Below are 110,388 nucleotides of genomic sequence, written 5' to 3' on the forward strand. Positions count from 1 at the left end.
GGAGGAGAAGTGGGCCAGGTTTGAGGATTTGGCAACCAATCTGATGCTGTTCCATACTTCATCCTTGGGTGAATTCCGGCTTCCATCTCGCATCTATAAGCTCTCTTTTTTTTTTGGACCGGTGGATTCGCCGTGGCATCGAGTACTGCCCTTCTGTGCTCTAAGCTCTTCCAACCCAAAGCTTTTTTTGCCAGGAGCAAAGAGGTAATTCCCCCAACCCAAAGCTCTTCCGTCTCTCTCTCTCTCTCTCTCTCTCTCTCTCTCTCTCTCTCTCTCTCTCTCTCTCTCTCTCTCTCTCTCTTAAAGGAGCTTTTCCGTCTCCAAATCAATGAACACAAAAGGTTTCCGATAGTACGAGTGTAGAACAAACACGATTCCAGTTCCGACTCGAGTACATGCAGTGTCCGATCCGGTCGAGTTCCGGCCGGCATTGAGCCTTCATAAGCAAAGTCATGGTGAACAGATAGATGTGCAGGTAGTTCTCGTTCTCGAACCTTGATCGATCGTCCGGCATCCATGGGGTCCCCGAGGTCCCCGCTGCTGACGCGAGTCACGTTCTCAGCTCCCGCCAGCGATGGTGGCACTCTGCCGGCGACCCGCAGCCCCCGGGCGGTGCCCCTCCTCGTCGTGGCGGTCTACGACGCCGCCGACCTCTCCCACGCCGACGTCAGGCTCGTGGACGTGTCCTCCGGCGTCGTCGTCGCGCGGCTGGGCGGGCTGAGCAGTGGCGGCCACTTGGGCGCGGCCGGCGGCCTGGTCTGCCTCGTCAGCGCCAAGGCCACCGTCCGCGTGATCGACCCGGCCACCGGCGCCGCGACCAACGTCGTCGGCGCCGCCGCACCAGGGGACACCGCGCCAGCGCACAACGGGCGGCGGGCCCGCCCGCCGTTGCACGTGTTCGGGCACGTCCCGGCGACGGGGGAGTACAAGGTGCTCCGCATCTCCGCCGCCGCCGCCGCAGCGCCCGGCCAGTCCCAGTCCCAGTCGTGCGAGATCCTCACCATCGGCGACCGGGAACCGCAGCGCTGGCGGCCGGCGCAGGGCCCCCCGGCGCCCGTCGCGGCAGCGGCCTACCGGAGCAAGGCGGTCTCGCGGGGCGTCGCGCACTTCCTGCTGCTGCCGCCGCCGCCCCACCACGGGGCCACCGAGTGCGACGCCGTGGCCTCGTTCGACCTCGGCGCGGAGGCGTGGCGGCCGTGCCTCCTCCGCGGCCCGCTCTCCTCCTCCGGCCGCGCCGGCGACGCCTTCCGCGCGCACCTGAGCCTGGCGGAGCTCGACGGCTTCCTGGCCGCGGCGCACCACGACTACCGCGGCGGCTGCGTCGACGTGTGGCAGCTGACGGACCTAGAGCAGGGGGCGTGGAGCAGGACGCACTCCGTGCGCCTCGCGTCGGTGCTGCGCGGCTGGGGCGGAGCGCCGCCGGACGAGCCCGGGCGGCGGGGCCGGCTGGTTGCCGGCGGACGGGAGTGGCTGGCGCAGCCGTTGGCGGTGCTGGACGACGGGAGGGTGGCGCTGTGGGTGGAAGGGACGGGCTCGCTGCGGGTGTACGATCCGAAGACGGGCGCGTGCACGGAGGTGGCGGACATGGGGAGGTTTTCTAGTCTCATTGGCTTGTCTACGGCCGCCATCGAGTAACAATGGCCATGGCCCATGGGCTAGTAGTAAGGCTTGTGATCTAAGTTTTATTAGCTTTTGTTTGGAATTCTCTACATTTCACTATGAGCTAGATATGACTTATGCTCCCGTCTATTGTAACTACGAAAGTTCGACTTGTTTGCTCGATGAAAAATATTAAATCCATTTGATGCATTTAGGGTTTGTTTGGATGCTGCTGCTAGCTCTAGCCCTGCCAAGACATTGGCGGCCGATTTGGCCGCCCGTGTTCGGTTGTGCGTGGGCGTGCTTTTTCACATCTCCGCCATTCAATTATATTAAGGACTCGGCTAACGCACAGCCGGCCGTAATTTAGGCCGGCCGTACGGCCTTTCTATTTTTAGAAAAAGTCAAAACACGTAGGGTCATCTTTCCGATTTTGGTAAAAAAGCTTGCAGTTTAGAAATAAAAAGCTAGCACCACCGTTCAAAGCTAATATTCTCACCAAGAACTACACTTGTACCACCAATCCTCCTAATTTCCTTGCTTCTGGATGCTTCAACAAGTACAATAAAAAAGTAATTTTTGGGATCTCATAAGCAAAGGTTTGAAAACCGGTAAGCAAATCAGAATATATACAAAGGCATTTTTGCCTATCTAAATTCTAGACATTATTAAAATTGCAAAACTACCAGCATACATGCTGTGATTGCCTCCAGTGTAGTGCTGATCAGACAGAATATTGGAGCTACTACAACTACTACCAAGCTGTGCATGAATCAAATTGGGATTGAGCTGCAACTAAATTTCTTGCCGATGACGATCTTACGAACTCTCAAGCCACCGCGAACACCAAGCTGTGAGGGAAAAAAACTGTGTTTTGCTATGGATAGAATGTTGAAAACTCAATAAGGGATATAACGAAAAATACAATAGTACAAGCCTTACAGCCTAAGAGCATGTTATAGTGATGATTCACTATGGAAAACTTGCATGCATAAAAATTATCAGGTTTCAGATCCTAAACACTGTTTTATGTCACCAAAAAGAGAATTGGAAACATGAAAAGAATAGCGAGTGCAGTTAGTATTAGGAGTAAACATCAGCAAGGCACCCTGGCAATAGAGATTGTTAGTTCTATATAAATGCTTATAAGTTCTACCAAAATGCTAGTTGATTTAGCATAAGTTGCATACAATGCTTATGTACTAATCGATAGAAAGCCGAAACATTTCTAAATTGCTTCATGTGAATATTTTAAATGCTAGTCGGATAGTATTAAAATGCCTATTGAAATTTATTAAAATGCTAATAATGAATATACATGCAACCAGTTTCAGGACTGCAAAGATAAAAACTATCTTCCATTCAGAAATGCAGAAATGAACATATCACGTGGCTTCTTCGTATCATAAAATGAAACATCCTCGACCACAAGATATGCTCCTGATACAACTATCAGGACCACCTCCTGATCTTACAGTTAGGATCTCAATGATATGATGTAGACTACACTGATCAACTAGATCAACTACCCCAATGCAGGACTAAAACACAATTATATGATGCCTAGTCAAGCTACAAGAAATCTAGCAACTAGGTATACTGTTCTTTATACTGAAATGAAAAAGGAATGTGATTTGCTTGACAAACCTTTCTGCAATTTCTTAACAGGAGGAGGCAGCCCTTCCCGCTAGCAGCAAAAACAAAATTATTAAAAAAACAAGTATGTGGTTCTACATACACAAAAAATATCCTACCAATTAATAAAGCAACTATAACATCTCTGTTAAAGCACTAGCACGCCCCACAGCCCGCGAACGAAAAGAAGAAACTTATTAGGCTAATATTAGTCTTGCACCACCACCCACCCACACATGAATATATAGTATTCTGTAAAAAAATAGAAAAACAATATCTGAAATGTTTTCTTCATCAGTAAGCTGCCTTTTGCTTGTGCTATAAAAGGACTAACACACTGTCAAAAGCTAAAATTCTGTAGAAGCTACCATTTGATATGCAAAGTGCTATTCCCCAGATAAAAGCTACCCACCACTAGCAAGAGCCACTAGGTATACCATATCATATACTGGAAAAAAGGGTTGGGAGGTCTGCTTGACTCACCTTCAAGCTAGCAGCAAAAGAGTATGTCCTTTCCAGGGCCTCAAATTCACAACCAGCAAATGCTGAAACATACAAAAACACTAAGGTGGATTGGAAGGGGGTAAAAATCTAAAGTAAATGCAGTAAAATGTTTGAAAAAACAACTGATCTGCCTGTTGAATAGTACATTATTGCCTGATGATTCACATTTAGTTGCTTTTGATACATGAAAAAAATTCTCTCATGTTACTGCTGTCTAATTAGATTTGTGACTTGCTGCATGGTTGTGCAGCGAATACAGAACATAAAAAATGGATTTAAACAAGCTGCCACCAGAACTTGATTATGATTTCCTAAATAAGTTAGATGCAAATCCACCCTATTGCACTCAGACAGTAGTTGGAAAGGGAGAAGTACATGATATTGAGCACATTCCAAATCAAGAGCTAGCTACAGTTTTCAATGATGTAGATTCTGTTCGCAAATAATTTAGCTACTGTTGGTAACAATCTAGCTGACTTAATGAGATTGTCTAATGACTTAATGAGATGCATGAATTTGGCTCACCTAAAAAGAATTATTGCCTAACTAAGAACCACATAATAGTATTGTAGTAAAAAAGTGGAGAAAAAACATACTACATTGGATGATATCGCATCATGACTTGTTGTGCTTCTGTGCTCTTGGCATAGTAATTGGTGCTAGCAAATGAAAAAGTTAGTGATGGTGGGGGAGCCAATGTAACCTTCTGCAGAAAAAATACCAATTGTAACTCATACAATTGCCTATCTAGAATAATATTATTGCCTACTCTCTACCTATATTATTGCCAAAGTAAAGAACCAGATATGCTTATATCATAAAAAATATAGGATCTAGCAAAAATGTTAAATATGTGTACTTGTTGTAGATAAGAATCATATAATGATGGAGATCACACTTTATTATATCAAGTTCTGCTATTGACTAAGAATAGCACAAAACACTAGAATCTCATTTGCTAAATTAGGAAATGTAAATTATTGCTTATCGAAAGCTACAAAAATGCTATAAGGAATAATTATAATTGCTAGTGAAAATAAAGTAACATCCTGTTTTGAACATACAAAATGAAATATCATTGTTTGCAGCACATACCACATTGGATGATGGAGCACATCCATGCTGCCACTTCTGTCCGAGATGCATTGTATCAAATCTCTAAAAAAACTAAAGTGAAAATTACCACCCAGATAAATTAACTAAGACACATTGGTCTAAAGTTTCTAATAAACCAGGTGAGTTAATCAGTGCTAAAGAATGCCTATTGCCATGCATATAAATATGGGCTATTCGATGAACAGTCTCTGCATAATAAGTTGAACAAAAGGATACTGCATGTAAATATTTTGGTGGCCTCAACCCATCGGCAACTCATCAGGGGCGACGGAGGAGGGGGCACGTGGCTCCAGTACTAAGGATATCAGGAGATAATAGGATCAAAATAATCCTTGTGACTGAAAATGGGAAAGATAACCTAATTTATATGCAGATGTTGCTCATGACACAATGTTTGGCAGAATCATCTAAATAAAACAATCAACAAATTTCAATGTGTTCACAAAATTAGTGCCTTAATAGCATGGAAAATCAACATTAAGCAAGTAGATCAAAATTCAAACTAATACAACATTTAGAGAAACAACACGAGCAGAATACAGAAACAATGCTACCAGCCCCCCCCCCCCCAAATAGCTACAAATCGAACGGAATCAAAACCTAGGTGACTAGTGTATAGGACCAACCAAGCACCTAACCATGAGAATTAGACACACAATCTAGGCATCTACACCAGAAACGCATAATTGAACAGGATGCGTCAAAAAATAGAGCTAGCCACGGACGCAAATTCAATGACCCGATGCGAATTCAATGCCCCGCACGCATGCGTGTGCCTAGGAACCCGAAGGGGAAGGAGAAGACGATCTAGAAACTCACATCCATACCTTGTGTGTGAACTAGCAGAGCTAGGGTTTGGGGTGGCCGACCTGAAGCGACGCAATGGTGTGACACAACTTATCTTCGCCACTAGATCTGGGCTCCCGGGAGCGAGAGGAGCAGCGGCACACGAAGGAGACGAAGGCTACGAGGCAGCGGCGTAGGTTGTGCTTGGAACGAGAAGCGCCGACGGCAAAATCCGCCTCCGACCCCCTCGACCTCGAGCCCTCCTTGCCTCCGTTTTGGCTTGTTGAGGAAGATCCGAAGATGAGGACACGCTCCTCCGCATTCGCTGCCGCAGGGGCTCCACCGCGCTCGCCAAAACAGGGAGCACCGCGCTTTCAATCGCTCGCATGCTACCTGGGACGAGATCCTCCATATGGAGCTCTTCCTGTCGTCTCGATCCGCTGCCGCAAGCCTCAATCCGCCTCAATCGCTCACGGTGGGTCGTCGTCGGGGTGGAGACATGGAGCCAAGCCGCTTCCTTGCGGCACTGCTCTGGATCAGGAAGAGAGAGGAGCGGAAGGGGAAAAAAATGGGGAACGGAAATGGAGCAGCGCAAAGTAATAGGATGCGAAAGTGGGAGTGGGGAGGCCGAAACCGTACAGATGATTCCTAGGTGGAGCCGGCCGTTCCGAATAGCAAAAATACGGCCGGTTGCCATTAAGTCATTACCTTATATTAAACCCAAAAATAAAGACTTCCTCACTTCATTATATCAGGCGAACAAACAAAAATGGATTTTGATCCTCTTAAAACCCACCTATGCTGTAGGTTACAAAAGCTCTTGGCCACAATGCCTCGTTTGTTGGCCATGCTTTGCCAAACTTGTCCCATATATACGAATTCAAAAAATTTACCCCTCCCCCAAAACCCAAATGCTACTCGTCGTGGCCCTCAACTTCTCTAAAAACATTCACGCCCTTCTAATAATCCACCCTAAAACACGCCTATACGTTTGCAGTGGGACATATCTCAAACACCTACACGAAAAAAAACAAAATAACTCAAGTAGGTAATACGAATTTGGATGCGTTGAGGTCAACAATATTCGCACGAGTAGATACCACGATTCGTTGCGTGCTCTCAGTTGATGCATGCTATATTGATAACATTCTTAACAATGGAGGGTAACAATAAAAGACGCTAGTTAACCGTAGGGTCACACGGTGATAATCGGCCATTGAACATTCAGAGTTCGAAAATGGATTTGGATTGTTATGCTTTCTAAACCTCATGTACCTTCTTGCTCACTAGCTAGTGGCCTAGTGCTACACTACCACCAGTCACCCTGCTAATGGGCTGAAATCCAAATTGTACCCACCTCAATCCATGGACCATGGAATCGAATCATGCACCATGCATGATTCGATTCCATGGTCCACCACCTTCTGCTTTGAGGCATGGTGAACTCAAAAGTCAAAACATACATATACAAGCCAATTATGAAATATATACGCACTGCAGGGACTTGCCACCGAGACCTCGCCGCCCGCCCACTGCAGGAGCACACCCTGCCGCTGCAGTTCATGTCGCAGGAATCCAGGTCCGCGCGGGGATGTGCATCACAGGTTCAGCCGGCCGCCGGCGCCCGAGAACTCCGGCAGGAGGCAGCTTTAGCCACCGGCGCAAGGGGGCGGCGCCCCTATTCCACGGCGCAAGAAGGGGCAGACCGAGAGGGACACAAGAACGCGAGGAGAGGAGCAGGTCTGGATCGATCCTTTCGATTGTATTGAGTTGGGTTCAAGGGCAAAACGGGAAGTTTGGGTGCTCAGTAAAAGGAAAATAAAAAGAAAATTGAGAAATCGAGAAAGTGAGCCGAAATTTTTTATTTTGAGAGAATTCGCGTATTTAGTGTTAAATTGTGTTAAATTATGAAAGAATCACAAATTTAATGTCAAAATATTAATGTCAAAACGCGTGAGACGGATGTCAAATTTCGAAATTTCTCCGCCCACCCACCCCCACCGGGGGACGGTTACTCCTCACGCGCGCGCGCCGCCGACCCCCGCCCCCGCGCCCCTCCTCCGTCGCCCCGCGCTCGGCGCCGCCGCTCTCGCCCTGGGCCCGCGCTCCTCCGGCCCTCGCGCCTTTCTCTGCCGGCCGGCGCTCCGCCAACTCGGGGCCGCCGACCCGCGCCCCTCCGCCGCCGCCCCGCACTCGGCACCGCCGCTCTCGCCCCGCGCTCTCCCCGGCCCGCGCTCCTCCAGCCCCCGCGCCGCCGAGCCGCGCGCCCCTCCTTCCCCGTCGCCACCGCCTCGCCGCTGCTTCGTCGCCGCCCAGGGAGCTCCCCCCGCAGGTGGATCCGGATCCGTGGCTACCGCCTCGCCGCCGCCCAGGGCGCTCCACCCGTCGTGCGTCTGCCAGCAGTTGGTGGGTCGGTCGTCCACATCACCCCCACCCTCCGTTCTCCTCCCCTGAAACGAAATCTCTGGTGCCTCAGCCATCGCGGCAGGCCAGCAGCCTGGGCGTGGTGGCCCTTCGCCGCGGCTCCAGGGGCGACGTCATCCCGGCTCTCCCACGCAGTGGCGGCGTGCGTCTCCTGCTGTGCCCCTGCCGCCCGCATCCAGAGTACGAACCCTTCTCCTCCTTCCCTCCCTTCCGCATGATTTGGCGGCTCGATCTGTGCGAGCTGCTGGGTAGTGTTTAGTATGCTCGATTCGCCAGTATGTATCATACTATCATAAGATTCCCCAACAATTTCGTGGCTTGTGTTTGGATTTCTGGTAGTAGAACCGAACCTGAGGGAAGAAACCACTTCACTCAGGATTGGATTGCACAGGAATTCCGATCGGGTGACCTGGTACGCAGGCTAGGCTGTTTTATATCTTTGCTGATCCACGTCTCTAACAATCGTTGGCTGCACAGTAAGATAGATTCAGTCTAACAATCCATGTTTCTGGTTGGGTCCTGCTTGGCCTGTACTTCTTCAGTGCGATCAATTTCATGTCCAAAAAGGATTCGAGGGTTCCCTCATGCCGCATGGTATAGCTTAACACTTTTAATTTATTTTGTCAGGTCATAAGAAATGGCATATGTTGATGTTAGTATAACTATGAAAACATGGCTGTGTTTTCCTTTATATTGGCACAGTTGCTTTCCACGTTCATTTGGGGTTTTTGCTGGACATTGTTGTGTTGCAACTGGAAAAGCCCAAATACAAAATAAAAGAAACTTAGTTCATTTACAGAGTGCTAACAATAGCAGAATACCAAATTTGATAGTACAACAGAGATCATTGTGATTCAAGAATAGGACTTGACTTCAACAAGAGTTCTGCTTACATATAACTTTTGAATCGTTACATAGACAAAAGTTGCAAAACTCTACAGCTTCATTGAACCAAAGTCCAAAAAAACTCGACCACAGGAGGTGACGTCCCCTTGGTTTGTCTTAGAGGCGAGTACCTAACCCTTTTAGGAAGCTACTCACACAACCTGCGAGCGCACAGGTTGAGCCCAGGTCAGCAGCCTCTCAACTGGAGGCTCTAGCCATCACTTGCAAACATTGTCAAATACTTTATGTTCCAAAAAGATGAGCGCTCAAATAATGCTACTGAACAGTTATATGATGGTCCCTAAGAAAGTATATGCCTATATTCACAGAAATGTGTATAAAACAAAGTTGATGGCTGCTGCCATACCGAACAAGTAGGATGTGTTCAGCCCAACATTTCTATGTTGCAATATTTGTGTGCTTAGTGGTAACCACTATTTTTAAGTGGAGCAGGAAAGCAAGTACTGGCAATGTGCTTATATTATCATATTATATGCTTATTTCGGAAGAGATCTTGCTCCATCCTTGGTTGAAAAATAATGTAGGTTAAGTACCATAAATGGCTAAATTGGCACCGATGGTTGTTGATGTGAGACTTGCTTGCTCTGCACTATTGGAAAACTACAGGATGGCATGGCATGGCATGCCAAGCAGGTTTCCGACAAATTAATTTCAGGTCTGTGTTGGACTGTTGATAGGTTGGCAACTTCGTGTCTACATTTCATTCTTTTATCCATAGATATGACATGCCACATGTAAATATTCTTGTGTTGGTTTTTGATCAGTGACATGCCACGTGTAGATATGACAAAGTAATTTCATATCTGTGTTGGTTTTACTACATGGAGAGGTATTCTGCTGAGCCCGCCTATTGGATAGTAATTATTCATCAGGGTTATTAGTAAATCTGGAAGAAAAGTTTACTAGAGCACATACATTACAACTGGACTATCTTAGCCTTGCAGTTTGTTATTTACTTATTTTAAAGCTTTAACTCAAACTGTATCTGAACTGATAGTATCATAGCCACCTTTATGAATTAAAGAAGGAAAATTTGTACCTGAACATTACCCTTTGATTTGACGCAGTAACTGTACTAGATTTTTTTCTTGCTTGACTATCGTAGCCTGCCACTTGAGAAGGTTTTGTATACTTTAAACTGATAGTATTAACTCGAAGTATCCGGTTGCATACTTTAATGCAAAACTTCTAACCTGTCCAATATAGTCATGAAGCATGCTCCTGCTTTGAATCCATTCTGGGACAATGCCTCTTATGTTCAATATGGGTTATAAAGCTCCAGTTATGTTTTCCTCAAAAAGAAACAAGTGTTTCTGTCCTTGATCCAATTCATGTTCTTTGCACTTGCCTTTTTATTTTGGCTCGTCGCCGTGCATCGCCATGCAATTGGAAAATTAGTAAAGAGTAGTCCAATTACTAATGCCTGAAGCTAACAAAGTTATAGTCGTAAAGGGATTAATGCACTGCAAGTTGTCATCTAGATCATAGACAGAGTGAAGGAACAAATTGTAGTATTGTACCATGTGTGCTTTATGTAAACTGTAACAAGTTATGTGAATGCAAGTGACCAAACCAAGCAAGTCCATAATAGAGTACTATTGTATCCATACAGCAACCTAGCATGACAAGCATGCTGCTTAATTGATGTACAAGCCTTTCTGAGAATAGTTGCTGACAAGAAAGCTGTCAAGGCTCTCAATAAATTATGCGGTCTACATTCTGTCAATTAAGTGGTCTCTTGCAGCAATCAAATTTTTTGCTCTAATTACTCTTGCAGCACTTGAATTTTTGGCTCTAAATGAAGCAGCATGTTTAACAATTTTGGATTGATATGCCCAAATGGCTCCTCTACTGGTCAGATCATTCTCCTTTAGCCTACCATCGGTACCACTGTACCAGTGATGGCATTGCTGTTGAGCTGACAAGTTCAACAAGTTGTGTTAGACCTTTCCTTTCATCATATTTTAGCTCACTTTCAATCTTTAATTGTTCTTTCACCGTTCTGTTTTTCTTCAATCATAAGAGAAGCCTGAGATACAAAAAAAAAACATTTTTCTTGATTTTCTGGGGCTTCTTGCTGCCTTAGCCATTTCCTCAAGATGCTCTTGCACAGCATGACCATTTTTTCTGTAGCAGTTTCTCTTTCTTCCCAGACCATTATGTTATTTGTTGGCAGATTTGCATCTTTTTACACTTGAATTTTAGCTCCCGTAGCAACGCACGGGCATTTTACTAGTCCCTCCTGAATTTCGATGGGGTTTCTGAAATCATCTAGTATTTTACACATCCTGCCTTATGAACATGAACCAGGGTATATTTGGAGTGTTGTTCGCAAGGCTCTGAGATGGCTGATGGCGATTCATCTGACTTCACCTTCTGCAGGGTAAGTGTGGTGATCGTTTGTGTCATGCTTTTATTGTTTGTTGTTCTAGTGCTTTGTACCATTACATTACTTTATCAGCTTTTTTCCTGCTCCCAAAAGTTTTCCGCTGAAAGCTGAACTGCATACTTTTGTGGGGGTTGATAAAGAGTTTTGTAAACATGAAAACAGCACTTAGTTGTTACCATACCATAGATAATATGTCCGTGTATTTGTTTCCACGCAAAAATTGATAACCATAAGGCTTAAATCGTGTGGCTTGTTGTGATAATCCGCAATAAGCATGGAATCAAGGATTTGGTTTCGCCAATATATGTTCATTTCTGAAACCAGTACAAGTGCATAGGTTACATTTCTGAATACTGTCTGAATAAGTCAAGCAGAGGAAATAAGAAACAGGATGGGCGAGGGGCTCTGATTGTTTTTTTCTTCTCTTTGCTGTATATATGGAAATGCATGCCTTGATGCTATTATCATGAAGTCATGATGCATACATCAAAACAGTTGCTCTTAATTGTTCTTGTCTCAGTTGCTGATGTTGTTGGATTGGTTAATTAGCTACTTAGCTAGTGTATCTTCATGGGCACTCACTCCATTACCCTTTTTTAGTTAGTAGTTGGATATCGCTGAAGTATAGAAGAAGCATATTATGCACTATTTATTGTCTTCACTTTCGCTGATTACACTTAATTGCATGATGACTTGTCAATTTGTTATCTTACTGGTCTAAACCTCTTGTATTGAATATGACTTTGTCCCTTGACCCGTTAAGTTGCTAAGAGCATCAATGGTAAATTTTCTTGCTTCTGGTTTACTTTCTGATATGGCGTCAAAAGTTTTGTGTTACATCTTTTCAGGTTAGTTCTGAAGAAAATGACGGACAGTTAGGATCTCCTAAAGCCATTCCTGTGGCAAGTATGTTGCTCGAGGATGTTCATGGTGATAGTGCAAAAACTGCAAAGAAAGATGGCTTGAAAGCCAATGACTCAGATAAAGATAGGTCTGGTAACAGTGCTAGTGTATCAATACAAGACAGCAACATGAAAGAACCAATTACACAAACAAGTGGTGGAGCAGAATCAAATGTGTCGTCACAGGCAAAACCTTCATCGAAGAAACCTGCAGTACGGAAAAAGGTTCCTTTCGAGAAGGGCTATAGCCAAATGGATTGGCTAAAGCTGACACGAACACATCCTGATCTAGCTGGTAAGTTGTTACAGACTTTAGTGGGTGCTGTGTGATGATCTTTGGTACTTGGATTTATCTGGTTACTATACAGTGGCTTGATCCTGCTGCATAATTGATCCCTCTCAAAGGACCTAGTTATGACAGTGAAGCGGTCATAACTATACTAGTTGAAAACTTCTGCATTCTGTAGCAATTTAAGTTACCGTGCCATGTTTTTCTGGTGTGTATTTTTGTCTGAGATAAAGGTTCTGTATTTTGCGCTGACTTATTAGGTCCTCAGAGGGTTCCATCAGTAATAAAAAAATATTGCCAGCTTTAGAAACTCAATGCTTACCTTGCTGAATAGTTCAAATTAAAGTTGAGAACCTTTAACTTTTTAATATTTATATTAGCCATTTTCCTTCGAAGAAATTAGCTTTTTTTAATTTAACACTTTGTTTACTGTAGCTTTTATGCCTTGTAACACTTTGCATCAGTCCTAAAACTATTTATAATTTGGGTGGCTGATGGCTCTTCTGAATACTAGCTCCATATCACCATATTTATGCTTCCATTAATGTTTCAGTTTTGTAGCACGATAAGTCAACCAGGTTCATAAGGGATGAGGTTGTTTTGCTTGAGGGCACGATGATATGTTTCTTAATGATAATGCCTTTAGCTACAAATTAATAGGATTTGTTTCCTTCTTTAATTTTACGTGGTCATAATAAGACTTACATGTCTTGATGATTTTTCTGATACAAGTTGGCTGTTGAGTACTTATGTAAAGATCAGAAGTGCCTTCATGATAGGCAGCGGGACAATGCTTACTCCATGATGCAAAACCTTTTAAAGATTAGCTTGACACGTTTTGAAATCTTGTAAACTTCTGTATTTCAGTCTGAGATTGACTAGAACTGTGTGCTTACACTGAATTTTGAGTTCATGTTTTCTCATCTTTCCTTACCTGCTTAATGTGCATTTTTGCCCCTCAATTGATCGTACGGATAATTGATGTAACAAAAATATGCTTTTCTTTCTTTTATAGGGCTCAAGGGGCAGTCAAATCGAAGGTTAATTTCTTTGGAAGAAGTTAAGCAGCATAAAACTGGAGATTGCATTTGGACAGTTCTCAAAGGCCGTGTTTATAATATCGCTCCATACATGAAATTTCATCCTGGAGGTAATCTTAGTTCATGCATTGTTATTCTGTTGAGTTTCAGAACTGCTGCTTCCACTTTAAAGTGTCGTATCATGATAAATATCTTGCATTATATTTTGCATTTGTTTGCAGGAGTTGATATGCTTATGAAAGCTGCTGGAAAGGACTGCACTGCTTTGTTCAGTATCCTTCTATTATTGTTTTTTTGCATTGTTGCTGAAAATATCTTGTTGCTTGTTGTGGACTCACACTGCAACACAATTCTTCTCATGCAAATTGGTGTGTTACCAAAAGGCATGGAATAGAAATGACACATTATGTGGTGTCACATGATCACTATGACGCTTTTGCAGCCTTATCTCGTCAATCTCATGGTGATTGACCTGCTGATGATTCTGATCGTTAGTTGTCTCATTATTGTGATTGTTGATTGTGCAGTGGTTTATAATTCTTGATGACTCCTTGACTTTGCTATAGATAAATACCATGCTTGGGTAAATGCAGAGTTCCTTTTGGAGAAGTGCCTTGTCGGGTTCCTTGATCCCAACGAGTAGATCTCAAGGTTCAAGCCAATGTGGCATTTTATCACTTTTGCACTACTGGACTATTTGTATAAGCACACTAGTAGATGAATTAAAGAATGTAACTGTTCTATTGTATCACAATGAGAAAACAATAATTCATTTCGTCCTAAAAAGAAAGAGAGAAATAAGCTTAGTGTCTGTTCGTCCTTATAGATGTGAGAAAATCCAGGGATATACTGGTATGCCAATGAGATGCGAAGTAAATTGCAATAAACAGTCAAAATGAAGCCAAGCCCTTGCTCCTGCAGAATTTAAGTTATTGTGGTTGCATGATCATGTCTATAAACAGTGGTGGAGGGCCTAGTGTGGCGAGGTATGGCGCTTGCCATATCTCGGCGCGCCGCATGCCCTCGCCGTCGCCGGCCTCGGTAGCCGCCAGGTCCGCCAGGAGCGTCCCCCGCCTGCGCGCCGCATCCCCTCGCCACACCTAAATTTTTTGGCGTCCTCCGCCACTGTCTATAAACAAAACAAGTGGTTTCCATATGCTTGTGTTAGAACCTTTTATTAGCAGTATAATATGCATATGGAATTTTCAAATTCATGTTTCTCACCTGGAAGTTCAATTTGTCAAAGAGTGCTCATGATTCTTCTGATTTTTATTACTCTGTCTGATTGGTTTATGTTTTTCTTGATTTTTTCTTTGTATATATTTTAAAAATTAGTCTACAACTTTTAATGGTCAAACTATATTGATCGGACATCATTGAAAGGAGATTTGCATTGGCACAAAAGTGGGGAACAATTTGGATGGTAGAAGGGGACTGCAATGAGCCGGAAAAGAAAGGTTTCAAAAAGCGTCTTCCTTCGCCTGTATTTTTTTTCTGAAAGTGACTTTCTTAACATTGGAAGTTCCTAAAAAAGTGGGCTGAAGCTTGGGTGTCTCCTTTTGGTGTCCTCTTCCATGTCTCCGCACACGTGTCAATCATCTATTCGTTTCCTTCTAAAGATGGGCCAACAATTATCTCTTCGTCCGCGCCGCGGCCCATAGAATACAGATCCGAGAACCGTCTGTCACCTCTGTCTCCCAGGACTCGTTAGTTTTGAATTAAATAAAGGACAGCAAGAGCTCATCGTCGATGCTCGGCCATAACGTGCGCTCGCGTGCAGCCCACCGTCGATGCTCGGCCATAACGTGCTGTCATGGACGGCGCCACGACAGACTAAGAGCTGTAGGAGAACATATTACCTTGTTGTACGCTTTCGTCTCAGAGAGGCGTATTTTTGTATTGTGGGCCCGAGGCCATTGGCGTGAGGCATATAGGCCGATCGCGTGTAAGGAGAACTCAGATTTTGCTTGTGAGAAAGACAACTCGGAGAGGACAACCGGTCCTCGTTCCGTTCCCCCAAATCTGCCCGTGATCCATGCGCGCTCACGTCCCGGCGATCGCCTGCGGCCAAGGGTGGTGACAGTGGTATCAGATTCAGTCTCCTCGGCACGCTACCGGCAGTTGCTGCGCCGCGAATCGATCCCGTAGTCAGGTACGCTTCTCTGGCGTCTGACTCTGCTCCGCCGATCTTGCTCAGGATTTCGGCATCCACGCCCCGTCGCCGAGTTCCAATCGTCGACGGCCACCGCAAATCGCCGGTTAGCCGCTCCGGCGCCGTCGACCACTCCTGTTTCACTCGCGCCGCTTAGGTCATAGGGGATCATCCGATTTGGAGGATTTCTCTTCCTGTTCTTCAGCGGAATCCTATTCCACAGGTGGAGCTGCAATCCCTGTACTCCGTCGACCTTGATCCGGCAAACGATTCGGGTTGTCGAGTTGATTTCGCCTTGCACATTGCGAGATGTTGTCCTCCCTTAATTCCCAATCACGCTAGATCAGTTTCCGGAGGGATTCAGCCACGGCGCCACCAAAACCATCCGCTCAGACACAATTTGTGCTGGACGTGATGAGTGAAGCAGCTGCAAGGGACGATGATCGATGGGATCGTATGTCAGAGAGCATTGATCTGCTATTCGCGCGGATGGGCAGTTTGGAGCACAACCAGCGCCTTGCAGCGGGTCAGATTGACATCAGTGTGCAGGTGATTGAGCAAGTGTTGAAGGATCAGGCCGCCCTCACCAAGCAGATTGAGGCTACGGGCCAGGCAGTCGCACAGTTGACTTCACACCAGCGGGATGCCCAGCGTTCTCCATTTCGCCCTGATCCAGATTACACTGCACCTCCGTTCAATCGCCGCCCCGCAGGTGACACTGTTAACCATGACCACCGTGGAGGGTTTCAGGGATTTGGGGAGAATTCACGCCACCATCGTCATGCTATTCCGAAGTTGGCTTTCCCTAAATTTGAAGGTGATAACCCGTTGATTTGGAAGGATAAGTGCCTGAATTTCTTTCAATTGTATGAGTTGCCTCAGAGTTTGTGGACAACAACAGCTGCAATGAATATTGATGGCCCTGCTGCTAAGTGGTTGCAGATCTACAAGCTCAGGTATGGATTGGGAGATTGGGAACCGTTTATTTCTGCAGTTGTGGAGCAGTTTGGTTCGCATGACTATAGTTCTGCTATGAATGAACTGTTGGATTTCACACAAACTTCAACACTTGATGAGTACATTTTGGGCTTCACTGACTTACAGTTTCATGTGTCCATGCATAATCCCGGGTTGGATGAGGTGTTTTTTATTTCACAGTTCATCAGAGGCTTGAAAACTGAGATTAGGGATGTGGTGCAGTTTCAGATGCCTGCAACAATGATAAAGGCAACACAACTGGCTAGATTACAGCAACAAGTTCTGGACAGAAACAAAGGCCGTCCTAACAAATCTTTTGTTTCTAACAAATACAATGCTGGTCCCTCAAAGACAGAGTCCAAACCTGCTTTTCAGAAGCCCAATCTGTGGAAAGAAAGGAAAGTGTGGGAATATCGCAAGGCCAATGATCTGTGTTTCTATTGTGGGAAGAAATTTGATCCTACACATGTAGCTATTTGCACCAAAAGGCCCCAGGCACAAGTCAATGCTTTGGCAGTTAATGACTTGGATATACCTATGACTGAAGAGGTGATTCAGCAGTTGCTAGAGGAGGATTCCCTACCTGAACAATTTGGCCAATTGTCCCTTCATGCCATTGCTGGTACTGAGCCAAATGATGCCATTAGACTGCAAGCCAAAGTGAGGAACAAGACTATGTTAATTCTGGTGGACAGTGGGAGTTCTCACAGCTTTGTGAATTCTGATTTCCTCACTCAAGTCAACATTGTTCCAATACCAACAAATCCCCTACAAGTTCAGACAGCAAATGGTCATACTATGGTTACTGACCAATGGGTACCTGATTTTATTTGGTGGTGCCAAGGTCACACACTTAAGTCTGACATGAAAGTACTTCAATTGGGGGCTTATGATGCTATTCTAGGCTTTGATTGGTTGCAAGCCCACAGTCCTATGAAGTGTGATTGGCAAAACAGAACCATGGAATTCACTGAATTGGGCAAATCCTTCAAGTTGCAAGGTATTCCTCCACCATCTCTTGGATTACAGAAACTTTCAGCTTCCAAACTAATGAAGCTGTGTGCTGGTAATGTGGTTAGTGTCTTTGCTATTGTGGACATTATGGACACTAATTCTACTCCACCCATACCTGCACCTGTCCAATCTTTGTTACATGAAATGAATTTGATGCAGTTTTTTAAAAACCTGTTAACTTGCCACCTGTTAGGATTTATGATCACACAATCCCTTTAGTGCCCAATGCTCTCCCAGTCAATTCCAAACCCTATAGATACTCACCCTTGCACAAGGATGAAATTGAGAGACATGTTAAAGAACTGTTGTCAGCTGGTTTGATTACTCATAGTACTTCTCCTTTTGCATCACCTGTTTTGCTTGTCCAAAAGAAAGATGGTAGTTGGCGTTTTTGTGTAGACTACAGGAAGCTAAATGCTCTCACCGTGAAGAATAGATTTCCCATACCTATTATTGAGGAGATTTTGGATGAATTAGTGGGCACTAGATACTTTACTAAGCTGGACATGACAGCTGGTTATCATCAAATTCGTATGTGTGCTGAGGATGAATACAAAACTGCTTTCAAAACCCATCATGGGCACTATCATTTCAAGGTGATACCATTTGGGCTAACCAATGCACCAGCCACTTTTCAATGTGTCATGAATGAGGTGTTGCAACCTTTTCTCAGAAAGTTTGTGCTTGTTTTTCTGGATGATATATTGATCTATAGCAAGACTTTGGATGATCATGTCACTCATCTCAGAGCAGTGTTAGAGAAACTCCAAGCCCACCGGTTCTATTTGAAAAGGAGTAAATGTTCTTTTGCTCAGTCACAGATTGATTATTTGGGCCATATTATCTCTAAGCACGATGTGGCAACATATCCTTCCAAAACTCAGGCCATGCAGGATTGGCCAATACCTACTATAGTCACTGAATTGAGGGGTTTTCTGGGCCTCACTAGTTATTATAGACGCTTTGTGAAGAACTATGGCATTATTGCCAAGCCATTGACGCAGTTGCTACGCAAGAAACAATTTATATGGACTACAGAAGCCACATCAGCTTTCAATGCCTTGAAACAAGCCATGGCACAAACACCTGTGCTCCAATTGCCTGATTTCAACCAGCCATTTGTGGTAGAAACAGATGCTTGCTCAACGGGCATTGGTGCTGTCCTAATGCAAGGGGGTCGCCCTATAGCTTATCTGAGTAAGGCCTTGGGACTCAAACATCAACATTTGTCCATTTATGAAAAGGAATTCCTTGCCTTGATAATGGCTGTGGAGAAGTTGAGGTCTTATCTACAGAGACAAGAATTTGTCATTCAGTCTAACCACAAAAGTTTGTCCTATCTTGCTGAACAAAACTTGCAATCTGAGTTGCAAAGGAAAGCAATGACACGATTGATGGGCTTACAGTTCAAAATAGTATACAAGAAAGGCAAGGAGAATGTAGCTGCTGATGCATTATCTCGAGTAGGACACCTCATGGCCATTCAGGCAGTGTCTGCAGTTAAACCTCTATGGTTACAAGAAGTTCTGAATTCCTATGTTACAGATCCAACTGCCCACACCCTCTTGGCTCAGTTAGCTCTGGCCTCACCTGATTCTCAGGGCTATTCCTTAGTAGATGGAGTCATCAGACACCAAGGACATATCTGGATTGGGGACAACTCAGCAATCAGAACTAAAGTTATTTCTGCATTACATGCTAGCCCAATTGGGGGTCACTCGGGCATTCAAGCTACTTACTACAGAGTTAAGCAACTTTTTTAGTGGCGAGGCATGAAACAAGATGTTGAGCAATTTGTTAAGCAATGTACCATTTGTCAGCAAGCAAAACATGAACATACCAACCCAGCTGGACTTCTCCAACCACTACCAATTCCTCAGGGAGCTTGGCTGGACATCTCTATGGATTTCATTGAGGGCTTACCACTATCAGGGGGAGCTAATGTCATTTTGGTAGTAGTGGATCGTTTCACAAAATATGCACACTTTATTGCACTCAAACATCCATTTACTGCTGCTCAAGTCGCCAAATGCTTGCTGGACTCAGTGGTGAAACTTCATGGAGTGCCCAGGACTATAGTCTCTGACCGTGATCGTATTTTCTTGAGTTCAGTATGGCAGGAGTTATTCACTTTGCTGGATACTAAGTTGCTTTATAGTACAGCTTACCACCCGCAGACCGATGGGCAAACCGAAAGAGTTAATTAGTGTTTGGAGATGTATCTACGATGTGCCGTGCACCACATTCCTCACAAATGGAAATCCTGGTTATCCTTGGCTGAATTATGGTATAACACATCTTGGCATTCTTCCCTGGGCTGCTCTCCTTTCAGAGCGTTGTATGGCCATGATCCCAACATGGGTGCTACACCAGTGTTGACAGAAACCAATAACTCTACTGTTAGTGAGATGTTGGAAGAGAGGGCTACCCATACTGCTCTTTTGAAGGAGCAGCTAGCCATTGCCCATACTCGCATGAAACATCAAGCTGATCGCAAGAGAACTGAGCGGGTGCTCCAGGTAGGGGAACCCGTGCTGTTGAAGCTCCAACCGTACGCTCAAGCATCGGTGGTGAATCGACCGTATCCTAAACTTGCTTACAAGTATTTTGGCCCCTTCACAATACTGGAACGCATTGGATCAGTAGCTTATAGACTGGATCTTCCAGCTAACAGCTTGGTTTATCTGGTATTCCACATTTCTCAGCTCAAACCATTCACCCCTGATCATACTCCAGTCTTTGCAAATATTACTAAGCTTGCTTATTTGAGTGCCGTATCCCTGGCACCTGAGAAGATCTTACAAAGGCATTTGGTGAAGAAGGGCAACAAAGCTATTCCACAGGTTCTTCTCAAATGGACTCATCTACCCGAGTCTTCAGCTACTTGGGAGGACTACTACGTCGGCAAGCAACGTTTTCCAGATGCAGTTGCTTGGGGACAAGCAACGTCTGAAGGGGGGGGGGCAATGTCATGGATGGCGCCACGACAGACTAAGAGCTGTAGGAGAACATATTACCTTGTTGTACGCTTTCGTCTCAGAGAGGCGTATTTTTGTATTGTAGGCCCGAGGCCATTGGCGTGAGGCATAGATGCCGATCGCGTGTAAGGAGAACTAGATTTTGCTTATGAGAAAGACAACTCGGAGAGGACAACCGGTCCTCGTTCCGTTCCCCCAAATCTGCCCGTGATCCATGCGCGCTCACGCCCCGGCGATCGCCGGCGGCCAAGGGTGGTGACACGTGCGCTCGCGTGCAGCCCACCGGAGCCGCCGCGTACGCTCTTCCGCGCCACCGCCACCTGCTTGCTCCACGCGGTCGCGTGCCCGCCCCTCGCCGGAGCCGCCGCGTGTGTTCGCCGAAGGTGCCGCGGCTCCGCTGCGCGCGCTCGCCGGCCGCCACCATGCTCGCCCGCGCCACTACTGCGTGTGCTCACTCTGCTGCCCACGCGCTCGCCGGCCACCACCGTGCTTGTCCGCGCCGCCGCTTGCTCCGCGCGCTCTCGTGCAGGCCGCTCGCCGGAGTCGCCGAATGCGTTCGCCGGAGGTGCTGCCGCTCTGCTGCGCGCGCTCGCCGGTTCGCACCGTGCTCATCCGTGTCGCCGTTGCAAGTGCTTGCTCTGCTGGCCGTGCGCGCTCACGCCGCTGGCCCGCTTGATGGCCGCCGCTGGCTGTGCGTTCGATGGCCGTCGCTGGACTAGTGGGGCTCCGTTTGGACACTGCGTTGTCTCGTACGTGCGGGACGGATAGATGACTGACACGTGTGCAGAGACACGGAAGGGGACACCAAAAGGAGACACCCAAGCTTCAGCCTGCGCGCCATGCCTGATGCCGTCGAGGAGGCCGAGTAGGGATGGATGCCCGCCCGCCCTGATAGCAGCCACTCATTTATTTGTGTCCATGACAAAGGGTTCGTTCTTTTGTCATTTTTTTTCGAGTGAACTATTTCATGAACACCAAAATTAATAATGACAAAAGAATTAAAAAATAATTAGCCAGCCTTTTGTCATTTATTTTTTAATGTGCTTGGCATTTCTTTTGTCTATCACCAGTTCACCAGTGCATCAGAAGGCTGGCTAATTGGTCAGACGTTAAGGGTAAACTGAAGTAGCATATGCTCTCCAAATTACATGTACTATTTCAAAAAGAGAGAGAGAGAGAGAGAGACTGGTTGCAGCCTCGAGCTCTTAGCAGAGTTTTCACAGGGAGGCGACGAACCAGAAGTTGAAGATCGCCGAAGCCGCCGTGAGGAACCAGGACAAGAACGCCATCATGGCGGACAGCTGGTACCTCCCGCAGAACCTCGGCGAGCACTGGGATCCGTGGAACTGGAGGAGGAGGTCGATCACCGCGGCGCTCGAGCAGGCGGCTGCGAACGACAGGATCGACAGGACCTGCAGAGATTTGCAGCCGAAATGCTGGTTCTCAGTTCTTACTGATACGCTCGCCAATACGCACGCAGTGAGCTTTTCGCACGGAGGAAAATGGAACGGGTAACGAGATCATCGTGGACGCACCCAGTCTCCCACCACGACGATGACCATGACGCCCGGCACGCGGAGAGGGCATCCCACCAAGACGGAGTACACGTCGATCATGGCCAGCGTGCAGCTCCAGGGGATGACCAGGCCCATGATCGTGATCAGGAAGCTGTCAGTTGTTTCAGACAAGAATTTTAGCATAAAACATGGGTGCATGAATTCTGTGGGAGTAGCAGAGAAGAAAGCAAGCAGAAATTAAAGAGAGGGCAGCACGCACCAGAAGGCGGTGTAGCTGAAGAACTCGACGCCGACAGACATGAACAGCAGGGACGCCGACGAGAAGACTGCCTGCCCGACGCGGAGGCCGAGGCTGCCGGCGCTGCCGGCGGCGCCCGCGCCCGCCACCGACCCGTCTCCGTTCTCCATCCCCTGACGGCAAGGCCCCCACGCCGCCAGCTCATCCCATCACCATACGCGCTCGCGACCCTCCCCTCTCTCCCCAACTCTGGCGCCAACGGTTTGTCTGTCGTTGCTGTCCTGCGGAACGAAGGAATTGGCTGGAATCCGGCGGGGGAAAAAAGCAGGGGACACGATGAAAAGGCCGGGGCTTTGCGATGGATGGGTACGGGGAGAGATACGGCGTGGCGGCACCGCCACCTGCAGAGGGAGTTGATTCCCCCGCGGCGTCCTCTTCTTCCTCGGCCTTTTCTTCACCGTCATGGATGCTGCCTTTTGACCTCTCTCGTCTCTGACTCATCAGCCATCCGCCGTTGCTTTCTCAGCTGTCAAGTTAAAATGGTGCAAGTATAACCCGCTGCAACACGCCGATCACGACCGGTTGAGAAGACGTGGCAGCTCGAGCTAGACACGTAACGGCAGAAGCATTCGTCAGGCGACGGGCGGTGTCCAGCGATTGCAACGGGTGAACGTCGGGTCGTCCTACAGGCACCGAAGCTGCGCGAGAAATTGGCGAGTTTAAATTTTGAAATCCTGGTACAACTGCGTGCGTTCGGCTGAAGACGAATCTTCTGACAAGAACATTGCATCTCGTCCTCTGTTGCAAGTGGACTGGAAAGCAAGGGGATAGCAGCCGGGCGAGGAGGAATGCGCCGGCCACCTTGTGTGGCCCGGCGGCGACGAGCCAGGGGCAGGTAAAGGCTGAAGCAACGGACGCCAGGAAGCCAGGTGTAAGCAACGATGGTGCCGGAACCCTATCGGCTCAAAAAAGCTCGTCCACGAGTTGATCTGCCACAACCCAAAACGTTCTCAAAGTCCAGTAAACGTTTCACTGTCTGTCACAAAAAGTGCCCAGCTGCTGCTGAAAGCCAACCTTATGTCACTCTGCTAATGGATTGGGCTGGAATGGATTAAATAGTTTGGATTGCATATTGGATTTCTTTGGATTGGTAGCAATGGTTTCCACGTGCACATTGGATTAGGCTGGTTTGGGACTATGAACCTAATAGATTGGGCTGGTTTGGTTCTCAGCCCATGGATGCAAACAAGTTACAACCCAGACATCATCCATAGCGACTCAGTCAATCCTCAGTTCGTCACCCACAGGCACGGCCTCAGCCGCCGCCGCGTCGGCGCCACGCACCCGCTCCGCTACGACCTCCCTACCCACCACCACCCCAGCCGCCCAGCGCCTCGCCTCGTTGTAGATCTGCTCATTGCCCACCGCCGAGCGCCTCGTTAAAGATCTGCTCCGTGCCCACCAGCGAACACCGGCCACGCCAGCACCGGGAACGCCGACGGTTTGCGGACGGTATCTGGATGCTCACTTGCAGCTGTCGCTCAGCTGCAGCTGAGTCTCCCCCCTGCAGCTGTGTACTGATGGCTTGCCTCTCCTTGCGCCGGCGCTCAACTTCTCTGTCACTACTGCAAGGTGTGTCTCCCCCTTCTTTCTCTCTGCATCTGTCTGCTAATGTCTCGTAGAGGTGGGAATGCATGCTGCAATTTGCTTCCAGTTAGAGTAAAAATTTACTCACTTATTAGGCCTACAATGCTCCGTCTTACATGACGGGATGATAGGTTATCTTCAAGACATAATTGAGACATTAAGGTTAGCATTGACCAAAAGAGAGATGAAGAAAAGATTTTACAGTAAGTGCTGCGTGTTTGTATAATTGTTAATTCCAGTTCAGTTGGAGAATTAATTCACGAGCATGCAGATGGCCCAGTAGACACCATAGCAATATTTGCTGATTTTCTTTTTCTTGAAAAATGAACAGCAGCAGCTGTCTGGGCAAATTACTAGAGTTTAGAGATTTTTTTTACATACTAAGATAGTTACAATGCTATGATGTGGAACAAGATTTACAGCCGGTTGCAATTTAATCCGTGGTTGATGCATTGTTTCTAGCAGTATCACGAGCATGTTTGTTGCTTTGTTTTTTTTTCTAAATGCTAGTCAAAATTGTTAATAGCTGCTGCCTGGTGCTCGCACCGCCGCATCCCACGGAGAGAAGGTGACGCGAGTCGAGCAGCCCTTGTTTTGGACATTTTGCAAAAAAGACCTTCTATTATCTAGAAATTGCAAATAAGCCCCGAACATCCCTACCCACTTTAATATCTTTACGAAGTAGACCCTCCAACTAATCTTTATTTCAACTAAAAGAAGAAAAAATTCCAAAATCCTATCATTTTTGTAAAAAACCCCCGCAGAGCGCTTTTGCAATAAACCCCTCCCCAAGTCACAAACCCTAACCCCCTCTCTCTTCCCTTCCATTCTCTCTCCATCTCTGCTCTCTCCTTCCCCGCTGTCGCCGCCGCCGCCGCCTCCCCTTCTCCCTCTGCCGGCGCTCCTCCTGCTCTCCTCCGCCGCCATCCGCTCCCGCAGGATCCACGTCGCCCCTCTCCCTAACCCTTCCTCTCTCTCTACCCCGGTGGCGCCTCCTCTCTTTTCTCTCTCCCGGCGCCTTTTTCCCGGCGATCTCTCTCCTCGCCCCTCACTCCTCCGCGCGCCACGGGCCGGCGTGGATCCAGCGGACCAGCTCGCAGCGCGGCCGGCAACGGCGCGGTCGGCCGCGCCACGCTCGCCTCCTAACCTACGCCGCGCGGCCTCCCCTCCGCCCTCCACCGGGACAAGAACCGAGCCGAGCTGAGCCGGTGGGCTCGCCGCTCCCGGCCAGCCGTACCTCCGTCGCTTCTCCCCGACGGCGCTCCTCTGCTCTCCGGTCTCCACCGCCGCCTGCTCCCACGGGATCCAGATCCGGCGCGGGGCGCCGCTCGGAGTGAGGGGCCACGGGCAGCATCCTGGGCACACGGCAGCGGTTCCCTATTTGTCCCGCTCCTCCGATCACGACGAGCTCCGAGATCGGCTCCGCGCTGCCGCTACCACCACAGCACCCGCCACTCCCTCCGGCTACACCACGCCGCCCCCGCACACCAACCTTATGTCCTTATGTAAGATCTCACATATTATGTTCAGAAACAACAATGGATGATAAAGTTGAGGAGCACCCTTTCAGATACTTGTAACAGAAGCAGGGATTCACCATATAGTAACATGAGAGAGTAGGCCAACATCTCGATTTACATCAAGCCACAGCTTTTGATTTTATTGGTGTTTATGTATTACAAAGAACCAAATGCTGACATCAAACTACAACAAACAAGATAACAAATCTGTGCACCAACTGGGCAACTCAAACATAGACAACGCATCCCCCCTCCAGAAGATACAAGACCACCATAGAGGAAATATCTGCACACTGAACAAGCAACGAATGGAGTTGCATGGCACAGGGGGTACCGCAACCAAGGCAGTAGTGCCTACAGGAAGTTCAGCACCAGGGCCCAAACTGGGTAGATGAAGAGCAGGAGGATGCCAATGCTGTTCGACACGCCATTGCCCTTCCTGAAGGCGTTCCTGAACCCACCCGATGCCTTGATGTGTTCTGAAAGCAGGTAGCATCCGATCGCGAGGCATATGAAGATGCCGACCAGGTCACCCCTGAAGGTGTCCGCAAAGAGGCTGGGGGCGACAACTGTGAGCAGGATGATGGCACCAGGCAGCTCTAACCAATCTGGTGCACAGGATGAAACATTGTTGTGACATCCATGTAAAAATTTAGTCACCTTCACAAAAAGGATGACAAAGAAAAGAAGGGGAGAAGTAACAACTATCCAGGAATTTTGATATGGACATCATAATGAGAAAAACGAACAATGATACCTGGGAAGTGGCGTGGGAAGAAGAGCCGCAGAATAACTGCAACAATTGCAATCCATTTTCCAACCTCTCCTCTGAAAATTCAAATGTTTAACAATAAGCATTTACATTCATATATCCATATGTAGTATCACCATAGATCATCGTAGAACTTTTTCGCCTGAAACTATTTAGGGCTATCACTATCAGCAAACTTACAATAGAAAGGTAACCAATATGGAAATGCTCGTCTTATTTTATCTTACAAAACGAAAAGTTTCTCAGTTTTTACCCATTCAAGCTGTTATACTAAGAGATCATCTAAGAAATGACAGCATGAAATTACCAGTACTTTGATCCTAAAAGTTTTCTCAACATCACTCACATTACAGAACCGGTCATGATAGATAACGATTTTGAAGTCTCATGGCACATGGAAGATGGCGATTGCATCTAGAACCTAGAGGATAGGTAATGTGGTAGGGTGTATAAGCCTATTCACCTTATCAGAGAAAACAGAACATGAGGTAGTGTGAAGAACACGTAGGGAACCAAGAGGGCCGTCATCATGTTGGTCTTCCAGTTTGTGCGGTCCAATATCAAGAGGTACCTGCAGTGGAGGAGAACAGAGTTCCCATCAATTAAAAAAAAAGTTAAGAAGAAATACCTTAATTACTATCAATCTCATGTGTGCATATAAATTCCTTCATTACTGGTAGTCTATAACGCTGAAATATAAAAAAAGGGTAACAAGGCTGTGAAGGCACAGGAATGCTGGTCAGAAGGAATCCAATTCTGTTTACTTGGATTCAGGGATAAACCATAGAAAAGGCTGCAGAAATTACTGGCAACATTGCTTTTCTATGGTCTATCACTCTGTCAATTAGGCTAACAATTGCTACATGCAGTTCCAGGATTCAGTAAAGTGAACACTATATACAAACACTGACTGCTAATCAGGCTGTAAGTCATAACAACAGCTTAACACTGTCCAGGGGTGTTCAAACCAGTTTGTCGCAGAACGAAAATAAATCGATATGTCCCTAGCCAGTTTATAGGTCCTTCACCAAATCAGTTCGAACCTTCTGCTTACTTTCAGCCTTGAAAAGGACGTTGACAAGTGAAGAGTCAGGAACTCAGGTCTGAGGATACAGCTCCCGCAATTAAGTACTCCAATTACTTCAAATTACACAGTATTATCATACACAAGTGGCACCAAATTGCTCTCGATCCTCCTCAAAAGTAGAAGGAGCGATCCTTTATTATGATACGAACCCTACTCCATACCCCATCCCTTGATACTCGATTCGCAAAGCATCAGGATGTTGGACCCGGAAAAAAAAAGCGGGGGATCAGGGATCCCCTTTCTCATTCGCGAAAAAGGAACCCAAAGAGAGAAACGGCGTCTGGCGCGGAGGCACTCACACTGCGGCGAGGAAGGCGAGCCACTTGAGGAAGGAGGTGCCGAAGCCGAGCCCGCCGCCGAGGACGAAGGCGTGGTTGGCGAGCTTCCGCGCGGCGACGCCGATCTCCCGCAGGTCGGCGTCGATGAGCGCCTTCGCCGCCGCCGACGCGTCCCCGGCCTCCGGGCCCGTCTTCATCGCCAGGTACGACGCGAACCCCTTCGCCATCTCGCCGCCCCTCCGGTCACCGCCGCCGACTCTCTCGCTCGCTCGCTCCGTCCGCCCACGGCCCACGCACGCCGGTCGCCGGGGTCGGGTTTGGGCTCGGGCGTTCGATTTTTGCTGGATCGAGGTTGGTTGGGGCAGTGTGGATATACGCAGCTAGCTGGACGGGGCGGGCCCGCACGACCCGGACGGTTCCAGGCCAGCTGGGCAAGTGTACGGGACACGTGGAGCGCTCATTGCCGCGGCCGGCGCTGCATTATTTGCATGCATGCATCCCTGTCCGAGTTTGTTTGACTTCGGATGCGTCATTTGTAGCCACGTGCTCCACGTAGCTTAGATGTAACCTCATTCTGATCGAGTAGTATGCGTGTAGTGGTTCCTCTTCTTGTCTAACCGTCGTGGCCAACTGTTTGGAACTTTGGATAACTCTAGAAACTGGTACTTGACGTGGACTCGCACCAACATTGCTGTGCGTGACGCCGACAGGTGGGCGTGATTAGCTGGAAGCCTAGAAATCCTGGAAGGCAAAAGATTAACCATCTTAACCGCCCTAAAATCTTCTCTCTAGTTTCCGGAATGCCAATAAAATCTTCTCTCTAGTTTCCGTTGCCAATAATTATTCGTTTATTCCAGCTGCGGTGACTCGACGTACGTGCATCCGCTTTCCAGTGATCGTGCCATTCGTGCGTGTCGACTGATGTGAGAGCTCACCATACTGCATTATTTTAGCCCATACGAGTAGACAGCAAGCAGCGCGTCGGCAGAGCTCCTCGGCGGGGCGAAGCCGTGGGCAAATTGACCGTGGTGCACGGTTCTTTTTTTTTCTTTTCAAAGATAGTGGTGCACGGTTCAACAAATTAACGTCCTCGGCGGCGGTGAAAAAGATTTAGTTAGCGGTAAATACAAAGTTTACCATGCACCCGGCAAATCCAACGCGGCGTCGCCCTGCTCCTCGATCGTGACTACTGCAGAGATGCCAGGGCAGTGCAGAACCAGGACTGGGCCGGTAGGTGCTGGCCTGCTGGTAGGCCTGCTAATGGGTTGGGTTGAAATGAGTTTTATGGGGTGGGTTTTGAAATGGAATGTGTTTGGATGATTTAAAATGGGTTGTATTAGTTAATGGGGTGGGTCGGGGCGGGTTCTATATAAATGCGGGTTGAGGCGGGTTGGGGTGGGTTGAAATGGATACTTTTTACAAAATAGTATAACTATATATAAATGTGGGTCCCACGTAAGAGCTGGACTCTGAAATTAAAACCACGTGTTTATATCAGAAAATTTTATCGAAATTGACTGAATTTTGTTGGAGATGACTCAGTACGACTGGCAGCTATTTTGTGCAAAGCAGTGTGGCTAGAACTACTTGTGGGCCCCACATGAAGAGCCGGACCCTGGAATTAAAACCTCGCGTTCACACTATAAAATTTTATCGAAATTGACTGAAATTTGTTGGAGATGACTCAGTACGACTGGCATCTACTCTGTGCAAAGCAGCGTGGTTAGAACTACACGTTGGCTCTACATCAAGAGCCGGACCCTAGAATTAAAACCTCACATTCACACTATAAAATTTTATCGAAATTGACTGAAATTTGTTGGAGATGACTCAGTACGACTGGCAGCTACTCTGTGCAAAGCAGCGTGGCTAGAACTACACGTGGGCTCCACATCAAGAGCCGGACCCTAGAATTAAAACCCCGCGTTCACACTATAAAATTTTATCGAAATTGACTGAAATTTGTTGGAGATGACTCAGTACGACTGGCAGCTACTCTGTGCAAAGCAGCGTGGCTAGAACTACACGTGGGCTCCACATCAAGAGCCGGACCCTAGAATTAAAATCTCGCGTTCACACTATAAAATTTTATCGAAATTGACTGAAATTTGTTGAAGATGACTCAGTACGACTGGCAGCTACTCTGTGCAAAGTAGCGTGGCTAGAACTACACGTGGGCTCCACATCAAGACTCGGACCCTGGAATTAAAATATCGCGTTCACACTATAAAATTTTATCGAAATTGACTAAAATTTTTAGAAATGAGTCAATATGACTTACAGATACTCTGTGCAAAGTAGTGTGGCTAGACATATATGTGGTTCCCACATTAAGTGTAGAACCACTAAATTCCTCTGCATAGTAGAACCCATGGGTTTTTATGGGTTACCCGCTTATAATGGGGCGGGTTGGTTAGAGTTGAAAAATTAACTAATTGGGTTGGGTGGGGTTGAGTATCTAAATATGTTAATTTTGGGTGGAGTTGGGTATGTTGCGGGTTCCAACCCATTAGCAGGGCTACCTGCTGGGCTAATTGAAACTGAGCTAAATTAGTTGTTTTGGGTCGAAAAAACTACAACAGTTTTACACCCTCCATTTCAAGCCATATACATGTCTTCTTAATTTACTAGGCACATAACTTTACTATGCATACAAATTATATCTAGATAATAAAAATTAACTAGAAATAAATATCAAGATACATAATAAAAATAATTTATCTAAAATAGTTAATAATTAAAATGGGTAAAACTGATGGAATGAATCGAGCTTAAACTGAACGAGCTGTAGCTCATCCAGCATGACCCATAGCCCATATCTAATTCCTCATCCATCATCTGATTGGGGCACTCTAACCCCTTGTTTAGTTCCCTTCGAAATTTCAAAACTTTACAAGATTCTACATCACATCGAATCTTTGAACGTATGCATGAAGTATTAAATGTAGCTAAACAAAATAACCAATTACACAGTTTGTCTATAATTTGCGAGATGAATTTTTTAAGCCTAGTTAACCCATGACCTGACAATAATTACTAAATACAAATGAAAGTGCTACAGTACTCTACATCTTCTCTTTTAGGCATCTAAACAAAGGCTAATCTGTATCGCCTCTACCGTCCACTGTACACTATCTTTTGCGCTATTAGACATGACTCAACCACCTCATCATTGGGACGAGACTGCTCTGTGTTGCAGAGGGACTCGATCCACTGAGGCGTTGACCAAACGGGACCAAATGGCAGTGGGACCGAGAGGAACCGTTTCCGATCCTATCATCCGTGACATCCTCCTCCCTCCCTCCTTTCCTCCTAACCAGGGGCGTAGACAGGGGGGCGGGCAGGGCCTGCCCCCTCTATGTCCTCAAATTTTCATTGAACATTTAAATTTTGATTAATTTTTTTTTATAAATTAATATGGTTGGCTCCTGCTAATAATAAAAAAACAAATTTCTGGCTCCGCCCCTGCTCCTAACCTTTATGGACGGCAGGTCGGATACCCTCCGTGCGGTCAATTTTAGACTAGAGGCAAACCTCAGTCCATGTGGTTCCCAGCGTTCTGGGTTTTTTTGCTTTCTTCGTGCTGCCGAGGCGTAGTCCGGCAGTCCCCACGGTCCCACCTCATCTTCCGCCAGTCCCCACCTAAATAAAATATATCAGTATAAGATTTTATTTGCGAAATTATATAACAAATGTTATAAACAAATTTTTATAATCATAGATAAAGAACTTTATGTACAGAGTTATTATACAAAGAACAGGGATAAATTTGTACATGCAAAATTTTGAATCAAACAAATTTTGCAAAAAAAACAAATATTCCAAATAGTATGGGGAAAATGAGACCGAAATTTAAATGAATAAAATTTTGGAAAAAAAATGTTGTGAACACAAAATTTTGAATACAAATTTCAAAGAGAAAAAATCAATAACAAAAAAATTATAGAACCCAAAAAATGAAAAAAGAAACAGACACACGCCGAGAGCTCCATCGAGGAGCACCGAGCGTGCCTGCGGGCAGCCTGCCTTGCCTGCCGATGCTATCTCCGACTCCGCTGCGCTGCCGGGGCCTCGGTGCGCACCCATTGCGGTGCGTTGCAGCCTTGCTGGCCGTCGCTCCTCCGGGGCGGGAGCGCATGGGATCGTCGGGCTACACAAACAGGTTCCCACGCCACCTAGTGGGCTGACCGCGCGGGTCGCGGCCACCACGCGACCACGGTCTCCGCCGGCCGGTTCTGGGCTTGGATGAGAGAGGGGGCAGGAAATAGAAAGGAAATTAAGTAAGTTAGATAAGGACGGATCGACCGGATCGGAAGATACGGTTTGAGACGTCACCCGCCGCAGCTCAGAGCATCTCCACCTCTCCTTCTATCTCCCAATCCCCAATCCAACTACCATATTAGGATATTAGGAGAGTAGATAGAAAATTAGTGCTCCAGCAGTCTCCCAAAATTTTCACTTTTCCCTAATAGTTATTGGGACATCCCAATAATTCACCTCATCTCTCCCTAAATAAAGGGAAAGTTGTCACTCTCCCAATAAAATAGTTGGATTGGGAGAAGATTATTGAGAGACTGCAAAAGAAACTCCCCCGATAATCCTCAAACTGCTATTGGGACATCTCCCAATACCAGTTATTGGGAAAGAATTATTGGAAGACTTCTGTTTAGTTCCCAAAAATTTTTGCACAATACCCATCAAATCAAATCTTTGGACACATGCATGAAGCATTAAATGCAATTGAAAAAATAACTAATTACACATTCTAATTGATTAGCACAAACTGAATCTTTTAAACCTAATTAGTCCATAACTAGTCTATCAACCTGTGCTCCCACATGAGCTAATTAGAGTTATTTTAAAAATAAATCATACAATTAATAACTATAATTATCTATCTCACACACTCCCATCTATTGGATATTCTAACACATACTATAAAGTATATATTTATCATAATATAGTTGCAATAGATTTCATTTTGCACCACATCTCCATGTGCGTTTGATATATATATTTATTAAACAATTTATTTATAAATTAGTATTATTATCTCTTTCATCGTACATGAATACACAATAACACTTATCATGAGTAGTATTTTCTATACATAGTAATACAATAATGATAGAAATATTAATTTAAAATTTTATATTGATATACTTTAATATTTTATTATAATTATATAATTTAGATTCATATTTAAGGGTTACTTTAACTTTTAATAATAACATAGTTGGATAATTTATATACAAATAGGGACTATTTTGCATTATTGTTTAATTGGCATAGGTGGATAATTTACATGAAGATTAGGGTGTTACTTTATGTTTTTTTTAATAATGGCAGAGGTGGGTAATTTAGATACATGTTTAGGGGTTACTTTAATCTATTTTTATAATAGCAGAGGTGGATAATTTATTAAAAAAAATAACAGATCCAATGACTATTATGATTATGATTAGAGTAGTTAGATGGATGGCCAGATGTTTTTGATTTTTGTGGGAATTTTTAGAAATTCTCTATTTTTTTAGAGTGTATACCTAAGATCCTAGGTGGCTTAGTAATAGTAAGATTGGACATTATCTATCAAATAATAATGAAATGTAGTACAGTGCCACAATCCAAAAAATTTCACGATTCCACTAAACACACCCTTAGTTTCGCGGGTATCATGTCTACCACATATAGTTTCTATTGGTATTTCTTATCTTAAACGTGAATGTAATAATCCGCACCAGGTAGCGAACAGCAGAACCACCATCCACGCATACTCGGACCAGCTCTCCCATGATGATCTGACATGCAGGGAGGGATATAGAACCTGATTATTACAACCGGGAGGCGGGACTGCACGCTGGCTCCATCCATTACATGTTGTTTCCGGGTAGGACCTGGTAATCAGCGATCGCTTCTGCATCATGGGACGAATTAGCCCGAGGCGCCCTGCTGTCCCAGACTCCCAGTGTCTCGTGCTCGATGCGCTGTGCGATTAGCAAGTTGCTAGCAGAATAGTATAAGCCCTACACACGATTAGGACTCTCTGTTTACCAAAACCGTTGTCAGAAAACTGTTAACTTGTCGAGAGGAGGTGTGTGAATGGGGCATATACCGTACATATGCATGCGCACTTGCTACAACTTGTTATGCCGAGAGTGCTCTACTGTCAATTTTCGCTGCTCCGGATCGGAGCGCGCGGCCTATGCCCTAGAAGCCTCTGCACCACTGTGATTTTTAAAGAAACAATCACCCTGTTCGCTGTGTTGGTGCTGGAGGCTGCTGCTGGAGTGGTGTGAGAGAAAAACACTACTGGCTGGTTGGTGACTGGAGACTGCTGCTGGAGTGGTGTGAGAGAAAAACACTGTTGGCTGGTGCTGGAGCAAAACAGCAGAACAGGGTGAATCTGTAAAAAATTAAGCATCTCGTGTCACTGATTTCTTTTTTCTTTTGATAACGCGTTCATGCTTTATTAACCATAACTGGGAAGGGGTATGTAGAGTAGGAGCGAGCTCAGGTAAAAACTACTCTATCCCTTACAGTAAAAATATCACTTTGAAAATGGACACATTTGTAATCAGTACTCGAGTTTATCAGAAATTTACCGCTATGAGACTATATTTGGAGACAATAATGTCCGAAAACAATATACAACCAGAGCTTATAATAATTGACTTCACACCTGCAAAACCGTCACATATATTTTTCTACTGGGAGTGACCAGAGTGATTGCATTCAGACTAAACTTTGTTCAAAACATGTCAAAAAAGACTGCTCGGATCTTAGAGATTAACATGTTAAAACACTTCCTACAGAAAACGCCTGATTTCGTTCGTATGTAGTATGCCTGGTCAAATCTCGGGCCGGGTTGGGTTCGGGCCGGGCTGAAAGAAATCCGACATGTTTTTCTGCTAGCCCGAACCCGACCCGACCCGAGCCTCGGGCTAGAAATTCTGGCCCGTGCCCGCCCGACGTGTGGCCCGACAGCCCGCGGGCCAACCCGTAGCCCGAAAATATTTAGATCGGATGTTGGAAGGGGCTCCGCCGACGCCTAGCTGCTGCACCGCTGAGCTGCCTGGCCATTGAGCCGCTGTGTCGCCTGGCTGCCGCGCAGCCACTGCACCTGTCACACCCCAGAAAAAAAAGGGAAAAAGAAAATGAAAATCCCCGCCGAGCCCACCTGTCAGCCGCCTCCTCTCTCCCTCTCTCTGTTTCCAGCGCGCCGCCCGCACGCGTCGCCCGCCGGCGTCCATCCTCGGCTTCCGCGCCACGTGCCGGCCATCGTCGTGAGCCGTGCCGCCCTTTCACTCTCTCCTCACCCTTCTCCTTATCCGCCCCCGGCCCGTTCCCGTTCCCCGCCTCAAACCCTAGCCCCCCCCTCCATTGCCGCGCCGCCCGAGCTCCCGTCGCCGCCGCGATTCGCTGTCTCCGGTGAGCATCGTCTCAATTCGTCGCGTAGGAAGCTTCCTCGCGTCGTCCTCCTCCGATTCCGGCGCTAACCCGGCCTTTTCTCCCTCCCTGCAGAGCCGGCGACGAGCGCCTCCACTCGCCGCCGCCTCTGTTCGTCGCGCCGCCGGTCCGTCACCGCTCCTGGTCCGCGTCACCGCCGGTGAGGCTCGCCTCCATCCCCTCCGCGCCATGCGCGCCTTCCCCGGCCCGCTCTGGCCCTGCTTCGCCGTCCCGCCTCGCGCCGCCGCCGCCGTCGCCGCGCGTGCGCGCGCGCGCGTCGCGCCGCGCGCGTGCCGTGGCCGCGCTCCCGGGCGGGTCAAGGCCGCTGGCCTTGCCTTGACCCGGCCTGGTGGGCAGCTGGCCCGTGGGCCCCGCCTGTCGGCGCCTGGGCTGGCCGGCTGGGGTGTTCCTAGCAATTTTAGTTAGGTTTTCTTTAGGATTATTTGTGCTGCAATCTTGCAAAATCTCTAGAAATTCTTGTGTAGCTCCAAAAATTGTGAAACTTGTTTTGTTGGATTCCTCTAGCTGAGATGTACTTAGGAAAAATATTGTTTTGCATGTTACTTTGTTGTAGATTTATCTATAGTTTTATCTTGCAAAAGTGAGTTTATTGCTTAGTTATTTGTGTGCTGCTCGAAAAATGTCAAACCAAATTTTGTTAGACTCCTTGTTAGGTGTAGTTTTCAGTGGTGCACCTTGTTTACTTGGTTCATTGCTGTGTATCAAAGTTTAGTTTGTTTTCCTATACTTTGTCTGAAAATGGTTTAATATAGAACTTTGTGCAGGAAAGTGATAAAATGGCAAAACCAGTTTTGTTAGCCTTGTGTTGCTGCCTAGTTTCAAAGATAATTTTCTTAGATTTGTTTAGTTTAGTTTACATGTCTTTCCTGATTTATCTTGTTTTGATTAGCTGAAAATTGTTCTATTTATGGTTATTTATAGGAAAATGCTTTTGCTGCAAAACCAATTTTCATGAGTTCTTTGTGATGTCCTCTGCATGCTCAAATTATTTCATGGTTTATGCTGGTTGTTTGGTTCATTCTTTAATTCGTGCATTGCATTCATGCATTTTAGTGACCGGACCGTCGGAGAACGAACCCGTGGAACCAGCCGAGTCCGTGGAGCCTGAACCTGGAGTCCCGTTCGTGGTCGAGTCGGAAGTGAACCCAGGCAAGCAGCTAAGCATACTCCTTGCACCTATTTAATCTGATTTAGTTAGCTATCTCACCGGGTAATGTTGGGTTATATAATATGTATGTATTGCATGCTTGTACCTACTTTGATGCATTCTCCTGCCTTGATTCGTTTATCCATATCCTTGGCACTAGTTAGATAGTTAATAACTTAATCTGACTGGATGCTTAGTCCTGCTTAGAATACTTATCGTGCTTGCTAGAAAGGAATGGATTGGAGTATCACACTTACCTGTTTATCCTTGATCGCACTTGAGCCGGGGCTAGTATAAGTTGGTAGTATCGAGATTCGAGCGGAATGTTAGGGCCTAGAGAATGAAGTCACATGGGCATAGTCCGCTTGGATCGATTAAGGACCGAGTGGACGACGTCGGTTTTGAGCACCTTTCCGTGCTACCACATATCCAATATAATGGAACGGATAAGCCAATTACCTTCTTTGACTTGCTCATTGATGTGCAGTCCTAGCTACATGGCTACAGGCTATGCAGAGAGGCTTAGTGTGTCCCCAGGTGGACTTATGTGTAGGAAAGTTTAGAGATGTCCCTGGTGGAACTAAGTCTCTACTCGTAAGCTAGGTGTGAGGTTCAATGATCGAGCCATGTTGGGAACGGTTGACGTGAGTATCCCCTTGCCCGGCGTGATCGGTTGGGTGAGTCGTATGGTCCTCGCGTCGTGTGGGTAAAGGAGTACACCCTTGCAAGGTTAAATCAATTCGAATTGCCGCGCTCTCGGTTATGAGCACGCTCTTTAACCCATGAACTCCTCATAGATTATCGTTTATGTTGAGAATGGTTCATGTTTTAGCTATGAACAGTTATAGTTTATTTTACTCTCTTAATCAACTAAAATTGTTTGGGGTTGGGCAAGATTAATTAATTCTGCTAGGTGGTAGTGTAAAGAGCTCATGCTTATGCAATAATTACTTAACTTAAAGCTTTTCCTTGAGCCTTTGCATGATCCTTGTTTATTTAATCGCGTAAGTCTTGCGGAGTACCTTTTGTACTCAGGGTGCTTTCTAAACCTAGTTGCAGGTGAGCCAGAAGTGGTGTTCGGCCATTTCTACCCCGCTGATCCTAATGCGGGGGAAGAGTAGGCTGTTGCTGCTGTGGTGATGTCCTTGAGCAAGGCATCATCATCTTAAGTAGGTTTTATCGTAGCTGAGCTTCGGGAGAGCATGTATTTTCAATAAGCTCTAAATCTCTGTTTAATATGACTCGCGTGAGCCCAAGGCTTGTAAAGTGAAGCTTTAAACCCACCTATATTGAACTTGTAATATTAAGTCTCGAACTCTGGTTTTATATAACTGCTCTTTGTGGATTGTTGGCTATGTATTCGATTGTATACGGTATGTGCATATGCTGATTCTGGGCGTATGTTGGAGCACATACCGGGACTACCGGATTTGGTATTATTTTGAATGAATGACGTGTCGGTTATTCGTGTCTCTAGATGTGGGATAACACATGGCACGCTCTACGGCAAGCACGTGTTAACTCTCATCTGGGTGATAATGACCGGCGGTTCGTTTAAAATAGTATCAAATTGGGCGGTTCTCACAACGGGTATCAGAGCTGAGTTTCCATGAAGTGAACCTAAAATTGGCTTAGTGGGTTGAGAGTCAAATAAAATTTGATCACTTGCACTAATGTTTACTTTTGCTAAAACTTTGAACTTAAGGCTGGTTGCTACCTTTCTTTCTTGGTCTTAGAGCTATTTCTTCCTTACTGCTTCACTTGTTTAATTAAGATATGCTTAACCTCTCTTGTCTGCATGAGTAGCGGTAGCGTAGGAAAACCCTTTCACCTGCTGGAAACCTTTTGAGCCTTTTTACCGGAGTTGAGAAGGTGGGAATCACCCATTGTCCTGAGCGCTAGTAGGTGGGTTGTAGCGCTGTTGGACAATGCGGTTGTTGCGGATCGTAAGTGAGTGTTAGAACGTTATGGCGTGCTCACGCTGTGAGGAGACGTCATGTTGCATTCATACCTCGCATGCATGCATATTTTCTTGTGGTTTTCAAACCTGCATCTAACTAATCTAGTGTGTCGTGGTCTAGTTTTCGCTGATCTCGTTCTTGCTAAACTTAGTGGACCAAATCTGCTCTATCTCTTAGAGTTGCTATTCCGGTGTTGATCATGTGTTAGATTTTTATCTACACATTGTCTTTCCACCCTGCCTTTGTGTATCATCCTCTATCTTTCATTCCTGACCGCTAACCGTTTTGTTTATTAGCAGGATGGTGTTGCGTTCGGGAAATGAAAGGGATGGTGCCAGTGGTTCGGGTGGTAATAACCACCGCAACAACGAGGATCCCCTTCCTAATCCTCCAGTTCACCCAAACCTCGCGGACGTCCTGGCCCGACAAACTGAACTCATGGCACACCTAGTCAACCAGTTGGGCAATCCCGGCAATAATGGTCTAAGAGCTGAGCCTCAAGTGAACAGGTTCGGAGATTTCTTCCGCACCAACCCGCCTATCTTCCGTGGCTCCAAAGATCCTTTGGATGCCGATTTCTGGCTCAATGTGATTGAAGAGAAGCTTGATCTTATAGAGTGTGAGCCCCATGAGAAGGTTCTCTTTGTTGCTCATCAACTTCATGATGCCCCTGGGGCTTGGTGGCGGAACTTCAAGGCATCTCACCCTGCCAACTACCGCTTCACATGGGAGGAGTTCCGCACAGCTTTTCGCTCCTTCCATATTCCCAAGGGTATCATGGACATCAAGAAGAAGGAGTTTCTGAATCTTACTCAAGGAGGTCGTGATGTGATGGCCTATGTCAATGCCTTCAACACTCTCTCCCAATATGCACCTGAAGAAGTGGCCACCGATGCCAAGAAGCAAGAACGCCTGTACGATGGGCTCTCTGCAGAGTTGCAAGACAAGCTTTCTACTACCAAGTTTGAAGACTTCAATGACTTGGTGAATATTGCCATTAGAGCCGAGCACAAGATGAAGAATCTGGAAGCAAAGAACAAGCGTCCTGCTCCTACCTCAGCAGGCGGTAGCTCCTCGCGTCCACGTCTGGGGCCTTCTCCTTTTCCACCTCGGGCGCCGGGTGCTCAAGCTCCACGTCCTATGTGGATTGTGCGTCACCCTCAACCTCCTCAAGGACAAGCTCCTAGGCCGGTCAGTGCTTATTGGAACAACCCAAGTGTGACCGCAAAGGGTCCGTGCTTCAATTGTGGTGGCTTAGGCCACATCTCTAGGGACTGCCCCTCTCCGAGGCGTGGTGGTGCCTTCAATGCACCTAGGCCCAATACTCCTCTGCCTCAAGCACAGCGTCAAGAAGCTAAGCCACAACAAGCTCCTAAACGTGGCCGTCTCAACTACACCACCGCTGAAGAAATTCCGGAGAATGCTGAAGTACTCATGGGTACGCTCCTAATCAACTCTCACCCTGCAAGTGTTCTTTTCGATTCTGGAGCAACTTTTTCATTCATAAGCAAGAAATTTATGCTGCATAGTAAGCTTGAGATTCAAAACCTACAAGTGCCATACCATATAGAATCACCGGGTGGGAAAATCATTGCCAGACACTTTGCCAGTGAGGTTCCGATTCTCATTGGGGGAGTTACTTTTCGAGCCAATTTTCTCATTCTAGACAAGCTGGAGTTAGATGTGATTCTTGGGATGAATTGGTTGAGTAAGCATGACGGAGTTATTAAATGTGGGCCCCGCACCGTTGATCTTTTGCACCCTTCTGGGAGTAGAGTTGTACTGTCCCTTGCCAAGGTGGAATCTTGTTTATATGCCTTGGCAAGTACCAAAACCACGGTGTTGGAGAATATTCCCGTGGTTTGTGAGTATCCGGATGTCTTTCCAGAAGAATTACCGGGTATGCCTCCTGATCGTGAGGTGGAGTTCGTCATAGAGCTCAAGCCCGGAACTGCTCCTATCTCTAGACAGCCTTACCGAATGCCTCCCCATGAGTTGAAAGAATTGAAGAAACAACTCAAGACTTTATTGGACAAGGGTTTCATTCGTCCGAGCTCCTCTCCTTGGGGATGCCCGGCTCTTTTTGTGAAGAAGAAAGATGATAGTTTACGGTTGTGTGTTGATTACCGTCCGTTAAACGAAGTCACTGTCAAGAACAAATATCCTCTTCCACGGATTGATATATTGTTTGATCAACTCTTTGGAGCTCGTTATTTTTCTAAGATTGATTTAAGGTTGGGTTATCATCAAATCAAGATTCGATTGAAGACATTCCGAAAACGGCTTTCTCTACTAGATACGGTCTCTATGAATTCACTGTCATGTCTTTCGGCCTCACCAATGCACCGGCTTATTTCATGTATCTGATGAATAGCATCTTCATGGAGGAACTTGATGTCTTTGTGATCATCTTCATCGATGATATTCTCATTTATTCCAAGACCAAAGAAGATCATGCTCGTCATATTCATATTGTCCTCCAAAAGCTTAGGGAGCATCGTCTTTATGCCAAACTTAGCAAATGTGAGTTTTGGCTTGAAGAAGTATCTTTTCTTGGTCATGTCCTCTCCAAGGATGGTATTGCTGTAGATCCTAGTAAGGTGCAAGATGTTCTGGATTGGAAGCAACCACAGAATGTCCATGAGGTTCGGAGTTTTCTCGGACTTGCGGGATATTACCGCCGGTTCATAGAGAACTTTTCAAAAATTGCGAAGCCTATGACCGAGTTACTGAAGAATGGGGTCAAGTTTGAGTGGTCCCCAGCCTGTGAAGAAGCCTTTCAAACCTTTAAGGATCGCCTCACTACTGCTCCAGTTCTTGCTCAGCCAGATATTTCCAAGAGTTTCGATGTTTATTGCGATGCTTCTCGCATCGGTCTTGGTTGTGTTCTTATGCAAGAAGGCCGAGCAGTGGGCTATGCTTCTCGTCAACTCAAGCGGCATGAAGAAAATTATCCTACCCACGATTTAGAGCTTGCGGCTGTTGTCCATGCTCTAAAGATATGGCGTCATTATCTGCTTGGTAATCATTGCAATATTTATACTGATCACAAGAGCCTCAAGTATATTTTCACTCAATCTGATCTCAATATGAGGCAACGTCGATGGCTGGAACTGATCAAGGATTATGATCTTGAGGTACATTATCATCCTGGTAAGGCGAATGTTGTCGCCGATGCACTAAGCCGAAAGGCTCAATGCAACTGCTTGACCATAGCTCCTCCTATGCATACTCTCTGTGATGATCTTCGGAAACTCGGAATTTCTATGGTCAAAGAAGGTTATCTTGCTACTCTTACAGTCAGATCTGATCTTTATGATCAAATTAAGGAAATCCAAAAGAACAATAAGGGTATGGCTCGAATTCGGGAGTTAATGAATGAGGGCAAAGCTCGGTGTTTCTCTACGGATGATCAAGGGGTTCTATTCTTTGGGAAGCGAATTGTGGTGCCAAAGGATCATAACCTCAGGCGAATTATTCTTGATGAAGCCCACAGTTCTCAATTTTCCATTCACCCAGGTAGTACAAAAATGTATCAAGATCTCAAGCAAAGATTTTGGTGGACTCGCATGAAGCGAGAAATTGCTCGGTACGTCTCTGAGTGCGATGTTTGCCAAAGGGTTAAAGCCGAGCATCTTAAACCAGCCGGTACCCTTCAGCCCTTGCCTATCCCATCATGGAAGTGGGAAGAAATTGGAATGGATTTCATCACTGGATTACCCAAGTCTTCTCAAGGGTATGATTCTATATGGGTAATTGTGGATCGATTGACGAAGTCGGCTCATTTTCTTCCAGTGAAGACTACTTATCTTGTCAAGCAATATGCGGAGTTGTACCTTACCCGCATCGTTTGTCTTCATGGTGTTCCCAAGAAAATTGTTTCTGATCGTGGTCCTCAGTTTGTTGCCCACTTTTGGAGAAGTCTTCATGAAGCCATGGGAACTGACCTCACCTACAGTACTGCTTATCATCCTCAAACTGACGGTCAAGCCGAGAGAGTCAATCAAGTCTTAGAAGACATGCTGCGAGCCTGTGCTCTAATCTATGAGAAGAAATGGGTTACTTGCTTGCCGTTCGCTGAATTCTCTTATAACAATAGTTATCAAGCAAGTATCAAAATGTCACCGTTTGAAGCTCTCTATGGAAGACGGTGCAGAACTCCGATCAACTGGTCCGAATCGGGAGAAAGGCCTTTCTATGGTCCAGACTTGGTAAAAGATGCTGAGGATCAAGTCAGAATTATCCGTGAGAATCTACGCATTGCTCAATCTCGTCAGAAAACTTATGCTGATCGTCGTCGCCGAGAACTCCATCTCAAGATTGGTGATTATGTCTATCTCAAGGTTTCTCCATTTAAGGGCACTCGCCGTTTCCAAGTCAGAGGAAAATTAGCGCCACGCTATGTCGGACCTTTTCGAATCATCAAGAAAGTTGGAGCAGTGGCTTATCAATTGGAACTTCCTCAATCACTCTCCGCAGTGCACAATGTCTTTCATATCTCTCAGTTGAAGCAGTGCCATCGTGTTCCAGCTGACGCCGTCGACCTTGAGTCACTTGATCTTCAACCAGGTCTTACCTACGAAGAACACCCAATTGCCATTCTTGATCGAGATGAAAGAAAGGTGAAGCGTAGCATGGTGAAGTTTGTAAAGGTTCAATGGAGCAATCATTCCGAAGATGAAGCCACTTGGGAGCGTGAGGATCGGTTATGTCAAGAATATCCGGAATTCTTTTCTGATGAGTAAGTTTTCTCTCAATCACCCCCACCTTCTTGATGAAGTTCATAGTTCTAGATGTTATATATGTGTACACAGTCACCATAAAAAAAAACCCTAGGAATGTCTCACACCACATCATCCTTGCCTTGGTGCATCATCTCTTAGATGTTTACCTTGTCTAGGTGAATATGGCCTCAACCTAGTCCGAGTTTTATCCTTCCCCTCTTGTCTACCTAAATCTCGGGACGAGATTTTCTTAAGGGGGGGAGATTGTCACACCCCAGAAAAAAAAGGGAAAAAGAAAATGAAAATCCCCGCCGGGCCCACCTGTCAGCCGCCTCCTCTCTCCCTCTCTCTGTTTCCAGCGCGCCGCCCGCACGCGTCGCCCGCCGGCGTCCATCCTCGGCTTCCGCGCCACGTGCCGGCCATCGTCGTGAGCCGTGCCGCCCTTTCACTCTCTCCTCACCCTTCTCCTTATCCGCCCCCGGCCCGTTCCCGTTCCCCGCCTCAAACCCTAGCCCCCCCCTCCATTGCCGCGCCGCCCGAGCTCCCGTCGCCGCCGCGATTCGCTGTCTCCGGTGAGCATCGTCTCAATTCGTCGCGTAGGAAGCTTCCTCGCGTCGTCCTCCTCCGATTCCGGCGCTAACCCGGCCTTTTCTCCCTCCCTGCAGAGCCGGCGACGAGCGCCTCCGCCCGCCGCCGCCTCTGTTCGTCGCGCCGCCGGTCCGTCACCGCTCCTGGTCCGCGTCACCGCCGGTGAGGCTCGCCTCCATCCCCTCCGCGCCGTGCGCGCCTTCCCCGGCCCGCTCTGGCCCTGCTTCGCCGTCCCGCCTCGCGCCGCCGCCGCCGTCGCCGCGCGTGCGCGCGCGCGCGTCGCGCCGCGCGCGTGCCGTGGCCGCGCTCCCGGGCGGGTCAAGGCCGCTGGCCTTGCCTTGACCCGGCCTGGTGGGCAGCTGGCCCGTGGGCCCCGCCTGTCGGCGCCTGGGCTGGCCGGCTGGGGTGTTCCTAGCAATTTTAGTTAGGTTTTCTTTAGGATTATTTGTGCTGCAATCTTGCAAAATCTCTAGAAATTCTTGTGTAGCTCCAAAAATTGTGAAACTTGTTTTGTTGGATTCCTCTAGCTGAGATGTACTTAGGAAAAATATTGTTTTGCATGTTACTTTGTTGTAGATTTATCTATAGTTTTATCTTGCAAAAGTGAGTTTATTGCTTAGTTATTTGTGTGCTGCTCGAAAAATGTCAAACCAAATTTTGTTAGACTCCTTGTTAGGTGTAGTTTTCAGTGGTGCACCTTGTTTACTTGGTTCATTGCTGTGTATCAAAGTTTAGTTTGTTTTCCTATACTTTGTCTGAAAATGGTTTAATATAGAACTTTGTGCAGGAAAGTGATAAAATGGCAAAACCAGTTTTGTTAGCCTTGTGTTGCTGCCTAGTTTCAAAGATAATTTTCTTAGATTTGTTTAGTTTAGTTTACATGTCTTTCCTGATTTATCTTGTTTTGATTAGCTGAAAATTGTTCTATTTATGGTTATTTATAGGAAAATGCTTTTGCTGCAAAACCAATTTTCATGAGTTCTTTGTGATGTCCTCTGCATGCTCAAATTATTTCATGGTTTATGCTGGTTGTTTGGTTCATTCTTTAATTCGTGCATTGCATTCATGCATTTTAGTGACCGGACCGTCGGAGAACGAACCCGTGGAACCAGCCGAGTCCGTGGAGCCTGAACCTGGAGTCCCGTTCGTGGTCGAGTCGGAAGTGAACCCAGGCAAGCAGCTAAGCATACTCCTTGCACCTATTTAATCTGATTTAGTTAGCTATCTCACCGGGTAATGTTGGGTTATATAATATGTATGTATTGCATGCTTGTACCTACTTTGATGCATTCTCCTGCCTTGATTCGTTTATCCATATCCTTGGCACTAGTTAGATAGTTAATAACTTAATCTGACTGGATGCTTAGTCCTGCTTAGAATACTTATCGTGCTTGCTAGAAAGGAATGGATTGGAGTATCACACTTACCTGTTTATCCTTGATCGCACTTGAGCCGGGGCTAGTATAAGTTGGTAGTATCGAGATTCGAGCGGAATGTTAGGGCCTAGAGAATGAAGTCACATGGGCATAGTCCGCTTGGATCGATTAAGGACCGAGTGGACGACGTCGGTTTTGAGCACCTTTCCGTGCTACCACATATCCAATATAATGGAACGGATAAGCCAATTACCTTCTTTGACTTGCTCATTGATGTGCAGTCCTAGCTACATGGCTACAGGCTATGCAGAGAGGCTTAGTGTGTCCCCAGGTGGACTTATGTGTAGGAAAGTTTAGAGATGTCCCTGGTGGAACTAAGTCTCTACTCGTAAGCTAGGTGTGAGGTTCAATGATCGAGCCATGTTGGGAACGGTTGACGTGAGTATCCCCTTGCCCGGCGTGATCGGTTGGGTGAGTCGTATGGTCCTCGCGTCGTGTGGGTAAAGGAGTACACCCTTGCAAGGTTAAATCAATTCGAATTGCCGCGCTCTCGGTTATGAGCACGCTCTTTAACCCATGAACTCCTCATAGATTATCGTTTATGTTGAGAATGGTTCATGTTTTAGCTATGAACAGTTATAGTTTATTTTACTCTCTTAATCAACTAAAATTGTTTGGGGTTGGGCAAGATTAATTAATTCTGCTAGGTGGTAGTGTAAAGAGCTCATGCTTATGCAATAATTACTTAACTTAAAGCTTTTCCTTGAGCCTTTGCATGATCCTTGTTTATTTAATCGCGTAAGTCTTGCGGAGTACCTTTTGTACTCAGGGTGCTTTCTAAACCTAGTTGCAGGTGAGCCAGAAGTGGTGTTCGGCCATTTCTACCCCGCTGATCCTAATGCGGGGGAAGAGTAGGCTGTTGCTGCTGTGGTGATGTCCTTGAGCAAGGCATCATCATCTTAAGTAGGTTTTATCGTAGCTGAGCTTCGGGAGAGCATGTATTTTCAATAAGCTCTAAATCTCTGTTTAATATGACTCGCGTGAGCCCAAGGCTTGTAAAGTGAAGCTTTAAACCCACCTATATTGAACTTGTAATATTAAGTCTCGAACTCTGGTTTTATATAACTGCTCTTTGTGGATTGTTGGCTATGTATTCGATTGTATACGGTATGTGCATATGCTGATTCTGGGCGTATGTTGGAGCACATACCGGGACTACCGGATTTGGTATTATTTTGAATGAATGACGTGTCGGTTATTCGTGTCTCTAGATGTGGGATAACACGTGGCACGCTCTACGGCAAGCACGTGTTAACTCTCATCTAGGTGATAATGACCGGCGGTTCGTTTAAAATAGTATCAAATTGGGCGGTTCTCACAGCACCGCCTGGCCGCCGTGAGCACCAGTCACCGGCTCACCGCACCGGCAGCTTGCGAGTTGCTCGGCACCTCTGTAAGCCCGTGCATGCTGCAGAGGAATAAGGGGTAGGGAATCGAGGGTAGGAACAGGGAGGGCCCTAGCCGGGGCGGAGTCCAAAGAGGAGGGTGAAGGCGTGCATCTAAGAGCAAGTATTATAGTGGGCTTTAAGCATACTGAATTCTATGCGGAGGAGAGAAAAGGGACGAAACAGGAAAAAAGCGGATGTTCCACCAGACGCCGGCTCAAGCAGACGTTTTATTCTCTGTGCGTGGGCCCTTATGCACGCATCGGCTCGCATGCAGCCCGCAGTGGGCACAGAAGCAGGCGCGAGGCCGCACACGCAGCCGGCTAGCCGGCTGCATTATTACTCCTGCCCTAAGCCACTTGCAAGGTTGCTGGCTGCCAGCTTGAGTGTTCTCGTGCATCGGTTGTCTAGCGACTGGGCTGGAAGGAGGATGCGAATGGGATGCCTAGGGTTGGTCGATCAGATAGGTATTTATATGGTTTGTTGTTGGACTGGGCCATTAAAATTTGATAGGATGCACATAATCATGGATTTTTCGGGCTCGTGGGCTAAAATTAAGGCCCGAGCTCGACCCGAATTTCTGCTCGGGTCAAAAATATTAATCTATACTGTCAGACCCGGGGCAGCGGGACTGCTTATAGGCATAGAATGTTCTAGAGTAAGGGATAGCTTATGGATGTACCTTACCTATTTTGTAAATACCCGAATAGGCGTAGAACTAGCTGCAGTACAAAGGAAACTACCCGATTGTGTTGTATTAGAATTGCAACTGTACTCGGTTAGGACTTTCCATGTAACCCTGTCCCCCCGGATATATAAGTGCGGGCAGGAACCCCCTCCAAACGATCATCAACACCTAAGGCAATATAAACCACCACACAGGACGTAGGGTATTACACAACTCGTGGCCCGAACCTATCTAAATCTTTGTGTTCCTTGTACCATCGAGTTCCAGAGCAGTCGATCCCTACCTACAAACTTTACTGATAAGGGTATCCTTGAGTAGGTTTGGCAGTAAACACCGACAGCTGGCGCGCCAGGTAGGGGAGTCGGTGAGTTCATCGGCGAATTCGATGGCTGGATTAAGCAACGCCAACAACGTGCCGGAAGGCACAACTCTGGTTTTCGGCTCCTAGGCATGCACGACTGACGGATCAGGCGGCTTCTCCAGCCACCTTGTCACACCAAACTCGCCGAAACCGAAAACCATCTCCCAAGTCTCCGACACCCGCGAGTCTGCGGATCTCGACGAAAAAAGAGTTCTACCCGAACTCGACTGGGACAATCCAGAAAACGTGTCGACTCCAAACTAAATTCTCAATTCAGTCGAGTTCGACACAAACTCTGATTCCGAAAAACCTCACTTTTTCAAAACCCTTGGAAAATACTTGACTCATCTAAAAATGATCAAATGCTCCAACATAAAAAATTCAAAACTTCTCGACGGAGTAAATCGAGTTTCACGATCAATAGAGAGTTGTATCAAACTTGCAGAAACCGCCCTTGGCTCATCTACGTCACAGCAGAACCCTAAAGTGTTAAACCCACCACAGAAAAGATCGGGTGATATGCTCTCTGGGATCGATCGGGTGAATTCAAAGCTTGCGGATTGCATCAAGGTAGCCGAAAGCATTCTGCAAAACAAGGGGCAGAAAACGGGAGGAGGAATCTGCGGAGGATCTGGTGAGACAAATCCCCAGCTTGTTCGGATGGGACCGTCTATCTCCAGAATATCTCAGAGCCCTTCACCGAAACCTGCTCACATTCGGACTCCAAAACCAGTCGAGTCCTCGTTCGATCAGGACTTTGATCGCTTCATGAACGGCCTCAAGAACTTTGAACCATTCGATGACCTTGAAGATTGGTATGATAACGTCAAGCTGTTCATGGATGTTATGGCCAATCCACCCAAGCACGCTGACGCTTTTCGGGAATTGGCCGAGCCTAAAAGGGGAAAAGCCAAAGCTCCAGAACAATCCAGTGATTCAATTTTCGACAGACCCGGGATTAAGGAGCCTGAAGGGCTGACCCCCCATCCATTCATGGCTACACTGGATGAACGAGAACGCCCTCTGTGTTCAGATGGGCATCCCGCTTCTCGCTCACCCAAAGCACACATACTCTAAAATCGGTGGACTAACCGATTCCAAATCCGAGTACTCCTCCAACTCGGAGAACGAGCTGGATGACCTAATCCAGTACAGCAGGCAAGTCGAGTCCAACTCGGCTAAGAACTCCAAGTCCGATTAGGATTCCCTCCCTAACTTGGTTATATATGCAATGCCGCAAGGACGGACAGTGCGCCTAAGGAAGACACAAGATCCCACCGCCTCCGGCTCGCAGCCAACGGATCTGCCTTACCAACAGAGCACCCATCTAGACCCGTCCTCAAGCAAACAAGACCAAGAAGTTCAAGATCTTTACCGTGAAATCCTCATGGTTCGCATCTCTGAAGTTCCGGAACCTGAGGGTGATTCCACGGAGCGTCTCAATCTCGACGAGTACAACTCTGATGATTTCGACGAGTACCTTTCCGACAATATGGAAACTACTCCACCCACAATCACAGAAGCCCAGGCTACTACCAAGCAAGATCCGTCTGCACCTCCTCCAGCGGTGATAGTCATCGTGCAACTGGAAGAGCAGCTTCCAGCAAAAGATCTCTACGAGCGTCGTCGCCTGCTTAACCAAAAACGGGCGTTCAGGCGCCAGCGCCTAGCCAATAGTCAGCAGGAACAGCAGGGCGACAACTACGACTACTCCAACTGCGACCTCCGCAATGTGATCAACGTTGGTCGTGACGCGCGCAATGTCATCATCTCAAGGAGAAAGGAACGCGAGGAAATCGAGGCTTATAGCCCTTCTTCCAACTACCGCATCCCACCAAAGGCTCCCGCATCCTTCAAGAAGTTCAAGCCGGCAAACACCCGTCCTCAGGGTAAACCGCGCACCTCACATCATGGAGAAACATCTCTCGGCGGAGCCAGGGTCAACAAGACTCTACAGCGCAAGTGCTTCATCCACCCGAAGAGCTCTCACACGATCTTCGAGTGTGACTCACTCCGCAAGGCCCTCGGGGCACCCCTCCTAAAGGAAACTCTACCTACAATCTAGTCGAACCACCGTATCGACTAGTTTTATCCTCAAATAAGCTTTTCATGTAAACCATTGCTCACGTCTAACGAGTAAGGGGTAGGTCTTAAGAGTCAGAGTCTGTCATTTTACAACTATTATAATCTCGACAAATCCAAAATAAAAGTTGATTCCATCCGTAAATCGACCACTTGGCTCTCACTCACAAGACAGAATACCCCATTTCAAGCACTACCTCGAAAAGCTGCATCAAGGCAGCTATCGAGTAGTTTTCATGGTTTACCCTTGGATATCTTTTCGACATTTACGTCTTGGGCAACTCGACGGGATTCGTACCTAACAGTTCTGTCTTAAGGATTACTCCAGTCCTTGGTTAAAGGACACCTTACTTGCCTCGCTCGAGTAAGTTTTGGATATCTTTTCGACATTTACGTCTTGGACAACCCGACGGGGTTCGTATATAACAGTTCTGTCTTAACGATTACTCCAGTCCTTGGTTAAAGGACACCTTACTCGCCTCGCTCGAGTAAGTTTTGGATATCCCTTCGACATTTACGTCTTGGGCAATCCGACGGGGTTCGTACCTAACAGTTCTGTCTTAAGGATTACTCTAGTCCTTGGTTAAAGGACACCTTACTCGCCTCGCTCGAGTAAGTTTTGGATATTTTTTTGACATTTACGTCTTGGGCAACCCGACGGGTTCGTACCTAACAGTTCTATCTTAAGGATTACTCCAGTCCTTGGTTAAAGGACACCTTACTCGCCTCGCTCGAGTAAGTTTTGGATATCCCTTCGACATTTACGTCTTGGGCAACCCGACGGGGTTCGTACCTAACAGTTCTTTCTTAAGGATTACTCCAGTCCTTGGTTAAAGGACACCTTACTCGCCTCGCTCGAGTAAGTTTTGGATATCTTTTCGACATTTACGTTTTGGGCAACCCGACGGGGTTCGTACCTAACAATTCTGTCTTAAGGATTACTCCAGTTCTTGGTTAAAGGACACCTTACTCGCCTCGCTCAAGTAAGTTTTTGATATCCCTTCGACATTTACGTCTTGGGCAACCCGACGGGGTTCGTACCTAATAGTTTTGTCTTAAGGATTACTCTAGTCCTTGGTTAAAGGACACCCTACTCGCTGGCTCGAGTAGGTTTTGAATACTTCTTCGGCATTTTTGTCTTGGGCAACCCGACGGGGCTCGTACCTAACAGATTTCACCCGTATTTTCATACGGATGATCTTTACCCAAGACTGAACGCCATTGGATAATAGATCTGGGAACCAAAAGACCATGCGAAACTAAAGTTTCAAGGTCAGATTGGGAACACTTACTTGTGTTCCAGCCTTCCTTATGGGTTGGCTCTGTAGCCGCACCCTTCCCCATGGTCGCCTTCTTGGGAGCCATCCGGAAATCAGCGGATCGTTTCACGCGCATACAATGGCGGAAACCCTAGGGCGAGAATGGGGAGCGAAAGAGAAGGAAGAACTCTAGATCTGGGGGCTTGAATGCAAAGACAGATCTAACGCAGTAAAAGCAAGTGGCGGCCGGTGGAAAAAAAACCTAGTTACCGTTTCATTTTATAATGGCGGTGGCAGCATGGTAAAAACACCCGACATGCTAACAGTCCGTTGCAAATCGCGGAAAAAATGGGATTTTCTGAGATATTTCTTTTTCTAAGAGATTACATTCTAGAAAAAGAAAACACTCACACCCCTAGTCAATTACTCGACTCTTCTTTCCTCGACTAGGATTACATTCCAGAATAAGGAAAAGTACTCTACGCAGTACAACTACTCAATATTACAGCTCGAGTATTTTTTCCTATCTAACTTTTCAGCGACTCAGGTCTGCTCGCACACTTCTTGGCTTCCTGGGAAGACTGTTGTAGCTAGATCGGCCCGAGGCCGTAACAAAGTACGAAAATGTTATTCCCATTAAGGGAATAATGATACTCGTACTTTGGGAGAAAAGTTTCAAGAGTATGGTGACAGATTACAGTAATCGTCTCGCAAGTCCTCTTGTAGCATCTTCTGGAGAAACTTCTTCTTCTCCCAGAATACGTTGTGACAAGATTAAGTCTCCTTACCAGAGATGTCAGTTCTTGGGCACCCAGAAACAGGCAACCCCAAGGATGTTACACAACAAGACCCAACCAGTCCACAGGGAACCCGCCTCATTGGAAGATGCAAGGACATGATGTCCAGAATGGACCCAATGAGAGCATGGGAGTGGCAGGATGAGGTAGTAGGGACTTCTCTTGTCACTCACAAGTTCTCTTCTAACATCTTTTGCTGGAAAGGACTACACAAACTTCATGAGGGCGAGAGCAAGAACAACAAAGATAAGACATGGCTGCTACACTTTGGTGCTTCTGGCAAAGACCTCTCCCCCACCTTTTATAGCCACAAAGGGACTTACTGAAGGAGAACCCGTGACTCTACAGTGCACGCATTCACGAATGCATTCATGGCAGTATTCATGGAGCGATTCACGTGTGCAGTAAATGACGCAATAATTCTCCAAACAGTTACGTCCCATGTGAGCACTGAATAAAAGCCGTACATCCCGGATTTTATTCCTGAAGTTATTTCGGGTGCAATCAGTGTGGTGTATTCAATTGTATCATTTTTCTGGGATTCTACCCGAAAAAGAGGTCTTTTCGGGTACCGGATCTGATGAATCCTGCAAATAATCTGAAGGATAAAATCTGATACCACGTCTTAAATCTTTAATTCCAAATCTATGCTCGGGGACTACTCGCGGCAAAAGGAATTTTGATTTAAGACTCGGGGACTGCGGGATATGTGCATCAGAGATTTATTTTTCAAATTTGTTGGAAAATAAAGAAGAAAAAAGACTGAAGTGACACTCAGCTTGATTCTGCAATTCAACTTAAGGCTCGGGTGCTACTCCATATGGAGCGCGAGTACTTCGCGCACCATATATGACCAGGATTTTGGGGTTTGAGCACCTCACAGCCTCGGAGCAACCAGAAGTACTTAAAGGACTACTCGACGTATCTGAAGGAAGGCCCAGAAGCAACCAGGAAGGATGTTCTGGCTACTTGAAGTACTCGAAGATGCCCAGCCAAGTACTCGACGACTACAGGACTCGGCTACGAAGAGCTCGGGGGCTTGTCAGACCCGGGGCAGCGGGACTGCTTATAGGCATAGAATGTTTTAGAGTGAGGGATAGTTTATGGATGTACCTTACCTCTTTTGTAAATATCCGAATAGACGTAGAACTAGCTGCAGTACAAAAAAAACTATCCGATTGTGTTGTAGTAGAATTCTTTTTTTGCGAGTGTGTTGTAGTAGAATTCCAACTGTACTCGGCTAGGACTTTCCATGTAATCCTGTCCCCCCCGATATATAAGGGCGGGCAGGGACCTCTCCAAATAATCATCAACAGCTAAGGCAATACAAACCACCACACAGGACGTAAGGTATTACGCAACTCGCGGCCCGAACCTGTCTAAATATTTGTGTTTCTTATACCATCGAGTTCCAGAGCAGTCGATCCTACTTACAAACCTTACTGCTAAGGATATCTCTGAGCAGGATTGGCATTAAACACCGACACATATCCGGCTCATGATCAGGTATAGTATGCAGAACCTCGTCAGTTGTCGTTGGATCATCAGACCTCGAGGGGCCGAGGGGAAGCAAACCAAACGCTGAATGCTTGAGTTGCACGTTGCACCGCGATGCAGCTGCCAGCGAGTCGCGAGCGCGGCGCTCTCCGATGTCCGTTCCTCCGTTGCTTCAGCGTCACGCGGTCCGGCCGGCGCGGCGGAGTCACGGCTCCGGCCTCCGGGGCTCGCGCGCGCCGATGCCATATTGCCAGGGCACCCTGCTCCCTGCACGGGCTGCGCTCGGAGATGCGAGCAGCGACGCAATCCAACGCTCGATCCCCGACGACTGGGCACTGTGCAGGCCTTGACTGATTAATGCTCAGCATTAATAACTCCTGATCTCGATCCTCCTGCAAGCCCTCGCGATGCTGATCATGGCCAGCGATCTGCCCAATGCGTCGCCGAGACGCGGATCTCCAGTCAATTCTTTTTCTTTTTGCCCCCCGCTAGCTGCAGCCTGCAGCTAGCGGTCTCCTCCCGCCATTCCATTCGATTCTCGCATCTGCTCTGCTGCAGCTCAACTCTGGGCACGCACCGGCCAAACGCCTCCGCACGCGTTGCCATTTCGGGGCTCCCGCATGCGGCCTTAAACCACACACCCGCCACGGCACGGCGTAGCAGCAGCAGCATGGAGAGGGTCGGCGCCCACGGCGGCAAGCGGTGGCTGCCACGCCTCCTCTTGCTCGCCGCCCTCTCGTGGCTCCTGATGGTCTACCTCCACGCTGCCGTGTTCCACGCCCCGGCCGTAAGCGCGCCGCCGCACACGTCCCTCGTCGCCGTCGCGTCGGACCGCGAGGACGGCCGCCGCTTCCTCCTCCGCCAAGAAGAGCAGCTCAAGAAGATCGCGTCCGCGTCGGCGTCCGCGTCCGCCAGCGCGCTACCGGTGGCGGCAGGGGAGGAGCGGCGGCGCCCGCGCGGAGTCGGCGGGGGCGACGCCTGCCGCGGGCGGTACGTGTACATCCACGACTTGCCGCCGCGGTTCAACGCCGACATCATCCGCAACTGCCGAAAGACCGAGGACCACTGGGCGGACATGTGCCGGTTCCTGAGGAACGACGGCCTCGGCCGGCCGCTCGCCGACCGCATCGACGGCGTCATCAAGAGCGAGGCCGGGTGGTACGACACGCACCAGTTCGCGCTCGACGCCATCTTCCACAACCGGATGAAGCAGTACGAGTGCCTGACCAGCGACTCCGCCGAGGCCTCCGCCGTGTTCGTCCCCTTCTACGCCGGCTTCGACTTCGTCCGCTACCACTGGGGCTACGACAACGCCACCAGGGACGCCGCGTCGGTGGACCTGACGGAGTGGCTCATGGCGCGCCCCGAGTGGCGGCGCATGGGCGGGCGCGACCACTTCCTCGTCGCCGGGCGGACGGGGTGGGATTTCCGCAGGAGCAACAACGTCGACCCGGACTGGGGCAACGACCTCCTCGTCATGCCCGCCGGCCAGAACATGTCGGTGCTCGTGCTCGAGTCCGCGATGCTGCACGGCAGCGACTACCCCGTGCCGTACCCGACCTACTTCCACCCCAGGTCGGACGCCGACGTGCTCCGGTGGCAGGACAGGGTGCGCGGCCAGCGGCGGACGTGGCTCATGGCGTTCGTGGGCGCGCCACGGCCCGACGTCCCCATCAACATCCGGGTCCGGGACCACGTCATCGCGCAGTGCAAGGCGTCCAGCGCCTGCACCATGCTGGGCTGCGCGCGCGCCACCGGGAGCACCCAGTGCCACACCCCCGGCAACATCATGCGCCTGTTCCAGAAGACCGTCTTCTGCCTGCAGCCGCCCGGCGACACCTGCACGCGGCGGTCGGCGTTCGACTCCATGGTGGCCGGCTGCATCCCGGTGTTCTTCCACACGGGGTCGGCGTACAAGCAGTACCGGTGGCACCTCCCCGACGACCACCACAAGTACTCGGTGTACATCCCGGACGCCGACGTCCGGCAGCGGAACGTGAGCATCGAGGCCGTCCTCCGGGCGATCCCTCAGGCCACGGTGGAGCGGATGCGGGAGGAGGTGATCCGGCTCATCCCGAGGGTTTTGTACGCGGACCCCAGGTCGAGGCTGGAGACTCTCAAGGACGCGGTGGACATCGCCGTCGAGGGGATCCTTCGCACGGTGGCGCGGATCAGGGATGGCGAGTACGTCGACAGCGGCGGGCCGGTCACCGAGGACCCTCCGAACCTGTTCTCTTCGACGGAGTCGAGATTCCGGCCGAAACAATCGGTGCAGGCGGCCGATCAATAGCTCTGTCGCCGTAACCAGGAAAACAGGTGCAGAATAGTGGATTCATTAGCTGATTACTGATAGATAATAGTTGAAAAAAAAGAAATAGCCCATATTTTTCGCCCTAGGTTTCAAACCTGTGATTCATATTCGAATATACAAGATTAATTGTTGTCTACATCTGAGTTCTCATTTTTGCCAGTTAACAAAATCGAGCAGTTCAGTAGCTCAAAATCGCAAGATGCGTGTCTCGCTTGCGCCTAACGTGGAACCTCGTTGATCTGCCAGCAGTCTTCTCCATATGGTTCCGCAATATTGTGATTTTATACACTGGCAATATCGTTAAACCACAGACTAGCTATTGTAAAAACTACTCCCTCCAATGATAAATATTGTTAGTTTTTATATGACTGAACAAAACTGCAAGCAAAACCATCACTTAGTTTTGACCAGAGTGAATGCATGAAATCCAAGACTAGTTGTAGAATCTGACATTCCGATCCTTTGAACAATTGAGACTATTCTCAGAGTTCAATTATCAAACCTTAATAATCGATCCAAGACTAATTGCAATTCGATTATCAAACCTTGAGGGGCAAGCAAACTCAATGCTTCTGCTGCCAGGCTTCATAACAGTTCATATTGCTGCGCGAACATGTCCAAAAAATATCTCCATTTGCACTTGGAGTAAATTCTCGGAATATCATTGAAAAATATAACTCATTCCTTGTGTGTCACGGAATGACATGATGGGGATTTTTTAAAACTAAAAATCTCCAATAACACATAAGAGATGAGTATAATTTCCAGTGGCATAGAGGAAATTGACTCTTGCACTTGCCCAGGCCCCGCCGGCCGCGCGCGTCGGCTTTCGTTCAGCTTCAGGGCTCTGGGCAGCGTCACGTTTGCCAGTGCCACCCATGACCCTGGCCGGCTGGCCCTGCACCTACAGGCCCCTGCACGGCACGCGCTCGAAGGATGCCAAGAGGCGGGAGGGCGTCCTCGACGGCGCGGCGACGCGTTCCGACGCTCGATCGCGCGCGCCCCGAAGACCGAGCGAGCGGGCCTGATTAATGCCCGCCATTATTACTCTTGATCCACGATCCACAAAGGAATTTTTAATAACCCCGCGTCAACTCTTCAAGCAGCGCGACGGCAGTGCAGCCCCCCTCGCGATGCTATTGTTCCATTCGTCGGGAATTTTATTCTTCACATGAACTTGAATTCCTGAATTTTCAGCATATTCCAGAGGAAGATAACACATCCATCACATATTCCAATTGCATCTTTGATTTGATCGCTTCACAATTGCCCTTTGAGCGCTGCTGAAGTGTATGGTATTTGCACCCATTTCTGTCATAATCTGCAGAGGCCTGCTGTTGCAGTTGCACTGAAATTGGCATTGAATGATTGAAGCAAATTTTGGATCCTCTACTACAGCAACACAGATCAGAATATTGAGTCCACTAGGCCTTGCAATTCAACAAATATGAGGATATAAGCGCATTTTTTTTAAATATTTTTAAAAAATAAAAATTTCAAAAATATATGTCCGTTTTGAAATATTTCAAAAATACCCCCGGTCGCCCCTCATAGGGCGACAGGCCTTAAGTGTATTTTTTTCTTCAAATTCGCAATGAGGTCCCTGGAAAAAAAGGCTTTGTCGCCCCCCCCCCCCTCAGGCGACCGCTGGGCCCAGCCCACGGGCGCGGCAGGGGAGCCTGTCGACCCCCCCCCCCCCCGCGGGCGACAGGGGGGGCCTGTCGCCCCCCCCCCCTCGAGCGACCGGGGTATCACCCCCTATATAAGCTCCAACCCTCCCCTTCCCTCCTCATTTGAGCCCGAAAATTCCACCAAAAATCTAGAAAAAAATAGAGGAGTGAGGAGAAGGAAAGCGGCGAAGCCCTGCCGGATTCAGCATTTGTGATCTGCAGGTTAGTACATTTAGTTTATATATTGTTATATTTAAGTATGAGTAATTTAAGTAGGGGTGAGTAATTTAATTTAATTAGTGCTATAGTAAAACCATTTAAGTAGGAGTTTAATGATATTTTAGTTTGTAGTTACGTAGTAGTAAATTAGTTTAGAAAATTAGTTCTACGCATTTATTATAACAATTGCAGTACTATTAGAGACGTGTTTATAAATTAATTATAATTTAGAATAGAATTTGGCATATGCAGTATAGAATTTGAGTGTCATCACGTAGTTATGAATACTTATACGTTGTAGTTGAATTTCATACTTAGTTTTTACGGATTATTGAATAAGGTAGTGAAGTAAAGAGTATAACTCGATAAGTATTATGTGAGATACAGATATGTCGAGCAAGATGCAGTTTCAAGTATTTTATGGTGAATACAATGTTATGTATGGGCCAAATGGAGTAGATCTTTCTGCCTTTAAGCGCACATCTAGCGGCATAGATAAACCTCTGGAAAGGAGTTTTGGTTCCATATGTAAGTGGCTGCAGCGTGGGTTCCATGTTGATCCGTTGACACATGTGATCACTGTACAGTCTCTTGTTAATTGGGAGGTAGAAAGTGAATTATGGGAATTGATGATGATACACAGCACTGATGACTGGCAGAAGTACATGCAAGCAGCTCTAGAGTGTGGGTGGCCTCTGGCCATTCTTGTTCAAATCCGGGAGAAGACACAAAATGAAATCCAACATTGTGCAGATCAAGGAACTCCGAGTATTCAAAGAGAGACCAATTATGTTGAGCAAGATGAGTCAGAAGACACAGGGAACCAAAACATGGGACCACAGGACCTTGCTGATGAGGGAGAGAGAATACATAGCATTGTGGACGAGATGGAGGCAGAAGACCAAACCGCAATAGAGATGGAAGAATATGAGGGCCCATCTGATGACGAGCAGTACTCATTGCCAAAAGAGTGGAAGGACCATAGTTTTGGCAGTCATGTCGCAGAAGATGTACGAAATCATGAGTGGGAGTACAGAGGGAATGAGGTAGTGCAAGGTGCAACATATCCAAACATTGAAGCCGTAAAAGATGCTGTGAGACTATGGGCAATATCATTGAAACGAGAATTCAGAGTCGTAAAGTTTGGTAGTAAAAAATATGAGGTGAAGTGTGTGAATGATGGATGTCCATGGCGAGTACATGCATTCAAGGGAAAATGGAAGTCCAACTGGAAATGTTCCATTGTCACATAGCACACTTGTTTACTGTCAGAATTTCTTCCCTCGCATCGCAATATATCATGCGACTTTGTTGCAAAGCAAATGTATGGGTTTATTATGGACAACATTAATTATGAGCCAAAAATGATTGTTCGACACATTGAGCAGACTTACCAGTACACCATCAGTTATTTGAAGGCATGGAGGGCTAAACAAAAGGTGTTGGAGATGCGGTTCGGCACATACGAGGCTTCATATGATAACCTACCTCGTATGTTATCCCAGGTTGCTGCTAGAAATCCTGGAAGCTTTTATGACACATACCTCGTACCAGCCGTGACTAGGGGACAAAGAATTATGCAACGAGCCTTCTTTTGCATAGGTGCTTGTGTTAGAGCATTTCAGTTTTGTCTTTCGGTGATTTGTATTGATGGCACATTTTTGACTGGAAGGTATAAAGTTCAGATACTCACCGCAATCGGTGTAGATTACAACAACCAAATAGTTCCGCTCGCATTTGCATTTGTTGAGAATGAGAACATAGACAGTTGGTATTGGTTCCTTGAACGAGTGAAGATTCATGTTGTTGCTGCACGCCCAGATGTGTGCCTTATTAGTGATAGGCATGCAGGTATCCTGCAATCAATACTGAAATTGCAATGTGGAACTGCGACAACGCCTCCATTGTGACCCGATGTCCAAAACAGGTGGTGCATTAGGCATATGGGTGCAAACATCTATGAGCACTTCAAGAACAAGGATCTTAAGAACCTGTTTAAGAGGTTGTGCACCCAAAATCAACAGAGAAAATTCAATGCATTATGGCAGATGCTTGATCAGTTGACTGCAGAGCTAGTGAAGGTAAGGGCATCAGGAGCAGGCACGAGTCAGGCTGCAGAGGCTAGGGATTCAATTGAGAAGCCATTTTCACACTGGATTCGAGGTGCACCTAAGGAGAAATGGTCATTCCTTTATGATACCAACGGAATACGGTATGGTATTCAGACAACGAACCATGCAGAGTGTTTCAATATGGTTATACGTTCTTGTCGTGCCTTTCCTCTTGTGGGAATTGTTGAGTTCATCATGTATGGGTGCATGAAGTATTTCAGAGAGCGTTACACGGCTGCAAGCATAAACATCAGCAACCCCCAAATTTAGTTTTGCAAAAGAGTGACACAATATATGCAAGAGAAGATTCAAAAGGCCAAACTGCACCGCATCATATCGACAGGTACAATGGAGTATAGATTTGAGGTTCTATGCAAGGATAGAACTGGTCGTGGTATCCGTAGAGATAGGGTGGTACAGGAGAGTTTGATTACAGTTGATGGCCAACCCTTCTGCTCCTGCATGAAGCCTAAGTTATTGCATTTGCCATGCTCCCATCTCATTGCGGCATGTGCTGAGTCTGCGTTGCAGCCAGGAGTTTTTGTTTCACCGTACTTCAGCAAGGAAGCAGCTGTATCCACCTGGGGACATGAGGTATACGGGATTGGAATTGTGGGGCCTTTCACTCAGGATAATGAGAATAAGATGTTTGTTCCTAATCCAGCCACTAAGAAAGTTAAAGGCCGCCGTCAGACACGTCGTATTCGGAATGGTATGGACGAGTCGGAAGCAAGCAAGGCACAAAAGCGTTGCAGCCAATGTGGAGCATTGGGTCACAACTATAAAAAATGTCCTCAGAATGCACTTCACGATGCTGCTGACGTCGGTCCTTCCGGAAATCTCAGAGATGGAGCACCTCCTATGTTCAGACGAGCATCGCGCGAGAATTGCTCGTGGAAGGCATTCGGTGTCATGATCCAAAATTTTATTTCATTATTTGTAATTTGTAGTAATGAAATATTACAGATATGTAATGAACTATTATTGTACCTATATGTCCAGTTTGTATGAAATATATATTTACCTATGTGTTCTCATATATTTTTGAATGCAGGTATGGAGATGGACTCCTTGCTAGACCCAGTGATCGACTCGAGCCACAGGTCTTACTTTGCAGCTGTTGAGCACCGAGCCCTAGAGGTGCTACGTCCTCGTCCACCCGGGGAGGCGATCTCTATACACCACGATTGGTGTGACCGGTATGTAATGAAATATTATTGTTTATCACTTATGTATTCGTCGGTATTCCTTTGTTTCGACAATTTTGTTTATTTTCAGGTTACGTGAGGCCGGTCTACTGACTCTGAGCCGTCTTGTCGAGGTTGGGCCTATTCAGCTCGTTGACAGATGGAGGCCGGAGACACACACGTTCCACCTCCCGTGTGGGGAGATGACTCCTACGCTGCAGGACGTGGCCTACCTCCTCAGCCTCCCTATCGTCGGGGAGGCTGTAGGTCCGCGTGTGGTGGCGGCCTCGTGGAAGGATGAGCTGGAGGCCCGTTTTGCCCTGGTTGACCGCGTGGAAAAAGCAGGTCCGATCAACCCGCACCCGCGAGCAGCAGGTCCTTCGAAGACCTGGTTCCTACAGTTTACAGTACGTATTCATTCCATATATAAATTTAATTGTTACAATTCACATGTTCCATTGACAGTTGAAACCATTAATCTTAATTGTTTATGCAGCCTGCCCTGTTGGCTGCGGATGCAGACGAGTACAGTGTGACCAGATCGCTGGATGCGTACCTACTTTGGTTGTTTGGTTACATCATGTTCAACAACACTCATGGCAACTCGGTGGATATGATTCTCCTTCCGTATGTACGGGAGATTGCGGATGGGGACGAGCACTTGATCCATCCAACAGGACCACACACAGACAGCTCCTTTAGGGCTTACCTCACCTGGTACTTACCCCGGACTCGGGCTCGTCTGGTTTTTGTTGACACTCACCCGCAGCCACACCAGGCGAGGCCTCAGGATGGCTATGGCCGGCACCACGTGGAGTCACTAGCTGGTGCGGTGAGTCTCTTGATCATATTTGTATATATATGTATATATATATATATATATATATATATATATATATATATATATATATATATATATAATCATATTCATAAGATAATTCATGTGTTTGTAACTGTACCTTTACTAAATTGATGCAGCTTCGCCTTTGCAACATGATGGAGACGGACTACTCGACTTACTTGACGAGGGTACGTGCCGGATCCCCAATGACCCAGTTTGAGCAGACAGAGGCATGGTCGAGGCAGCGTGATCAGTTGCGTCAGGTAGTGCACAACTTCGGAAGCCGTGTGCAGTACGAAGACAGCCACGGGTCGTCTCAGGCCTCGTCGTCGTTCCCGTGTCCGTCGACCGTGCACGGGCCGACGTCGCAGTTCTTCCCAAGTGCAGGTAACGTACATATCTCTTTAAAATTACATCAAGTGTTCCTACATATTTACTAATATCACATACAGGATACGATCCAGCTACTGCGTTCGGCCATACTGGAATGTTTAGAGGGACAACACCAGTTGGCGGACCGTATCCAGGGATGGTACCGGGGCCACAGATACCGGCCTACACAGGTTAGTTTATGTTTCGTATTTCGGTTTCTACGTGTCATGATGAAATATACGAGCGTACGCTAACATCCACATTTTTTGCGTAGGATTCTACCCCCATGCGGGCGCCGGACCTTCTTCTTCCTCCTTTCGACCAGATAACGAGACCTTCACCTTAGACGACTTCGACAGCTTGAGTCCAGAAGAGCCTGCCGCGCAAGGTGAACCCGATGTCTTGGGGTATTCACAGCTAGAAGGAGCACCACTTGGGATCTCTCAGCAGCAGACACCACAGCCCCTTGCGCGTCCTGAGCGACAGGTGAGGTCTCCGGATGTTCTCATCTACTCCGAGGGCCATGTCCGTGCCCAGCAGAGGGCTAAGAGGGTCCGACGCCCTAGGGGTGGTTAGATATATCTGATGTTTGTATCTCTGATGTTTATTTGTAATGAGATAGCTGTGGACCGCTTATTTGTATCCGATGTTTATAATTGTCCTAGTTTACTTGTCATTTGTTTCTATTCATACTATTGATGTGAACTTATTATGTTTGTGGGTTCCATAATGCTCGTGAAATAAGGGAAGTTCTTGCGATTTTTTCCCGTGATTTAATGAAGGACAAGTTAGGTGGGGTAGGAGTTAGCGGCCGAGATCCTGCCGACGATGATAACGACTACACGCTCGAATAGCTCAAAATAGGAACCATAGTGTATCTAGCTGCGAGTACGAGATCACAGGTTGCCACTGCTCAGCACGGCGATGCACGGGTTTCCCAAATGTGGCATTCTTTGTCCAGACATACGTGACCCAATAGCAGTGCCCTTCCACCATTTCAAAAAGTACGCAATTCGGGGGCAGAGCTTCGCCGTTTTTCTTCTTCTCACCCCTCTCTTTTTTTCTGAATTTTTAGGCTCAAATGACAAAGGAAATGGCGGCATATGACAGGCTCAAATGACAAAGGGAATGACGGCATATACAGGCCCGTGTTGCCCCCTACCCCTGTCGCCCCAGGGGTGGGCGACAGGCCCCTGTCGCCCGTTGGGGGGGCGACAGGGTCTTTTTTTTCCCTAGGGACCTCATTGCGAATTTGAAGAAAAAAAATTACACTTAAGGCCTGTCGCCCTATGGGGGGGCGACCGGGGGTATTTTTGAAATATTTCAAAACGGACATATATTTTTGAAATTTTTATTTTTTAAAAAATATAAAAAAGAAAAAAGCGCAGGATATAAGTAGTATGATGGGCCATAGGTTAAAGTAGCAGGCTTTCCAACGCCCAGTCAGCAGAGCCCAGCCCACCTATCGCGGATTCGCGGGTAGTGGGCTAGCGGCCTCTTCTTCCCACTTCGCATATCTTCGTCCTCTCGCCCCCCCCCCCCCCCACCCCCCACCCCACCCCCACCAAAAAAAAGGATATCTGTGCGCTCCCCGTCTCCAGCCAGTCCAACTCCAACAGGCTTCCCACCTCCGGCAACCATGCTGATTTCTCCGGGACTCGCAGCACCGGCGGCCTCTCGCGGCTCCCCCTCTCTCACCACCACCTCGCCCTCAGGTCTCGGAATCCATGGCCGCAGCCGGAGCGGCCTCCACGCACCGGCCGACACGGCTTCTCGCCACCACCGCGACCGGGAGCGCCCGGCGCTCCACTTCGCAAGTCCTGTGGCCTCCGCCTCTTTCGCTAGCACCAGCTCTGCGGAGCCCATCGATGGCCGTCGATTCGACAGCGAGGAGCTCAGGAGGCTGTGCCGAGGACCCAACCCGGAGGCCGCCGTTAAATTGCTCGACCAAATGCTCCGACGAGGCGGAGCCGAGCTCGAGCCCGTAGAGCAAGCCGCGCTCCTCCAGTCCTGCGCCGACGCGCATTCGCTGGCCGTGCTAAGGCGAGCGCACCGCCTGCTCGCTTCCAGTCCCTCGTCCGCGATCCCCGCTCCCATCCTGCACGGGCTCGCCACGATGTACCTCAAGCTCGGCGCCCGCGGCGACGCCAGGCGCGTCCTCGAGGGGCCGCCGCCGCCGCCGCGGAGGGGGAAGGCGGACGAAGACGCGGCGGCGCAGGCGGCGAAGCGGCGGGAGGCGTACGAGAAGGTGCGGGAGCTGCACGAGCAGATCCGCGCGGCGGGGTACGTGCCGGACACACGCCACGTGCTGCACGACGTCGACGAGGGCGCCAAGGCCCGCGCGCTCATGTACCACAGCGAGCGCCTGGCCATCGCGTTCGGGCTGGTGAGCACGCCGCCGGGGACGCTGCTCCGGGTCATGAAGAACCTGCGCATCTGCGGGGACTGCCACAACGCCGTCAAGCTCATCGCCAAGGTCACCGGCCGCGAGATCGTCGTCAGGGACAACAAGCGGTTCCACCATTTCAAGGACGGCGTCTGCTCCTGCGGAGACTACTGGTGAGGATCAGGAGCCTTGCCAACAACTAAATCGATCGCATGAATTCGTCCATTGCCGTAGCTCCCACACTTGACCAAGTTGTAAATTGTAGCACTTGTTAGTGACGAGAGTTGGATGAAACAATTTGTTTGGCCAGTCCGATCGATTGCTAATACGCAATTCAATTGTACAACTTGGGGAAAAAAAGACACAATGCTAGGCAAGGGAAAATCTGAATATACTGTATATACTATACACCCTAGAAACAGCGCCCTCCGAGCGTCTGCCTTTCCGTGAGCCGACGCTTGTCCCGCGATGCCAAAAAAAGAAGAAGAAAAAAGCGCACGGAGAGAGGCGCCCGACGCGGGTCCTAGAATCATCGTCGCCAGCTGCCGCGGGTCGTCGCCTGTGCTGGAGGCCACCGCACAAGGTGTGGCAAGGAGGCGGCGGCAGCGGGTCGGTGAGCGCGGTGGAGGGGAGCTCGAGGAGGAGGGGGCTGCGAGGAGGCGGTGGCGGCCGGCGAGCACATCACGGGCCCGCCAAGCCCATCGGTCGTCGCCGCCGCGCTCCGCTTCGCCCCTGCGCCCCCGCTCCGCCACCGGTGCTTCGCCGGATCCAAGGCCCTCCTCGCTGGATCTAGGGTCCTCCTCGCCGGATCCGGGGCCCTCCTCGCCGGATCGGGGCGCCACTGCTGTGGGGGGGAGAGGGGCGAGAGCAGCCGTCGCTCCGAGCCGCGCCGCCGCCGCCGCAAGTTCCGGAGGAAGGAAGGGATGTGGCTGGGCGCGTGGAGGCTGCCGGCGCCGTGTCCGCCCGAGGGAGGAGCAGATCCGCGCCGGAGAGGGTCTGCCTCCGAGCTCCCCGACGCCGAGCTTCGCTGGGCCCTTGCTCCTCGCCCTGTGCTGCACCGGAGTCGGGGTAGGGGAGGGGCGCCGCCGCCGCCGTTGGGGTAGACGAGGGGCGCCGCCGCCGTTTCTGCCTCCATGTGTGCTCCCCACGATACGATCTCCACCACCAGTAACGCGTTTGCGCTAGCGGTTGAGCCACCGCACACCGGTCGAGCCCCAGGCCGCCCGCTCGCTGGTCGAGCCTCTGTGCACCGGCCTCGCTCTGGGTCCTGGCCGAGCCGTGCGCCGGCCCCGCGCTAGCTCCTGGCCAAGGCCGCGTGCGCCAGGACCTGGGGCTTGCCGTGCTGCTGGAGCCGGGGCCTGGCCAAGCCACCCATCCCTCGCCGGGGCTGAACGCGCCGCAACCCGCCGGGGCCTGGCCGAACCGCTCCAGCTCCTGCCTGGCAGCGCCGCCGCCCGTCGGGGCCCGGCCACGCCGCCACTTCGTCCCACGCGTCCTAGCATGGACGCACGGCGGCCAACGGTGGCGCCCGGCCCACTCCGCCCGCGACTGCGGCCCCTGCTTCCTTCCGCCCGCGCCGTTCCCCAAGCGCTACTCCTGCTCCCGGCCAGAGAGAGAGAGGAGTTGACGGGAGAGGCAAGAGAGGATAAGGCATGGTGAGTGGCTGAGTGCTTCCTCGAGGACATAGAAAGAGACTTTGAATAAATCAAAGCCAAGAAATTATTTTATTCCCGTTGCGTGGTTTTCACTAGAACCAAAGCTGCCATATTAGTTTTAGATTGGGACACCACCTGGAATAGAAAATGAACCTGGCTTTTAATTCCAGATGGTGGCTCCTACCTGTATTAATAGGAGATCTGCCGGTAATGGTTGAAGCCGTAAGGAAGAAGCTCTCCAGGAAGAACCAAACGGATAGAGATCTGTGTGAGGGGATCGGAGAGAGAAAGTTGTGTAGGGACGAGGGAGGGAGAAAAGTTGCTATCGTTGGGCCTATTTGGTAATACAAATCGTCCAAAAACCACACATACAAGTGAAATGCTTTTACTTACTCTTATTTTCTATACACCATGAAAAAGGAGGACTGAGAGCGCCCTGGAGAGAGGAAGTCCGACGCGGGGCATGGATTCAACCGATACGGAACAATCATCCCATTCATATCCTGAGGAGAGGAAGCCCGACGTGGGGCTCATAAGCAACAATCAACCTATTTCCACACCCTCCAGTGTAATTCTCTTCCTGCTCTATATGCATACATAACCATTAAAATACTGACAATTTTGCTCCATATTTCCAAATGGAGGCGGCGTAGCGGGCAATTGACCTAGTTTCACAAATCGAAGCAAAGAATCAAGAGAACAGAACAATGAAGTCTCCAAGCTCTACCATGTGCGGCGGCGAGAGCTCATGGGCTCTGCTCAATGCGTGGCCGGCGAGGCCGTGCCACCACCGTCCGCTGCTGCGACTGGCAGACCTGCGTCGGGAACTTGCACCCAAACCGCTTGGTCACCATCGAGCCCCACCTCCCATCCGCCGCCGCCGACGACGGTGTTCCCCTATCCGTCGCCACCGCCCCGCCTCGCCGGTCCATCTTCTCGATGGCTTTCCTCATGCTCGTGCACTCGCGCTCGAGCTCGTGCACGCGGTTCCGCATGCTGTCCATGTCCAGCCGCAGCATCTGGTTGCCCTGTGTGGCCACGCGCCACGTCCCGCCCCCGTCGCTGTCGCCGCCTTCCTCCCCCGACCCCGCCGCCCCGCCTTCGTTCGCCATGATCGTCCGCGCGATGGCCCTGCGGAGCTGCAGCTGCTCGAAGAAGAGCACCTGCACGACCGTCCGCAGCGGCAGCCGTTCGTTCTGCGCCGCGTGCGTGCACGCCTCCAGCGTCAGCTTGCGCCCGTCCACCACGCCGCTCACCTTCTCCTTCTCCTCTTCGCTCAGCCCTGGATGAGCCTGCGCGAATAGCAGCCAAACAAGCACGCATCAGCACCGACAATGTCTCGCAAGTCTGCAAGCGACAAGGTCACGAGAGTTCGCTGCCCCCTCACCTTGAGGTAGATGTCGACAGCTCGGTAAAGGCCATCGTCGTACACGCGCGCGCCGTCCGGCAACGCCCAGGCGAGGTCGCAGAACTTGTCCGGCTTCAGGTTGGCATCTGTCGCGATCTCCCCCAAGTACGAATCGATCAGCCGCCCCACGGCAAGCATGGCTCGTCGGCAAGCCTCTCTGCCTGGCGTCTCCGCCTCACTGCGCTCGTCCTCATTGACTTCCTCGGCGACGTCGCGGCCTTCCAGGAAGTACCGCACGACGCGCTCGACGCAGTCCACGTCGTAGAGCGTCTCCACGAGGTACGAGTAGCTCGGGATGAGCAGGTCGTCGACGGCGGCGTCCGGCAGCCGCGCGGCGATGCGCCGCTCGAGCATGTCGCGGGATGCCTCTGACGCGTGCAGGATGCTCGCCGTGCGCAGGAGGCCGAAGAGGACGCGCGCCGCGGTGGCGCCCACGGCGGTGCCGGTGTGGGCACTGCTCTTGATGGTTTCCTCGGGGAGGTTGGCAATGACGGTCTCGAGAAGCGCCTTCTGGTCCCCATCCGACGACGGCGGTGCCCCGGCCGCCGTCGCAGCGCCGCCACCGCCGCCGACATGCCGGCCGGTTCGCGACAACCCGGGGATGGACCGCTTGGCGTACGCAATGAGAGCCCCCTCGATAACCTCCGGGCCGACGCCACGCTCCTTCATGGCGGCAATGACACGGGTGAACGTGGCCAGGGACAGATCGGCGAGGTCGTCGAACCAGGTGGCTCCGGCGGCGGCGGCGCTGTTCTTGCGGCGCTGGCGGTCGCTGGCCCTGGCGTCGTCGGCGATGGGCCAGCCAAAGAGCGCCGTGGGCGTGGACGCGGCGGCCTTGGCGGCAATGGCGTCCACGCAGCGGGAGACGAGGCCGAGGCTGTCGGCGAGGGGGAGGAGGCCCTCACAGGACTTGAGCGCGCGGATGGCGTCCCTGGGGTTCCTCAGGACGGTCTGGGATATGAACCGGTCGGCGCGGGAGATGAGGTTGTCGTCCGAGTGGTCGTCGGACATGCCGAGGCGCTCGGCCGCGCAGCGCAGCGGCGCGGCGGTGGCCGGCGTGAGGTCGAGCTTGACGCCGTAGCAGAACTTGGCGGCCAGCTCGAATGCCTCTGCGCCGCCGGGGAACTCCGGGAGGCGGATGCGGTGCACGTCCGCCTCCTCATCCTCCTCCAGCACCACTTCCACTTCCTCCTCCCTGATCTCCCCAGCATCTTCTTCTGGCTCTCCTCCTGTGTCTCTCCGGACTGCCTCGCGTGATTCCTTGTTCGTGATGAGGTCGTGAATCTTCTTGCTCCGTGACATTAACGGGAACTGCAAGAAAGGCACCGGATTTAGCTAGCTTTTGGGATCAATGAGTGACGAATTTCCCACACTTTTCGCAGCTCGAGATTAGGAAATGGACGGCACCAACTCACGGTAGAGGCATCGACAAGAGATGAAACAGAGAATTGAAACAAAAAAAAACTCGTAAAATTGAAGGATTGGAGGCAAACCTTGTGGAGATGGAAGGTCATGTCGCCCACCTCGATCACGACATCGCTGGGCAATCCTGTGGTGCAGAACCTGAAGACCACAGACGCGCAGATCAGATCAGAGATCACAGAACAGCAACAAATCACCAAGCAGGTAAAGGACACAGAAAGCAATTGCTTCACAGAACAGCAAATCACCATGCTTGGCCTTTGGAGCTGGCCACCGCCGGCTGCTGCTGCTGCTGCTCCCGTCCCTCCCCACGAGCCATCTCCCGCGCGGTCTTCCTCCTCCCCTGCATCGAGCAATCCTTTCAAGAGCAGCAACGGGCCCAACGGGGAGGCATTTCTCGGGAGGATGAGCGGCCTGTGCTCGTGGGAATCAGGGAAGGGGAGGAGCTCGCTCGCGAGTCGCAATTTGGTGTCCTACCTATCACGGTGGTGGTGGTGGGGGGGGGGGGGGGGGGGGGGGGGGGAGTAAAGGATTCCCAAGTGGGGAAGACGAAGACAAGATGGCTTTTTTGGTTTTTTGAACACCGTCGCGGCGTCGCGCTTGCCGCACAAGCACGTATCCTCCATTAGGCCTTCTTTATTCTGGCGAAAAAAAAAATTCGTTGGAATTTTACTAATTTGAAGTACTAAATGAAATATATTTATAAAAAATTTTGCACAGATGGATTATAAATCGCGAGACGAATCTAATTATGGTAATTAATCAATAATTAGCGGACGGTTACTGTAGCATTACTGTTGCAAAATCATAGATTAAGTAGGCTCATTAGATTCATCTCGCGATTTACAGCCCATCTATGCAAAAAGTTTTGTAAATAGATTTCATTTAGTACTCCATACATGTATCAAAATATTCGATGTGACGGTTTTTTTTGTGTTTACGGATTTATGGGGTCGGAACTAAACAGGGCCTCGATCCTTTCATCCTCTGTTTATCCAACCGTTCGTAATCGCTTTCTCGTTGTTTAACCACGTACAGTCCCTCACTGTAAGATCGCCTCTCATGATCCTGTTCATGGTCTCATGTTCTGCAAAAAAAAGAGAGAGGAATGGCCCTTGTTCTACCGAACCAATTCACACACGTCCTGACCAGGTCATATTCGAAATTGCTCCAAACATCTCAAAGTACAAAACAAGCGCTGTGTTAGTTTGGCTGTGGTTGATGGCTGGTGCTGATTTGCTATGAGAGAAAAGTACTATTGACTGACTGGTAGTTGGTAACTGGTGCTGATTTAGTATGAGAGAACAGTACTGCTGGTTGGTTGGCTGACAAACCAAACGAACACAGCGAAGCTGGTTTCCAATTCACCAATGAGCTAAAGACCGTTGTCTTGCTAGCCGGAGTATTAAAATGACCCGCACACTGTTTTTGGTAGAGTGACTACGGCAGCAACATTATTTTTTTTAAAAAAACTAACAGAGCCGTTTTTTTAAAACTTAGCTCACCACGAGACAGACCAGTTAAGTACTAACAACGAGAAGAATGACGGAATCTCGTGGTAAAAGATCATTCTTTTCCTTTTTTATCCAGAACCCAAGGTCTTTCTCACTCCTTGAAACCAGCATGGCAGCATCCATGGCAATGCTCAAGGCGAAGGTGCGTGCTCTCAAGTTTTCAAATGCTGTGTTTAGATTCGTGAAAAGCTGGTAAAAAAAGTTGCATCGGACACTGTAGCATACTGTAATACTTTTTGTTTATTTGTGGTAAATATTGTCTTATTATAGGCTAACTAGGCTCAAAAGATTCGTCTCGCAACGTACATCAAAACTATACAATTAGTTTTTTTATTTACCTACATTTAATACTCCATACATGAGTTATTTGTTATATTTAATGTTTCGATGTGATTTCGATGTGATGAAAAATTTGGAGAAATTAGAGTGAAGTGAACACAGCCAAAACCTTTTCTTTTGGACTGGAAGTTTAAAAATCTTTGAACTCCCGCTGCTGCTTGCTTCTTGCCTGCATATCGGAATAATAAATGCGGAGGCGTGGTGCCGTCATCAATACCGGAGGTGGTGCTGTGCCGCCGTGCGTGAGGGAGGGAGAGATGTTTGCAGCCATTGCTGGAGGGAGAGGAGAGAGATCACAGCTGCACAAGCACAAGGCAACAACATGGAAGGTGAGCCCCAGATCCGCCTGGCGCCTGCTCCCCCTCGCCTGAAAAGGCAGGTGGCTTCTGTGCCGCCACCTCGCACTCGTGCCGGTGGTGGCAGGCCAGAGATGGTGTTTGTGGGGGACTGGGGGCGTGCCCTTCCCCTGCTGGCTGCTGGGGATGGGCCTCGCCGCCTCGCAATGCCATGGCAAGAAGAACAGACACACAAAAGGCACAAAGGCAAATGGCAAATGCCAAAGGCTAGGGGATTCACCGCGGCACTACGACAACCTTGGCTTTGACTGCCAGCGACTGGTGCTGCAAACAGTTATCCAGGGGCGTGTGTTAGAGCAAGTATTATAATGCCAACTAGGCAGGCTGGGAAGGTCACACGTCAGAAAAAAATTTTATTGGCAGAGAGAGAATGAGACGGGCGATTTGCAATTCGCCGGCTCAGAACGGGCGTATAGCATCGGGTTGTGGTTATGTGGGGTCACCGTCACTGCTTCTGTGATTTCTATTGGCTCCATATCGCTGTTGGATCAAAATGAGCATTGAATATTGGTATAGGCCCTACCACTAGCACTAATTTTTTACTGCCCACCTGAATGACGTGGTGCTTCTTTACGCCGGCCGCCGGCTGAATCACAAGCCATGCTCTTACTGTGCAGGGCTGCATGCTTTGTCATGACACGATCCGTCAGGTTTCTACACGGTATCTGTACGTCATTCTGGCTGGATATCATGGGCAGGATTGGGATGTCTGTTGTGCTGTACTTCTGTCTGTAGACATTAGGCTGGTTCCAACAGCGGGTCTGCAGCCCCAGCCCACAGTCACAGCCACGTCAGCGCCACGTCAGCTCTCGCCAGCCCACTCGACCCCAGCGCTCCATCAGTCAGCCTGCAGCCTCAGCCCACAGCCACATCAGCGCCACGTCAGTTTCTCCATTCCAAACTTAACCATTTCAGAACGCGTTGCTCTATGATTTAAATTGACACAACAAAACTACTTTATTAAATTTAAAAATTTAGAAATTACATAAAAATTCGAAATAAAAATTACACGACAATTTAAAATAAAGAAAATTACATAAAAATATAAAAATTACATAAATCTACTCGTCGTCGTCGAACTCCTCCTCGGAAGCATTGGTACCCGGCGTATGGGTAGTCGAACGCTCGGGGTCGGCGTTGAGCAGGTCGAAGTATGACTGCATATTTGGACTCCAGTTTGCCATGGTGGAAGAATTTGAGAGAGGAAGTGGGTGAAATGGGGAGTGAGAGGTGTGGAATGAGCTCCAACCAGCCCTCTCTATTTATAGATGAGTTGGGGACGAAATTTGTGATTTTTTGGAATTTTTTTCGAATTTTTTGGAGTCCAAACGGTCAAAAACGGCTAATTGCAACGGCTAGCTGACGTGGCAGCCGTTGGCCAATCACAGAGCGCCGCGTGGCAGCCGACCGGACGCGGGGTCGGTACCGACCGGCCGGGTCGGTACCGACCAGTCGGTACCGACCGCGCGCGGCCCCAACGCCGGTCGGTACCGACCGCCCCGCGCTCTCGGTTTCCGCGCTTACCGACCGGCGCGGGTCGGTAGCCGGGTCGGTACCGACCGGCGGGGGTCGGTACCGACCCCCGTTGGAACCAGCCTTAGCCGTAGAACTTGCGGTCGTGGTGGTTCATCATGTTACAGAAATCCAGGGGAATCTATACTTGGTTTAACCAGATGTAAAAGCAGGCACGAGGCTTTCAGGAAAGCCTATGGATGTGGCTTGCTTCAGCTTTCTCAAAAGTTTTCAAAGCATTGGAGTGCTAGAAAAAGGCTAAAGGTCGATGCTCAAGAACAAATCTCGGCATGTTTTTTCTTGACTGAAATGCGTGTACCTTTGGAGCTTTGATGACTTCAAGCCCGGTGAAGGTGGTCTGAATGACCGTGAGGCAGGTGATCTTCAGGACAGTGGACAGATGAGACATGAGTCTGTGGCATCATCATCACTTACAAACCCACAACACGCTGCTGGATCTGTTTCTTTTAGTCATGCTCGATCAACTTGGGAGGTAGGGTCCGATCTTCCCTGAAAAATGGGCAAGAGAAACTAGACATTTGGCCGTTTAAGCGGATATCAATGAGGATGTTGGCAATCTTGGCGACGCAGCATATGGGCCACGAGCAACTAGTGGTGCTATCAGCTTTGTCAAAAAATCTGCTGGCCATTTTCGTGCGCTCTGGTCCTACTCCAAGGACTGCCTTTCCCTGATCTTCATGCAATGAGTGTGCATGCCCTGGAACAACTCAAGTAATCTTTGTGTTCACGAGAGGAAGTTCTTTAGAGATTTAGCCTTTATGCAGTTCTTTCAGTCTTTGTTTGCCAAAAAATTAGCTCTTCTGGGTCCTATCTAGTATAACGTCGATCTTGCTTCGATTAGGGTGGATTCTACTACTCTTTAGTCCAAACCTAAACTTGTTCAGAAATGGGCTTGCACTAAGGAAGTTTCAGAACAAGCCCTGCAATTTTAGCAGGTTAATTTGGACACAGTGTTGCATCGCTGTTCATCATAAACTGAAACACTGCACCGGAGCCTGGGACCACTCAAATTTTGTTCAGTACCGGCCAGTGGAACACAACGACAAGCAGCTAGGGAACTAGTCTTATGCCGGCAGAAAGTCGAGGTGAAACATTCCGTCGTAGAATGTTACAGCAGCAAACAGTACATCGGAAGGGACAAAGCTGGCGAGACTAAAGAAAGCAAAATCAACATTCCATTAACAACTGCTAGTTTCTCGTCTGCAAGGATGAAGTTCAGAAAACCTGCTGTAGGCTCACATGGCGCCCAAGAATTGGCCGCATTAGTAGAATGATGGTCAGGACTAGTCACTAATGGCAGCACGCGCTGACGTATCACGGCTGGAGGTTCAGAAACTGTCAAGATCTAAACACATCTTGGCGGCCTCTCGCGGGACCGAAATTCCTCTGGCAAATCTCATAGATTAGTACGCCCAACCACTTGCTGCCCATTATTGGCCCAGCATCTCGTCCCATTTGATTTCCATCCGTCTCCCCCTTCGTTTCTGCACAAGCCTCTTGCTGGCAGCCACGACCGAGACCAACCCTGACGATGTTGGCGAGAGCGAGACCCCAGGCCAGCAACGGGGCACGCAGAGACAAACAAAGCCCAGCGCGGCGGCTTGGCTCGACGACGGCACGCAACCGTGGCGCGCGATCGAGCGATGGGCAAGGCGAGGCGACAGAATCATCGCGCGAGGCGTCGCCAGCCGCTGGCGCTTTCCGCTCGCCTATGAGTGAGCCGGCGAGCGACCCCCGCGCGCACGCGTCAATCATACGCGCGACCGGGGAGCCTGCCCGTTCCGGGTTTTCAATCAGGGGAGACGAACTCCGGCCGGGTTGACGTCGGGCCGTCGGGGACGGAGGAGAGGTGGAGGAACCTTGGCTTACCTGACATTTGTTTTGACGAGGCACACACCGTGGAGGAACACCGGCCGAAAGGTCAGGGAAAACGCCGGCCAAGGCGTAAAGCATCCACGACGCCTTGCCTCAAGGAGACGATCAGATAGGGGACGAGTCCGACGGGGAAGGGAAGCCGATCGTAACCAACACGGACGTCGTCGAAGTACAGAGTCATGTAGTTGAACACCACCGCGACCAGCCCCATGTATACTCGAGCATCGCCCCATGCGCACGCGCGGCATTCGCCGTCGGCCTGGGCGGCACCTCGAGTGGCGGAGCTAGCTCTCACATTTTTAGCTGGGGTAGAGCTTACTTGGTTGTTTACCGCAATGGAGGAGGAGGCTCCTCAGCGAACTCGCGGTAGCTTGCGGTGCCATGGGCTCAGTTGACGTACATCTCGGTCTTGTTTATTGGGCTGTATGGGCTGAATTGGCTTCTCAACCCTTTGTGTGTGTTGGGTTTCTTCTCGTCCTTTTCAGCCACTTCCGGGAGCCCAGGAGTGGCCGAGGCCGCGTGGATCGCACGATTCCTGGCGCCGTGGCGCCACGCTGGCCACCCACATCATCCTTTCCCCTCCGCCTCCGGGTACCGGGTTTGACTCCGGCGGCTCGTGGAGTCGTCGTCTCCCTCCCGAGCCTGAGCTGCAACATACAAGCAGTGAGAGAAATGGCGAGCGTGGCCTCCTCGAGGTGCTCCGGCCTTCTCCTCCCGCCGAGCCTCGCCGGAGCCCACTGCTGCCCGCGTCCGTCCTCCTCCCTCCGCTTCCGTTCGCGATGGGCCCGGCGCCGCCCGGGGACCCTCGCCTGCGTCGCGCCGCCGGACTCCGCGGAGCAGAAGACGGTGCGTTCTGACAGCACAGCGAAGGCACCTCTACCTTGCTTGTCCCCGTATTGTTATTTCGTGCAGGCGAAGTGGATCCGTGATTTTTTTTCTTACAGTAATTCCGTGCAAGTCATTGTTCTAATTGAACTTCCAACTTGTTCATCTGCTAGGGGACACAAACATGTTACTGTGATTTTTCAGTCTTGAGATCAATACTCCTGCTAGTGCTAGGATATTGGTTTCAATGAGATGTTAACCGAGTGATGTGTCTTTTGCTTCCACAGGATGAGCAGACTGTGAAAGGGGAGTCGACTGTGGGAGAGGCTCAGACAACCAGCACTTCCCAGGATGCTGGACTTCCAGCTCTCCCAAATAAGGATCTCAACAGAAGGGTAGCATTACTGTCCACTCTTGGGGCTGTAGCTCTCTTTGTGTCGCAGAGGCTCAATCTTACTGAGGCGTCTCTTAAAGATCTTGCAGCCAATTCAGTTCCATATGAAGAGGTCAGCACTTACTGTCCTTGATGTGGATTGTTTGCATGGTGCTAGGCGCAAATGAAAATGGTAGACCTGAGATGTTATGTAGTTGACTTGAACAAGTACAACAATACTATGCTGCATATTTATTTAGTTAATTGGTTGGGATTAACAAATTGTAGTGTTGCATTATCATCCTTTGCAGTTGCTGTTCATGATATTTAGAATGAGAACTGCTGGAAAGGAATAATCTCAATAGATAAGACAATGTTTTTGACTGTCACTGAATCCATGCATATTTGATTGCTTCAAGTGTTATTGGTACTTTCTGCTTGACAGTTAACACACATTTCATCTAGCCCCCGTCATTGTGTTACTATCATTCTTCTGATTAATTTGTTTGAGTTTCTTCGCTATGTTGAATCTCTTTTTTTTTCACCAAAAACCCTGCAAAAGCTGGAATCTCATTAACTCATTTCTTTGCCAGGCTGTGCTGATTCTATTTGTTTTGTATATGGTTTTCTTCACTGTAAATGCTTATGAAACATAACCTGATAATTGCATCTACAGGCTCTTTCAAATGGCAAACCCACTGTTGTTGAGTTTTATGCGGACTGGTGTGAAGTTTGTCGAGAGTTAGCTCCAGATATCTACCAAGTTGAGCAACAATACAAGTAAATTATTCACACACTCACTTGTCACATTTGTGCAATTTCACCTTTTCATTGGGAATACAACTAAGGTTCATTCAATTTATTGAAGAATCGATACTAGTCTACGCTTTGTTATGTTACATATCCTATTAGGCACATTCCATTGAACCTTTGTAATGGGCGTGACAGCCAGGATCCAAGGTGCTGCATGGCAGGCACCAGCTGGAAACCATCAATTAGGATAAGGCCTTAAGCCAAATTGTTGGATCTATTATTGTTAGGAAGTTATGCATACATGTGTGAAAGCCAAAGGCTATAAAGGCTGGCTGCATGATGCTGTGTTAAGCAATGAATATTGCAAGAAGAATTAATACAAGACTACCCTAGAGTCTTAATTTCTCCCTGAGCAGACAACACCACCCGGCCATCCTTGGGTGGTATTTACCTTCATGATCCTAAGATCTTAACAAACCTTCAAACTGGACTGCCAGAGGAATTAGTTCTGTGTGCATAGGTTATCCTTGCTTGATTATTCAAGGCATACTCCATCACATAGCTTAATTATTGTAATTTCTTATTATAAATCTACTGGGTAAAAAGGACAATATATGGTTCTGTTTACAACAGGATCTACCAAGTTTCCATAATCAACAGCATTATGATTATATCCAACAACCAAGACACAATTATTGACCAAATTAATCAATGCATGTGTTGCCTTTATTTCTTTTGTTTTTTGTGGTAAGTGTTGTCTTTATTTCTCGCCAATGCTATTTACATACCTAGAGCATTCTTTCCAGGGACCGTGTCAACTTTGTCATGTTGAATGTCGACAATACAAAGTGGGAACAAGAGCTTGATGAGTTTGGGGTAGAAGGCATCCCCCATTTTTCCTTTCTGGATAAAGAAGGAAATGAGGAAGGCAATGTTGTTGGGAGACTCCCAAAACAGTATTTTCTTGACAACGTGGTGGCACTTGCTTCTGGTGATTCCAACATACCTCATGCAAGAGTTGTGGGTCAGTTCTCAAGTGCTGAATCTAGGAAAGTTCATCAAGTTGCCGATCCCAGAAGTCACGGCTAGTAGTTGCTGGCTCTGTGGGTGATGGGTAGCAGTATAATGCCAAGACCATTTGACAAGTAAGCCTTTTTTTTTTGTCTTGAATAAGCCAATAGTCACATATATGCCATCTTCATGGGATAAGTAATATCTCAGTAACTTTTTTAAGAAACGCCTCAGTAGTGTGTACTGCTTTTAGGCCTGTTCAAGCTATATACCTTGCAAGATAGTAATATAGTATGTTACCACAAGTCTACAACCTGTCGATTTCTCTTGCACACAGAATTGGCTTCCTTCCCAAAGAAAAAAGAAAACATTGGAACTTTTGCAAAGGCAAGTTTTTGAACCTAGCTAATATAAAACTGCCTTACTACAAATAGATGAAACAACACGGCTATTTGACATCATGACTGTGACCTCAGCTATTTTTTAAATGTTAATCTGATTTTTGCAGGAGGCGACCCTAGGCTATCCTATTAGTAACACAATCAGTCTTGGTATCAAGGCATCAAGCTTGCGGGCGCTGTCGAGAGCTGCTGTGTAGGTAACTAGGTTCCATAATAAACGCCAGAAGAAAATGATGGTTGCAGCAATCGTCAATGGGGTCATGAAGATCTCCGGATATGATTTATTGATTTGCATGTGTGGATTCTGGGGACCCATCCGCAGCGTTGATTTGTCAGTGACACGGAAACGATTGCACCATGTACCGCACAGGCTTATATGTAGTGACTACTGAGATAATAGTACAGCCGCGGCAATGCATTACAGTAGGGTAACTGCGAGAATCTTGAAAGCAGCTCACTCTCACTCGTTGCAAGTGTAACACATGCTTATGGTGCTTCCAGCCTTGCCTTGATCTATCTCCACCCGGGGAATCTATTTATCGCGCGCGTGAATAGGATCGCTCGGGTCGCAGAAGAAGGCCGCTGTTCATCTTCCTCGAGCAAGCTGCGGCTGCGGCCGGAGGTTGGGCCTTCGGGGTCCGGGTTGCCACCGACCTTAGAAGAGGGGGTGGGGTGGTAGGGAAGCCAGGCGGCGGAGGCGGGTTGCGGGCGGTGGCGGGGAGACAAGTGGTGGGCCAGGCACCGGGCGGGGGAGCGCCTTCGGGGTCCGGTGGTCACCACCGACTTTAGAAGAGGGGGTGGGGTGGTAGGAAAGCAAGGCGGCGGAGGCGGGTTGCGGGCGGCGGCGAGGAGACAAGTGGTGGGCCAGGAACCGGGCGGGTGTAACGAACATTGCACCATTTATGCCATTTCGAGTGATTTTGGTGATCGAATGACAACACAACACTTAGACAAATATGATTGTTAAGATGATCATTCTCAGGCTTTTAGGTTCAAGTGATGACAAAGAGAAAGAGAAAATAGGCGTAGCAAGGCCCGAAGGGCAGCCCCTACGGGGGTTCCGCTACCCGGTTAGCGGACGGGGGTCGAGGGGGAGCCGCCCCTCGCGGGTCTCAGGGCAGCGCCCTGAAAGCTCTTCGGTCAGTAGCACCGGAAGAACCGACGCCATGGGCATCGGAGCATCCGATGGTAGTCGGAAGAACCGACGCCATGGTACTTTGGTGCAGAAGGGAGTCGAAGCCAAGTCAGCCTATAGGCACCGGTTGAACCGACGGGTCAAAATGGGGCATCGGTGCATTGGCCGTCCTTTGTACCAGAGACGATGTCAGGTGCCCAGGAGAAGTGTCTTCAGCACCGGTTCAACCGATGGGGCATCGGTGCATACCGCCGGTGTAATGACGTCAGCGTCCAGGAGAAGATTCCTTCAGCACCGGTTGAACCGGTAAAGCATCGGTGCAAAGCATCGGTTCAACCGGTGGTCTCTGCGTCAGCCGTCAGGAGTCCAATGGCTACTTCGTGTTATGAGTGACCGGATGAACCGACGCTACCCCGCCAAGAGGCATCGGTTCTTCCGGTGGTACGCAGATTTTCAGCTAACCGTTGGAGCAACGGCTACAAGACTTGGTGGCCTATATATACGCCTCACCCCGGCCATTTGAAGATTTGCTGGAGTTGCTGGACATCCCACACACACCCAAGAACATCTCCAAGCCATACAAAAGCATCAAGATCATATCCTTAGCCCTTAGCACACTTTGAGAGTGTTGTGTAAAGGATTAGCTCTTAGTGAGTGAGATTGCAAGGCCTTAAGCCTTTGTGCTGTGGTTCTTTAGCGAACCAAAACAAGAGCTTGGTGCGCCGGCACCTTGGAGCGTGAAGCTCACCGGCAACGTCATCGACCCTCCGACTTGGTGTGGAGCGGCGACGACACCTTTGTGCGGGGGACGTGGAGACCCCCATCCTTTGTGGAGAAGCTCCTTAGTGGAACCCGGGGCCAAGGTGACCGTGATTGTGTTCACGGAAGAGACTTGGTGGCCGAGTAGCAATACTCTTAGTGAGTGCTACAACAACGTGGATGTAGGTGTGCCTTTGTGGCTAACCGAACCACGGGATAAACACCCGCGTCAAGAGTTTGCTATCTCCTATCCCGCTCTTTAAGCTTCCGTATTTCATTCTAGTAATTTGTATGCCTTTACTTTCATAGAATAGTTTCTTGGTAGGAAAGGCTATAGGTTGCTAAACTCTTTTGGGATAGGGGTTTTACACTAGAATAACCTAGTTGCACATATTGATAGCATGTTTTAGTTTAAGTTTTGTGCAAACTAGTTGGAGCCATAGGTCTAAGTTTTTATTAGTGCCTAATTCACCCCCTCCCCCTCTTAGGCTAGAGCACCCGATCACTTTCAGCGGGGGAGCGCGGATTCGAGCTGATTAGTGTCGGCGGCGCCGGAGGCGGCGGCGCAGCGGCCAAGAGGTTTCTGCGATGGTAGGGCCGCTAGTCGCGCGCGTTAGGAATAGACGTCCCCATCTCCACCGACCAAATCCAGCCTCCCATTATGGTCGCCAGGTCATTTCCCTTTTGTGCAATCAGGCTGTCTGCCGCCTCGCCGTCCTGCAACAACTTTATCCGGCCTGTACTTCTGTAACTGTAATGCCTGCCTGAGCACCGTCCCAGGCGGGAAACGAGCCGGAACAGGCGTGGCCGTCAGGTATACTACTATTCTAGTCTAGAGGCAAGTCATGGCCGTGCGAGGAGCACACACACGAACGGTTCTTCCTCGGTCGCGGTGGAACGCTGACCACGCGGTCCGGTCAGACTCGGCCCGGCCCAGTGTGAACGACCTCGCGAGGTCCTCGCACAGTCGCACTGCACGAGCGCAGCGTGGACGCGTACGGCTGGCCGGACAGAGTCAACCCGGGGGCAGGAGGGTGTGATCGCGCCGACCGCCGAGCCATCCGCGGTGGCGGCAGCGCCGACCGCCGAGCCGTCCTCGGTGGCGGCGGCGGCGCGCCTCAGCAGGTCTCCCCCACCGCGAGGAAAGGCAGAGGCATGCGTCGCGCCGTCGCGGTCGTAGCCCCCTCGCCCTTGCCGCGAGCATGGTGCACGAGCCCAGCAGGCTAATGTGACGCCCGGGGCCCCCGCCGGGGCCAGCCATTAACTTTAGTCATCAGACATACCAAAAACGTTTCTTATCATTAATTAGGCTCAGTGATTGCCCCGAGGTGCGCGCCAGCGCGTGCCAACCGTGATCACTCGCCGGCGAGACGGGAGAACACTGATGAGGCTTCGAAATGTTCCATCGCTCATCATATACCTCCTCACACCTGCCGACCACAGCGACCGCCGAGCGGACAATCCCCAGCTCAACCCTTTGTTTCTCCACCGCCGCCGACTCGCTGGCCTGCGATCAGCCGAGCGAACACGCAGGTCCGTGGCTCCGTGCCGTGCCACCGGCCATCCTCGATCGGCACCGGGGCCCCCGCCGCCGCCGTGCTCGCTCTGACATCGATACCGTGTGCCATGTGACCGTAGCATCATCGTGTCGACGGGACGCGCGGCAGCTCTCATCAACATTCGCAGATAGGGAATAAGTGCGGTCAACAGTTTCAGTTTTGAGTGTTGATATTGTTTTGAAAAATTCTCAACATTTAAAAAATGGTATGACTAGTAATAGTAGTTTATAAATTTTACATGTTGACTGTATTATTTTTTTGTATCGGTTCATAGTCTGTCTAGTGTCTAGGTAATCTGTCAGCAACCGCGCCACTGCTTCAAACCAATTATCTGAAGACGCTGTCACTCTCGAATCAAACGGTTGAGTAATGACAGACCGTACGTGTGCGGACAGCGTAAATGATAAAGAATCAACCTCCTTTAATGGCCAAGATAGGAGTACTCCGCGTTCGGCGACCCATTTCGCCACGTGCGTCCGCCATGATCGTGGCGGCGATCACCGCATCCACGACGCGCCGCCACCGGCCGGCCGCACTCGACACCGGAGCACCGCCGGAAATGGCCCACGTTTCCCACCCCCAACACGCGCGGCCGCGCCCGTCGCCGCCTTCCTCGTTCCTCTCCCCGCCACACCCCTGCCGCGACTTTTTAAACGCACCCCCGAGGCTGGCTACTGACACACGCACGCTTATTATACCACACCGACTCAGGCGATCCACTCCGCGAGTCAGCACAGCTCCTCCCCCCCCCCCCCCCCCCCCCCCCCCCCCGCGTCGTGAACTGGCAGCTAGCACAGCCAACCCGCGAGCGGATCACCAGAGATGGCCACGGCGACCTACCTCTCCTTCTCGGCACCGCCGTCGTCGTGCGCCGGCCGGCAGCGGCGGCGGCAGGCGACGCGGGCGTCGCCGTCGGCGACGGACCGACCGCGCGAGGTGGTGTCGCCGAAGCGGCGGCTGCCACTGCGGAAGGTACCGGGCGACTACGGCCCGCCGGTGGTGGGCGCGCTCCGGGACCGGCTCGAGTACTTCTACGGGCCCGGCGGGCGCGACGGCTTCTTCACCGCCCGCGTCCGCGCGCACGGCTCCACCGTGGTGCGGCTCAACATGCCGCCGGGGCCCTTCGTGGCGCGCGACCCGCGCGTGGTGGCGCTGCTCGACGCCGCCTCCTTCCCGGTGCTCTTCGACACCTCGCTGGTCGACAAGACGGACCTCTTCACCGGCACCTTCATGCCCTCCACCGACCTCACCGGCGGCTACCGCGTGCTCTCGTACGTCGACCCCTCCGAGCCCAACCACGGGCCGCTCAAGACGCTCCTCTTCTACCTCCTCTCGCACCGCCGCCAGCACGTGATCCCCAAGTTCCGCGAGGTGTACGGCGACCTGTTCAGCCTCATGGAGAAGGAGCTCGCCAGGGCCGGCAAGGCCGACTTCGGGCACTACAACGACGCCGCCGCCTTCTCCTTCCTCTGCCAGGCGCTGCTGGGGCGCGACCCTGCCGAGTCCGCGCTCCAGGGCGACGGGCCCAAGCTGATCACCAAGTGGGTGCTGTTCCAGCTCAGCCCGCTGCTCAACCTCGGCCTGCCCAAGCTCGTCGAGGACTCCCTGCTCCACTCCTTCCGCCTCCCGCCGGCGCTGGTCAAGAAGGACTACGACCGCCTCGCCGACTTCTTCCGCGACGCGGCCAGGGGCGTCGTCGACGAGGGCGAGCGCCTCGGCGTCCCGCGGGAGGAGGCGGTGCACAACATCCTGTTCGCCATGTGCTTCAACTCCTTCGGCGGCATGAAGATCCTGTTCCCGTCGCTCGTCAAGTGGCTGGGCCGCGCCCGCGCGCGGACGCACGGGCGGCTGGCGACGGAGGTGCGCGACGCCGTGCGCGCGCACGGCGGCGAGGTCACCATGAAGGCGCTGTCGGAGATGCCGCTGGTGAAGTCGGCGGTGTACGAGGCGCTGCGGATCGAGCCCCCCGTGGCGATGCAGTACGGCCGCGCCAAGCGGGACATGGTGGTGGAGAGCCACGACTACGGGTTCGAGGTGCGGGAGGGGGAGATGCTCTTCGGCTACCAGCCCATGGCCACCAAGGACCCGCGCGTCTTCGCGCGGCCAGAGGAGTACGTGCCCGACAGGTTCCTCGGCGAGGACGGCGCGCGCCTGCTCCGCCACGTCGTCTGGTCAAACGGGCCCGAGACGGCGTCGCCCACGCTGCAGGACAAGCAGTGCGCCGGCAAGGACTTCGTCGTCCTCATCGCGCGCCTCCTCGTCGCCGAGCTCTTCCTCCGGTACGACTCCTTCGACGTCCAGGTCGGCGCCTCCGCGCTGGGGTCGTCGGTGACTATCACCTCGCTCAAGAAAGCCACCTTCTGAGCTCCCGCTCGGACCGACCGCCGTCAAAGTCGCCGGAGCCGGCGACGGGCAATGTTTTACAGTAGAGAAGAATATACTGCGCCGTCCTCTCTCTCTCTCTCTCTCTCTCTCTCTCTCTCTCTCTCTCTCTCAATATTTTTTTTTCTAGTCTTGTGCTCCTGAATGTTCAAAAAAAAAAAGTCTTGTGCTCCCGTGTCAGTGTCACTGCATGATCGATAGGTACGTACGGACATGTAACAAATTTCTTTTCTTAGTAAAACGAGATAACATTTTTATCCCAGGTCAAGAAAAATTGCAAGTGATCCGAGGGAGACATGCACCTACTGTTTCCAGTTGCCTGTCCATGACGGACCCATCTATGTAATGGACCGAGATTCCAGAGTAAAGTAGGTGGACAGTGATGGCACGTACCATGTTCGACGGCCACGCTATTGATCACTCGGATGGGATTGGATTGCAAATTATTGGGAGTGGATTAACGCCAAACCTTCCAACACTTCATTCTCTCGGGGTCCATGGAGGTGGACTTGCAACTTGCTGAGTGGGTTTGCATAATTTGGATACTTGGTTTGGGTTTGTCCGGTTCTTCTGATTATGCACTATAATAGCTAGTATAGTACAAAGAGGAAACAGGGTTGAGCAACCTCAAAAGCGATAGAATTGACACCGCCATCTGAAAGAACCTAGTCAAAATTTTGCTTAACCATGGACTAACCATGCTATCTGATTTCCACAAAGACTGGGTAAAAGTTTCTGCACTTCAAATAAGGCATAGATCCTGTAGGCCATCGAATCGCAAGCTTTCCTCGAAAGTGGTCGGCAGCTTTGCCTACCAACAGGCCACAGGGACCGACCGGCCACCTCTGACCTCTCAAATAGGACCAACGAGCCAGCCAGCCCGGTCATGCATAGGAGTATGGCGAACTCCTGCTTCTAGCAACAAACACGAAGCATACGTGTATATATATGGCTTATTAAAAGACGTGACCATTCCATACCAACACCATAGCTGCTGGACGCCGACTAAAATGAGCAGGCAAACAGGCATCACCGACGCCAACGCCTCGCTTAACAGTCCCACCTTTCAGTGCCACTTTTCATAAAGGGTCACGCACTTGCAAAGATTCTTCCACCAAATCAAAACTAACGGAACCAATAGGGCAAAACGGCAGACAAGAGGCTTGGAATTCCATGATTTGATTAGAGATCGCACATGGTAAGCAACAAGCGTAACCACTCTAGCAGACCTGAATTGACAAAGATCTGACTTTTTCGCAGCCACAGCTATCAGTTATAAAAGGTATCCGATTGATTTATCCCAGGGAAAGAGTTAGTTTTTTAATCACGTGACCAAAACACCTACAACACACCTTCCAGGATACTTCTGGTACACAACCTCATGTAAGAGTTCAACATCCTCGACTCTAAATTCAGCATTTTCCATGATGGCAACTTCACCTATCAAATAATGAAAAAAACAACTTTACAAACCAATAAAACAGGTCAAAGGAATGCAGTGAGTAATATCAGGACCAACACAATTCGGCTCAACAGTAACATTTGGAGAGGCAACACTAAACTCTACAGATAGATACAAGCTCTAGCTGAAACCAAGGTAGGCAGTCACACACAATTTTAGCTACCTCCACACTTTAGTTAATTGAGAAAGCATACTGCATACCTACTTTACTGTATTAGTTAGAAAACAACTTGTTAGTTGTTATAATATTACTAGCACCACTATACCAAAATTCATGCATGTTGATTCTAAGATTTTCCTGTTGTGGGAGTCAATTATGCAAAAAAGCATAAAATATACGAAACACATCAGATTGCCCCATAGATCAGCATCTTGGTGCTAGATCCAACCATCGCTTTATTTATAACTGATTGCCCCATAGATTTTCCTATTGCCATAGCGAATGATGTGCTATCGGACCACTCCAGTTGCCTTATTCATTATGGTAACATGTAACTATAATATAATCAACAAGAAGGCCTTGAAAACCATTAACAACATGGACAATTGGTTCATGGCTACTGCTATGTGATGTTGGTTACTAAACCCAAATATTCAAATTTGCGCAGCCCAATAGCACTCATTACTTTGTTTCCAGGTCAAAGGTAGATCTCCAACAGATTACTCATCCCTCTCCCCAATACCCAAAGATTGATGTTTTGGTGATTGGAGGTGCTCCAGCAAATTACCAATCCAATCCCCATTACCTAAAAGTTTTTGGTAATCACCAAAACACAACTTCCTCTCACCTAAATGATGGGGATTCATCCCTCTACCTTATCCTTGGTGATTGGATTTTGGTAGTCTGCTGCAAAACCATTGCCAAAAAAAATAATATAAAAGTAGTTATTGGTAATGAAGTGTGTTTTGGGAGTGAGGTATGAGTAATCTATTGGAGATGCTCGTAGATGTTGATCTTCCATGAAGGAGTTCTGTTCCAGCATATTTCAAAAATTTGTAAAATCAGATTAACCATTTTGTGCTTCCACCTTCCAGGAAAGGAAAGGATAACAGCAAAACTAAGCCTGTGTTCTCGAGGATAAGAATTAATAGGAGTATTACTTTGAAGAAGCAGGTCCATTATGATTTCTAGTTAACTTTGCAAAGCAATATTTCATAAAGGCAAAATGATGATGTACAATGTTCATTGATTCTTTTCTAGAATCAAAAGTTACTGTGAGCCAAATTGTTGAAGGTAAATGAATGGTAGTTTGAATTGTAGCTGACAACATAATTAGACAATTTCACATATATACCCCTTTCTAAGTACAAACTTGACTTACCAGATCAGTGCACACCACTAGAAGATAGACATATCAGGTGGTGGTCCATAAACTGATTTCCATGACAAGGGAACAGTCCATCCATTCGACCCATTTCCTGTAAGCACACAGAAAGATCCCTTGAGAACCCAAACATAAAAAGCAACATTCCAACAAAAATTAAAACTACGTGAGCAATTTAAAGGAGTAAAACACTTAAGCATGGTACTTTTCGTTTTTTTTGTGAGTACAATCAAGAACAATAAGGGAACAACTGCTCTGGTGATATAGAAATTTACCATGTAAGTTCTCAGGGCCACGACCTAGAAGTTTACATACAGCCTCAGCTAACTGGAAAGATTCTGGCATGTTGTCACCTTCTGAGCAGTAGCACAGTACACAAGAAACTTTCAAACCTTTAGCCTATCACAAATAAAGAGATTATCACAGTGACTCCAACACTTAAAAGTGATAAAAATCTTTTGAAGTTGAAATAAAATCAGATACCCTGCAGGCATAGAATAGTGCTGCAAATGGCAAGCTTGCATAATAATCATTTATTGTCATCTCATCAGTGTCATCAACCATATCTTCTGAAAAAACACCACCCTCAACTAGGCCAGTAAGACAACTCCAACGTTTATGAGATGGATCATACTCCTCAAGTTTCTTCCAACCCAATTTCTCATATTCTGGATCAGAACCATCTTCATTGCAACTTGAAAGGTAATATACCTGCATGGCACTACATTATAAAACAAGGTTAACTAATGAATTCAATCTTGACAGAGTCAATCCTAAAGACCTAAATGATCTGCTGCAGTTAGACATTTGAGTTACCTCGAAGCATCAATTACCCTCCTCTTGCCAGAATCTAAACTTGAAAGAATAACAATATGGTCCTTTCCAATATTGCTTATGAAATCAGCAACATTTTTTGCAAATGAAACCATCATGCCCTATATTTGTTGATGAAAACAGACGTAGTCATAAAATAATCAGAAAATATAGGTAATGAGACCACAAGACTTCATCATAATTTGAAACAAACGATTATTATGCAAGCTTAGAAAATGGGTTAACATAATAATATTAACTTTATTTCAGATTATTCCAGTGATGCAGATCACTAAATGATCAATGTGTCTTTTCACAAGAATAAAAATTCTAAATATGACATTTCCAGATGGAACATAAGTTCACAATTTCACCTATAAAGAGGGATATGTGCCCTACTTAAACTCCGGCCTTGGTTCCACAACCATATTAGCGTTCCAAGGGCTCATTGTCCATAGATGTAACTCTGATGGGACGTACATTTTTTATGTTGATTTCCACAAAGTCATGTTCAATCTAAGGAATATAGATCTTCAAAACAAATAAGTTATAAGTTTGCAAGTTGCATGACATCAAAGTAACAAAGCAAAACACGATTACTGTCTTCATGTAACAGAACGAAGCATGACAAAATAAAGATACTAAATACAGTGACATTGGTGTTGCATCTAGCTTCATTGTCCCAACCAAAACGTGTTTAGACAAGAAAATGTAGCATAGGTAAACAGTATCAAATTACCAAAGCAGAACAAAAGGCTAGAATCAACATACTGTGATAACAGGAGATCTTTGCTGAATGAAAGCCAGCCCATGAGACGTAGATTCATAAGCTGCCAAGAGAAAGAGAGAAAGATGGGTCAGTCAAGATTGTGTATCAGCACTACACGCCCAACTTGATGTGCGTTTATAACTTAAGGCATGAGCAAATTAAACTAAAATTTTCGCAAGGACCATTTTACCCCAGGTGAAACACAGCACGCTAATTCATCAGGCAACCTATGCGCACAGCAGAAAGGCTTGCAGTACCAGCAGAGCTCTAGCTCATTTCAGCGAACAGTTGGTGTACAGGGGATAAGGAGACGAGCAGTACACTAGTGCAAGCTACAACTCTGGCACTATTCATCAAACAAGCGGTAGGAACAGCACAGAGAGCCGATCAGAATCGAGCACCGAACCTTCCAGAGCGAGCGCGAGGTCTCCCACGGCATCGGGGCCGAAGGCATCGTTGCCGGCACAGGGCAGCACGGAGGGCTCGTCGAGGTAGGCCACCCATCTCGCCCTCGCCGAGGATATCAGAAGGTCCACGGCGAGCTGGCCCACGTTTCCAATCGACAGCGCTGGCTGCAGCCGAGAGATCGGAAGACCAAACGTATTCGTCAGGCATCAGTGGAAGCAGCTAAAAACTCGATTCCAGCAATAATCTGGGGTATCTCGCGGCGTTAGGGTTTCGAACCATGATGAGCGTGGGGCAGGAAGGCGAGAACGACTCCCCCTTGATGACGGCGGACTCCATTGTGGTGGCTGGAGCCTGGAGGGGGGAGGGCGAAGGCGCAGTGTCCCGGGCTCGGCGGCTGCCGGTTGAAAGCCCTCCCTGCCTTGAGCCCTTGAGCGAGAAGTTGAAAAAGAAAGCAACGAGGAAGAAGATCTCTCTGTCTTCCACTTCTGTGACTTTTTTTTTTATGCCTCTCATCTGGGTACAGCTGTAGCATCTGTTTATACACGCACGCACGCACCACCCTACACACGCACACCACACTCACACCACACGTGTACAAGCAGACCTACAACTACACACAGATATGAAGACCGCGTCCTTCTGGAAATCACCGGAAACCTCCAAAGCTCCGTAGGCAACGGGTGCGTTGCAGTCCCTTTGTGGCACCACGCGTGAGAGGCAAACGCTTGGAATCCAAGCAAGCGGAAACGGGTGCGTTGCAGTCCCTTTGTGGCACCACGCGTGAGAGGCAAACGCTTGGAATCCATCCAAGCGGAGACTAAACAACAGGGAACTACTGTTCCCGGTGGGAAAATCACGAGTTCGAGCGCGCTCGAACCGTGACCGGCGGCCTCCACACCCGGAGGTCCCGCCACCCGAGCTACGGCTCGGTCCCCACTTCTGTGACTGGAGGAGGTTGGCTTTCAAGCTTTCGGCCTTTCGGGCTAGACTCCAATTATAGGCACAACTGAGGCCCAAAAACATGAAAGGCCCATCGTTTCCTGATGAAACGCCCATCTTACTTTATGTGAGATCATCTCATAAAAATATAAAGGCATTAATTTCAGTCTATTCTTCTTCCAAAAAAAGTCTATTCATGTTCGAAAAAAAGTCTATTCTTAATGGTCCTGATCTTTTTGAGATTTGTGCTCGTGCTGTGGGCTGTTTCATTGTAGTCTTGTGGCCTTGTGGGGCGATTTTGTCACTGCGAGCTTGTGTCCCCGTAGTTTTCATTTTTCAAAAAAAAAAAACTGTCTTCCGGGCTTTCTTGCGCGTGGACGCCAATCTACTCCGCTAAAAGCATGTCTCCCATTGGTTCACAGTTCACTTCCTGATTAGGGTCGATTGGTTCATTTCTCGATTGGATGCTAGGCTACAGTTGGCCAGGCCCGATGCATACGAGATAAGCGTGATTACTGTAGCCAGGCTGAGAGGATGCGCGTGTGTCCGACAGTTTTTTCCACGCGCTTGAGCTCTTGCTGTGCCCGCGCGAGACAGGCTGCGGAGAAACGGTTTCCCTGCTGAGCCAGGCTGCCACAGCCTTTTTGCATCGCGAGAACCAGGTTCAAGCATCGGTCCGAGCAACCAATCACGAAGTCGCATGCAGGGAGCCTGGTTGCGGTACACCCGGAAGCCGTCGCCCGTCGGCGCCGGAACGCACGAGGAGCGGAGGCCGCGAGCCCGCGAGCTGGGGGTAACTAGGAATTCATTTTTTCATTGTTAAGCGAGCGGCCAGCAGTGCTAATTTATCTAATAATTTGATCAAATTCAAAAAATTCAGTGTTAAATTACAAATCATACGGGGTCAGGCCCCTGCGCGCCCACTCCGTGGCTACGCCCTTGCTGCGACCACTCCTGGGCCTTACGCCCATGTGCATCGTGTTGGCGGGCTCGCCCATGTTTGCTTGATCCGTTCGGATGGCTTGTTTTAGCTGGCTGATTCACTGCAGCAGCTGATTTTGAAAGAGGACCTATACTGTAGCAGCTGATTACGGTAACAAATGTTTCTTGTGGAGGCTTAAGAACTCACAGTGAGGCATAATATGGTAGCATCACACCTTCTGTGTTATTGTAGCTACAGTGATTTCAGTCAGCCATCTTAACCCATCCGAACAGGCTGCCGAATCAGTGGAAACTATTTGATTGGGATTCGGACTGAATTTTCGAGTGCTCCAGGTTGCATTGTGCGAACACCATGAGAGATAGCAAGCGTATGGCCTGCAGAAACGTCATGATGGCCTTGTTTAGTTGTGCGCGACAATGGAGCAAGTCTTTATTAAAAAAACTAAAAGACAAGTCGATTGAAAGCATTGTACTATATTTCCATTTTGAATTATTTCAGTCTCATTTTCGTTTAGTTTTTCTTTTACAAGTTAAAGCCATATCTATGATGCGTCAAAATCTGATTGGTCTTGAAAATAACTGAAAAACGTCTCAAGAAAACAGCCGATTGTCGGCTAGCCAAGTTCGACGTTTTACTGTTCTAGCCCAGGACACTAGATGACTAGAATCAGGAGCACGAGCTTCCTCTTTTTTTTTGCGATAAATGGAAGTATGCAACCATGGAGAGTTGCTAGTGTTGGACGAATATCTGGTTCAAGTTTTAAGTGGAATCAAATTTCATCTCAAGTATTCGAGCCTGAAGAAGAAATTCAGAGATTCGATCTGGTACCCATCCCTCCTAGCTAACACACACACAAATGAGACAGAGCTTGAGGATAGAAGAATCAAGAACGGAATTTTTTGTATTTAATCCATTGGATGATGGATCGTAGCTCTGGATTGTGCTTTGCCTGGTTCCTCTAGATGTTAAACATCTTGACGTTCTACCATGGCCTCGGCTCTCGGCAGTCTTTCCTTATCTTACTCTCATAGGGCAGTAGCAGACAGCCAGGTCCCAGCTTATGAACTTCAACTGCCGTGGGTAAATAAACAAGAAACAAAGCTACCGGATCCCGGATGCAAATTAGCATCTCAACGCGCCGTGCCAAATCAGAACAGACTGAGATTGCTAACCAAAAAATTATTCACTTCCAAGGCATAGGACTAGTATGATACAGTGTCACATAATTTACAGTACAAATTAGCGAAATACCGCCTCCTTCCATGTATGATGTATGTGTCACGCCGGGGCGAAGCGGTCCATGAGCATGCACGCCACAGTGTCCGAGTCGGAGAGCCCGCAGCTGCTCCGCTGCCGCTTCTCCTGGACAACGCCGCCCTTCTCCCCGCCCTCAGCCACGCCTGCGCCACCATCACCCTGACGGCGCCAGCTGGCCTCCGTGCCGGCGGCCTGCGCCGCCTCCGGCCGGCCAAACTTGGCGAACGCCTCCAGCCAGACGCCCACCGCTGCTCCAGCCATCCCTGCACTCGACGCCTTCTCCGCTACTCTCGCTCCTACGCACTGGAGAGAAAGGTGTTCCTGCTAGCTCTTTTCCACTTGGCTGCTTTGGTAGCCACGCGGCTCCGGGCTCTACTTGTACACGCGCCCGGGCTCCGGAAGTCTGGAGGCCCCGCGTTCTCCACGACGGGCAGCGGGGAGTGGGAAACCGGAGCGGGAACTACGTGCGGGGTACGCGAGCCGACCGGGGCCGAGCGAAAGCGAACAGTCCACGGGGGAGGCAAGCAGTTTCGGCCGGACGCCTCTGGTCGTCGTCGCTGTCCGTTCCGGGGCCACGCCCTCGCCCTCGCCCTCGCCCTCGCCCATGTGACGCGCGGCGCGGCGCGGCGCGGCGCGACGTAGCGCGCGCGGCCATCGTGCGGTGGCCGGCTGCTGAGGGATCCGCGCGGATATACCGGTGCGGCGCCAACCGTGCCGCGGGCGGCCAGGGGCGGGTCGCGGGTGAAGAAGGGATATTTGGTGGCCGATTCCGCGCAAGGATTCGGATCGGCGGCCCGATGCCTCACGGCGGGGGGAGGGACTTGCCACCGCGATGCGACGGGCGGAGGCCATCGCCGTCGGCTCCGTGTCTGCGCCCGCGCGCCTCCCCCGGCTGCGGAGTTTTTGATTCGGGGAATCAGATGGAAGCTGAGCAAGCGGTCCGCGACGATGTGCTACTGTTTGAGAGGCGCAGGAGCGTGCGGTTGTCCGGCGGCCGTTCGGACTCTCACGGCACGTCGATGCCGGTGTGCATGCCGCCGTTTCCCCGCGACGATCCATGGTAGGAGGCAAAACGCAACAGGTTGTTGTCTGTCTGATAATGGTGAAGTTGAGAGAATCCTTATTCCTTATCAAAAAAAAAAAAGTTCAGAGAATAGCCTGACTATCAAACTCAATATCTTCTCTTCCGTCGTGCGCGTCAAGTGCCATCTCTGAATTCCTGACAGATGTTGAACCAGGGAAAAAGGTTGCACGCAAGAGATCTTCTTTGGAAGCTAGGAAGTGAAATATCTCTCCAGGTGTCTGAAGATATTTGACAAGTATCTGAGATCAAATATCCCGTCTATAGCTGAGCGATTGCGACGAGTTTACAGCTCGCGGCCGCTTCCACTTTGGAATTTGGATCTTATCGATATATCTTGTCTGTTGCTTCTGAACTTTCTAGCACATGAAAACGATCTTGATCTGCGGCATCGATCAGGCCTTTATGTCGGTGACTTTCAGAAACACACAAACATCACTTGATGTTTCAGAGCATCACAAGAACCACTTGATGATAACCACTATATATATCTATTATTACAGCTTTGGTACCTATCTTCAAAAGATCTACTACTGGCCGAAGCAATCGACTAGGATGGACAAAAAAGCATCTTCCCGGACGAGCGCCGGCGCGCTACCGCCAGCAGCAGCAGCAGCCTGCTTCTCGGCAGCGTCCATGACCGCGACGCCACCGGGCGCTCGAACCCCATCGCCGCAGCAGGACTCAAGGGCGCCGCTGGTCCGCCCATCACATCCCGACCGAGCCGTCGACGCTCGCCGCGCGCTCGCGCCGAGCGAGGCCACGGAGCTGAACACCGCCGGCGCGCCCCCGGCCCGAACCATCCTCTCCCGCTCCAGCGTCCAGATATCGATCAGGCCCGACATCGTGGTGACCAGTAGCAGACTAGCAGCAGCAGGAAGAGCACGCGCAGGTGAATAGGTGATGAGTGCAGAAACGGAGATGTTTTTTGGGGACGGAAGTGGCACGATGATCGGCCCACCCCATTTATAAAGTGGTGCTTTGTGCTGTCCATGGAGATGGATTCGGTGGGAATCAGCTGGGCGTGCTTCCATGCTCGGCACACAGAATGGAAGCTGCCTGCCGCCGGTGTGAGCTCGCGTCACTGATCAACTCAGTTTGCGACTTTGCGTGCCCACAGGCATTCCATCCGGTATCCGGGGGAGTCGTCAGAAAGCTAATCGGTGAGTTGCTATCCGTAACACGCGCCTCGACTCGGCAGGGCCGGCCGTGGCAGGCAGTTTCAAGCTCGATGCCGAGCCCGTGGGTGGAGTCGTGCGATTACCGTGGGCTCGATGGCGGCCGGTGTGGCCCGGTGCGACATATTTGTCGTGGACTGACTTGACTGACTATTCTGTTGATGTTGGCAATTGGCATGTTGCTATCCCTGACCAACTTCTTTTCCCGTGGAACTTGTCTTACCGTATCGTATGAAAATGGATAGTGTCGGATATCGTCGAATACGAATGTGGAATCGGATAGAGAAAATCAATGGAAATCGAATTCGGATGTATCCACTTTACTACCACATTAAATTCAAATACAGATACGGATATTCATATTGCTATTTAAACAGATACAGATATCGGATAATTTAGATATCTGCTATCCATTTCCCATCCTTAAAAGGCTGTTGGTTGCAGCACTGGAGTCGATCTGCCTGGATGGAGGTCTGCCTGTATCTTGCCTCGCATCTGCAGTTTGGATGCAGCCTTGGCCAACTGCACGGTCCAGGCAATGAACTCAGGCCCAGGCCTCGAAATACGAGCACCTAGCTGGGAACAACTGCTGCCTGGCCGCTAATCAAGTTCTAAACATTCAGAGGTCGGTCTCGCATTTACAATGCCTTATTCTGCTTCACTATCTGTACTGCTCAACTTGTTGAAAATAGTGGAAGTTGTGACAAAATATGATCCTTCATATGAAAATAGTAATTGAACATTTTAAGTTAGCTAAATAACCGTATATTGGCGAATAAAAAAAATTATACAGATAAAAGAGCACATTATGTTGTATATTTTTCATCTCATTAGCATCTCAGGCTTAGACACCAACCAAACAAACTCTTTCATACTAGCATAGGGCTAGCTGACCAAGTCCAAGGCAGGCAGCATGTTGCTTAGTCGGCTGGCTATCCCTGTATCCCTGACTGTAAATCTAATGACTAGATGGAGTAGAACATAAAGATCAGAGATCAGGAGTTGGTCGCTTACTTGGTTTGATCCCAACATGTAACTGTTCTTCCAGAGTTTCTTTGCTTGAAACTGGGAAGGACCAGCCTGCAACATGATGAACAAATCAATAAAAAATTAAATAGCTGGACAACAGGTCAAGTATGAGGTAAGAAAAGTGATCAACAACATGAATAAAAACAACAAATACATGAATGTTAAATAAGGCACCAACACTCCAGCAGCCAATTGCTGAACCAGACATGGCCAACTACTAAATAGTCAGACAGTTAATCAACGGATCGGCCAACTAGCTAGTAAAATCGAATCGATGCACCGGAACAGTATTATGTGACTGTTTTTTTCGATTAACATTCCTATGCTACATGGCAGATGGTGCCCAGATCACACCAACTGGTGTTGCAGGGTGTCAGAGCAGCCCGCAGAAGCAGCAAATGCCTGGTCTGACAAACACACAAGCTCTCGATGGAGAGCACCCTATCACACATACAATGGAAGGGATCAGCAAAAAATGAAAGCAATTTTTCTTATAGACCAGTGGTCTGCATTGTGAGATTATTAGGCCGAATTCTCCTATTTATGGGTTGCAGCTTTAGTAGACGCCAGCGATTCTAGTAGTTGTCATGGGCCCGCCCTCATGGAGTCAGTGACACCATTTCCATTAATCAACACACGACACCAGTAAACTCTAAAGTCTAAACAATATCCCCTACCCTTGATATCTATTTGTGCAACCAACACAGGTTATGTTTACAGCAATGTCAGCACTAGTTAAATTTTCCACAGTGTCGACACTAGTTAAATTTTCAACAATGTCCACTACCCCTGATATCTATGTAATTAAGCAACCAGTTTCGTATGTTTTGAAACTGAGCTGCAATAAAAGATAATGTCCAGGCACTGGCCATATTAGAAAGCCATACTGAGAGCAGAGAAGCAGATGCCATGTAAATACAAACAAATCACAACGGACAATTAAGAGAAATGCTCCGGTGGTCCTTTCCTAGAAAACTTCACAAATCTCAAAGAAACAAAATATTAATTTAATTACTGGATAACAAAGGGTAATCCTGTCCCTCTCCCTATTAGCAAAAACATGATCCGATTTTTTAGGTAACCTGAGATGGACTAATCCATTCTCATCGCCATGATTGTAACTGCGCGGTGCGTGTGTGTGGATTCATCCCACGATCTTTTGATACAAAATCTGGAATGAATTGGATGTACCTACGGCGCGCGTACTGAGTAAACTTGAACATGGATTAACCATTGTTGATCGATTTGGATCGCAACAGGCAACAGCGGCAGCCACCTGCAGTGGCCCGAATGCCATATAATGATCCTTGTATATTTCCTTGTCTCTGCTGAAGGAAACGCCACGGCGATGCCATCCAGGTCCGAATGAATGATCCTCCCCGTCGGCATCGATCAGCTCCTTCCACGGCAGGGGAAGAGGCACGCCACGAAGGGAGGGCCTCTCGCGCAGCACGTCGCAGAAGATGATGCCACGCCAATGATCAACCCAGCCAATGGTACCACCTTTACCTCCGATGGTGATCACGCCGCTTGATGAATGTCTATGAAGCTGAGCTGAACCTGTGGGGAGCTTCACTGGAAACGGCTCCTGTGGCGCCTCCACGGACAGCGTCCAGCAACTCCAGATCTTGGTATGGGAGTGGAACACGTGGAGTTTGAACTGATTTGGAGTGGCTGTGGGAACCAACGCGGCGACGGTGTACTGGCCATCGGAACGACGAAGGAGGCCGACGTCGTTGTCGTTGAAGTAGGGGTGAGGGCGCTGCAGAAGCTGGAGCGACGGGCAACTGGTGTGAGGCTGGTAGGTGAAATAGTCGCAGTATTTGGGCGAGAGGGAGTAGCGTCCAAATCCCATGTTGACGGAGATGGGGAGGAGGTCCTCCGCCGTGCAGACGACGGTGCATGCACAGGTTCATGTCGGAGCTGTGCACGTAGAGGATGGAGGGATGTGGTGGGTGCTCGAGAGAGAGCGATACCTCGATGGTCTTCCCATGCCTCGTGCGGTCTGTGGCGGTGCTAGTGTTGCTGTTGCGGCCGGCGACGGCTATAGTGTTCAGGAGGATCCAGTCGGGACGGCGATCCATTGGATGGATGTACCCAACCTAAACTGGTGCTCAGGGTGGAGACGGCGGCGCCGGTAGCAGCGGGGATGGGGGGAGATGGCGGCGCACCAACAAGGGGATGGGCGGCGGCGCCGGTAGCAAAGGGGAATCAATGTACGATTAGCATGGTGGGCCGCAAGCTGGCATGCTGATTGAGTCTAAGGGTGTGTCTAGTTCACTTTGCATTTTTGTGTTTTTAGAAGAGAATTTTTAATATTTGAAGTATTAAATGTAAATTAATCACAAAACTAATTACAGATCTCGTCTGTAAACTACGAGACGAATCTAATGAGCATAATTAATCCATCATTAGAATTTATTTACTGTAGTATTAATGTAGCAATTTAGTGTCTAATTACGTCCTAATTAGGCTCATTAGATTCGTCTCGCGATTTACAGTCCATTTGTGTAATGCGATTTATTTTTTGACTACATTTAATATATCATGCAAGCGATTTACAAAAAAATTGTATTTTATGTTTTGGAATCTAAACAAGGCCTAACTGGATCATCCACACCAGAACTCTCCTGAGTCCTGAAGCCCAGAACGCATGCGCGAGATGCACAGCGGCGTTGCTAGTTGGAAGTGTGCAACCCCACCCATAACGCGCGCACCGTGAAAGAAAGATGGCCGGCGGCGCGCGCGCTCCAGATCGCCGCTGGCGCCGGTTGCTGCTCCAGCGGCCATCGCGTCCCTCGGTCCCAGGCTCCTGGAGGCTGGTGCCATACTGCCATTGCAACCCTCTCGATGGCTTCCGCAAATCCGCAGTATTGCTGCTGCGCGCCTGCGCTCTCGTCCCATCAGCGCCGTCATCAACCACCTCCAGAGAGGAAGCACCGCTTCCAGGTTCTCTCTCAGGCTATTTCATTTTTCAACCCCATGCGGAGTGCAGATAAGCATCCACTAAATCTTTCTATAGTCCAAAAACATACTATATGATTTACTATATGATTCACATGCATGCTTCCAAAAGAGATCAAATTAAACCCTGCACTCACAACTTTTATAGATTTCATTCCATGCCAAATATCAAATCCATGCGCTTCATTACTTAATGAACACTGATCCAGTGGTTCTTTGATCCATCAATGGTCGGTTGTTAGCTGAGCGGAACCAAAAGGAAAGTCCTTTTTTTTGGAGGACAGAGGCTGGGTTATCCTTTTCCTTGTGTCACAGGTATTTCAGGCTAAGTTCTTCCGGACGCTCCATGCCCCAGTCCCGCCTCCCGAGGGAGATCTCCAGGTTCGGTGCGTACATGTCGTCTGCCAGCAGCTCCACGCTTGCAAGGGACGGAGAAGAAGAGCTCCCGGGGCTCGAGCAGTTTGTAGCGACCGCTTCGGCACCTCCGTGCAGCCCCATAACCAGGTGACGGTTCACCTCTTGTGCTTCCTGATAATGCATTACCATGACAACACGTACAGGCATAAATAATAAATAAATAAAACATTTTCTCCAAATTAAAGGAATATATTTTCCCAAATAATTTTTAGAGCATTGGCATATATTCCATCCGCTTTAAATTGTAAGTCATACCAATTTTCTTGAAGAGTCAAACTATTTTTATGTTTGATCAAAATTATAGAAAAAATTACAAAGATTTATAGTACCCAATAGATATGCTATGAAAATAATTTAATGAAGAATCTAATGATACTTATTGTATAAATTTGGTCAAACTTGAAATATTTTGACTCTCCAAAAAAGTTATAATGACTTACAATTTGGAATGTTGGGAGTACTTTTTCAGAGGAATATAGTATAATTCTATAATCCCCATATTACTATATATGCCCTGATCAGTAAGTAGTATATAGTGATCTACAGTGCCATGGCCTACTCAAACAGCGTAGTGCAAATAAGTGGTACAGAAATTAGAGAGGTGCCTAGTCACATGTGGGTTGTATGTATGCATGGTGCAATTACCACAGGCTTCTCATTATTTATCCTACACCAAGGAATAACACCCACATAATTCTTGCGTGTGGACATACCTGAATATCTTGAAGCACCGCTGGTGAGAAATTATGCTTCTGACACCGGTTGCCGGGGTCAACAACAATCGCAGCACCTTTCTCCAGCACTCCTGGTGCGTGGTCAGTCCTGTGTGCGCTCAACGAATCAACAGAGAGCTCTTCATCAATTCCGTGCAGTGGCCAGTAGTACTTGTTATTAAAAAGTGACACCCAATGTTAGCCATTTAACCCGTGGTCAGAGATGCAGGTTAACAGTTTCAGCAGGTCGTCATTGGGAACAGACGATAAAAGTGTGTAGACCCAGATTGATCAAGGCTGCACACGCATCGCGCTGCAGAATATATAATAAACAACTTCGGATGCTAAACCTTGGGTGCATGCATGCATGATGCATGTATGCTTCTTGCTACATCATTGCAGGCACGCACGAGCTAGGCCGTGTTTAGTTCAAGCAGGTGTAAACGCAAATTTTTTTTGCGACGAAATCTTATTAATTTGAAGTACTAAATGAAGTCTATTTATAAAATTTTTTGCACAGATGGGTTGTAAATCACGAGATGAATCTAATGATGCTAATTAATCCATGTTTAATCAATAATTAGCGGATGGTTACTGTAGTATCACTGTTGCAAATCATGAATTAAGTAGGCTCATTAGATTCGTCTCGCGATTTACGGCCCATCTATGCAAAAAGTTTTGTAAATAGACTTTATTTAATGCTTCAAATTAGTAAGATTCCGTTGCAAAATTTTGCGTTTTTGCGTTTACGGGATAGGAACTAAACACACCCCTAGCTTGCTCCGTGCTGTCCAGTGCTAAATGTACAGTGAAGCTAAGGGCCGGCTCTGGTGCCTCGCTCTGCGGTTGCTGTATCATATGGCCATGGGTGCCTTGCTGATTTGTCCCTACCACGGCTGCTTCACTGAAGATGAGCAGGAGGCCGGACAACCATAGGCCAACAAATTAACCTGGAACACTGTCCCGTTGTTCCTCAACCGCACGATCCAAATTTTTGCATGCCTGATGATGATGAGAACCGACCCAGAAAGCCAAGACAGCAGCACTATCGCTGTCTACGCATGCATGCACCTGCCTGTCGATCGATCTGCAGCCAGCAGCTTCGTTCTTGCCTCGAGAGGCGTGTGGTGTGTGGTTTTTCTACTGAAGTCACATTCACTAAGCTCAAATTAGCTTCCCATGCAACGCATGGAGCTGATGATCAGGAGCTCCATTATTCCGTCCATCTGAAGGAGCACCTCAGGACGGAGCGTGATGATGGCTGGGGCTACGGGCGCGAACGCGGACAAGGAGAAGCGTGCATGGATGCGTGACGACACGGGGAAGAGGTCGGCAGGGGGACATATGGGCTACAGCGAAAACACTAGTTGTCGCTCCGTCCATGCCTGGGATAAATATATGTGTGTGTATAATCCGGGGTTTTTTTTATCAGAAATTAGGGGGTGTGTCGAGAGAACTGATGAGGTTCACTCTGGAGGCATATTGCTCGCAGGAAAAAAAAAGGGTATAGCAGGCATTTTTTCTCTACGATATAGTACTGCTGAATATTACTGCTGGTCAGGTCAGCATCGATGGATTTTTAGACATTAGTATTCATATAAACAGAATATCAATTCGTTCAGTAATTTTCTGAGAATCAGTACAACAACAATGGTTATTTGAGAACCTTTTTCACGTGTTCCACCACTGGACAATAAATTTGACAATCGCCTTTTCTGTTTGCCCTTTTTGTTATTAACCAAATCCACATGTAGATGCAATAGTTTTTTTTTGGCGGAGTTTGCCTGTACAAATTTTTAAAGCTTGTGGTATTTTAGCTCCAGGAATTTGTGTCAGTGAAGTCATGGGCCGGGTACAAGTATTTGGATGATGCATCTTGTTCTTATTTTAGACTAGAAATAAATACTTAAACTTATATTTTAGCCTACATATTCTAATATAAATGAGATGTGTGCATGTGGCAGTTGGAAGCTTGCAGGCAAACGGGTCAGTATATATACTCCAACACATACGGATGGTGAGGTGCTTGATAACATCAATATCAAGATGTACCGGACCAGGACCAGTCTCTCTCCTGATCAGTCTCTCTTGAACTTTCATATGTGTGAGCGTGTCCATGCATGCATGGTGGTGCCAGCGATGGCCCTTTGAAGAAGCACATGCACGTATACCATAGTATTGTTTTGAACCGAATCCATCTTCTTGTAATATATAGTATATAATAATATACAATCTACTATAGCTAGTATATATTACATATAGTATAAAATATACTCCGGCTTACTCCCCGAGCCTCTATATTCTTTCTTCTATACAAGAAAAAAAAACACCCCCACCATTTTTGAGCAGGTGATCAGGCCTTTTGTTATTTACGAATTGGCAAAAACAAAGGGAAAAAAAATGCTGCACGCCGTTGTCAAACAAACATAAGCTAGCACATTTCATGCATGCACACACTGTCCTACTCTTGTCGTTACGGCTAACACTACTACTAGGTTCAATCAAAGGTTGTGATTTGAAGGGAGCTCAGGTAGCAAGATCAATTGGTAATAATTTTCGCACCTACGAGTAGCAGTCGAGCACGATAAATAAAGAACTTATGTGCAAACTGAGATAACTTGAGCCTACTCAATCCAAAGATTTTTTTTGAAAAAACAAAGTCAGAAAAGCTTGAAGAATGGTGTGTGCACATGCATTGTTTTTAGAAAATTTAAACAAGGCAACATACGCCGACCAATTAGCACTTGGTCAGAGCAGAAGCGACTGTAATAAAACCCCGGGACAGTAGTAACAATAGCAGACAGATAAGTGATGAAGGTGACATGCGGAGACAGACCTCGGGGGAATGGGTGGAGGAGGTGACGGTGCTGCCGGCAGTGGAGCAGTTGCTGGTGGCGCACAGAGGAAGTGAGCAGCGGAAGTAGTCGCCGCAGCAGGCGGCGCAGAGACCGCCGAAGGAGAGCTGCAGATCCCAACCATGTCGTCACATGCTGCTGGCACTAGTACTGGTACCACTACCGCCCCACCTCCAGCGGCAGCGGCAGCATCACCTCCTCCTCCTGCCGCCGCCGCTTCCATCCCTGTCGCCGTCCTCTGCAGCGGCAACGCCGCCTCGCCTGCGACCAAGATGCTCGAGCGATCGGATATTGCAAGCACGGCATGAAATAGGACTACACGTTCGTCCTGTTGTCCACATGAGATCTGCGCTAGCATTGAGCTACTACATACCTGTGGCGACGTGTAACGATCTGTCTGTGCTCTTCACTGTCCTATACATCTGCAAATCAAGGGCAGGAAAGATTTAGTTATCATGATGACCTGGTTAGTTTGTTGTGTCGCGTATGCGCGAAGAATGGTGCACGGTGAAAGGATCATGTGTGTCTTGTCCTTCTTCCATTGCGGCCAAGCTATACCTAGATGCCGTGCCGTTCGTTTGTCACCTAGCATTTGACCAAGATTCACCAGGGACAAGTAGTTTATTACCAATAGTAAGAACACCCATAAAAGTGGTGAAAAAAACAAAAAGGAGCTCTCATGCACCAAGATTCACGATGTTCTCTTTCCGCGCTTGTGTATCAGTCATCAGTGTACTCCTGGTGGCAGCTCATTATCTATATGTGCCATTCGTTTTTTCTACTAGTTCTCTTTCTGCTGCACGTACCTGAAGGTGGCTCTTGACATGCGCCAGCGTCAGATCCTTGACGTTCATCAGCTCCAGCACCGACTTCGGAGTCGCTCCTGCCGGCAGTCGTCAGGGACGGGCGGCCGCCGCAAGAACGGATCGCGAGAGCGCCAGAAAAGTTCGTCAGAGAATTGAGCTTGAATGAATAATAAAATGGCGCGGGATAAACAAAGGGGGAACGATGATGCGAGCATCTCATCAGATTATGCGAATTAATCCGTGGCGCGAATATAATGGTATACGTGCTTACTCTCATGGCCGCCGAGGAGCTCAACGGCGTGCACGAAGCGCGCGTGGAGTGCGGTGGTCCAGCGCATCCGCGGCGCCCGGGAGCTCCGCTTCGATCCGCCTGCCGGCAGGGAGGCCCTGGTGGCCGCGCCCTTGAACGCGCATCCCTGCGGCTCGAGGTGGCATCGGCGCCCGGCCGCGTCGTCGCCGTGCGCCGGCGTGCCGAGCCCCAGGCTGAGGCCCGGGGGCTCCGCGCCCGGGCTAGGGTTTGCGAAGAACCCTACCTCGCCGCTCTCTTCAGCGTACGGCGCCGCCGTGCTTGGTTCTGGCGACGGAGGCTTCGCCAGCGCCGGTGCGTCACAAGCAGCGCCCGACGAGGCGGCTGGCGGACTTATCCGGAGGGAGAGGTTCGGCAGGTTCCTTTGCAGCATTGGAGGAGGATCAAGCAATGGAAAAATGTCACAGGCTTGCACCTACCTCAGCGATCAAATGGAATGGAGGACGGACCCAAAAACTCCTAGCCAATCATCCACTACTTCTTTGGGATCAGGCGATCATATACTTCCTGAATCAAGCCGAGGCCATGGAGGGTAGGAAGGAGCTATATCAGCGGTGGTCCGCCCGGTGATCAAAGAAGAGGAAAGAAGATGGTAGAAAGAGAGAGAGAGAGGAAAGGAGACTAGGAGAGAGATGGCAAAGTCAGGACAGTGGTACAGTCACTGAGAAAGAGAAAGAGAGAGGGTGTGGGGGTGGTGGATTTGAGCAAAGTGGCAAGTGAAAAGGAGTGGGAGAGAGGAGGTGTATGAGAGGGGCAAAAGAAGATGTGGTGATTAGGTCATGAGTGGTGTATGATTTGGTCCCTTGGGAATGCTGCTTAAAGAAGGGTGTACTGAGGCAGTATGTAAGCTTTGGAGGGGCAGGGCGTATAAGCTGAAGGTACTGGTACTTGAAGGCCATAATGGTGCTACAGTCGCTGCTCCTGGGTCCTGGCCTGCTTCATGTGCAATCTGACACGGGAACGTATGAGCTGTAGTGGTGTTCGGTGAATGTTAAAAACGTACCTCGTCTCTCTCGTATCATGATGTTTTTTGAAAGAAACGTACCATGATGTTTCAGGTGGATGAATTACTTTATACTCTACCTGCAGTTGGATGGAGGTGGGAGAAGAGAATTTTTTTTTCTCATGAATTTAAAACAGCTTATTTTTTTAAGCAGAATTATTTGGTGACGGTCGAGCACTTACTGATGAAAAAAACATTTTAATTTGTTTGTTTGTAATCTATGATTTTCATCAGTATGTGAGTAGTGAAAATTTGCAGCCTCATCATGTGGTTGACCGGACAGTTATAACGCGAACCACTTTCATCCGCTACACAGTAGCCGTTGTATTTCCCCCCATTTTATGTTAGCTAGCTAGCAATGTTGTTAAATGTGCAATGATATGTTGACCGTTTATTTTTGATGTCAAATTTACTACAGTAATCTTCATGATATGAAGGCAAAATAGTACTCATCACTTTATAGACATTAGCGGTCAAAGCCCAAGAGATGAACACTATGCTAGGACAATAAAACACAACAGATCGAGATGTGTGTTGTGGGCTCCAATTCGGTCTCCACACAGTCCTGCCAGTGTATATTTAGAGTGGTTTTGGATTGAGATCCTATCTGGTACTACATATATGGGGCTATCCACATATGCTTATTCAGCCAAAACCCAACAGTAGATGAATGATTTTAGAGATTGCCAAGCACTATTGAGGAGCTAGCCGAGTGCCGAGTGCCAAGCACAGTAGGTGAGTGATCGATCAGAGCCGCCAGTGCGAGCCACAAGGTAACACATGGTAGTAGGGTCTGACACCAGTCCAGGCCAACCAGGGCTACCCATTGCGCTGCAAAGATAGGTGGTATAGCCTTTTGTTAGATCTCTGAATGACCTGCAAGCTAGCTGCAGTGCAGGACCGAGAGGGAGAAGGTGTAAAACCGCGCTGACGATCGACTGCCTCCTTGCGGCCTTGGGGGTGCACGTTTTCAGCAAAGCAGAGGCGTAACGGCGAGGGCGCCGGGGATCTTTCCATATTCATGAAAGGGAAAAGGGGCCTCCCGTTCCCGTCCGCCGTGTGGCCGCGCGGGACGCTGCCGCGCCGGCAGGGCCGGCGGCTGCAGGGGCGTAGTAGTGAATGTGGCGGAATGCGACGGCACGACGCGGAGCACTCCGACCCGATCCGCCTCGCGCTGCGCTGCTGGTACGAGCGAGAGGGATGGAGAGTGACACGAGAGGAGAGTTGTTGCTTCTTGTGGTGTATGACTGTATGTAGCAGCTAGCTATAGGGCTATAGCTGGCAGGACGATAAGGTGTAGCTGTCCTGTCCATCCTCGTCTAATTCACCTAGTTCTCGCTCGCTCCGCAAGCAAAGGCCGTCGTCTTTACTGTTTCGCATACGCTTTTGGAGGTTGGAGAAGACCATACAAGGAGGATATAGGGACTATACAAGGAGGATATAGGGATGCGGTGGTTTGATCAGCGGTTTAAATCCTGTTTAAATCCAAATGCTAATATGTGAAAGTGCTAAATTTTAGCACCAGTGTATCCAAACAGAAGTGATCTGTATAATAGGGTGATCTAAAGTTTAGCCAAAACTTAAATTTTAGTAAAAATATGAGTAGTAATAGGTGCTAAAGTTTAGCACTCAACTTTAGCGGCTCTAAACGTACTCCTAATTAATTTGCCGAATGTATAAAGTGCGAAACATACTATATCTGGAGAATCTAAACACTGTCCGAGAATTGCATGCATGCGTTTGTGAATTGTGATGAACTGTATACCGGAAGATATCATGGCCGGCGGCGAGCAATCCACTCTGCCGAATCAGCACGCACGTGTGGCAGTCACGTGAGCGCGAGGGACCGATAATATACACTCCATCCACGGCCGGTCGATCGCCCAGGGGAATGATTTATACATAAACAAGGAGAGAGGGAGAGAGAGAGAGCTGGCTAGGGGGGCAAAAGTACGGCTCCTACATTCCGATCTCGCCGTCTTCACATAACCTAATCGCCCAACCAGCCGCTACGCACCAGCGGAAGAGAACAACAAGGACGGCCAGCCCTCGCTCGCGCCACCAAGGCACAAAGGCGCCCCCCGCGTACGGCGATTCTTCCGACCGCCGCGCGCGCGCCGCGCTGGGCCGTAGCGCGGTGGCACGCGCGCGCGCGCGGCCGGGGAGGTGGCAACAAGCGGGAGGAACTTCTCGAGGCGGCTAAACAAATGGAGCAGGGGCGGCTGGCGAGTGGCGAGGGGGAATTTTGATCCCCGTTGTTTAATCCGGGTCAGCGCCTAACGCGGCGTGTTCCTCGCGCAAAAGCTGGCATGGCTTTTCGATGGATCTATCTATCGGGCCTGCCTGGCTGCCTGCACGGGCCCCCGTGCACGCGCGTTAGCCGCATGCATGCGCCTGTGCGCGCGCCGGTGTGGTAGTGTTGGTATGTGCGTGCCGCGATCTTTGGTCCGGGGCGCCGCGGGTACGCTCGCCCGCCCGCTGGTGGGCTTTTTACTCGGTGTTGCGAGTCGGTAGCCCTGTCTGCCTGCTTGTTTGCTGCCTGCTGTGTGGTCGTGTACTAGTCGTAGTGGAGTAGAGTGATAGAGTGTACATACTGTATACTTCAAGTACTACTCTCCAGTCTCCTCTGCTGTCACGATCCAAAATTTCGAGGTCCGGACGGTCCGGTGTGAGGCCCGGACAGTCCGCTAGCTCCTCTGTTCTGGCGTGCCGCGCGTCGCGCGAGGCCACGCACCGGCCATTCTCGGTATGCGCGTGTCGGGCATCACCGTCGGCCATCCTTGGTTAATGCGTCCTTATCTGCAGCATCCGTCGCCGGCTTTAACCTCCCCCTCTGCCGTGTGTTAGATATCTAGGCAATTTTTGGTATATTTTAATTCCAAAATTAAATGTATAAACTAACAATATTTCTATGACTTTAAGGAGTAAAATAAAACATGTGAACATGTTTATACTTATCACACATATAAGCATAAACAATATAAATAACCAAAGTTTCAGGGAGTACCCTGAAGCGGGGCCGTTGCCGGAGGCATTGGCTACGCTGTTACCAACTGGAGTAGACATCTACTCGGTTGACCTCAGTCGAAGTAGTCGAACTAAATCGGTGCAGGAAGAAGTTCGCAGTGCAGTCCCGCGAACGGTCACCAAGATGTAGTCGACGTAGTCGTTCGGCCACCAAAATGTAGTCGACGTAGTCGTTCGGCTCGTCCACCAGGAAGTAGTCGTACAATCGGGCAAAGCCTTAGTATTTTTGAGCAGTCACGCTAAAGCGTTACCCAAAAACCTGATTGCCCGCCTATCCCGTGCAGGATCTCAAGGCGAGCAAGGTTTCGGAGGCCTGCTCACGCTAATTCTGTGCGCGCAGAAATTAGCGTTGGGGAACTCCGTTGTTGCAACTGGAGAGGGAGAAGAGAGGAGCCGAGTTGCCTCAGTGCTCTGGTGCATTTCTCTTCTAATCTGTATGGCAGGTTGGTCTATACCTTAATGTGTGCCAGGTGGTTTCTTTTAAACAAATGAGTTGTTTTCTTGAAACAAAGATGTTGTCCTACAGAACATCTGAAAGGAACACACCTATATGAGTTTGACCACTGGTCATGGTCTATGAGAATTGGGTATTCTCTAGAAACTCATGAAGGGCCTGGAGTATGACTTATAAGCTCCAAACCGCGGGGATGCTTATGCAGCCTAGTACCAGTGTAGGGCTCTGGTCAAACTTGTTTGCACAAAACTGGCAATTCAAGGCATAGTCCATTGCACAGTTGTGAATAAGTGTAGCCTTTGTTCTAGATGGAAGTTCAACTTAACAGTCTCTGTCGAATACTGGTATATCAATGAGGGAATGAGGGTATTTCTAGTGTGGCTTGAATTTCTTGGTGGGGATTGTTGGAGTAATGGGCTTGGCCCATTCATTCTAAAACATTAAAAGAATTTAAAGCCCACTATTAATGCTAGGGAATCAATGCTTAATTCCGTACCGGGAATTGAGGAGGATCTCAACCGACTTAAAAGGTGGACTTCGTGTACACCACTTGTGAAGCCGGTAAGAGGAGGACGGTGAACCACACGCGCGCGCGCTCGCTCGCCTCGCCGGGCCGGGCCGGGCCGTGGCCGTGGCCGTGGCCGAGACGAGGCGCGGCGCGGCGCGGCGCGGCCGGCCGGGCGGTGCGCGTGCGCGTGCGCGTGCGCGGCCGGACGTGACGTGCGGTGCGGTGCGGTGCAGTGCGGTGCGGTGCGGTGCGGTGCGGTGCGGTGCGGCGCGGCGTGGCGCGGTGCGATGGGATGTGATGGCTATTTTGCCGTTGACAGCAATTAATCGTGCGATTAAACGTGCAATTAAATCTGTAATTAATGGCCATAACCGCATCACCTAAATGACTCTGATGGTGTCCAGGTTCAACGATCCTGAGCACCTGAGTCACTATATAAGGAGTGTCATTCCCCTCATCAATTCTGCACCAGAGCACTGAGGCAACTCGGCTCCTCTCTTCTCCCTCTCCAGTTGCAACAACTGAGTTCCCCAACGCTAATTTCTGCGCGCACAGAATTAGCGTGAGCAGGCCTCCGAAACCTTGCTCGCCTTGAGATCCTGCATGGGATAGGCGGGCAATCAGGTTTTTGGATTGTTAGATATCTAACACCGTGTTCCCCTTTTCCTCCTCTTCTTCCTCGCGCACGAGCCGAGCAGAGCTGCCCTGTCGCCGCGCCGACCATCCCCGCCGCACCTCGCCCAGATTCCGCGCACCCACTGCCTTCTCACCTCGCACTCTGTCTGCCCCGCCCCTCACCGGACTCGATTGAGCCCAACCCCGGCCGGAATCGACCCTGTGCCGGCCGGCCGCCATTGACGCCGCCTCGAGGAGCTCCGTCGGCCGCCATCGATTCGCCCGTTCCGGTGAGCTTCTCGTCGATTCCTCGCATGGGGAGCATCCCCTCATCGTCCTCGACCCGTTCCCCTCCTCACCCGGTCCCTTCCCTCGCCGTGCAGAGCTCTCAGTGGAGCTTCGCCGCCGGCGCCGCCCGTCGTCGTCGCGCCGCCTCCTCGTCGCCTCTCCTGGACGTCTGTCGTCGGGGTACGCCTCGCCGCCCCCTGGGACATGCCATGCGCGCCTTCCTTGCCCCGACCCAGCCCCACCTCATCGGCGCCGCCTTGCGCCGCGCTGCCGACGCTGCGCGCGACGTGCGCGCGCGCGTGATGCGCTACGCGCGACATGGTCGCGTCCACGCCGCGCCGTGTGACGCCGTGGCCGCGCCCACGCCGCGGTCAAGGCCGGCTCTGCCTTGACCCGGCCTGGGTGGCCCGCTGACCCATCGGGCCCACCTGTCGGCCTCTGGTCTGGTTGGTGTGGCCGGATCTGGGTGCGTCTAGCATTTTCGAGCGAGTTTATTTGAGCAGCAATCTTGCAAAATCCATAGAAATTCATGTATAGGTCCGAAAAATGTGAAACTTTTTTTTATTCCTCTAGCTTTGTTCTACTCAGGAAAAATATTTTTTTGTATGTTACCTTGCTATAGATTTATCTATAGTTTTATCTTACAAAAGTGAGTTTAATTCTTAGTTATTTGTATATTGCTCTAAAAATTTCAAACTAATTTTTTTAGACTCCTTGTGAGGTGTAGTTTTCAGTGGTGTAACTTGTTCACATGCTTCCTTGCTGTTTATCAAAGTTTTAGCTTGTTTTCTTATGCTTTATCTGAAAGTGGTTTATTATAGAACTTTTTGTTGGAAAGTTAAAAAATGGTGAAACTAGTTTTTTTAGCTTTGTTTTCATGCCTAGTATCTATAATAATTTTCTTGGATTTGTTTAGTTAAGTTTGCATGCCTTTTCCAATTTACCTTATTTAGAGTGGCTAAAAATTAATATATTTATGTTTAATTATAGAAAAATTCTTTTCATGTAAATCCAATTTTCATGAGTTCCTTGTAATGTTCTCTGCATGTTCAATTTAATTTGTTATTTATGCTTGTTGTATAAGTTTATTTGCTAATTCTTGATCTAGCTTTTCTGTTCGCGTGTATGATACTGATTGTTTGTCGTCGCGTGTGTTACGTTTGTGCATCATTGCATATGTGCCATTCATTATGCATGTCTTATCACCCTTGCATAATCTTGGGTATCAGGCTAATGCATGCATCTCATTTCATGCATAGCATTTCTTGCACAGTCATGGCATCATGCTAATTCTGGCATCTCATTCATGCATTATAGTGACTGAACCGTCGGAGAACGAACCTATTGAGCCTGCTGAGTCCGTCGAGCCTGAACCCGGAGTCCAGTTCATGGTCGAGCCCGAAGTTAACCAAGGCAAGCAGCTAAGCATAATCCCTTGCACCTATTTAATTTGATTAGTTTAGTTATCTCACTTGGGTATTGTTGGGTTATATATATACTATGTATGTATTACATTCTTGTACCTATTTTCGTGCATTCTCCTTCCTTGATTCGTTTATTCATATCCTTGGCACCAGTTAGACAGTTAATAACTTAATCTGACTAGATGTTTAGCCCTGCTTAGAATACTCATATTGCTTGCTAGAAAGGAATGGTTTGGAGTATCA

At 48.9% G+C, this 110,388-nt stretch overlaps 12 protein-coding genes and 1 long non-coding RNA gene across 27 annotated transcripts; 5 read left to right on the forward strand and 8 right to left on the reverse strand.

The window, feature by feature from the left end:
- Positions 1-2,110: 2,110 nt before the first annotated feature.
- Positions 2,111-7,006, reverse strand: LOC120689971. 9 transcript variants are annotated; one of them, XR_005681527.1, is made up of 5 exons: positions 4,834-7,006; positions 4,338-4,444; positions 3,718-3,797; positions 3,247-3,286; positions 2,111-2,450 (listed from the first exon to the last, which is right to left on the reverse strand). It is a non-coding gene; the product is annotated as an uncharacterized LOC120689971 (long non-coding RNA). The 9 variants fall into 9 exon arrangements; XR_005681528.1 differs by having other exon boundaries at positions 4,335-4,397; positions 4,834-7,005; XR_005681525.1 differs by having other exon boundaries at positions 4,335-4,444; positions 4,834-7,005.
- Positions 7,007-7,644: 638 nt separating this feature from the next.
- Positions 7,645-14,493, forward strand: LOC120689969 (cytochrome b5 domain-containing protein RLF-like). Of its 3 annotated transcripts, XM_039972468.1 has the most exons (6): positions 7,645-8,244; positions 11,281-11,353; positions 12,208-12,556; positions 13,566-13,700; positions 13,812-13,862; positions 14,157-14,493. In XM_039972468.1, exons 2-6 carry the CDS (start codon positions 11,315-11,317, stop codon positions 14,231-14,233), a joined length of 651 nt encoding a protein of 216 aa, XP_039828402.1. In that variant the 5' UTR covers positions 7,645-8,244; positions 11,281-11,314; the 3' UTR covers positions 14,234-14,493. The 3 variants fall into 3 exon arrangements, with proteins under 3 accessions (XP_039828402.1, XP_039828404.1, XP_039828401.1); XM_039972470.1 differs by having other exon boundaries at positions 8,146-8,244; positions 13,812-14,413; XM_039972467.1 differs by lacking the exon at positions 7,645-8,244 and adding an exon at positions 9,573-9,625 and having other exon boundaries at positions 13,812-14,413.
- LOC120689970 (CASP-like protein 5C1) lies at positions 8,832-22,918 on the reverse strand. 3 transcript variants are annotated; one of them, XM_039972472.1, is made up of 4 exons: positions 22,489-22,918; positions 22,248-22,380; positions 21,949-22,124; positions 8,832-9,110 (listed from the first exon to the last, which is right to left on the reverse strand). In XM_039972472.1, the coding sequence occupies exons 1-4, from the start codon at positions 22,635-22,637 to the stop codon at positions 9,098-9,100; spliced, it is 471 nt and encodes a 156-aa protein (XP_039828406.1). In that variant the 5' UTR covers positions 22,638-22,918; the 3' UTR covers positions 8,832-9,097. The 3 variants fall into 3 exon arrangements, with proteins under 3 accessions (XP_039828406.1, XP_039828407.1, XP_039828405.1); XM_039972473.1 differs by having other exon boundaries at positions 8,839-14,719; XM_039972471.1 differs by lacking the exon at positions 8,832-9,110 and having other exon boundaries at positions 21,711-22,124; positions 22,489-22,916.
- Positions 22,919-25,685: 2,767 nt separating this feature from the next.
- LOC120689972 (cold-regulated 413 plasma membrane protein 1-like) lies at positions 25,686-28,152 on the reverse strand. The gene is made up of 4 exons (XM_039972474.1): positions 27,793-28,152; positions 26,870-26,977; positions 26,392-26,462; positions 25,686-26,242 (listed from the first exon to the last, which is right to left on the reverse strand). The coding sequence occupies exons 1-4, from the start codon at positions 27,996-27,998 to the stop codon at positions 25,989-25,991; spliced, it is 639 nt and encodes a 212-aa protein (XP_039828408.1). The 5' UTR covers positions 27,999-28,152; the 3' UTR covers positions 25,686-25,988.
- Positions 28,153-53,461: 25,309 nt separating this feature from the next.
- Positions 53,462-55,604, forward strand: LOC120689973 (xyloglucan galactosyltransferase KATAMARI1 homolog). Its single transcript, XM_039972475.1, has one exon. It carries the CDS (start codon positions 53,834-53,836, stop codon positions 55,451-55,453), a length of 1,620 nt encoding a protein of 539 aa, XP_039828409.1. The 5' UTR covers positions 53,462-53,833; the 3' UTR covers positions 55,454-55,604.
- A 7,832-nt stretch (positions 55,605-63,436) lies between these two features.
- LOC120689974 (pentatricopeptide repeat-containing protein At3g49710-like) lies at positions 63,437-64,659 on the forward strand. Its single transcript, XM_039972476.1, has one exon. The coding sequence runs from the start codon at positions 63,514-63,516 to the stop codon at positions 64,435-64,437; it is 924 nt and encodes a 307-aa protein (XP_039828410.1). The 5' UTR covers positions 63,437-63,513; the 3' UTR covers positions 64,438-64,659.
- Positions 64,660-66,381: 1,722 nt separating this feature from the next.
- On the reverse strand, positions 66,382-69,238 carry LOC120689975 (BTB/POZ domain-containing protein At5g66560-like). Of its 2 annotated transcripts, XM_039972479.1 has the most exons (5): positions 68,994-69,231; positions 68,817-68,886; positions 67,303-68,634; positions 66,813-67,207; positions 66,382-66,779 (listed from the first exon to the last, which is right to left on the reverse strand). In XM_039972479.1, the coding sequence occupies exons 1-5, from the start codon at positions 69,092-69,094 to the stop codon at positions 66,662-66,664; spliced, it is 2,016 nt and encodes a 671-aa protein (XP_039828413.1). In that variant the 5' UTR covers positions 69,095-69,231; the 3' UTR covers positions 66,382-66,661. The 2 variants fall into 2 exon arrangements, with proteins under 2 accessions (XP_039828413.1, XP_039828411.1); XM_039972477.1 differs by having other exon boundaries at positions 66,382-67,207; positions 68,994-69,238.
- Positions 69,239-74,920: 5,682 nt separating this feature from the next.
- On the forward strand, positions 74,921-78,214 carry LOC120689976 (thioredoxin-like protein HCF164, chloroplastic). Its single transcript, XM_039972480.1, has 5 exons — positions 74,921-75,208; positions 75,475-75,693; positions 76,237-76,340; positions 77,120-77,458; positions 77,833-78,214. The coding sequence occupies exons 1-4, from the start codon at positions 75,035-75,037 to the stop codon at positions 77,400-77,402; spliced, it is 780 nt and encodes a 259-aa protein (XP_039828414.1). The 5' UTR covers positions 74,921-75,034; the 3' UTR covers positions 77,403-77,458; positions 77,833-78,214.
- Positions 78,215-81,859: 3,645 nt separating this feature from the next.
- Positions 81,860-83,822, forward strand: LOC120689977 (allene oxide synthase 1, chloroplastic-like). The gene has a single exon (XM_039972481.1). The coding sequence runs from the start codon at positions 82,001-82,003 to the stop codon at positions 83,540-83,542; it is 1,542 nt and encodes a 513-aa protein (XP_039828415.1). The 5' UTR covers positions 81,860-82,000; the 3' UTR covers positions 83,543-83,822.
- Positions 83,823-84,717: 895 nt separating this feature from the next.
- On the reverse strand, positions 84,718-89,266 carry LOC120689978 (proteasome assembly chaperone 2-like). 2 transcript variants are annotated; one of them, XR_005681532.1, is made up of 9 exons: positions 88,614-89,266; positions 88,336-88,501; positions 87,932-87,990; positions 87,164-87,282; positions 86,831-87,068; positions 86,623-86,746; positions 86,345-86,441; positions 85,811-85,869; positions 84,718-85,000 (listed from the first exon to the last, which is right to left on the reverse strand). XR_005681532.1 is itself a non-coding variant. In XM_039972482.1 (8 exons), exons 1-7 carry the CDS (start codon positions 88,848-88,850, stop codon positions 86,362-86,364), a joined length of 1,023 nt encoding a protein of 340 aa, XP_039828416.1. In that variant the 5' UTR covers positions 88,851-89,266; the 3' UTR covers positions 84,718-85,000; positions 86,345-86,361. The 2 variants fall into 2 exon arrangements, 1 of the variants encoding a protein (XP_039828416.1); XM_039972482.1 differs by lacking the exon at positions 85,811-85,869.
- A 2,083-nt stretch (positions 89,267-91,349) lies between these two features.
- LOC120689980 lies at positions 91,350-91,939 on the reverse strand. Its single transcript, XM_039972484.1, has one exon. It carries the CDS (start codon positions 91,735-91,737, stop codon positions 91,498-91,500), a length of 240 nt encoding a protein of 79 aa, XP_039828418.1. The 5' UTR covers positions 91,738-91,939; the 3' UTR covers positions 91,350-91,497.
- A 1,002-nt stretch (positions 91,940-92,941) lies between these two features.
- Positions 92,942-93,642, reverse strand: LOC120689979. Its single transcript, XM_039972483.1, has one exon. The coding sequence runs from the start codon at positions 93,589-93,591 to the stop codon at positions 93,088-93,090; it is 504 nt and encodes a 167-aa protein (XP_039828417.1). The 5' UTR covers positions 93,592-93,642; the 3' UTR covers positions 92,942-93,087.
- Positions 93,643-97,783: 4,141 nt separating this feature from the next.
- On the reverse strand, positions 97,784-103,614 carry LOC120689981 (probable transcription factor RL9). Its single transcript, XM_039972486.1, has 6 exons — positions 102,791-103,614; positions 102,520-102,596; positions 102,087-102,135; positions 101,695-101,974; positions 98,859-98,967; positions 97,784-98,256 (listed from the first exon to the last, which is right to left on the reverse strand). The coding sequence occupies exons 1-6, from the start codon at positions 103,197-103,199 to the stop codon at positions 98,038-98,040; spliced, it is 1,143 nt and encodes a 380-aa protein (XP_039828420.1). The 5' UTR covers positions 103,200-103,614; the 3' UTR covers positions 97,784-98,037.
- Between the last annotated feature and the right edge of the window lie 6,774 nt (positions 103,615-110,388).

Source organism: Panicum virgatum, chromosome 9N (genome assembly GCF_016808335.1).
Source record: "Panicum virgatum strain AP13 chromosome 9N, P.virgatum_v5, whole genome shotgun sequence".
Taxonomy (NCBI): domain Eukaryota; kingdom Viridiplantae; phylum Streptophyta; class Magnoliopsida; order Poales; family Poaceae; genus Panicum; species Panicum virgatum.

Bases quoted from the DNA above. Each gene is read 5' to 3' on its own strand.
- LOC120689973 (XM_039972475.1), top strand. From the start codon at position 53,834: ATGGAGAGGGTCGGCGCCCACGGCGGCAAGCGGTGGCTGCCACGCCTC.
- LOC120689979 (XM_039972483.1), bottom strand. From the start codon at position 93,591: ATGGAAGCACGCCCAGCTGATTCCCACCGAATCCATCTCCATGGACAG.
- LOC120689969 (XM_039972467.1), top strand. From the start codon at position 9,588: ATGGCATGCCAAGCAGGTTTCCGACAAATTAATTTCAG. The intron at 9,626-11,280 runs GTCTGTGTTGGA...AACATGAACCAG, and splicing joins TTCCGACAAATTAATTTCAG to GGTATATTTGGAGTGTTGTT. The intron at 13,701-13,811 runs GTAATCTTAGTT...ATTTGTTTGCAG, and splicing joins CATGAAATTTCATCCTGGAG to GAGTTGATATGCTTATGAAA.
- LOC120689981 (XM_039972486.1), bottom strand. From the start codon at position 103,199: ATGCTGCAAAGGAACCTGCCGAACCTCTCCCTCCGGATAAGTCCGCCA. The intron at 102,597-102,790 runs GTAAGCACGTAT...GACTGCCGGCAG, and splicing joins GCTCCTCGGCGGCCATGAGA to GAGCGACTCCGAAGTCGGTG. The intron at 98,968-101,694 runs GTCTGTCTCCGC...GAGCGCACACAG, and splicing joins CCTCCACCCATTCCCCCGAG to GACTGACCACGCACCAGGAG.
- LOC120689970 (XM_039972471.1), bottom strand. From the start codon at position 22,637: ATGGAGAACGGAGACGGGTCGGTGGCGGGCGCGGGCGCCGCCGGCAGC. The intron at 22,381-22,488 runs GTGCGTGCTGCC...AACAACTGACAG, and splicing joins TTCAGCTACACCGCCTTCTG to CTTCCTGATCACGATCATGG. The intron at 22,125-22,247 runs GTGCGTCCACGA...AAATCTCTGCAG, and splicing joins TCGTCGTGGTGGGAGACTGG to GTCCTGTCGATCCTGTCGTT.
- LOC120689976 (XM_039972480.1), top strand. From the start codon at position 75,035: ATGGCGAGCGTGGCCTCCTCGAGGTGCTCCGGCCTTCTCCTCCCGCCG. The intron at 75,209-75,474 runs GTGCGTTCTGAC...TTGCTTCCACAG, and splicing joins ACTCCGCGGAGCAGAAGACG to GATGAGCAGACTGTGAAAGG. The intron at 75,694-76,236 runs GTCAGCACTTAC...TTGCATCTACAG, and splicing joins ATTCAGTTCCATATGAAGAG to GCTCTTTCAAATGGCAAACC.
- LOC120689980 (XM_039972484.1), bottom strand. From the start codon at position 91,737: ATGGCTGGAGCAGCGGTGGGCGTCTGGCTGGAGGCGTTCGCCAAGTTT.
- LOC120689974 (XM_039972476.1), top strand. From the start codon at position 63,514: ATGCTGATTTCTCCGGGACTCGCAGCACCGGCGGCCTCTCGCGGCTCC.
- LOC120689978 (XM_039972482.1), bottom strand. From the start codon at position 88,850: ATGAGAGGCATAAAAAAAAAAGTCACAGAAGTGGAAGACAGAGAGATC. The intron at 87,069-87,163 runs GTAACTCAAATG...TTTATAATGTAG, and splicing joins AGGGTAATTGATGCTTCGAG to TGCCATGCAGGTATATTACC. The intron at 86,442-86,622 runs GTAAATTTCTAT...GTGTGCTTACAG, and splicing joins TGGCCCTGAGAACTTACATG to GAAATGGGTCGAATGGATGG.
- LOC120689972 (XM_039972474.1), bottom strand. From the start codon at position 27,998: ATGGCGAAGGGGTTCGCGTCGTACCTGGCGATGAAGACGGGCCCGGAG. The intron at 26,978-27,792 runs GTGAGTGCCTCC...CCTCCACTGCAG, and splicing joins CTCGCCTTCCTCGCCGCAGT to GTACCTCTTGATATTGGACC. The intron at 26,463-26,869 runs GTGAATAGGCTT...TTGAATTTTCAG, and splicing joins GTTCTGTTTTCTCTGATAAG to AGGAGAGGTTGGAAAATGGA.
- LOC120689975 (XM_039972477.1), bottom strand. From the start codon at position 69,094: ATGCAGGGGAGGAGGAAGACCGCGCGGGAGATGGCTCGTGGGGAGGGA. The intron at 68,887-68,993 runs GTGATTTGCTGT...TGTGGTCTTCAG, and splicing joins AGCTCCAAAGGCCAAGCATG to GTTCTGCACCACAGGATTGC. The intron at 67,208-67,302 runs GTGAGGGGGCAG...CTATTCGCGCAG, and splicing joins CTGTCGACATCTACCTCAAG to GCTCATCCAGGGCTGAGCGA.
- LOC120689977 (XM_039972481.1), top strand. From the start codon at position 82,001: ATGGCCACGGCGACCTACCTCTCCTTCTCGGCACCGCCGTCGTCGTGC.